This window comes from Channa argus, chromosome 18 (assembly GCF_033026475.1).
Source record: "Channa argus isolate prfri chromosome 18, Channa argus male v1.0, whole genome shotgun sequence".
Taxonomy (NCBI): Eukaryota; Metazoa; Chordata; class Actinopteri; order Anabantiformes; family Channidae; genus Channa; species Channa argus.
The window spans coordinates 1,233,727-1,377,905 of NC_090214.1; the positions used below are offsets into that span (position 1 = coordinate 1,233,727).

The 144,179-nt window shown below is 42.4% G+C and overlaps 1 protein-coding gene across 4 annotated transcripts; it reads right to left on the bottom strand.

Moving 5' to 3' along the window:
• Positions 1-997: 997 nt before the first annotated feature.
• gfra2b (GDNF family receptor alpha 2b) lies at positions 998-98,279 on the bottom strand. Of its 4 annotated transcripts, none has more exons than XM_067484672.1 (10): positions 97,463-98,258; positions 87,187-87,486; positions 49,927-50,004; positions 37,063-37,262; positions 34,845-35,032; positions 18,003-18,112; positions 16,866-17,006; positions 15,056-15,240; positions 5,529-5,576; positions 999-4,740 (listed from the first exon to the last, which is right to left on the bottom strand). In XM_067484672.1, the coding sequence occupies exons 1-10, from the start codon at positions 97,530-97,532 to the stop codon at positions 4,618-4,620; spliced, it is 1,443 nt and encodes a 480-aa protein (XP_067340773.1). In that variant the 5' UTR covers positions 97,533-98,258; the 3' UTR covers positions 999-4,617. The 4 variants fall into 4 exon arrangements, with proteins under 4 accessions (XP_067340775.1, XP_067340773.1, XP_067340776.1 ...); XM_067484675.1 differs by lacking the exon at positions 97,463-98,258 and adding an exon at positions 90,484-90,558; XM_067484673.1 differs by lacking the exon at positions 97,463-98,258 and adding an exon at positions 90,146-90,318.
• Positions 98,280-144,179: the final 45,900 nt, after the last annotated feature.

A 144,179-nucleotide genomic window follows, 5' to 3' on the forward strand; every position in this document is an offset into this window, starting at 1 on the left:
GTGTGTAAATTTATCCACAAAAACATTTAATACCACTGTTGTTACACACATTGGATGTTTTTGCACAAAAGTGCTAAAAACTGAACACACTGCATTCACACTCATTGATATGTTCATATTAAAATGAGGGCGTATGCATGGATCAATATTAAATTGCTAAAATTACATTTCTGATAATGAAGTATTTCTTATTTTACTATTTGTGACTCAGATATCAAAGAACGACACGGACTTTGCTGTTTTTAGTGACTAAAATACTGCAGCATGTGCTGTATTGGAATCGCAAGGGAGCAAAACATGTAGTTTGTGCTCATATCTTTGTTTTTGATATTTTCTAATATTTGTTGCTGGGGACAGATGGAAACCTAACAAGCCTGTGCTGCTGTTTATTTGGTCACTTTGCTAATCGTAGATTTTAGCAAACGTGATATTTTTACACGGCCACAATGTTCTACATTTATTTTCCTATTTTAAATAAAAATCTAGATCGAATGTTATTTGATACAGCTGGAAACCACGCGTAGTTTCTTCTAGTATGTAGCCCACAAAACAAATCCTTGGACACAGTTTGTGAAATGCTCCCTTCACCACTGTCGCTGCACGTTTGCTTTGAGCTCGTAATAATGACTGATGACAAGTCAGACGTCTGCATCCAGATTTTTATCAGCTCCACTCTCCTACCAGAACTGTGGCAACATGGCAGTCAGAGGACCGTGTTCAGAGAACTAACCTGGAATACTAAACGTGAGGGGGACAAAAATAGGGTTTTGAAACATGATCCCAGGGGAAACTCTGCCCTTGACTAGCCCATATATTGTGCTGGTACAAAAACCCACTGTTGTCTTCTACTCTCTAGTGTATATAGTCTGCACCTACTGACACAAAGCATTCTTTAGTGTCGTTCCCTGATTCTAACCCAAATACCAAGTCTTAACCCTCAATCAGAACCACAGTACTCAGGTCCTTTAGTCCACACAATGACATGACATGTTCAGAGAGAAAAGTTCACCACTGATGTTACAGATGTTGCTTTTATTTAGATCTCCAGACACATAGTACAGTTACACTGCTGTAGCACTGTTACAAATATATCAGCAAATTTACATCCTCGCATTAACCTTCGTCCGCCACCCAGCGACTCATTCCCCTCTTTCCCGTCAGATAATCAGAACAACACAAAGTGTACTATAGACCCACTAGCAGTCCCAGGATTTGGTAAAGCTCAGTTTGGTCAAGACTGATTAATTTGGTGAATCCATAGATGTATTTGTTCAGTGACTCAATGCTTTTGATTATATTGTATAAAGTTATGGCTTTTAAATTCACTTCTCTGGAACCTTTAGTAGATTTATATATTTCTGATAAGCACGTTGCTCGTGTTGCCCTACAGTTTTCATCTGCATAAATAACTTGTCACTGCATCTTCATTCAGATAGTTATACTTTTTGCCGATGACACTTGCTTATTTGTTCCAATGAAAGCGGGACTACACGCTGGCCACACGTAGACATTTTTGTCAGTTTGTATTTTCAAACGTTTGTTCATCTGAATCTCATGTCATCATGGAAGCTAATGGGATTTTTTTTTTCTAGTAAGTTATCAGAAGGTTGAGTACTCGTGCACAATGCTGCCCTTTCATCCATCCCCAGGAAGATTAATTTCACACATCCAATGAGGCTACACTTTACAACCTAGGGGATTAAGGGTGTTTGGGTTGTTATTACGTCCCAATGACTCCACCCCGTTCTCACCTCACCTATGATCCACCTGTTGAGCCTATTCAGGTGAGAAACAAGGGCGACTCTGGTGGATAGAACTGGGTCCCTTAGCCAACTTTCCCTCAGTCTGAAGAAGAGTCTTGGCTGAGTAGCGAAACGTTTCTAAGCAAGAAGAAACAATTTCAGCTGACCTGACTCAACCTTCGGATTTCTTAAAATGGCCGATCCTGACTAATTTCTGCAAATGGCCTTGTTAAGTAACTAATAACCGCTTTCTGCCATTTGATGTTTTTTTGATGTGTTTTGTGTGTGTGTAGTGGCCCCTAGAAAGGCATTTATTGATGAGGTAAACCCTCAATTATAATTAACCAAACTTTCTCTGTCACTGAAGCTAATGATATTACATTTGTCTCAGGTCCCTGCTGTGAGTTTTGATACAAATCCGCTTAAACATCTGGATTCTTTCTCAGAGGTACCTGAGTATCTACAAATAAGTGATTATAAGAGAACTTGTTCCCAAATGGTGTCAAACCTTCTATTGGTTCTTTAATAAAAATGTCAACATATTCCTTAACATTCGTCCTCCAGGGATCACAAATAGCTAAACCTGACGTTTTAGGTGTTTGTGACGAAGCAGGAAGTGCCCCAAAGTAAAAGGCTTCATACGGTTATGAACATAGTCATTTTAATTGCAGTGTAACAATAACTGAACAATTCTGAAAACAGTTTCTCACTTTTATTTAGTGGATTTATGGGATACAACTTAAAATGATGAACGTCTGTAAGGAAGTTTAAACATTTGGATTTCTCATTCTAAGATGATCAATTTCAGCTGTTTCTTGCCATAAAAGAGTCGGTTGAAAGCAAATGTTTCCATTTTAATGAGGCTAATGAGCAGACAGGAATAATTAGGATTCATCCTCTAGGGACCATGAATATTTACACACATTGTAATGTGAATTTTAGTGATTTTTAATTTGATTTGACTGCTAGTGGGGCACTAATAGCTTTTACTCTTTCAACAATGCAAAAAGAAGAGTAAAGTAAGGCCACACCATAATCACAGAAACTGATCGCTCTGTTTTCCTTCCAGCTGATAAATCAGGATTTAGTGACGGACTCAAACCTCAGAGCTGGTGGCTGATGTTCATATGTTCCCCATCCTGGTAACTTCTATGAAACATAAAAAATACTCCACAGAGTGGCAGAGGTAAAGTACACACTGAAGAACACACACACACGCACACACACACAGGTTGAAGGTGTTTATGGAAGCAAATAAGGCCATATTTATTTCAATGTTAAGCAACTGAATAATGTGTGAAATGAAACCACTACTGAATATTTAACTTTCAAGAAACGTGTGGATAAAGCATCCTACCATATTTATTACTGACAAGTTTTGTGTAATGAGACTTTAGTGCATCTTGGATCAGTCTCACTGTCTCCATCACTTTCTGTGACGGCTTTAATTCAGTAAAGATGTTTAGTTGTTATAAATTACTTTTATTTCGAAAAACTAACAATTCCACATTCATTAGTTCCTTCCAGGATTTTTGGACCTGTTCCAGCCTAAAATGCCTGATTTAGTCTAAAAAAGTTGTGACGCATCTGTGTGACCTTCCAATTTCAGCCACATCTGGTTTTTCGTGTGAAAAGTAACATGGTGAATGACTTTGAACAATAACTTTCTCACATTTCTGTGAGAGTTGTTCTCGCTCCATCCTCTCATGCTTCTCCATATCCTCTTCTATCTGAGCCAGTACACAATTTGGATGCAGTTACTCTACAGTTTTAATCTAGAGAACTGTGCATCGTATCTTAGCGGTCGCTGCTTTATGCTCAGATTTCCTGATCTAAATTTTAACACTGAGCTGTTTAAATCATGTCAACATTCACTAGTGATTCAGTTTCACAACATGGTCTCGTGTTGCTTAAATAACTGAAATATTTCCAGTGTTTGTTTCCACAAACAGAGGCACCCACCTTCAGATGCCCATGCAGACATCACACACACACAAACTACACTTACTGCATGTGAAATATACACTCCTCCATTGGGTTTGGATTTTTTCATATTCCACATTAAATGAAGTTTGTACAGAATGTCAACAACAAAATAAGGTAAAGAAAAAAAAAAAAAAAGCACACTGGTGTCCAGCATGAGTATTGTCTGTTTGGAGACCCTGTTTGCCCGCTAACGAGATCTAAGACTGTGTGTGTCATAGAGAGACTTCTTCCCACTACAGAGGAATAGGGGAGTGATAAATTGAGCTGACAAACACTGTGCAAGATCTGTCCCATCTGTCCAGCCCATAGTCCCCCTCTCTTTCATTTTCTCATGTTTAAGATTTGGGGGGTGTGTGTGTGTGTGTGTGTGTGCACGCATGTATGTGTTTTTGTGCTTGAGCCAAAGTCCCTATGTTTCTCAGCCCAGCTGTCTCAGATCCAACAAAGCTGGAGGGAGTGAGTCCGAGCTGGGCTGCACCAAAGCACAAAAGCCCTCCAGACACAGAGAGCTGGAAATGTAGTCTCTGTGATCCAAAATCCCAAGAGTCCCTCTGTCTCTGCATTTCTTATTTCTCTGCCCCTCTGTCTTTTATAAAATCCACAGTCTAGCTTCTTCCCCCTCGTGTGTGTGTGTATGTGTGAGAGTGTGTGTGTGTGTGTGAGAGAGTGTGTGTGTGTGTGGTGGAGAGAGACGGTTAATCTGAGTGTCCTCCAGAATACTTTCCCTCCTCCAGAGGCAGTTGTTGATGTTTGGACGTCTGTTGGTTGACATTTTTCCTGTGGTGAAGGGCACTGAGTCACATGACTTTCTCTGGGTCTTGCCATTTAGCACTGTGTGTGTGTGCTTGTGTATGTGTGTGTGTGTGCACTTGTGAGCGTAAGCTCACATTTACAAGACGTAGAGTAGAAACGCTGGCAGAATGTGGTGCAGGAGTGGAGCTGAGCGCCGGCCGCTGCTGCTCTCGGACCCTGCAGCCTCCTGAGAGTCTATTGACCCCTGGGCCAACAGAGCCTGAACAAAGAGGGAGGACGAATGATTAGTTTAGCAAAAAAACACTGTAGCTCTTTCTCAGTCTGCTCTTTCTGTATTCATGTTCTCACAGAAATGTCCTCATTCAAAGCTCAAGTCCAGATCAAATAACCAGAAGTGCCCGTTTTATCGGCGATGCTTTGGAAGTGGACTGGACCTGCGGTAGCCAGGTTTCCCAGAAAGCCTGGTGCTTGGCTGAGAGTTTGAGGTGAGCTGCTGAAAACTTCATCCTAGTACTGCAAATACACCATTTAAGTTTTGGTATTTCTTTTCCTTTTAGTTCTAAAATGTGCTCTGATAGCTGTGTGCTAGTTTTACTGCTAGCTCTGTTAGCTTTAGCAATTCTAGTTATATTGGCTTTTTCTCATATGCACAGAGCCCACAGACTTGTTCTTTATCAAAATCTCCATTCTGGTTTTGTGCAGTTTAGATTATTTTGTCACTGTACAACAAAAACCTGACAGTGTCATTTATCAATGCTGAGCTAAACTACCGCTGCCCAGGTTGCAAATAGTCCTTCACATTAGTGAAGTCCCAACCCCCAAGTTTGGAACCTTTCACCCTAACTGCAACCGAGTGAGACTGCAACACGTCCTCTGAGGCCTATAATCCAGTGCACAAAGAAAATGAAACGGCTACAGAATTCAGAGAAAATAAGTTGAGGGCAGTGATGAAATGACCACATACTAATATTAAATGCCAAAGCATGTTGATAATTTTGTACATGAATTACTTAAAGCACGGTGAGGTGTGTGATCAAAGTTCCTCACCTCCTCACACTCGTATTCATCAGAGGGGACACACTTTTGGCCTCCATCCTGTAAAACAAGAAATGAGAACACATCAGTCTCTGCTGTGCTGCTTTGTATTCCATGTTGTCTGCCCACTCAGTCAGATCATTAACTGGGATTCATTAAAAACAGGGCTACGGTGACTCTCATGTTATAATTACAGGATGTTAAGTTCAAGCTGACATTCAGAATCACTATGATTGTCTGAATCGAACCATTCTCACTAATTTATTTCCTGTAACGCAGCAAAACTCATCACATGAGCCGTCAAACTCCTGCAGGTTAAAGTGCAGTGGCAGTGATTAACCCCGTCACTGTGGACAGACAACAGCTCAGCAACCCAAAGGCTACAAAGGGCCCAGAATACTGTCCATAACACACCGTTCACATAGAAACACACTCACTGGCCACTTTATTACACACACACTTACTGAGCATCATTTAAATGTCACACGCTAACTGAGTTTTGTTGCTGAGCATGTCCGTCCCTTTACGACCACAGTGGACCCACCTGGCTACTTCCAGCAGGATAACGCACTGTGTCACAAAGTTAAATCATCTCAAACTGGTTTCTTGAAATTGACAATGAGTTCACCTTATTCAAACAAACAGCCTCCACAGTCATCAGATCTCAATCCAATCAAGCACCTTTGGTATGTGGAGGAACAAACCAGCAACTTAGTGACATTATCATGTCACTATGTACCAAAATCTCTAAGGATTGTTTGCAGCATCTTCTTCTTCTTTTTTCCTTTGGGCTGTTCCCTTTCAGGGGTCAACACAGCGAATCATGTGCCTCCATCTAACTCTGTCCTCTGCATCCTCTTCTCTCACACCAACTAACTTCATGTCCTCCCTCACTACATCCATAAATCTCCTCTTTGCTCTTCCTCTAGACCTCCTGCCTGGCAGCTCCAACCTCAGCATCCTTCTTGATATATTGACAGTCTCTCCTCTGAACATGAGAGAACCTCAACATCTTAAGCTCTGCTACCTCCAGCTCTGCCTCCTGTCTGTTCTTCAGTGCCACTGTCTCTAAGCCGAACAACATCTCTGGTGTCACCACCGTCTTGAACATCTTTCCTTTCATTCTCGCTGATACTCTTTTCTCCACCTGTTCCAACCTGCCTACACTCGCCTCTTCACCTCTGGGATCCACAAACTACAGGCTGGTTTTTGCACCTCTTCACCTGAGTCCCTCTCATTGACACACATGTATTCTGTCTTGCTGCGGCTAAGCTTCATTCCTCTGTTTTCCAGAGCAGACCTCCACCTCTCTAGATTTTCCTCCACCTGCTCCCTGCTCTCACTACAAATCACAATGTCATCTGCAAACATCATAGTCCATGGAGATTCCTGTCTAAACTCATCTGTCAGTCTGGCCATCACCAGAGCAAACAAGAAGGGGCTCAGGGCTGATCCTTGATGCAGACCCACCTCCACCTTGAACTCCTCTGTCACACCTACAGCACCTCACCACGGTCTTACAGCTCTCATACATGTCCTGCACCACTCTAACATACTCCTCTGCCACTCCAGACGTCCTCATACAATACCACAGCTCCTCTCTCTGCACCCTGTCATACGCTTTTTCTAAATCTACGAAGACACAATGCAACTCACTCTGACCTTCTCTGTACTTCTCCATCAGCATCCTCAAAGCAAATACTGCATCTGTTGGACTCTTTCTAGGCATGAAACCATATTGCTGCTCACAAATGTTCACCTCTGCCCTTAGCCGAGCTTCCACTACTCTTTCCCACAACTTCATTGTTTGGCTCATCAGCTTTATTCCTCTGTAGTTGCCACAGCTCTGCTCATCTCCCTTGTTCTTAAAAATTGGTACCAGTACACTTCTCCTCCAGTCCTCAGCATCCTCTCACTCTCCAAGATCTTGTTAAACAAACTAGTCAGGAACTCTACTGCCACCTCTCCTAGACACTTCCATACCTCCACAGGTTTGTCATCAGGACCAACTGCCTTTCTACTCTTCATCCTCTTCAACGTCCTCCTCACTTCACTCTTACTAATCTTTGCTACTTCCTGCTCCACACCAGTCACCTCTTCTACTCTTCGTTCCCTTTCATTTTCCTCATTCATCAACTCTTCAAAGTTCTCCTTCCAACTTCCCATCACACTTCTGACACCTGTCAATACATTTCCATCCTTATCTTTAATCACACTAACCTGCTGCACATCCTTCCCATCTCTATCTCTTTGTCTGGCCAACCTGTACAAATCCACCTCTCCCTCTTTAGTGTCCAACCTAACATACAAGTCCTCATATGCTCTTAGTTTGTCCTTTGCCACCTCTACCTTCACCTTACGCTGTATCTCCCTGTGCTCCTGTCTACTCTCTTCAGTCCTCTCAGTGTCCCACTTCTTCTTAGCTAACCTCGTTCTCTGTATACACTCCTGAACTTCCTCGTTCCACCACCAAGTCTTCTGGTCCACTTTCCTCTTTCCAGATGACACACCGAGTACCCTCCTACCTGTCTCCCTTATCAAATTAGCAGTCCAGTCATCTGGAAGCACCTCCAAACCACCCAGATTCTGTTTCAGTTCCTCCCTGAAAACTACACAACATTCTTCCTTTTTCAACTTCCACCACTTTGTCCTCTGCTCTGCCTTTGTCCTCTTCATCTTCCTCACCACCAGAGTCATTTTACACACCACCATCCTGTGTTGTCTGGCTAGCATTGAAGGTCCCAATGAGCACAGTGGCCTCCATCATCCATAAATGAAGTTTGGAACCACCAGGACTCATCCTAAATGGACTGGCTGGCCAAACTGAGTGATCGTGAGAGAAGGTTCCTTTGTCAGGGGGGTGATCAAGAACCTGAGGCTCAGTCCGAAAGAGCTCCAGCATTTCTCTCTGGAGAGAGGAGAACCTTCCAGAAGAATAACCATCTCTGCAGATCTCTTTACCAATCAGGCCTGTATGATAGAGTGGCTAGACTCAAACCACTCTTCATGTGACAGCCCACCCATGTGATGAATTTTTACATTTTTTTATTTTATGATTTATTGTTCGATTTATTTTGTCTTACTGAAACTTGCAGCAGGAAGAATACGTCACTCTGAATGAGTCAACCCCCCAAAGTCATTAATGATCATATTCCTAGAAGCACAGACTGAGGTGGAGGAGTTGCAGCAATCTTCCATTCAAGCTTATCAATAATTCCTAGACCTAAACATAGTTATAACTCATTTGAGAGCCTTACTCTTAGCCTTTCACACCCAAACTGGAAAACTCAAAAACCACTATTATTTGTTATCGTGTACCGTCCTCCAGTCCCTTATTCAGAGTTTTTGATTGAATTTTCTGATTTTCTATCTGATTTAGTGCTTAGTACAGATAAAGTCATTATAGTGGGTGACTTTAACATTCATGTAGATGCTGACAGTAACTGTCTGAGCACTGCGTTTAATTCATTTTTAGATTCAATTGGTTTTTCCCAAAATGTAAATAAACCCACTCACTGTTTCAGTCACAGCTTAGACCTTGTCCTTACGTATGAAATTGAAGCGGATAATTTAACAATATTTAATCACAACTCTCTTCTGTGCACATTTTCTAATAACATCTGAATTTACAATAATGGACTATGCAGCAGTTAAAGCCCTGACAACAATAGATACAAAAAACCCAACCAACAGTTCCCATCGCCATACATACATGTGTCCTCTCAATTTAAATGGACACAGCGTCTAAGTTAGCGTCTCTTCAGTCAGTGGTCAGTTTAAGAGCCCTTCAAACTGTGACACATGATCCTAACGTGGTTCAGAGGTTAATTACCTGGGAGTTACCTAGAAGTAAAGATGCCTAAAAGGTCTTTAAGAACTTCTAGCTAGTCCAGTTGCCTGCAAAGTCTGTCTCCTAAAAGCACGTTTGTGATATGATTATGCTCTGCTATGAATGTTTGAAAGCTACATACTTTTGTAAAGAGGTTACTTTAGGAAACATTGGCCTGGGAGTCGACTTTGGGAAAACCATGACCTAGATGACTGAGAATCTCCACAGTATGTATGCAACTTCTGCTCTTTCCTCAAAATGTAATAGATCTCTGCCAGATATGCTGTGATAATCAGTCCCTCCAGGATTTCTTGGAATTTTTTTTGTAATTGTTGCAGCCAGAAATACCCGATTTTGATGCATGATGCCATGATTTAAATTGCATGGGCCTGCACATTCACAGGGCATATTGTTGCAATTGCAACATGGTGAATTCCTGGACGTACTGATTAATGATCAAACTTATTAGAGATCACTGCCAACATTAAACACGTGTGTATTGTGTATGAATACACATCACAGAGCAATTAGGGCCTGAAAATGTTTGAAATTAAAAACTACAAGAAGCATATGCAATAAATAAGACTCCCAAGGTGCAATTCAGCAAGAAACATCCAACCACAGAAGTACAAATTCTGTTACACGTTTCTAACGGGGAGCTGAAGCTAAAGATCAGACGACTGAGAAAAATTACACAGGTTTTGTTTGGACCATCACATTATTTCAGGAAATCTTCATGTAATAGTTTGCTACACTGCAGAAGGAAAAAAGCCTGAACTACAGAAAAACCAGTTTACTGTTATTGTCTCAAGGAAGGAGGGGAAACCGTTAAGTAGGAATCTTCACTGACATTGAAATGCAGAGCAGTAATGTCAGCGTAAACAAAGATGCTTCCTCTCCCACACACACACACACACACACACACACACAGCATTTATCGGAGTCTTCCATCAGCCTCTTTGTCAGCGCTTCATTAGCATATCTCCTCCTGTTGCCTGGGTGGGAGAGCCAATCAGATCTTATCACTCATCGAGAAAAAGAAAACTCTTTTCAGAGGCAAGGAAATCAGCCAAAGCTGCCTGAAAATGCTGCTCGCTACATCATTATCGTTTACTCTGAAATATGGCTGCACACATACACATATAGGCGTCCGTGTGCATGTATGCAATGCTTTTTTTTTTTAACAGCCATCATTAAACCGTGCAGATGAAACATTATCATATTGACTATTATTGCAGTAAACTCTTCTGACACTAGAAGCTCATAAACTGACTGCTCAGCATAACTCACAGAAAAGCGATAGCTATATTCATGTGCTTTGGGGAAATGATACAATTCAGAAAACACATTCACAGCATGAGGCAATGTACGGCCTCCACAGGGACACTGTGCTCTGCTACATTACATGCATTTTCTCCATCTGTTTTTAGATCACATCTGCTTCTCTTTTCAGCTCTGCATGTTTCATATTTACTGGAAACGCTCGCCCCGACATTCCAGGTATTCAGAAATGGCTTTTGAAAAGTGCTGACAGATTGCAGTTTGCATGTGTTGGGGGGGTGGATGCAGTATGTGACCAATCTGCGTTAACTGGAAAATTTCATATAGTTATACTTGGGTCTAAAATGGGTCCCAACATCATTTTTGATCTATTCGTGGGGGTTATTTTATTTCGCACAAAGCTCCAGGACTCGGTGAGAGGTGATGTTTTTTCATCTGCATAGTCTTAACAAGAAAAATAATACTTTAAAAATCTGCTCCCCAGAACAAATGTGTATACTGTACTGTAATGCTTCCGTCAGCCTGACTGAAGATGATTAATTTGACAGCTGTATCTGAATCCCCCACTGTGGCGGCATGTTTTCCTCTGCAGCAGAGGTTTTCAAACTGTGAAGCACCTCTCCAGGGGTGTGCAGGGGACCTGAAGGTGGGAGTGCAGAGGGAGGGACGGGATCCACAAACTACAGGCTGGTTTTTGCTCATCAACATGCTCAAAAGATGTTGCTGCAGCAGCCACAGCCCCAGTCTAAGCCTCTCGTGTATTATTCCAGTCAGTCCTAACCTGGCAGATACACGGTGACCGTTTCTAAATCCCTATATTGTTGGAAAACACTCACCCAAATTTTAAAAGTACTTCCTGATGCCTCACACAAAAATATCACACAATTGTGGGTAAAGCAGATTTTTTTTCTCCACAAAAACAAAGGTGGCCACAGCAAATGATGTCATCTTGCAGTGTTCTAGCATCTTTTTTTATATAAAAAAAGTAAAAAATAAAAATCAATGTGATAATGATGTTGGCTGCAGAACATTATAGCTAACTACCCTCAATTTGAAATACAACCTAATTCTCTGTCCCCACCTTTGTTTTTGTGAAGAAGAAATTGTCCTCTGAGATGGACTAATTGTTTTTTTTGGATTGAACCAGATTACTTTTGAATCTAGGGAGTCTACAAGATTCTGGAAATACATTTAGAGTTTTGGTGGTTTATGGCTATTAAAATAATGCAGTAATTCAGTGTTGTCTTTATATTCTTGGATGCACTGAAAACAGGAAGTACTTATGTGAATTCATCTAATTTTAACGTGCACAAATGTTTAAAATAACTGGGGCTCAAGTTGTTACCAACAGCCAATTTTTAATGGAAACATTAAAATTCCAGGGAACTGTTGTCCAACTGTAGACCTCAGAGACAGGATTGTATCGAGGCACAGATCTGAGGAAGGGTACAGAAAAATGTCTGCAGCATTGAAGGTCCCAATGAGCACAGTGGCCTCCATCATCTGTAAATGGAAGAAGAAATTGACTCTTTCTAGAGCGGCTGTCAAAACTCAGCAATCGAGAGAAGGGCGTCAGTCAGGGAAGTGAACAAGAACCGGAAGTTCACTCTGAAAGAGCTCCAGCGTTTCTCTGTGGAGAGAGGAGAACCTTCCAGAAGAACAACAATGTCTGCAGCACTCCACCAATATGTACAAAATTATCTGGTCTGATGAATCAAGGATTGAAGTCTTTGGTCTGGATGAAACCAGGCACCGCTCACCACCTGGCCAACACCATCCCTACAGTGAAGCATGGTGGTGGCAGCATCAGGAACTGGGAGACTAGTCAGGATGGAGGGAAAGCTGAATGCAGCAATGTAGAGAGACGTCCTTGATGGAAACCTGTACAATAGTATTGATCAAAGGCGGCGAATACCTATGTACATGTGATTTTTATTTATATTATATTATATTATATATATATATATATATATATATATATATATATATATATATATATATATATATATATATATATATATATATATATATTTTACACATTTGCAAAGATTTCAAACAAACTTCTTTCACGTTGTCATTATATTGTTTGTAGAACTGTGATGAAACTTACGAATCTAATCCTGTGTGGAAAACGTTAAGCGCTGTAAATACGAGGTTGTGTTGTTGCCTTAACTCCTTCATCTCATCTGTCTCAGGAGAATCCTGGACCTCAAATGAAAAATACTTGGTGCCCAACACATCCACAGAATCTCTGCTCTCCTGCCTCAGCGACATCTGCACAGGCCCAGTCCTGTCAGCTGAATGGACGATGGCCAAATTGCCCCAAAAAGAGAGAGAATCTGCTGTTCACCACACACCCTGTCCTCCCTGAGCTGTGAGGATGTCTGCAGGCCGGACATAAAGTGAAGCTTCATCGACCCAGAGGCATGGCTGAGTTTAGACAAGCATCACAATGAGCAAACAGGAGATTTGAATTATGGAAGAGGAAGGAGGACGCTGCTGCTGCTGCTCCAGCTTGTGTGGACACAAAATGCAAAGCAGTGGCAAAAAACATGGTCAAATCCCAAGTGGAAAATTCACACCGGGGATGAAGGCATATAATAAACTGTGTCGCAAAGAAGGCCTCAAAGCTAACAACATATGTTGTTTATCCAGAAGTCCTAGAACACCACATCGAGGCACTTTGTGATCGGATGCTGTGAGCCAAGTGGGCCACAGTGTGTGTGGTTTAGTCGCTGTTTTTCTTCACAGTACATCAGTTTGGACTCATCAAATGCTTTCAATTCAGCACCATATGTCGAACGCCTTCACCAGCCAAATACACCTTCAAATATCTTGTATCCATGTTGCTTGTATTTTCAGTTATAACTGTCATCAGGAAACAGGCTACATGTGGGGCTGAGCTTCTTTTACTCCCCCCTCTAACAAAACTGCATTTGTCCAGTAACCACAGACTGTTTGTCCCTGTCCTGTCATACGACCACGTCTCTTAAGATAGCACAGTGATGGCGGATGGCCCGCTACACCCACCCAAACAATTGTAAATCCAGTTACAGTTAAAGAACCATCACATCGCTATGGTAACAATGTTAAACACCTGGTGTAGAGACTAAAACTACATAAATCATGTCCTTTAAAGCAAAAATTGACAATTTGTTTAATAAAAACCATGTGAAATAGGGACAAACAAACTGTAGCTCCTCATCACTGAAACCGTTTGCTCCACTGAACAAAATCTCTCTGGTTTAAATGTTTACCAACCTAAACTAAAGCCACAGAGAGCAGGTTGAAAATTGGTGAATAATAAGAAGTGAGTGAAAAGTGAGAAGATGCAGAGAAGACGGAGCTGTGTTTGCTGCAGAAATCTTTCTGCATCCATGTGGTCAAACTCAGCAAATGTAGTTTTGCCTCTCAAGCTGAACCCAGTGAACAATAGTTAGAAAAAATATATGTGAACTATATTCTGAATCAATCTGTGGTAACTGTAGACAACAAGACGGTGACAACAGATGCCTCAAAACTATAACTGACAAAACAAGACAAAAACGTTTTTAATTTTGTTTAAAATATAAAATGTTTCTCAGGCGACTTAGACTGAACAAAGTCCTCATGGATTTTCATTCAGTCTGCAACATTTAACAAGATGAAAAGATTTAGTTGGGGACAATTCGAAAATATCTTTATATGTAATTAAATACATAATCCCAAAGTCCAGACAGCAGCAAACCCTCTGAAAACCTAAAGGAAGCCTCTATTTATCCATCCATCCTTCCCTTACATCATATTTACTACATCCTGAAGAACCTAAAACAAGTCCAGTTGCCAGCTGCTTAGGACCATCACCTTGGTCCACAATGAAGCTTGTGTGCGAGTTAAAAATGAAGCGATTTAATAAAATATCTCCACGTACAGTCCCGTTATATGTCGAGCTGCTCTATTATTCATCTCTTACATAATGGATGGCAGTTCATACTGGCCCATAACCTACAGCCTTACACCTCGTCTCTGTACATAATGGATGGTTTGCCACTTTCCCTGGATGCAGGCAGAATGACACTAATGTGTGTGAAGGTAAAGAGGAGCAAAGCCCATGAATGTGTGGTGCTCAGTCCTCCTGAGTGGTGTCTGGATGACAGCATGGATTTCTCCTTCTGCAGTCAGCAGGACATATCGTCAGTGTGTGATGAATACAATACAACTGACTGTTCATCGCTACGAATACAGCCAGAAGCCGCAGAGGCATTTTAAGTGTTCACCTGTGCAACACAACGGGTTTTGGTCCTTTTTGGTCTCATTGTTTCAAAGAAATCACTGGAAAAAAACCCTGAATTGCTTAAAAAGTGTTTATGTTGCTCTCTGCTTCTGGGCAGTGGACCAGCAGAAAACCCCCCCAAAAAATAATAAATCAAACAAGTTTGGACAAACGTACCTGCAGATTGGCACAAGTGGAGAACATACAAGCGCTGTCCATTGGTTTTATGGCATTGCCATGTAGAGAAGGAGCAGGTTTGGGGATGGACGGCGGCTGGGCGGGGGGTAAGATGGTGGACGAGGGTTCGGTTACGAAAAGCGTCCCTCCCTCTGAGCCGTAACTGAACGACTGGATCGCGTTTTCTGTGAGAGGAGACAGAACAGAGAAGGATCATCAGCCTACGCTGCATAGTTACAGTGTGACACCAAAATGAGTCGCTCATTTCACCTGCTGCCTTTCTGCTAATGCTGGAAAGCAGACAGGACATTTAGAACTGGTTTTGTTGGCGTGGCCAGAGTGAAGCGCACGCTCAGAACAGGGACACATTTGGACAATGATTTAAAAGGTTTGCAATTTAAATTGTTTTTCTAAAGTGTTTGTTCAGTGTCAGAAATGTAACTTATCTCCCATTTTTACCTCCAAAGAGTCCTAACCAGCACAAGTCCAACTTTTTCAGGAATTATCTGCCTGGTTGCAACTGCTACCAAATTCTATTGCATCATAAAATCTGAAACCACCTTACAATTGATCATAATAATAAAATGCTTGAATTTAAAATAATTGAAAGTGATTTAATTGGTTCTCTATGTGCTGAGAGTGTCATGTTTCTGACACCTTGTCAGCAGCTGCTTACCAGGCGACACACACCATTAATGTTGTTCTCATTCACATATTCGACTGTTTCACACAACTGAATGAAAATGAACCGTGAAACAATAACCAGCTTTAATGATGAAAGTACTGATGGTAAATCAACAAGACATCATGTGATAAAATGGACATAAATCCAGATGAATGACAGTAGGTCCATTGTGTGTTCAGCTGCTGCTCCATCCGTCACCGAGCAGCTTGATACTGGAAGATTCAAGACAAAAAAATGTGAACATTTAAGATTCACTCAGGAAACTGATATAAACAAGCTGTAGTGGGGACGTGGCCGACTGGCAGTGACTGGATCTGAGTCTTTACACACTGTGATTCAATCTGCTCTATGTCAACAAACATGGTCCAATGTGGTCTGATCATATTCACCATCACAGTTACAGTAACCCAGCAGTGGAAGAAGGACTCTGATCATTTACTTAAGTAAAAATACTGTATGAAACAATCAGCTGTAAGTGTCGCCTGTTCAGTCACAGACTTTCTGGTGTCTGACTTCCAGCCTCCAGGGACATAAGTTCTGGATTTGACATTTCTGGCACTGAACACTTCATAAACACTATTGAACCATTAACATACAGCTTATTATCTCCAAAAACCTTTTAAATTTTGAGTGAAACACCTTTTAAATCATTGTCCAAATGTGCCCAAAAAAAAATCTAGATCCCCGACAGCAAGTCTTCCACAGTAGGTCAGACCGATCAGAACGTCTCACATTCTGTGGCCGGAGTCCAGTAATGTTTAATACATGAAAAATTATACAGTGTATTGACGTGGTTTCTCTTTGCCACAGGCTCACATGGATATGGATGTGTGGCGTGTGTCTGCAGAGGACAGACTGTTTGTCGATGCAGGAGGTGAAGTTGTAGCGAGGTCAGTGTTCTCTACATGACGTATCTGGAGATGTGCAGCACATCGTCTCACACTTTTCTTTCCTGAGTGTCCTGTTTAACTGCCACTGTCCACCACTGTGGACACCAGGTCTCAACCCTCAAACAAACCTTCAACACCAGCACTTTGCCAAAAGGTCCCAACTCGCTTGGAAAAAACCTTCAACTAAGTAACAAATACAAGTGCGCACACACACACACACACAGTAAGGACTCACTCAGGCAGGTGTTGTGGGTGAAGTCCTGGTGGAAGGTGTCACACTGCCGCTCCTGACTGCCAGTGCCCCTGCAGCTGCACCACAGGCTGATGGTGATGTTGGACGGACTGCTGTCGCTGTAGTTGGGTGTCACATCTGAGCCTGAGACACAAAGGAGGACGGAGTTAATATCGGGGAGGAACTGAATCACTAGGGACTGTTTCCAGAGAACATCAGCATCTTCCCGTCAACGTGCCGACGTGCGTCTGTGGCCACGTTAATTCTTGCATCACGGCAGCAGCCATGTTGTTTTAGCCTCTGAACGCGGGAAGATTGCCCTTTGTTCTTGTACACACAAGTTCAATCCCCGGATCCTCCGGTCACATGTCGAAGTGTCCTCGAGCAAGATACAAACCCCAACTTAGTTGCTCCCAGTGAGTGTTGGCCAGCTGCATAGCAGCTCCCCCATTGGTGTGTGAGTGTGTGTGTGTGAGTGTAAAGCGCTTTGAGTACGGACCATTTTCCATTTACTACGAAAAACAAAACAACTGATTTTAGGCACAAAATACCTAAAGAAATTGCGAGCTAGTAAAAGTGTTTCAGCCTGTGGAATTTGGTCCTTATAAAGAATGTGTTGTTAACATCAATGCTGGGCTGCGGGGGCCATCTTGTGAGATTATCCTGCCTTCCTGAGGCCATTCTGAAAACGCTGATGCAGTGGGTCAGTAGAGCAGTGCTGCTTTATCTTTGGACGTCCAACTGTGCTCCGATCAGCACGTCTTACGCCGAGACACTGGGAATTTTAGTAGCAACAATATTTATTTCCAAACATTGTTGCTACTTATTGCAATTTAATTTCTCCACTTAGGGAACCTTTCCTCCTCTTCATCATCAGATATGAACGGCACAGGATGGTGCCTGCTCCCACCCAACACAATGAGTCCAGAGGTCTCGTGTCTCACACTGCGTCTGTGGACTTACTGGGCTTCAACACAGGATACACTGGGACGAGTACAAGCTAAATGCATTTATTAATTTAGTTGTTTCTACAACAAACAGTTGCACGATGATCAGCTGCTTAACGTGGAAACATTTCAGCAACATTTTCTGCTTTACAGTGTCTGTATCATTTAGCTTTTCCTTTAAAGTCAAACTCACCAATAAGGCCGACGTAGGACATGAGGCAGCCGTGATAGTTGTCATGAGGGCAGCTGGTGACCGTGTGAGGCGTCATCTGGCAGTTCATGTGGAAATCAGCAAGCCGAGACCTGCAGTAACAACACAGGAACCAAACCTGTCAGAGTCGCATCAAAATGATACGAGAGGTTGAGACGTCCATTTTTCACAGCTTGTAAAGACCAAACAACAAGACATTACATCACAATGAAGTACGATAAAGTTGTGCAATGGTTTTTATCTGAATGCAGCACAAAATGTAACCAAATGTCAAGGAAACAGTGAACAGGAAGTTTAAATTATTGGTGGTGAAATCTTTTTTTTTCCTGGGTCTGTGATTATATTGCAGCACCAGCTCTGCATTATTGCTGTGTAACGACCTCTTGCAGTGCAATGAAAACCTATCAAACCCTCCTGGAAGTGGATTCATGCAGCACTTTGGGAGATTATCTCTGCATTTCGTCCACATGTCCTGCAGTAGCCACCACATCATGTGTATGTTAATTCATGGGAACCTGTCACAGGCAATAAGTGTACAGCTGCTGAGCTTCAGCCACTGCCTGTCCTAGTTTTGCTTTGCACCATACTGTCTCGTCTCTTCCTTATCTGGCTCCTCATTAATGCTTCCGCCTGTCTGCTGCCTCGTTTCTCTTAAATGAGGCGTCTTCTTTGTCACGTTTAGTGTAACACTGCGACGTGTTGGTGAGAGAACAGGAAATAAGAGGAAAAATGTGGAATGGTCAGATCAATGCGGTGGAAGAAATCTGAATCCATCACTGTGTGTTTGTGGACAAAGGCCGTTTTCATCAAGACACTTTGTCTGGTCCTCACAATTTACGGGATTAAATTGTTGCTTTTAGAGTTAAGACAGACGTGTCCACACACACAAAGTGCCTTCATTCTTTAAACTTTCTATATTATGTAACGGTAACTGCCATCAACACGTCATCAGCAGAGGCTTAACGTCCTGTGAGATGTGAGGTAGAGCCTCCATGGATCTGACTTGAGACAGTTTCTTATATGAACAATGTCGGGAGAAAAATCATTGTGCTGCACAAGCTCACAGAGTAACACACACTCTGCACCAGTGCAGAGTGTGAGTAGCTCACAGCTAAAGTCTGGATGATGCTGGACGCGTGTCTCACATCTCCTCCAATGCATGTGTCAGAAGATGAGAGGCACTTTTTTACCTAAGTGACCTAAACCTTACAGGTCATCTGTCAACTGTTATTGTCATTTGCATGGAAATGTATTGTTTGTCTGCATAAATGTGTCCATTCCTGAATAAATGGAATCTTTTGGAGAGTAAAACTAATCCTAAAGGGTAAAGGGTAACTAATTATCAGGGTTTGAAGTTTAGGTGACCAACTGGTAAAACCTTTTGGTGGAGAACATGAATTCATACGCGGAAAATGATGCGTGTGATGTGTCAGTATGAATTAGCTGAACACTGAACACCAGCAAATCCTGCCGGATTCAACCTACATTTCTCTACGGGTGATGAGTTTCCACTACTTTAGAAAGATGCTTCTTGCAGTATTGATACGCCAACACCAATCAAATTCAAATGAGGTTTTCATTCACAGAGCCCTCGTACATCTTTACTAAGAAGAGAACAAACCCTGACTAAGAACCTGCTCCTCAGGTCTGTGTTGCGTTGCATGTTTGGAAACACATGTCCTGCATGTGAAGCACACGGGACACATGGAAGGGAGGAACGTCACACTGGATGAGAGGAGATTTAATCACTGGAAAACAAGCAAAGATCCTGATAAAAGCCAACATGATGCTCTACAAAACAACTTTTGCCTGAAGGTCGAGTGTCACAGCGACAGAGCTGATAACACAGGCTGATGACAGGTACAAACAATATTGATGGTTTGGTGAAAATGTAACAAACATTCAGAACAGCTTCAGTTCACTGCAGCTTCACATCCAGGAAACGTGTGTATGCCAGTGTAATGTCCTCTAAATTGGTGTGGGACTGCATGACACATACGTGACAGTGTTTGTGTTCGTCTGTCTGTTGGCTAATAATGTTTGACAGGTCTGAGTGCTGCGCATTTGACTTTCACACAGAGGTCAGTGTGTGTGTGGACTTGACTAATCCTGCCAACGACGTCAGCTCTGGACAAAAGACACGGCCATAATCCACAGTGACAAACAACACACATTTCCCTCCAGTCGCTCTCCTACTTTCTGTTTTTCTGTGACACACACACACACAGACGATGACACCTTCCCCCTCGGCTTGTCATGGCAGATTGCAGTGTGAGGTAGTGACTCAGATGGTTGAGGATCTGACCGCTGGGGAGTTGTGTTTGTGTTTGGCAGCAAATTGCTTTAAAAGGAAGACGAACAGAGAGCTCAGTCACATGTGACTGATCTTAAAGGACAATTCTGCCATCTGTACATATGTCAGACAGAGTCATTTATGTCCTATACTTCTGCCAACCATTATATGAAGATTACTGTTTTTGACGAGGATTTGAAGTATCGTGTGTCTTGGCTTGACAGTCAACCTTCTGACTTTTTGTAGAGCAACATGTTGGCTTTTACTGTCATCAGTTGTTTAAAAGTGAGATGAACAAGTTCAGGGTGAGACGTTAGGCTGAGAGGTGCTGTTGTTTAAAGTCAGTATTCTCCATAAGCGATGCGGGAATTAAACCATAAAGACAGAGCTGGGTATCAAATATGAATCATTTAAGTAACCTAATGAAAGCCAAACCAGATTTCAGTGTTTTATTGTATTTGTAACACGGCACCCGTCAAAGTCACCAAAGCAAAATAAAATGCCTTTCGTTTGGAGGAACGTGAGCACTGAGCTTTCAGTCCCTGCAGGGATTCTAACAAATCCAGCAGATTTTGCGTTGCCTTGCAATTTTATTCAATCGCTGCATATTTGACCTACACACTGTATTGTCTCCAAACGTGTCCCATGGGACACCAGAAGTGCAGCTAATGAAAGCTACATGTTGTTACTTTGTTAAAGTAAAAGCTGCTCACAAAGGGAACAGACAGGTTGATTTTTAACCAGAAGACAGGAAATGTCATGTTTCGACGACGTCGCTATAATTCTCGAGTGTCAGGGAGCTGCTATAAATAAACAGGTACTTCCACGAAAGACGGTGCAGAGCGACTTCTTGGTGTTCTGCACCTTTATACCACAAAACAAACCTGAAGAATACGAGTCAAATCAATGGGACAGAGGCTGTAACCCCTCACTCCAAATACTTAACACTGTAGGTATTTTTTTTATTGTCATCTTATTACCCGGTTTTTCCTCACAGTTTGCTTATTTCTATCAAGTAATGACGAATATGTGTCCATAGGTGCTGTGGAAGTACTCTGTTGTCCTGAGTAAGTACACAGTAAGTTTTTGGTACCTTCCATAGTTAGTTGGGGCTGTAATCTAAAGTGTTACCGGTGAGTTTAAATTAATTATATGAAAGATTTTGACTCTTTGCAATTTTTTTACCTGCTTCTACAATTAGTTGCAAAAGTACATGGAAACATTAGATTTACTGTAAATTCATAGTAAAGCTATCCTGATATCAGGCAACTCGTCGTTCACCGAAATACAGCTGGGATCAGTTTTAAACCCACGAACAAGTAGAAGTGTTGCTCATTTAACCTGCAGTAGTAGTGAAAGGACTAAAACATACAAAAACAGAACGATCCCTGAAACTATTACAGGCCTTAATGTTGTCCTTGTTCTGCTTTAGTCATATCTTATTTAAATATGTTTGTTTTTCACGCAGTTTGGACCAGAGTCAAATGTAATTCAGAGGAAACCCGATGGGTCGGAGACAGTACAGTACATCTTCTCCCCCTCACTTGATGATTAGTTTAGATGAAACTTTAACGAGCACCATGGGGAGATGGGGAAGCTCAGGCAGCATTTGATCAAGCGGTTTCAGATTCACATTGAAGCACTGAGCTTCTGCTCGGACTTTGTCTCCAGCTCCACCAGCATCCGCCTCTGACCTCCATTTGTCACTGCTACTAACTGGATCACAGACAATCAAGGTGCATTGTTTAAAGATCAACTGGTGTCTGATTCTGTCATTAGTGGTAATATGATAAGAATTGTACAACATCGGAGACTCAATTTAATCCTTCCCTGAGACTATCGACTGGACTGGGATGAACCTTGAAGCTCAACCAGGTTTTATAAAGTTAAGCAGTTTTAAGACTGTCCCTGCATGTCGACTGCATTACAATGTGTAACTGCAAAATAAGGGTGTGTGTGTTGTGAAGCAGATCTATGTTTCTACACTGTAAAATCCAAACATCTTTTAGTGTCCACATACATGAGGTACAGTTCTCCTCGGTTTTATATATTGTAGTTGTAAAGTTGCCAGTATTTTCACCCTGCAATTTAATAATCGATCACTCAAACTGTCTAAATGGAGCAGAGTACTTTTGTGTCACAGCACAAGCCAAACAGAGTGTGACCAAAAGAAACAGGAGCAGAATTATGTGAGAAGGTCGGACAGAAGGTGGCCCGCAGTCGAGTGTGAAGAGGCTGGGATGAGAGTCTCTGCTGGACAACTGTGGATTGCTCCCCTCGGGTTTCACCAAGTGAAGACGTTTAAGGATCTCAGGGTGATGGGAGGATTGGTGCAGCATCGTTATGCTGAACTGTGATAAAGAGGCAGCTGAACCAGATAAGCACAGGTCTTAAATAAATTTTAGTCTATGTTCCAACCTTCATCTATGGTCACGAGTACTAGTAGAAATAGTAGTTTTTGAATTAATCAACATGAAAACTAAAGAGCTTTCTACGGGGAAAAAACCAACAACTAATCAACCAATCTGGATCTGAGAAAAGATGGAACGATGGCACATTGTACAATGTCCTGTAATTATCCTGGAACAGAAAGCCGGTGCACTGAGCCACATCCAGCAAAGGAAAACAACAGGGGCTGAGGAGAAAACCCCCAAAACTAGAGTCAGTGACATCAGCAATCCATCATGTGAAAAAACGTCCTGAGCAGAGATTCAGAGTCGGTATCGCAAGGTGGAAAAAAACATCATCTTATTTCCATCTTTTGACCTCAGTGAACAGCAGAAACTAATGAACTGGCCTTGGCGGGACGTTACTTTGAGCTCAGGATGCCCCCTGGGCCCCTTCCACTGGATGCTTTCCGGGCATTTCCAACTGCTATGAGACCACGAGCTGGACCCAGATTATATATCTCTGCTAGCTTGAGAGAACCTTGAGAGTCCTTCGCAGGAGCTGGACTATGCTGACAAACTCCAGGCAGGTGGCAGAACATGGATGGATGGAAATTGAAATGTCTAAACATGGAGGAAATCCACTCCCACTCACGGCTACAGTACTTGTTGTCATCATATTTCCACACATGGAAAATGGCGTCGAGCCTGTGCAGCATGTAGCACACACTCCGTTATGCTGGTGTAGTCACTGTGCTCGGGAGAAGGTGAAGAATATTAAAATCAAATTACAGCCTGGCTGAGTCTAAACGGCCTTATTACTGCACAGCACACGCAGAATGACAGGGACACACATACACACTGCTGTAAATACTCACAAACACATTTCAGCCACATGTTCTGCTTCATTATAGCGTGTGATCATTCACATATACTGAATGTCCATGTGAGAGGAGTCTGCTGTCTGTCTCCGTCTTTGTCTCTTTGACCTCCACTCATCAGTCACGGTGTAACGGACTCACAGATCCCTCGAGTGGTATTCAATTATCATGTCTGCATTAACAGGATAAACAAGACGCACCAACCCAGAAAGACACACGCTGCCACCTTCTCTGCCAAAATCAGACAGAGCAACTAAAAAAAAGGCACAAAATCAGTAAAAATAGACCAAAACAATAGACAAAAACTATTAAAAAGACAAAATTAACAAAATATACAGAAAAATTTTGGAGACTTCTTTTAACAGAAGAGCGTCAATTTCTGGATGTTCCAGATATCATACGCCATTTAGAAATAATCAATCCATCTTCGTATGTGACTGTGGATAAACTGCCACACTGTGCCTTTAATGCTCACTTCTTCTAATTGTGACCACATGGTGGTTTCATCTCATTTTACTCATAGTGTGAACACTTTACTTCTCCTGGAGACAAATCTGAAATATTAAAATGTCTACGGTGACACGGGTCACCTTGACAAATTAATGAAGTTAAAAATACATGAACCCATCAAAATGGCTGAACTCCAGAATTCTTCCCAGGTGTTGGGGAAGAACTACTGCATGAAGTGAATAACAGTGACGGTCTTGTTACAACGGCAGCTGTCGGGGGGTCGGATATATTACACAGCTAATGACCAGTCAGTTTGTGGCTCAGAGCATCTCAACAGCAGCTCTTTCCTGATATTCAGGGGTCAGTATCTACCAAATGTGGTCTTACAGACAGGGTCTCTGGCATCCAAACCTCAGCCCGACTGGTCTCATTTGTGGATTTTGTTTTTTGTAGAAGAAGAATATTCGTCATTGAGCACATATGTAACAATGACATTCTTCTCTGCATTTAAACCACACAGGTGTCTCACTCAGGGAAACATCTGGTGTGTGGGCTGGGATTTGATGCTTCAGGCTTCTGCTTCCCATCCAATTCCCACTGAGCCACCAGGCCGCCGGTTTAAGCACAGATGCTGAAAGCTTTAGTTCTCACAGGTGGGAGAACACACAGGGCATCACTACGTTCACTGCAGGTCAGTGGAACGTATCTGCAGCTAGTGGCAGTGTGACTCTCTGGGTGATGTTCTGCTGAGAAACCTTGGGTCCAGGAATCGTGTGGGGGTTTCCACTAACATGTGCCCCCTACTTAAACACTGTTACAGAGCCAACACCCCTGTTCATGACAGAAGTCAATATTCCCTGAATGCACTGGACAGGTGACAGATGCCACAGTGAAAAAACGGGTCAGAAATGGTTTGAGGAGCATAATACAATATTTAGATCTCAAGCCAAAAGCCCCTTTCACACATGCACTGGGATCCTGAAATCGTCCTTATTTTGTTTGGAGTAGATGTGAGACACGCTTCCAGCATCATCCAGACTTTAGCTGTGAGCTCACTGGTGCAGAGTGTGTGTTACTCTGTGAGCTTGTGCAGCACAATGATTTTTCTCCTGACATTGTTCATATGAGAAACTGTCTCAAGTCAGATCCACGGAGGCTCTACCTCACATCTCACAGGACGTTAAGCCTCTGCTGCTGACGTGTTGATGGCAGTTACCAAAGGACACTTTCTGAGGTGTGGTGGTGAGGTTTTTTTGTATTTTTTCCACACACACACACAAAAAAAGTAAGAGCTGATAAAAATGGCAAATCAAACCACCAGCACACAGTTTCAGTTCCACTTAAAGTCTCTAGCAGGGCTGTGTTTTCTTCTGTGCCAGGTTTTGTATAGAATAATAACCACGATATCTGTCGTTAGTTTGGCCAAAACTCCGGCAACATTATATCGGTGGAGTCATCTTTCAACTACAGATCAAAGCTGCATTGATTTGTGTCAAAACCTAAACGGCTTCACTTTGCTGTAGCTCCTGCATTCAAACGTGTTTGTGCACGTTACAGTGCGTCTCCAGGCCAAGCATCCAATTATACTGTGCACAAACAACACAATACTTTGCAGCAGCAGCTAGCAGACCACTGTTAACCTAATCTTTGATTGACTGTGTCATTTTTCTGTACATTACATGAGAAGTGTGTGTGGGAAGGTCTCGCTGAAGGTATTAGTTGAGATCTGTTGAGCCTCGACGTGCATCTGTCACATTTTCTCCCATCTTCATGTAAATGTGTGTGTACATGTGTCTGTGTTTAGTGATTAGCTGCTTTGGTTTGTTCTCTTTAATTAACAGTCCCTGAGTGGGACCCCTCATTTGCACATTCACATATTTGCATACGTTATGAGCTGCTGCTTGCTGCTCTTCGTCAGCATCAGGAGAGATTACACCCTCGGTCACACGTCGGGTTTCACGGCTTTCTGCTCCACCTCTGTTGGGTTATCCTGCCTGTTTGCCCCTTCAAAGAGTCATTCCTCACGTGTCATCACTGCTGTAAAGACCCACAGAGAGGAAATTGGGGGGGGGGGGGGGGGTTCTTTTGTGTAAACTCTTAGACATGCAGCAACAAACGGAGTTAGTGAGAAGGCCTGTTGTTGCATTGTTGGTGTGCTGGGTGACCTACAAAAAAAGAGGCAGCTATTTCCATCACACCACCACCTCACCTCACTGACCGAGTAATGGAGCGATGCCGGCGCTAGATTGGCTTCCGTGCCTTAAAAACACCGCTCGGCTGCTGCTGCCGGGTTTGGGAAGGCAGTTTAGCTCAGCACAGCTCAGTGCACAGCCCTGTGTGTTTGCATACATACCGCCGACATTAGTGCTACAGTTCTCAGCTTGATGGGGGTCAAACAGAAGCAGACGCCCATAAATCTTCACATCTGCAAGATGCGTCCTGATGGGAACCTTCAACAGGTCTGTTACGAGTTAATCTGTGTGTTCTGTGTCTGAAGGTTTTACAGGGTCAGTTCACACAAGCCAATAAAGTGGATATTTCCAAGAGCTATGATCTGCAGTCCACAAATGCAAAGACTGTCTCTCCAAACTATTATAATGTGTTAAGCTGCATCGCAGCCACAGCTCCACTTCTGTCACTAAACTTTTAAAATCATCATTGAGTCAAACTGTTGTACTTCATAATGCTGAACACACACACACACACACACACACACACACACACACACACACACACACACACACACACACACACACACACTGCAGTTTATTTTGACTTCTGCTGCCACAAATACTCAATAGAGACCAAAAAAGGAAGAATCCACTGCTGCAAATAGTCCCACAAATAAACAGGTTGCTCCTGTTAGTTAGTTACCAAAGTAATGACAGCACTGAACTTTTCAACAATTTGGACAAAGTCAGTCTATGCTCAGGAAAACATGAATGTCGGAACAAGATGTCAGAGTGACACAATAAAAAGTTGAGATAATTCAGGTTTGACCACAGCGATGGACTAACAAACAAATTGACTGGTTGAAGTTTCCGTCCAAATGTAGCACAAATTCAAACAAAGTTTACAGCAAAGCAAAGGAAAGAATAAACGAATTTATGTTTCCATCTCATGTTTTTGTGAGAGTCTGAGTCGGCTGAGGTCAGAGCAGAGAAAGAGGATGCAACGAGATAAGGGGATTAAAAGAGCTGCAGTCAAAGCTCAAAAGATGGAAAACCATAGAAAGGCTGAACAACACGGTAACAGAACTCTGTGTTACTGTGTTACAAATACAGGTGTGTCTGCTTCTGTTCTGTTTCCTCTCCACCGTCCACTTCCTCTCTGTCATGCACACAAAGTTAGTTGGTGCAAAAAAAGACAACAACAAAAGAAAGTGACCACTGGATCCAAAATGGGTCCAGAGAAACCACAGACCGTTTCTCTTTGACACCGTTGTGGTCTCTGGCTCAGCAGCGTCAGAGTCCAACTCTGCTGAGGTTATTTTGAGTGTGGGAAGCAGCACTGATGCTAAAAAGCAGAGCTGTCTCGAGCTGTCCTTGTCCATTTCCACCTACTTCACCTGCATGTGCAGCCTGCAGAGATGCTACAGCTGTTTGAAGCACAACTTAACTCACAGGATTTTAAAACTATCTGTGCTTCTTTATCTCCATGAAGAGCTGAGGGAATAAAACTCTGACATGTAACACAATGGTCAGACTTACTAAAGGCTTTAAGTTGGTTTGTTAGAGATATGATGGAGAATCTATTCACTTTTCTTTGGTTTTCTAGGACATTCTGGACATTCAAGCTATTCACTTTGTCCTCAGTCCACTAACAAATAACCAGACTGTGACCACTGTGATAATTACAGGTCAAAAGCAAAATCACAATCTCTCAATTGCTGTTTCTCAGTCATTTACAGGCAACAATTTTCATTCCAGCAGAGCAGTAACTTTACATCAATCAGCGGGAGAAGACGAACTCCGTCTCTCTGATAATTAAAGGACTTTGAAGCAGAAATACACTCAAAGTAATCAGCAACACTTTAACCAGCTGTGTGTGTGTGTGTGTGTGTCCTGTGGCTGCATGGAAAAGACTGAACAAAGTCAAAACCATTTATTAAATGTGTATACTGTAAACTCTTCCTTCCACAGGGGTAAATGTTTGCAGAGCTGCAGGATTTAGTCAGGCACTTAACTCACTGCTTGGTCTGGGGATGTCCCGATACCTGTACTGAGTACAAGTACCAGTACTTACATTTGAGTCTCCGTTTTGCTTCTAGTATTAGTTGCTGGACACTAAAGTCTTCAGTCAATTGAAGTTGAGCAAATCCTGCATGTTCCTCTGCCAAACAAAGAGCTGAAAAAAATAAATACATTTAAATGAAAACGTAAAAGATGAACACAGCACAGATTTAGGATGAGATCCTGGATGAAGGAGACTGCAGAGTCTACACAGGAATACAATGTTTTAAATATTCTTGAGAAACATAACTGTCAGTAACTAGCTCTTAAGACTTGAGCAGTGCAGAGTTTGTATTCAGCTTTACTTTTGTCGTCATCCATTATTATCATAGACATTCTTCCAGCTCCACCTGCATGTGGAGGTCAACGTGGTAGTTTTATGAATACAAGTACACAAAAGCAGGATCTGGCCTGATGGACAGCGGGACGTCCGCAGTAGTAAGACCAGTGTGTCCACTGGTGTTGACTCTTTTCTGGATTCCAGAAATGTGCATTTAAGCTGTATTTTTTAGTTCCACAGTTTAATGTGCATCAGTAGCTCAGTTACTGGGATCAAAAAAATGACAAACGAAGAATTAGGTGTAAAAACCAAAATGTTCCAAGCTGTTTTCTCAATGTCACAACAACCTCTAATTTAAATTTCAGCTCATCTGCTGATCAGTTTGTTTCCAGGTTGTCGACACTAATTAGGCGGCTTCGTTAATGTTAATGTTGATTTATTCAGTAGCTTTCACCCACCACAGCTATCAAACTCCTGTTCTGTGGAACCAGCTCCTAGTTTGGATTCAGCTTAGAAGACTAGGCTCCTTTAAAAAAAAAAAAAAAAAAAAAAAAAAAACTTGGTTCAGGTTCTATAATAGCAGGTGTAAATATTATTGCTTATTTCTCCATTTGTACCATTGCTGAGTATCATTTCAGGAAATTACAGTTTTGGGTTTTGGTTTTAAACACTTCCTAATTAAAGTTTTTCATGCAAATATTAACTTTTAGAGACCCACGAGCTATAAAGTGCAGACAAACTCACATTACATACATTTAGTCTCTAATTGTCTTGTAGCTGCAGAGTGGGAACCTGCAAAGTGAACATTTCCCCCACAGTTCTCATTGTAAATGAACTGCAGGTGTGATTGTGCTCTTTATTTGAAATGCAAATAGACATTTTTAAGAGCTTTGGTCCAAAAACCTTTCGGGCTCTCTGTAGGTTTCTCACACATTACTCGTGATAAAACCATATTTAATTACGCTGCCTGTCAATCAGAGCAGCCCCTGAGCAGTCACGTCCTCCTGCCTGCTCATATCCACGGCGGGGAAGGAGACGCCCTCAGAGGCTGTCAGGACCCAAAGGACCTGTGGGACCTGTGATTATGCTTCTGTCTTCTCTCCAGCTCAAGTTAATAGAGGCTAAAGTGAAAAAAAAAAAAACCTACATTGGATTATTTTTACAGGCAATCAGACATGATTCATGCTTCATGCATGATATCGAGGCGAAGCAGTTAGTGCCACAGAGTGTACTGGTGTCCAGCTGAGGGCTGGAAGTGAATGCTGTGGGTTTGGGGGGGTGGGGGGCTGGGACGGAGCTCGTTGGGACTTTTTTGATTGGGTGGTGGTGGTGGTGGTCGATGGGCTCTGCAGTGCTGCTGTTGTGTTATTCTCAGTTACAGATATTGATTTGTCTCTTCTTTCCTGTAACTTGCACATGCTTTTTCAGACGCACATCTTCTCAGTGGGAGAAACACAAAGAAGTAGTTTGTGCAGCAGCAGAAAGTCACAAACAAGAAGCCTGCAGGGCCTTTATAACAGCAGTGTGTGTGTAGGCTGATTATCTAAAGGCAGGTCTTTCATCACACTCTCATTCTGGTTTCTGCTTGCTTTGTGTTGATGCTGTAGAGATACTGTTCAACACCAACACCATGTTCACAAAGTCCAGGTACAAAGGATTCTGGGTTTGGTTTAGTCACCACTGACCACTAAAGACACCGAAAAACTAATCAGCCTACGTGTGTCTCTGAGCTTCCTAAACTGGACCATACAAAGAGATCCTGTGTAACTGGTCAAGTGTTTTCAAGAACACAACTACACGGGCTGAGTCTGTGACACATAAAAATCTGTTGCATTATGGCTAAAATAACAGAATTTAGTACTCCGGCCTCTAAAGCTTCGGAGTGGTAAATGCAGTACGGGTCAGAGCACAGCACGCATTTTCCTGCGATAATGTGAATACGCCTGAGTGAAACCAGAACTTCTGGGTTGTGTTGTTAAAAAAAAAAGAACAACTCTCAAAGAATCACATTGACTTTTGGAACAATACTTTCTCAAAAGTATGATACATGGTTAATCTTTAGCAACATTAAATATACATAAACACACTGGGTAGGAAAGGTTGTACACTGTCACATGACATGGAAACAGCTGGTAAAGAAAATCTCAATATCCCTATTAATAATAAAATATTTAATATTTTATTTCAGGTCACTGTATGGAAGGAGCTACAATAACAAACAGGCCGTATGAACAGAGCACAACAATAAGCAAAAAAATCCCTACAAAGTCCAAACTGCCTAATAAGGTAAAAAGTTACTGTGAGAAATCACAAAGACTAAAGTGTATTACATAATCTTTAGTCATGATTTGAAGAGACAAAGAGTCCAGAGAAGGGGGCAGTGTGACTAAATGTTAGTCATACGTGCAGAAGGTTCGGAAAGAAAGTGTAGAAGGAGGAGTACGGCAAGCGTTATATGACTGTAGGAGCTCTGAAAGGTTATGAAGGTCTTTGAACGTAAAGAGGAGAATTTTAAAATAAATACGATATTTGATGGGAAGCCAGTGGAGCTGTTGAAGAGTGGTGGAGCATGACAACCCACAGACCGAGGAGCTGATGATTGACTATAGGAAAAAGAAAACAGACATTCCCCCACTGATCATCATAAGCGAGAGAGGGGGGATCTGCTGCCTGAGAGAAGAACTTCAGGCTTATTACCGTAGTTTATTTCATGTAAGCATTTAATAAGACTGGGAGGTGGAACAGCAGAGTCAGGTTTGGGGGACATATAAAGTTACGTATCGTCTGCATAGCAGTGGAAGTGAATACCACACTCCTTGAAAATATGGCCAAGGGGGAGGAGACAGATTAAAATCAAGAGAGGGCCGAGGGCAGAGCCTTGTGGGACACCACTAATTTCAATCTGCTCTGAAAACCGTGTCTTGCACGTCACATGTAAAATGACAATCATCCCGTCACGTGTAGAACAAACATCTTCTAGTCACCACACGTGGCCTGTATGAAGCCAACAGAAATGACATAAACCACAATGCAGACTGAACATGGTCCCGTCACCATAGGAGTTGAATTATTTGATACCTGCTGTATCTCACGAATTATCCTGTGGTTCAGTTCATGGAGCTTTGACTGCAGGTCTGTGTTGGTACTTACACTAAAAAGAGGTTAAAATCAAATCAACTAAAAAGGTAAATGACTAAAAATAAAAACTGAAATACTTGTTTATTACTTTAAGCAGCTCTGGAGACTAATGAGCAGCTAATTTCCATTTCTACTCTGATATCCTCTATTAACTGTCTATTTCTGGAAACATTTTCTGACCTATGCTCATTATCAGAAGACCCCACGTACTGTAAACTCCACTAATCAGCCTTTATTTCTTCCCATTACAGCAGAAAAGAACAACTTTGACAGAATGCGGCAGAACAAAAAAGGAGTTTAAAAGTGCTTTGTATAACGAGTTTCTGGGTGAATATCATAAAATTAGAAATTGAGTTTGTATGTGAGTGTTAAACATCACAGTGAGCAACAGAAGAATGTTGGGGACAGGGTCAACAAAAGACTGAAAAGAGAAGCTCAGTTTGTCAGAAGCAAAGATGGTGGTGATGTTCATCACTGAAAATAAAATACACATTCAAGGCCTTGAGAATAATCTTTATCAATGTAAAATGACAAAGAATTTGGCGGTTTCATCATTATCATTAATATTATCAATAAGACATTTAGAGAATAAGGTCTCTGTAACAAGGGACTATTAAACAATACTGAATGGATGGATCCTTGGTTCCTCACGGTCTGACGAGTAAACATCTGAAATTCCATTTGGAAACGATGGACCTCTGTGCTGAAGAGAAGAGGAACCATCTGACTTGTTCTCAGTGCATTAGTGCACACAGCATGGGGACCTGAACATCTGGGAGGGCTCCACTAATGCTGACAACCAGTTTGGTCCTGCAAACTAACCCATGCAGACTCTGCTTTACGATCCTAATTCTGCTGCAGTGACTTTTTTTCTGTCCATCGTGAGTCCAACAAGGGTGCAGTGATAAATCAGTGAAGTAGTCTTTGAGGCTCATTCATCTGTGATTAAAAGGGTCTATTAAGTGCTAAGCCTTCACCCTGAAGACTGAACTCTGCTGCTGACATGCTTACACACTTCTTATACACATACACACACCGAAGTCCACAAAATAAACCTGAATGAGACGAAGAAGAATGGTACAGTTTGACCTCAGCACCCACACACACAGAGGCTTTCATGTGCTGATGAACACCTCAACGTTTTGAAAGAAATCAATTAAAGCAATCGTCTGTGCAGTTACAGACACAGACACTCACTTGTTTGCCCTCAAGGTGCAAGAAACATTTGGGAGAAGAACCGTTGGATGGGAGGATAAAAGAATTATTCACATTTAGCTCATCATTTGCTGAGGCTGGTTCAGGCTTTGTGAAGGAAAAAATGGGTGGGGGGCTGGAGGGGATCAGAGCAGTTCTAAAACCTCGGCCTTGGTCACAAGGTGGCTGTACTGAAAATACTGCAGCAGAAAAACGCCAGACAGACAGGAAGTGATACAACATGAGCTACAGTGGATGAAAAACATGGAGCTGCTGTAAATGATAAAAGCGCTTTACAATGTTGCTTCTCATTCACCCATTCACACACACACACACACACACACACACACAGGTGGCTGCCATGCAAGGTGCTCAGCTGACCTACAGGAATCAACTTAAGGTTCAGTGTCTTGCCTGACGACGCATTAACACGTAGCTGGGACCGGGGATCAAACCACTGACCCTGTGGTCAATGGAAGACTGCATTACCAACTGATCTACATCCACTGTGCATGTGGAGCAGAGGATCGAGCAGAACTCATTTTATTCTTTCCAGTCCAACCAAGATCGGCTACCAGTGTCTAGTGAATATTACTAGTGTTCATCGGCATTTTGTTCATAATTTATAATTATTTCGCTCATATTATTACAGATAGTAAAAAAACATCCTTGACATCTTTGCAGCACGTTAGCCCACAACCCAGAAATATTTATTTTACCGTTATAAATGACAAAGAAACGCACACAATTCTTGAATTTATGAGACTGAAAATTAAGATAAATTAATTTTAGGAATAATCAACATCAATGTTCTCCCACCAATAATCAATGTTAATTTGAGCATATGTCCAGCTGCCACAAACACCAAAAATCAAATATGGCTCAATCTGCTGCTGATAATATCCCAACATATGCACGATTTCTTCAGTTTGTTTGATTAGAACTACAACGAGCAGCTGTTTTAGGGAACGACATACGCTACCTGCTCCCTCCACGAATTTAAAAGCGTTTGCAGCAACAAATTGTGATGCGTTCAGGGAGGCAGCGTTTCCCACTCGGCCTCGCTCAGCTTGGCCACACTAAAAACACCCAGACAAACAGAGTAATGGCTTTTGCTATCGAATGCTGAGATAAAGTGAAGGGGGTCAACTCCATAGTAACACTGGCCCTGGAGAGTCTCCTCACTTTGGCCTGGAGGCTGATGCAGGAATGATGAACCAGTGCAGAGTGTAACATGCTGATTTGTACGTTGCAGAAACAAGACAACAGCATAAACACAACGCAGGTAGAACCAGCTTCTCAGGACAGGACTCAGCAGTTCATTTGCACATGAAGGACAATAAACACTCCTTTGAGGACTGGACAGAAAAGAAGGACCAGCCACATCCAACACAGTCGTTTACACTTTGACCCCAACTGCTGTGAAGGTATCAACGACCCAAACGACCTGACATCAAATACCTGGGGCCTTCAAACGAGGTTCAAGATTCAAAGAAAAAAGCTTTAATGTTTGAGACCCTTCCTGTTTCACACCCTGCTCTTCCCCACTTTACGTCCTCAGCTCTCAACTCAGAATCCTTCCTGCCACTGTCACTATATTCAACATGTTTTTATCCACAGAAAGTCAACCAATCACACATGTGCTATTTCCGGCGCTTCTCCCTTTTCAAGGGCACCTCGAATTCACTCGCCAAGGGAGGGCGGGAGAGTGTTGCTCATTTATTTCCCCCTCTTCAAGCTTCTCTAACCTTTAAAGCCAGTAGTTATCAATCAAACACCCAAGAGTGTGTGAGATTTCTTCCCAATTAAACACTTCAGCAGCTGATTTCACTGATTAGTTCCTCCTCTTGCTGGATAATCATCAGTGAAACAAGCTGCATCAAGCTGAAAACTCCTCTGGAATGAATGTGCGTGAATGGAAAAACCAGCAGGTTGCGCCTGACTGGCTGCTGAAGGCCACAGCACTCACCTGCAGAGAGCGTCGGAGCGGCAGGCGTGTCGCAGCTCCAGGCAGGAAGGTCTGTGCCTCTCCTGGTGGGAGCAGGACGGGACGATGGTGCGGCGGCGGCGCTCGGCACAGGCCTGGTCCGGGCAGAAGCAAAACAGCAGCGGATAGCTCAACTCCCACGGTACCCGCTCAAAAAACTGCCGCAGAGCCTGAGAGACACCGAAGAAATGTTATACTGCCAGAAACAAAAACTTTCCCTAATATGCACAAATCATAGTTTTTACATGGATCTGTATATGACAAAAGTTCAAATCCTTCTGCTTTTTAACCATTTCTGTCTTTGTAGAACAGTAAGCTACTCAGAATTTACATGATGTCACAACAGGACTCATGAAAAATGTACAGGAGACACGAGCACTGTTGTAGGCAACTTCATTCATTGTCCACATACTTCACACACACTTCCACACCGTGGGGGGTCATCTGCATTTAAAGCTACACACACCAAAACTTAGTGTTTTGCATAAACATTTTAAAAAAAGAGAAATTTGGAGACTTGACAGAAAGTACTAGTGAGTAGTTATTGTTTAGTTATATTTCACAAAATTGGATGAAGTTTGTGTTTTGTAACATGTTTTCATTTTACTCTACACTTTATATTGTGGTTCAATTTGTGTATTTAAGCCGTGTAAATGTTCTGCACCAGAGCAGCAGTTTAACAGCATAGAGCCCATGAAATAAGTAACAGGAAATTAACAGTGCAAAGGACAAGTGAGGGACAAGAATCACACTCAGCCACAGTAACAGCTCCAAGGTTTAGTGCAAGTAGTAAAAAACGGCACAACAAGTTTCTAACTTTGTAGCCTTAAAGAGGCTTTTAGCTTTCACAGTCACAGCAGTCTGCATCTATTCTAGCTGATATTACTGCACTGTGCAAGACTTTGTCTCAGGAACCACATGACACAAGGTCACATTGGAGTTTTCAGGAGAAACATCTGATGTTGTTGTTATGCAGATTGTTGGCCTGGACAAAACTAAGCTCAACACTGAATTGTATTCATTGCTGTATTATAATTCATATATGTAGAAAAGTACTATCTCACAAGTAAAACTTCTGCAATCAAAATGTTCCTGAAGTTCCAAAGTACTAAAAGTAAATTTATGTCTCATTTCTCACCACAGAATCCAATAATATCACATTCAAGCTACTAATGCATCACTTTAATGAGCTGATTTTAATAAACTGAATTACTGTTTGATGATCAGATGTGAATGACATCTCATATCACTGATTTATTAATTTATTGATAGACCCTGACGTAAAGCCTGACGTAAAGCCTGACCTAAGGCCTGACCTAAGGCCTGACCTAAGGCCTGACGTAAAGCCTGACCTAAAGCCTGACCTAAAGCCTGACCTAAGGCCTTACCTAAGGCCTGACCTAAAGCCTTACCTAAGGCCTTACCTAAGGCCTGACCTAAGGCCTTACCTAAAGCCTGACCTAAGGCCTGACATAAAGCCTGACCTAAGGCCTGACCTAAAGCCTTACCTAAGGCCTGACCTAAGGCCTGACCTAAAGCCTGACCTAAGGCCTGACCTAAAGCCTGACCTAAGGCTTTACCTAAGGCCTGACCTAAGGCCTTACCTAAGGCCTGACCTAAAGCCTGACCTAAGGCCTGACGTAAAGCCTGACCTAAGGCCTGACCTAAGGCCTGACCTAAGGCCTGACCTAAAGTCTGACCTAAGGCCTGACCTAAAGCCTGACCTAAGGCCTGACCTAAAGCCTGACCAGGGACAGCGGCTGCAAATTAGCCTTTGCTATGGAGCCTGAGTACTTAGCATTGTTTGCTTCGTTGTATTATCCCCGTAAACAGAAGCAGAGAACGGACAAGGATACAATCATCTTTTTTGTGCCGTTATGTCACGATAACATTAACAGGATAATTATCTCGTGATCTGAAAGTCTTGGGATAATAAAGTTCATTTTCTCGAGATAATGAGATATTTTAGCAAAATCTAAATGAGTGTATGCTGATCCACAGGTCACATCTAACGCAGTCTCTTTCAGACTTGTGCAATAAATTGTAATTTTGCTTTGGTTTAACAGTGATTATAGACATTGTCATTTACATTTTTATTCCTTTTAGCTGAGCTGACAGCATTGTTTACCTAATATTTCTGTAAACATACCTTTTCTTTTTGCATAAAACTAAATGTTCACCAAAATAAAAGTTCTCCCACCTTCTGACACCTTTTCCGGCTGCAAGGTTCCTGGTTGGCCAGCGAGGGCTGTGGGGGCGTGGCCTTGCTGCAGATGGAGTTGTAGGCAGAGCGTAGACGTTTACATGTCTCGTTCAGGTTACACGCCTTTGCTGCGTCCAGACAGGGGTTACAGGGTTTCCCCGCTTCAGAGCAGGGGCTCATCTTCGACAAGGACAAATCTGAACAGAAAGACAAAAGATGATAAAGGTTTATCAAGTATGATGATATATAAACGTTTGACTTCAATGTTGCCCGGAAGCTACTGTCCTGTTTAGTTTTAGCTACCGGAGGCTAATACCAGACTAGCATCTTCAAAAGGCTGCAGCTCTGGTGCTGATGTTCAGGACATTTATGGGAAGACATATCCCAAACCTTGAGAATTATTAATGCCAAATTATCCACGCGGGCTGTGAGGTTGTCTTCTTTATTCAAACATGCACAGGAGACAAAAACAAAGGAAACAGAAGGAAGCTCCCTGTGCTCACAGCTTTGCTGCCAGGATTGAACCAGCTCTTTGCAAATCCGTCACCACCAGCTCTGTCACAAATGCACCTACAGGTTTCAGAGTTTCAACTTATGTCGTCACTCTTACTGCTGATGAAGTTGCTTCTAATTACCAACTGTCACGTAAACTGGAGAAAAACCCAGAGTTACCACAGGCAGTTAATTACCAGGTCTGTGATGCCAGTTCTCAGGAGGACTCAGACAAGCATGTGATTATTGCAGGAGATGTCCATTCTAATATAGTAAAAATACTCAACATTAGCTGCTCAAGAGACTTTAATGTTTAATCGTTTTCCCAAAATGTGCTCACAGAGACTGTGGGGCAGGTGAGTCCTCGAAGACAACAGCGTCTCCCTCCCTCAACCCAGTGGTTTACCCTCAGTGTCAGACTGAAGATTTCGCCCCTGGGCTCAGTGAAGCAGGAAACTCAAAACAGAGCCAGAGTAAGCTGAAGCTGCTTTGTGAAACAGGCCCCTGGTGTCCTTGAGTCTTACGGTTTGATCCCTGACACTGAGTCCTGTGTTTGTAGGTTTCCAAAAAGCACATCTCTTCTCGCACAGGCCTTACGCAAGCCAGCAGTGAAAAAGCTGCAGGTTGCTCAGCTGTCCCCTGTCAGTGCACGGCATCATTAATCAGGAGCAGTGGGGATATGAAGTGGGTATCACCCTCAGGTTCTTTTTTTATTAGCAGCCAAGCCTGTGGCCTGCACTACATTACATTAGTGACGGTATGTGGAATGTATTAAATCTGCACTGCACTCATTATGTTAATACATAAGCATAAAGCTGGACTGGTAGGCACAATAGTCAAATATATGGAGAGCAAAGCTAGGACCGCAGTCAGGCTGCCTGAGAGGGAATGATGCATCACGCAGACAGTGGCAAACCATCTGATCCTGAGTCAGTGAAGCTGTGGACATGTGAGAGCAGTGTTTAGTGATAACAGGACGCTGAGACTGAGAGCCAATCAAATCTTAAGTGGAGTGTAAGTGGGCTGTAATAAAGTGATGGAGAAGAGTTGAAAATGTGCATCAGACCTCTGCTCTCTGGTTAAACTACATTAGAAGAACAGATGGTCAGCTAAGCACTGTTTTTCATGGCTGTCCTACGACACAGTCAGGTGCTGACATGGATGGATCACTGAATGGATCCTGGGAGCTACGAGGTCACTGGGACCATGGACCAGAGCCTCTGACGTTAATTTTGGTTTTGTCTTGTTTGACATTAAAAAGACAAAGTGACCGCAAAGCATGCACAAAAAAAACCCACCACAAAATGCAAAATGACACAAAATCATTAATATCAACCCAAAAAGGCACAAAATGGTCAAACACAGAAAAATGGACACAAAATTACTCTGACAAGTTGACTAATATGAGACAAAAACCCTTTAGAAATAGACAAAATGACCACAAAGACGTGCAAAAAGTATTTTTATTAACTTCCCAAAAATGGATAAAAAACATGCACCGAATGTACAAAAACACTTTCAGAAACATTCACAGCCGCATGGGTTTGAAAAAGGGTTTGACTTGTTTACTTCACCTAAGTGATGGGGGCCAAACTCTGTGTTTATCTGAAGACAGTATCAGTCGCCAACCTTCCGAGTCCCATTAGTGGACGTCTTCCAATGCTGCAGCCTTTTTAGTTCTAAATTCCCTTTTTTGGTCCTTTCCTTCCACTGCAACTCACCAGGGAAACAAAGTGAGAGTTTTATCTTAAAGCAAGTTTGGAAGACGTCCACCAGTTTTTTAATTAACTCCGACTGCTGAAGCCTCATTTCTAAAGATGAAAGGGCTTGAGGACAGGATTAATTCATGGCCAGTGTGAACGGGACAAACGATTACAACAAGTGAGACCTTGTTTAGAGACAGACTAAACAAATTATTGCATACTTGAAGGACAGAACATGTCTTTAATGAAGTTTGACTCTGTACAACTAAAATGTGACATTTCAACACGTAGGTTCAGGCTCAGGAAAGGCGGTGCAGCCTTGGCTGAATATTGAAAATGGCAACAGTGTTGTGAAGCATGAGACAGGGTGCGTTTACTTCCAGTCTAGCAGAGAGTCCCGCAGTGTCAACCCAGTGTTAGAACTGGAAACCAAACTCGAGGCAGCTGTAGGCCGTCAGCACCGCTGCATTTCAACTGATGGTCTGACCCGTGGGAGTCGTCACACAGGCGAAGTCCAGTGGGAAACACCATCACATCTTTAGCCGTCATGTGAAGAGCAGTGACTGTGCAGGAAAACATGGAGACGATAGGTGAAACAGAGGAGGGGGGAAAACAGCAGAGCTGAAAAAAAAGGGGGCTGCAGTTGCCATGGAAGGGGGTGCAGCCTGTGACGATAGTCTGTGTGTGTCACAGTGTCCATGCTGAGCAGGAACAGGAGCTGCTGGCTCACCGTCTCCATGACGATGCCTTTAAGAAAACCGGTCCCAGTGATGGAGACAGTGGTGTGTCCTGCTCTCTGCCCTTTTCCATAGTCCACAATAGGCTCTGTTGTTTCACTGATGTCAAGATCGAAATTGTTGTCATGACAACACGAAGGCCATTTCCATGGCGCTGAAATGGCTGTCACGCAGTCAAATGTAAGGACAAGTATCTAACTAGGGCAGGACATACGTGTGTTTGGGACATAGCTGATCTTCTTGCCCATGTCTGCTGACGTGAACGCTGCTTTCACACATGCACCAGAACCTGAAACTTCTCCAGATTTTACGGAGCAGCTGTGATGCTCTTTAGCTCTTCTGGTGCAGCTAAGCGTTGGTTTGTAGTTTTGTTACATTTACACGCAAATGAGTTAGGTGTCAAAGAGGGGGGAGGAGGGGGGAGGAGGGGAGGAGGGGGGGGGGGGGGGGAGAGGAGGGGGTCAGCTGCAGCCGATTGATGACATATTTACCACCTGGGCGGCAGAATCATGCGCCCCTGTGTTCAGCCCTCCAGCTGTGAAGACCTTTTTGTCCACTGAGGAAGACACCACAGGAAACCACATTCCTCCTTTCTTGTGTTTCTTTCACCTCCACATACACTCGGGGGCTGAGCACAAAGCTCTGAGGTCGTCCAGTCTTTTGATAGAATTAACAACATCTTCTGCCTTCTCAGCCGTCCACTTTGACCTCCACCGTATGACATCAGTGGACATAATCCAAGAAACAAATAAATAAATGTAATCCAATCCCTGATTGCATTTATCCGTTTTTAAATTTTAAAAGGATATTCAAATATTTGAACTAATATAATCATTACTTTATCGTGACTTATTTATACAATCCTGGACCATTTTTGTTAGAGTTATGTTTGCATCAAACTGACATAATGATTATGCACATTCCGCTGGTAAATCATTTTTCATCACCAGAAGTAAGGAAGATTATATTGGTGCATCTGTCCTGATAAATTAGAAAGTAACTTTAATTTCTGACAAAGGAACATTTATCACAACCGAATGTGCATTAAATATTATTTTGATTAAAAAAACCACACAGTCTTAGTTTAACTCTGTGATTTTAAAATAAGGTGGTGCAAACTTTTCAAACTCTCCTCCATCTCAAAGCCAGCTCCTAAATCAACACTTTGCTTTCAAGCACTTTTACCAAAGCTACTGTCACTGCGCTCTGAGTGTCTACACCAGCAACAGCACAACTGAGGCGAGCGGCGTCTGCTCGAGGCACCTGCTCTCCGCTCGTTGTTCTGCAACACAACAGACCTGAGATGACGTCTGCCACCTTCACCGACCAGTCACAACCTGGGGAGGGGCAGGATGGCTCGTCTGTGCTGGGTGCTGAGCAGCTACAGTGAGATCTGATCACACATCGCAGTGTCAGAGTGTCGACTCCACAAAGCTCTAATCCAACACATCCAATTACAAGAGTCTAATGAAAAGGACAACTGTAAACTTGGCCCTTTAAAGTGTGGCATGGTGACATTTCCCCGAGTTGTCCACCGTTTTAATCAATACACCGATACACTAGTAACAACTCTAGAGACATGTTAGACTCCAACATGTCTCTAGAGTTGTTGTTATTTAATTTCTCCGTCCTCTAACAGTTAGAGGACGGAGAAATTAAATAAATGTTTCTTGCACAAAACTTAGTGATCTGAAGTCATGATTTGACTTCTGGTCAGGACAGTGACCTAATTTCATACAGAATCCGTTTAACCTCAGTATGAACACAGAACATGGTTTTTTTTTTTTCTCCTTTGTAAACTTTTTGCTGCACTACAATATCTGTAGCTGGGGCAGATCCTCCTGATGACATCACCTGGGCTGAAAGATCGACGGATCATCTGAGGGAAGTGATTCAAGCCTGAAGCAGAGAAACTTGCTAAAACAAGTTGAAAATCGGTGATATCACCTTATAAGTATAGTTTTAAATGAAATGTACAGGTAGATGAAATTAAGCAACTACCTGAGGAAAATGTAACCAACATATTAATACGACAGTAAAAACAATTCGGCACTGACTGAATGTTTTTCTGCATTGAGCACCATCACGTTTGGAAAAATTGTTTATTGAAAGATTGTAATTTTCTTTATGGCACAGAACCTGGTGCCTACTTTACCCACAATGCAACTCAGTCACAAGCAGCTGCTTCAGCTATTCACATGCGTCTTGCAGCTCACCATCAGATGTTTTTCTTTGCTTTCCACACTTGCAGTCTTCACATTCCCTCCGTCTGCAGCCTTTATGCTGCTTTTTTACACATATGCAGCAGAGCTCACAACACCTGGAGACACACACTGAAGTGGAAAATGACTGGAGTTCATCTGTAATGGAAGACATCTTTCTCTGTCAGAATAAATTGTGCTTTCTGCTACTTCACACCTGCCTGATGTCAGTTTTCTTCCACTTTAGAAGTCACGAGGAGAAGATTGCTCGTACCGGCCACATTTCCTACATTCCTCTCTTTAAAAACGCGAGCTCATTCACTCAAACTGTGACTGACTGAAATGTTGCAGATGCTTCAGATAGCGAGAGTACGATGGTCCATCAGCGCTAACAGCTGTCTCTTTATCAGCCTGTGGTTGTTTAGCGAGTACAGGAATGCATAGCAAAGTACTGCAGTTGTATACAAAATGTTGCGGCTGTATTTTTAGCTCTTGCTGATCCACTGTACTGTGGATGATTACATTCAAACTCACTGGACTGAACTGAGGGCGGTGACAAAGACACTGTGAGCTGTCATCACCTCAGTCCGTGGGGTCGGACATAATTAAATACGAACATACACACAATTGCGTGTGAGAGAGAGCTGCAGGCATCATGGTGTTCGTCTGCAGTATCAGTGTGTTCAGTTCGAGCTTCTCCCTGCAGATAACCTCACTCCTCTACATGTAGGAGTTTACAAGACGGGGAGTACTGGAGTGTTTAAGAGTGTTTTATTATCACCGACGAAGTCTGCTCTAATGGAACATATTTTTCTGAACACTCACATCTACAAACGCACACTGAAAGCCCCGAGCTGTATAGATAAACAGTTGTGCAGCGTTGTGTGTGCGTGTGCTTCCAGGAAAGGCTGATTCTGTACAGAGGAGCTGGTCTGACGCTTCTGAAAGAAACCAGAGACACAACAGTTCTGTGGTGACTGAATGCAGAATAGCAGAGTCTGTTGCCAGGATCAGTGTATAAAGGCGATGATTCAGCAAGACGAGTTCTGTTTATAGAGGAGCAATAAATGGCCCAGGCCATATGAAACTACAGACCTCATTTCCAGAAAAGTCAGGGTTCTGTGTTAAATTTAGCTACAAAGACAATGCAGTGGTTTGCAAATCATTTGAAACCCATTTGTGAGTGTAACTAGCACGTATGGTAAAAGGTTTCTCAGTGGGTGACAGGTCTGCAGTCAGTGCAGCACCTGGACTACTGAGCCATGTTCAGGATCAAATCAAATGTAACTTTTTTACGTACGACAGCACCTCAGCACCTACAGCTTAACGCACGTCAAATGGTTTCAAAAGCTGAAAACCTTGGGATCATGAGCTCTTCCTCTTTTCTCCCCCCACACTTTGATCCAAACATCCATCATTTTGACAGAGGCTGATGTTTCTATCAGTTCATAGAACTTCATGACTTCAGCACTTTGTTGTAAACAGGAACTTGGCCTCAGTGGTTGAGGTTTACCAGCAGTTTGCATCTTTTGGTGAATCGTCCTCTTGATCGTCAAAGTGAAAAATGTGATGCCTTGCTTCCTGTGCACTTTGATTTTTAAAAACATAACCGCTGGTTTTCAGTTCAGAGATGAAGAAGCCCCTCAGGCGAGAGGGGAAAGGTCTTCAAGAACTTCAAGCAAGTCCGGCTACAGCCGAGTAGCCCTGTTGGAAATCCTATTAGCTGCATTAGAGCATTCAGATCCTTCTTCCCTCCTGCAGCAGCACATTTGAAGCTCTAATTGTGCGTTGACACAATCTTGAAACATACCTGTCTTCAAACAGACGCGCTCTCTTTCTTCACTGTGACACTTCCATTACAGTCAGTCACTGTTTAACCCTCTACACCTGAGGCACCTTCTCTCATCTCTGAGCTCCCCCAACCCCCCCGTCCCCCCTCTGTCTTTAATGCGTCACCTTACTCACAGAGAAGCAGCAGCAGCAGCAGCAGCATATAAAAGGGAGCAGATATTTATATATAAAAGAGAAAGAGAGCGAGTATCCAGGGCAGGAGTGTGGGCCAATTAGAGACTTGCTGTAGGTCGTCCTGTTATCTTTCTCACACACACACACACGCAAGCTCATCAGGATATATACAGAGCCCTGCCATGGGATGTACACACAACGCACATACACACCCCAATGTTCTCCAGTGTCTGTACAACCACACACACACACACATATAGATATAGACATATATACACTGCATCCAGCACGGAGACGTGATCTAACAAGGTCAAACACAGAACTGGAGGCAGAATTGGACGTAAGAGAGAAAGTGAGTGAGGGGGGAAAAACACCAAGAAGACGTGAAGGTGGGGACAGAAGGCCAGAAGCCACAAGCTCCAGGAGGACGTCCTCACTCTGTTATCCACCATTTGGTTGTGGTGTGTTTGAGCAGTTGGTGCATTTTGTCTGAGCTGCTGTGAAACCTGTCAGCGTCGCTTCCTGGTCTTAACCTCAGTCTGAAGTCCAAAGCAGAATCCTCGGTTTAGCCTCCACAAGGACCTTTTCCTGCCAAAGATGCGTCACACAACACCAGACTAATCCCAGTCAACTGAAGTTTACCTTTGAAAACACTACAGATGCAGCCGATGCAAACACCTCCAGCTACAAAATGAGAGCTTGATGTGTGTGTGTAGCAAAACGTGTCGTCCAAACTGCTGCAACATGTTTGTCTAACTCACGTCCAACACGGCTACTGATAGAAAACCTGCACTGTGACTCTGAAACTTCCAGTGTCAATGAACCACTAAACAGCAGCTGCAGTCTGTGGGAATGAGAGCAATAATTAGGAAGGAGGCAGTGTTGACCTATTCATAATAACTCGGAGCCCCTTTGGAATTACATCAATGCTTAATGATCCTCAGCCTTGTTGACACTGATGCTGTTTTAGTTACCACCTTTTTCTTAGCACATCCAGCAGAATATGCTGCTGTTTGGTTTTGATGTTCATAAAGTTTCATGCTACATGTGGATTGTATTGTGTAACCTGACACAGCTGCACGTAGCATCTTTAGTTTCTGTTTCTCTTTCTGCAGCAGCAAAACATCAGTAAAATGTACGTGTAGCCATTTCGTTTTTAACCCAAAGACAAGTCACCTGACCTCACTGTGCCCATGGAAACCGTGGGGACTCATGCTGTCCCCTGCTGGACAAGCAGTGTCTCAGGGTACATGCAGTATCTGTGTGGTCCCTGCATTTCCTGCTGCATTTACGTAGCTTTAGTAAAGTACAAAACATGCACTTCATGAATCATGAAAAAAGAAAGATGATTTTATTTTTCCTCTGAGCCATGTTCTCAGACAACCTCAGGTTTCTGGTGATTGTCCTGTGCGTCGTCTCTCTGAAGGTCCTCAGAGATCCATCGTTGCTTCTGATCCTCACTCCTCAGGGCACAAATTAGAGCTTTGGGTCATTGTTCAAGATGGAGAACTAGAATAAATTCCAGCTCAAGTGAGGATCAGGGAGCGATAGGAAAACGTCACCGATTCAGCAGGTAGCGATTTTATGGCCAAAGTTTTTCTTGAACATATTCCACATGTGTGTTTAACTTCAGGGACAGAACTATCTGGTCTTTTCTGTTAAACTAACTCTAAATTTAAGGAAATACACACAGAAAAATCTTCCACTTTTGACTTTACGACATCTCAGCCCCGTCCTGACCACCCCCCCCACACTTGAAGCTGCGTCAGTAGGAAACGTCTTGGCGTCCTCACCCGTGGACAGATTATCTGCTGTCCTTTCTGCTTCCATCAACTCTCCTCTGCTTTCCGCTTCTCCAAGCCCTCGTCTCACATTTCACATTCTCTTCTTAACTCCTAATCTCATCCCCTCTGCTTCTCCCAGGTGTCCTCTTATCTCCTTGTTTCCCATTTCCTCCTCTTTCATCCCCTCGTTTCCTCTCCTCGTTTGCTTCCCTTGACTCATTTCCCCTCATCTTTCTTTCTCTTCCCTCCTCTCGTGTTGGGAGAGGCTGAAAACACGCTGATGTATCTAATGGATGCACATTTAAAAAGATGAGAATTGAGGAGCGAGATGAGGGAGAAGAGTCATTTATTGAGAGCAGAGCGATGAGGAGCCAGGTCATCAGCTGTAGAGTGATTGTGTCTGATTACACGAGTAGCTCAGGACCGATGCAATATGAAACTGTCACAGGAAATAAACAACAGCAAAGTGGAAATAACATGAATTCAGATTAAGTAAAATATAAAATAGGTAGAATACTGTGATATTTAAATGCCAAAATAAAAACATTCAGTGTAGTGATGAAAGGAGCATTTTGTTTTTTTTGTTACTGGTCATCAGCTTCTCATATTTGATTTACCATATCTTTTTTCTGTTTTAATGATTTGAGCATGTTTTTTTCTTCTTCAGTGATGTTGTTGATGCAGTGTTGTGTGGATCCTGCACAGGTGTAGTTCTACAGCCTGACGTGCTCTGTCTCTTCTTTCTGTGGCTGAATGAGTTTCCCCAGGTGAGATGGATGGCATCCTCCTCTCTGCCACAGCTTCCACAGTCCAACATCCCGTCTTCCTGATCGTCTTGTTCAGACTGTCTCATCAGCCTTGATGCCACCTCCTCAGTGCACAACCGCAGAGAACAATGCACTCGCTAAAACAATGGAACGAAGCCTCCTGAGAAAGATCAGAACCTTGACAATGTTATTATCATTGGGTCATTATCAATGATGGATATTACCCACAAGCCTAAGCTGAAGCAGCCATTCAGGGAACGCAGGCCTGGCCTTAGTAGAGCGTGAAGGTCAAACCAAAATGAGAGTCTGGCCTATGTAGAGGGCAGCACGGTGGTGGAGTGGTTAGCGTTGCCGCTTCACAGCTGAAAGCTCCTGGGTTTGAATCCACCTGCAGCCTTTTTGTGTGGAGTTTACATATTCTTCTTGTTCTGGTGATGTTAATTTGTGACTCCAAATGCCTGTAGGTCTGAATGTGATGTCTCTGCCCTGTGAAAGACTGAAGACCTGTTCAGGGTGGAACCCACCTCTAACCCACTCTCACACGTTGGAGCCTTTGGGCGGATGCACTGAATATTATAAATGGGACAGCTTGGTTGTGACCCCTGAACTGAGACACAGCTACAGTGATTTTCAGCTTCCACCAGCGAGAACAAGTGTTTAATAAGGACTTAGATGCAGTGACTCACACACACACACACACACACACACACACGATTTGGTTACAAAACACTGAATTTAATGAACATTTTAGTTTAACCTTTTTATAAAGTTGCATTTGTGATCCAAACACGCCACGTAAATCACAATAATTCGTGTGCAGTGGTGTTTGTGTGATGAATTTGTGTCCTTTGTTTCTTCTTTTAACTCCGTTTTTGGTCTCCACCACCTCCTGAGGAAAATCTGTTTTGGTTGGACTGTGGCATTTTGGAGCTTCCTCTGTAAAAACCGCTGCTTCTCACTGCAGTTGGAGTTAACCAAGTACAGTGACGTTGGTGTCTTGACTCACTGTAAAGCAGAGTTGAGCTGCACATTGTTTTTCTACTTGTCACTTCTTTCTCTGGTTTGAACAAATAGCGCTTGTTGGTTATGGTTCTCATTATTACAGCTCTTTGCTTAGTGAACACTGCTGAGTTTTCACTGATGTTACTTTCATCTCTGTAAACAGTTAACAGCTTTTGGAAACACACACACACACACACACACGTTCAGCTCCATATTCACAAACACTCCGTCACGCGTAGCCTTTCCCTCCAATCAATTTGCGACACTCTTGTCTGAAACATACTTTAATGTTCCAGTGCTCTTTCTTCTGCCACTGCTATTTAACACACTTCTATATTATCCCCTTATCTCTCCCTCCCTCCCTCCCTCCCTCCCTCAGCACCCCCTCCACTGCTCACTCCCTCTTTCTTGTTTCCTCTTTATCTGCTCGGAGCATTCGGAGGCTATGACTGCAGATCTTCACATCATGCTTTCCGATTGCATTAAACAGGTGAATCTAGAGACACGCCGCAAACTGCTTTACTACACACACACACACTCCACTCCAGCTGCACACACAACCATACATGTGGAGATTGATGCCATGTTCTCCAACTGCATTATAGGTCTGACAAAGAAAGTAATTGAAACGTTACTTGTACACTTTCTGTGTTTGTGTGTGTGTATCTGCACTGGTTGCAGGTCCACTGCTTTGACCATGTTTGTACTTGTGTTAATCTGAGAGAGCAGAACCCAATTTACAGAGTGCGAGTCTATTTCACAGCTGTTTGACCACACACACACACACACACACACACACACACACACACACACACACACGTAAATCATGATGCATTGCTTGGGGCTTGTGACATTTAAACACTCCTCAGAAATGTGTGTGAAGCCAATGGAGTCAGAGAAACAGAGTGTGTTGTGCAGCAGGTCTAATGTAGTGTGACCAATCAGAGGGCTGCTGAGGGAGGGAGGGGGAGTGAGGGGGGGGGCAATGACTGAGTGAAATCATGTTTAGGTGCAAACTTGATTTTTGTGTTTGCATGTGTGCTTGTTTCCCCTGAAACTCTTCTGTACGTACAGGAGTTTTCCACAGACGTAACTGCATTAACCAACAGTGCGAGTCTGACAAAGTCAGACGCTTCCAGTAGGAAAAGAACTGGAATGAAAGTGTTTAATAAAAAGTCTGGTCAGTGAGTTTGATCTCATCATTGTTCACCTCCAACCCTGCAATAATTACATCTGTTAGTCCTCTGAAAATTCTTGTGTGTACAAGTCTAAAAACTAAAAATATTCATATTTGGGAATGTGAGACCAGAGAATCTTCACCTATTCGTACATCTGCACAAACATCAGAACACAGACGATAAACATATTTTTGAGTGAGTTGTGATTTACAACCATGATTCAGTATTATTCTTCAATATTTAAAATTGTTGTAATAAGTTTGTGATATTTATAATCTCTCAAAACATTAAATGAAGCACGAGCAGCTTCATTCAGGAACTGAAGTAGCTGCTTCAAACTGAGAAAAGTTTGCACAGTAAACCTGCCATGCAGTAACAAGTCCATGTCGTTTCACCATGATTCACTTCTTTAGCAGCATTTCACCAGAAACTGCTTCATTTATGTTCAGTAATCAACATCAAATTGTGCCACAGGGATCAACTCCAGCATATGTGGTGATTTTCTCTAAAATATCATCTCAAGCAGCAGAGTACACACTTCCTCCATTTTGCTTTTCACAGAATTTTTTGGACACAAGCTCTTTTTTTTTCCCAGTGAATCAACTGATCAACAAATGGCTGCAGCTCTGTCACACAGACACTGTGGGACACAGACACAACATATATGCTGATACACCAGAGTGTGTGACACGCTCAAATCCGCCAATAAAAATAAGTCTGGTCAGTGTATCGGCTGGACTGTTATGTATAATGAAAAACTGAAGAAAGGTTATCTCCCTGCCCTTTAAATAATGAGAAATGTGTTGTAGCACATAGGACCCAAAATAGGTTTTCATGAAAGGACTATTTCAGCTGCGCACTTACACACACACACACACACACACACTCTAATTACAAAGGCATGCATTCATTCACAGATGGAGCGAGCAGACAGGGCTGGGGAGGGCTGTTCAGTTTAACTCAGTCAGCAGGAAAACCCACCCCCCCAAAACACTCGCTACTGCTGCAACCTTGACACACACACAGAAATACCTGAGATGATGGAGGCATGTCGGAATTCCTCTGAGAAATGAATCGGCTCGTACGGAGACGTCTCATAAAACTCTTCCCCTGCAAAAGAGAAAACACACAAATGTTCAGTTACAACACACACACAGCTCCATCTGAGATGCCCGAAAACACACCTGACCATCTGGCTTTACCTGCAAACTACCTGTGCTGCAGTGTTGGGAAAGCTTACAGCAGCATAAATACTTTTTTGTTTTAGTTCCAAAATATCTTAAAGGGCTGAAAGAAAATTGTGCAGACACGTGCTGAATCAGAGATTTCAGAGTTTACAAAAGTAAACTCACTGTCATGTTTAAGAAGCCACTTTTAGATTATGAAATGGTGCATTATCCTGCTAGAAGACGACATCAGACAATAGGGACGCTGGTCATAAAGGGGTGGACACGGTCAGGGGTCCAAAGTGTGCCAAGATAAGGTCCCCCACACAATTAAACTACCACAAGCAGCCGCCTGAATCGTCGATACAAAACAGGATGGATCCATGCTTCCATGTTGTTTACACCAAATTCTGAACTTGCCATCTGAATGTCACAGCATCGATCAAGGCATTTTCATCCAGCGACCTGCTGCTCACTCAACATTTTGTCCTTTTCAGATCATTCTCTGTGAACGCTAGAGTTTGCTGTGTGTCAAAATCCCAGTAGTTCAGCAGTTTCTGAAATCCTGGCACCAACAACAAAACCACGTCACAAAGTCCCCATGCTGATGCTCAGTTTGATCTCCAGCAGATCATGTCGATTATGTCCACATGTCTAAATGCAACGAGTTGCCACCATGTTATTGGCCAATTAGGTATTTGCATTAATGAGCAGTTGAACAGGTGCAACTAACAAAGTGACGAGTAAATGTACGTATTAGGTTTTTGTAAATCTTCCTTTTATAGTGAATTAGTCTCTTGTATTCCTCCACCAACTAGTGAGGTTCAGTGTAGACACATGTTGGACCGACTTTCTAATCAGTTCATCCTGGACGTTTTAAGAAATCTGTGCCACCATGATTATTGTGTTCACAAGGTGCCATAAAAATATGAAGCCAAATGTCTTGCCACCGTGGCCACACACAAAAAAATGTGTTTCCTATAAATTAAACATTGAAAGTTACAGAGGTGTCAGAACGATGCGAGTGCCCCTGTTCTCTCCGACGAGTTTACAGTATAATCCTTCCAGCAAAAAGAGATAATGCACAAATGCAACTTAAGAAACCCCATCAGATCTGTCTTTTCTGCTTCTTTGCTGCCATTAGGGGACCAGACGAGTCATTTAATGTGGCAGTGTGTTGTGACAACTGTAGCCTACTGTAAAGACAAAGTGTGTGTCACCATTTGACAGCTGGGATCATCAGCAGACTGTGATTTCAGGAGATTTCCTGTGCCATCATTTAGAGCGCAATTTGTCTTTTAAACACCATCCACACTGAGGTGAGGCCTTGTCATCGTTTCTTACTTTTCCTGAGCTTCACACACTAAATAAAATAAAAATCACTGTGTGCTTTTTCCAAATCACAGAGAGACAGAATGAACACACAGTTTAGATCATGTGGAGACATGATACGTCATTTAATGAGTTCTATTTCTGTCTCCTGAGTCGTGTTGTCCTTCACATCAGGTTTTTCTTTACCAATGTTACAATGGTGACGGTTGTCTGTCACTTTCTTAAGTATGTTGGAATTACATGACGAGAACTCTTTGTGAGGAGTAAAAATAAGAACATTCCCGTGAGGTTGAGCTGTATTGAGAATTTGCAGGGTGATATTTCACTGACAAGTTAATTAAAACAGCAGCTTTCAACAACAAAGCAGCTCAACATGCTGAGCGTAAGACATCAAAGATATCAAGATGTGGAAGACTGTGATATAAAAAGAGACAAAGACTGGATTTTACAAAGGGTGAAATGAAAGTAGGAGAGTTTATTACAAAGACTAAACAGGAGATTCACAGTGTGGTCAGAGATAAATGAACAAATAGTTCAGTTTAAAGGAACTGAAAGTTCTACCAGACACAGTTCTTCAACAATAAACTAACGTACTAGAATTACTGCATTGGAGTTGTTTTCCTCCAAGAACAAAGTCATTTTGCAGATTTCATACGTCGGCCCAGACTCTAATCAGATCAACAACGAGTCTGTTGAGTGAAAGTTTGTGATGTAATGAAATTCTCACAGGTGTTTCTGAGATACAGGAAGGTCACAATGGCCTTAAAAACAAAATCAACCTTTGACCACCAAAATCTAATCAGTTCATCTTAGAGACCAAGTGGATGCTTGTGACAAATTGGAAGTGGAGTCAGTTGGAGTTCCACCCTAACTGACCTTTGACCTCCAGAATCTAACCAGTTTGTTACTGGGTCCTGCTGAACGCTTGTGCCATATTTAAAGAAATTCCCTTAGAGTGTATCTGAGTTATTACTTTCACAGGACTGGGACAGACAGATGGATGGATAACTTTATTAAATTATAAAGCCTCTGGACAGGGCTGTAGGACAAGCAGAATCTTACAAACCAAAAGGTAATAGAGCCTCTTCTCCACGAAAGTTTATCTCCACTCATCACCATTAATATTAATCAGATTTGGAGTTGCCACTTTTCGTTAGTGTCGATGACGGTTGGTTCACGCTCTGTCCAGGTCACCAGACTGACGGGGCTGAGACAAGTGCTCACATTCACTCTTAAAGAAACACCTGTTTTTGTTTTCCACACTTTATCATGTTCTAATTTTGCCTTTTACTAAATGTCCCGAATCTTTTGGGTTATGTACTAATGTGTGGTGACAGTTTTTCCCCCTTTTTAAATTAAAAACAACAACACAGCAAAATATGCTAAAAGTGGAGGCGTGTTATTGGCCAAGCTGCTGAGTATCTCTGAACTTTGGGAGGAATGTGCTCATATGTTCTCCATTTGTATTAATGCTGCATTTCTTTTGACCATCCAGCTGCAGTTAATGAGCTCCTGCACACAGCACTTTCACATCCAGACTCTGGAGAAGCTACCTTGTTCATTTTTCCAGAATCAGCAGTGGGATTCTTACCCAGTGCTAATTGCAGTATGAGTAGGGAAAAGAAAACAAATTGGTCCTTTCCAATGTCTAAACGAACGGAACACGCTTGATCCACGTAATCATTTAACATAATTCAATATCAGGGAATGAAACCCAAATTATAAAAGGAAGAGGAAGGAAGCAGGGGCGGAAGAAAAACAGACCTGCTGTTCAGATACGATCTTCAGTTTTTGGTCACTGCTTCAGCCTTCTCCACCTCAGATACCAAGTGTTACAGTGTTAAAGAGAAACATCTAGGCCTCTTTCAATGTGCATGAATGTTTTGTCACTAGTGGTCTCTAACATACATTTAAACAACTCTGCCTCCTGAAAATGATGTTTAAATGCAACTAAAGTGCAAATACAGTTACGTTTTTAAAGGAAACACAATCATTTAGTAACAGAAAGCCATTTGGAATGAGGGTGGTTGGTGTATAAAGTCCAGGACACACCTGAGTTCTACTGAGTCCCGTGTGTGGCCACGGTTAACATTTTGGTTAAGCTTAGAAGAGGATGATGATTGTGTTTGAAGGCAAATAAACAGGTTCAGTGTAAATTCTCTATTCAATCAGAGCACAAAATTACATTTTTTGATGTTTTCCTGAGAAACATCAAGTTTCCTGTAAACATATTGAAAATATGTTGAGATGCAAAGTAAATGGTGAGTTGCAAATGTGTTAATACTGAACATATCAATACATATCAACTTTTTTTTTTCCCACAATATCTGATCTTGCAGCCAATTATCTGGTTTCATTTTCTGCCATAATTTGCGAGCCTGCAGTACAACGTTGAGTAAAACAGGTTTTATCACTTTTAAACACATCCACAATCTTTTCTTGTCTGAACCCAACCAGACACAGGACGGCTCCTTTTTGATTCGAACACTAAAACTAAACAAGAACTAAGAAAACCAAAGCTAAATTGTTGTCGCTCCTTCCGTTAAACGCCATCACATGTTTCCCTCATAACGGCGTCTGCAGCAAGAAGACAAGCAGCACATGGCTGAATGTCACCTGTGCAGGGAGGACATCAGCTTCACCGTCCTCCTGCTGCAGCTTTAACAATATAACAATAAGAAACACACGGAGTCATCCAGAGGCCTTGCCCAGAACGCCACACAGACACGTGAGGGGCTGCACGTGCCACGTGCACGCTACCATGGATTCAAAGGCGGATTCCTGTACATAGGAGCAATCGAACAACAGGCACTCACTGTGATGGGATCTGGAATGTTAATGCCATCCATCTTTTATCTGTTGGCACTGAGGGGCTGCTTCATGTGTTGCATCTTTTCTGCATGGATTAGCAGCATTTCTATATTTACACATGGAATTAAAGCTGCACGTACGCCCCCACACAACAACACACTACAGTGGGAAACATGCAGCAGTACATTGTTGTAACAATGTCTTTGACAGGAAGCCACTCGCATCCGGAGTACGAGCACATACAGCTGGTATCAGAAAACCATCGAATATGAACCTGTCCACACTGAATATTGTAGTAGGAAGTGTGAGTCCATGTGTACATCTAGTTTATATTCAGCATCTTCAAACGTGACAGAGGTGAAGAGTCTGATAAATAACAACATCAGAGCAGCAGAGCAGCAGTAGTAGTGTGTGTGTGCGTGTAAAACTGAAACTGTCTGTTGCCTTTTTGACATATTACGTGATGTTTACATCATGGTGTCCACCTCGTCAGCCTGCAGCTGTTGAGACGTGCATCAGTCCCCTGACACGATCAATTCCAGTGAAAAACCTTTTCCCTTGTGGAGTTTTTATTTTTTCCTCACCAAGTGACACTGCATCCCTGAGGTTTGAGCAACACGCCGCATGTATTTCCATCCAGCAAAGAAGATCTCTGGAAGGACAAACTTTACATGTTTTACATCATCGTACTTGTGTCTTTTTATGATGCCATGTGCTTCTTGTCTTAAAGCCTTTTATGTCTTAAAGCTCTTGTTGTTGTGAACTTTGCATTTTTGGCGTGTGACCACGTCTGACTGTTGATCAGTTAAATAGCATCAATCTGGAGACAAAGGAAGTCACATTGTCACGTGCTTGTGCACATGAATGTGCGTGGATTAAGAGACAGGCATGCAGATCCTGCAGCCTAGAGAACCCACACACATGCAGAGGCCCCAGATTAGCTGCTGCAGATTTGTTTAAACATTTAAATTTCATGTGTTTGGGTTTGGAGGAGTGTGAAAAGCCAGGTTTTGTTTGGTTACACACAGAGATAAAAAGATTATGATTTGATGTTTGAAACAATATTTGTGATAAATTGGTCTTTACACTAAACCTGGATTTGTGTCATGGTCCTGGATGAGGTCTCCTGAGGATTAGCAAACCCAGATAACACTTGGAGATCACACGACCTCATATGATCATATGATCACACCAAAATCAGCTCCATTCACTGAAACAAAGTCATATCAATAAAATGTTCCCAGATTTTCGGTGCTGACAGGACTGTTGCATAAACAGAAAGATTGTGTTCTGACTTCTGACACAATATGCTACCTTGCAAAAGTACAATGTTCATGAAAGCCTCATTATTTAACTTTTAACATATTTAACTTTATTTAACAGAGGGGACGGAGGCTCGTGCTAGTTTTAGCATGAGCTGCATATTAAGAAAAGTGCCTTGGTTTTCTAACCTGCGGACAGAGGCGCCTCCCTGTTATTGGCTTTCTGTACTGACCTTTTGAGCTCATTTATTTTATACAGTTTCACTCCGAGTATATTTCATGATTTTTCAGACCTGACCTCCATCTATATAGCTTTCATTTGCAGTATTCATTAATTTGTTTGTTTGTTCTAGCTTCTTCTATAAGACATATTTTTTGTCCTTGTGGCTCATCATGTGAGTTCAGCACCGCCACAGCGGATAATTTCGTCCACATTTTGATTTGGCACCATGTGCACTAAGCTTTACATGACTCTGGTTACTTCTTTAGGGGCATCTGCCCTCACGACGCAGAATGGTTGTGTGGTCCATCACAGACCCACACAGAACTGAGTAAACTCCGTAGCACAGTGCAGCAGCCTGAACGTGTCTCTGAAAGGTGAATCCAGAAATAGTAAGTGTGGAGTTGACACATAAGCCTCAACAGCAGTTGTTTAAAGAGCCTGTTTTCCTTTTACCTTTAACAGGAAATGGACTGAGTATTTTGGGAGATATTGCTCCCCACAGCCAACATTTCCCTTCATCCTTCAGGTAAACACTCAGCACAGAGTAGTTTATTCACACTGCGTTCAGAGGCAGCGTGACATTTTCATTGGCATCTCCAAAAACTGCTGTGCCAGGATCTCCAAACTAACAACTTCTGTTCATTTGCCGTTTTGTCTTTAATCGCTGCACCACACACACACACACACACACGTTAGTGTGCCAGTGAATTCAACTGATTTACTCCAGTCCTGTTTCAACACTGCCCTGAATTTCTCTGCAATCATTTGCCACCCATGAGCATTTGTCTGGCATTTAGCAGTGATGCTCCCTCCCACTGCTCCACTGGCACAGCTCCTGACTACAGTTACAGAGTGGAGATCATCATATCCCAGGGAGCTTCTGTTAATTTACTCGTACACGGTGGAATAATAGTTTATGAGAGACAAACACGGCTGCTACAGACAATAAGAGCAATAAATATTCATCCTGGGTTTTTTGTGCTGCATCAAAGACACCAGATATCAGTTGTGTTTAAGGGAAAAGAGAAGCGGAAAAGAAATATCTTTACTACAAAAGATTTCCCTGAGCTTTCTTATCGAGCTTCTAAAGAGGCAACCTCTCTAAATAATAGACTGCTTGTGTCTATTTTTGCAGCCAGGGGAATGTCCATAGATTAGTGCTGAGGGTAGATGAAAGGAGCACTAGAAACAGGTGGAGGTATTGGCACAAATGCTGCTTTGTGCCTGCAATTACTGGCAGGAGCAACATTCTGAGGAACTGCTCTTTGTAGCCCGAGTCTCCGGACGCACCAGAGGGTCCTAAAAATGACGTATACATGTCGGATGCAGTTTCTGTGCCAACAGCCAGCGTCAGTGCAAGAGCTAATGTGTCCTTAACCGTAGGTAAAAGTGCAGGGAGTGGGGGTGGGAGATGGATATAGCATGTCTGACCTTCACGCAGTTCAGCCAGAGGAAACAAAACATCAATGGGCGCTGAGCCAGACCTTTCTGAATCACTGACCCACAAACTGAGCTATTGTCGCTGCTCTTATTAATGGTACCACTAACAACCGTATGCACAACTTTACCTCAGTGTGGCATCGATTCACAGACACTGAAAGACGACGATGTGTCTGCTCCCCATCACAAAGCCCTGTTTGCGTGTTAGAAATGATGAATCCATGGCTCCTATGCAAGATACTATTCAAAACACCTGGCTGCAAACTTGCATGAAATTGAATCACTGAACAAATGGTATTTTGGGAAATTCAGATTCAAAAATCCCTATAAATTCTTCCCCTGTCCCTTCCCAGCCAGAGACCAAAAGCTGCACCCTCATAGCACCCAAACAGTGGATACTGTATCTTACAATGTGCTCGTTAGGGAGAAACCGAGCGGGCGGCAATCTGAGGGGGCAGGTGGTACGCAGCTGAAATTACCACCAGTCTCCCCTGGCACCTCCACATCATGAGATGTGGATCACATTTACAAATGTGGATAAAATTACCACATCTTCCAGATCTAAAGGGAATTTCTCACATGACAAAATATCAAACGTTAATCAAACACAAGTCGATCAGGGCAGTGGATCACAGCTGGCAGCTCTGATCTCACATGCTGAAAACATCAGGTCAAATTTACACAGACTAATGTCTAAGCCCTAGGATGAAAAAGACAACAGATTGGTAACACACTTATGAAGGAGGCACAAACAGTAATAAGCATCTTTCAGTGATTTTCAGCTGTTGGTACATACAACCTATACGGTTGTATTTTAAAGAAGGACAGTCTTGAAATCTGTGTGACCTTGGAATTTTGTTCCATCACTGCCACCAGAAATGTGACCTACATAAAATCTGTACTGTCCCTGAACGCCTCACACCAGAGCTGCTGATGCCACTACAAGGTGTTTCTTTCTTTAAGTAAAACCCACTCACAAAGGCAAATATTAAAATCGGTCCACTCAGGACGAGAAGGACATAATGGTGTGTTGGGTGTCAGGGAGCTCCTGTTAATATGCTGGAGACTCCTGGAACTTCCACAAGTTTGATGTCGGCAAAAGTTACAGCTATAGATCGTGCAAAGTACAACAGCCGGATTTCCGAACGTACATTCGGGTTTTCTGTGTCAACTTTTTGCCGTTTAGCAGAAGCCAACGGCCCACTGACTCAAAATTGACGCCGTTTTCACTCAGAATGAAGGTTTTCAGTGCCTCTATTCAGTGAAGGCCCGGATGTCAGCAGAACCTGTGATTGGCTGACATCCTCACATTGACCAATCTCAGTCTTCATGCCTAAACTGATGGTAACGAGCACTGGCCAGTCAGAGACTGGTAGGATGTCCCTATTGCTGTTCTACATGAAAGTGGGGATAAACTGTTTGGAACACAAATTTAAGTCATTGGACATTTGTCTACATGGAGAATGGCTGAAATGTGCAGCGACACAGAATACGAATCAGTGAAAGGGAGACTGCTGCATCCAGATCTGCTTTTTTTAATTTTTAAAGAATCAAAGTCAGTGAATTTTGGCCATTTGTGAGACCTGATGCTAAACTGAACGATGGGTTTGTGCAAAGGAAGAAAAGAAGTCCATAAATAAATAATTGCCTCTTGCATTGACTTTGAGTTGAGCAGATCTTCTGCACAGGAGCAGTGACGTCATTTCAGAGCTTGTACTCATTTGAATTTTCTGCTCAGCCATACGTTTAATGATAACACCTGAAGGTTAATTATAAGAGACGTGTTCTTGAATTATGAGCCACCTTGAAACCATCAGACTGTGTGTGTGTGTGTGTGTGTGTGTGTGTGAGGCAGTCGTTGTGTTAGTGGACAGGTAACAGAGCTTGAGAGGAGGGGGAGGAGGGGGTGAGGCAGTGCTCATGATGAGCAGGGCAGATGTTTATGTATGAAGCTGTAACAGTGATTTCACCTGCAGGCTCGGCTCTGCTCGCTGAGGCTCTGCACACACCTGGCAACACACAGCTCAGCTCTAATAAAGACGTGAAAAATGTTATGAATAAGCCCTGATGTATATGTTCTGCTGCAGGCATTTCTCACTCATGTAAGCTTTTTCAGAGAATTTACCAACTAATGTTTCAGCCAGATGGAACCAAAGAGAGTAAAGAGTGAACGCTCCATCACACTAAACCTGCAGGATTCTCTGATCTGAATCACTGACTTTATTTCTGATAATTCTTGCTAGAAATCCAAACCTAAACAGACTCACGGAATAGCGAAGAATATTGAAATGTTTTCGATTTGTCCCAAACCCAACATGAGGTGTTCCACGGGATCGACCCCAGCAGACACCGCAGCCTCTACCTGCTGCTTTGCACCAATGTGCAGCTGTCACACTTCACTGAAGGAAATTCAGGCAGTGATTACATTTCCTACAAATCATATTTGGCTAAACAAATGTGTAATACATTAATGCATTCATCAGAAGAGCAGGTCTTCAGTGCTGACAGCAGATGTTTTCAATCACTCCGAGTGTAATGAAAGGCTCAAGTGTGATTTGAATTATGTTGATTGCATTACATGATTTCCAAGAAAAGCCACTTTAAGACACAAACCTATGTAATTGCAAAGGCTCTAACAAGATCTAAACAGGCATTTTGTGAAGCGTCGGGCTGATGAAAGCACGTGATGGAGCGATGATGACTGAAAAGCAGCTGGATGGAGGAAGCAGATGCTGTGCTGCACTGCGTCTACTCAAAGCTGCACATGTGCGTTTCGCCTGCTGCCTGCTTGCATGTGGAAAAGTGTGTGTGTTTCAAGGTGTGTGCAATGAGCTGAATTGGAGAAATCACAAAGTGCTTAGTTGCACTCCTTCCTCCTCTCAGCTTTCACTGCCCCCCTTTTAATTATTACTGACAGAGGAGAGGAGCGTGTCCACCCAGTGAACATTCTGCCATCTTTACCACACATCGTCTATTTTCTGTCCTGTCATAATTGTTGCTGTTATTTGATCGAGTGCTGCAACATCACTTTACTGCCGCCTTCATTTATCTTCTTTTACCGTCATCTCCAACAATACATCTCATTGCTTGACAAACTCAGGCCAATTTAAAAATACTCTTTGACCCTTTGCCCTGGTCCATCTCTTTTATTTACCCTTGCAGACCTATTAATGCACTGACTGTATGTGCCGGGAAAAAAAAAAAAGTTTGCTTTGTACATCAAAGCTGTATTTCACCATCCTTGACACAGTTCTTCTGAAATGGTTACATATATAAAATATCCTGGTTTCGGTTTCACTTTCACGCGTTCAGTCATACACAACACAAAGATTTCCTTCTCACTACTGCTATGGTCCAGACTTGTGTCAGTAGTGGGAGTTCGTGACCATTTGACAAATACTGACAAGCCAGTGATGCTACTTAAAGTTTAGCAAATCATTACAGTGATGCTAACTGACAGATTGGTTATAAGTCAGTGGAAAAGACGAACAGCTTTAAAACAAGCCAGCTGATTAACTCCATCATAGACTGATGGACTGGAGATGAACTTGCCATTTCAAATAAATAATAAAGATTTAGAGGACATTTGTCATAATCCAAGAGAGCTGCAGACCCGCCTTCCATACGCTGGCTCTCAACATCCTCTGGTGTGTGGTTGGGATCGATCACAATTACATTCTCTTCATTGTGACTCTTAACTGACTGTCCAGCTGGTAAACATGTTAAACGTTCATGTATGTTAAATGATAACAGTATTGTGGCCCCTCCTTTCACTCAAATCGTTATATAATTCTAGATGACATTTGAAAAATCTCTAATCCCTGGATGAACAATGACGTTGACGAGTAGAGCATCTGTGGAACTCTGCTAGGCTCCAGGTCCACCACATTTATTACAGAGATCTTTTAACTGAAATCAATTTCATGGGTAAAGCTGCAAAAATAGGTTTTGATACTATAAATAGTTTTAAATAGTTTCAAAAAAAATACAAAAAAGCTATTGCAGAGCTTTTTGTATTTTTTAATTGACAAATTACTAGTGTTAGTGCAAGCATAGCCCCTAATGTCTCAACTGTTTCTGAACACCAGCCAATACCAGATCATTTTGGCCCCATCTCCTGGCACGAACTGACTAAATTGGTGAGCAGCCTGAAGATCTCTTCAAGCACACTTGATGCATTACCCACACGTTTTCAGAAAAATGTGTTGGGGTGTGTCAGTCCTGCTCTACTGCATATTGTTAACTGTTCTCTGGCTTCTGGCTGTTTCCCTTCTTATTTTAAACAAGCAGATGTTCAGCCTCTCCTTAAAAAGCCCAACATCCATCCCTCTATTCCAAATACTTCCTTTTATTACAAACAAAAGTTGTAGCCACTCAACTAGTTCCCATTTTGAACAGACAATATTTTTTATAAATTTCAATCCGGGTATCGTCATTCACTGAATGTGGTCTCTTTAAAGTATCCAGTGACATCCTGATGGCTTCTGCCAAATGTAAATGCTCTATCCTGGTCCTTCTTGACTGTAATGCAGCCTTTGACACTATTGATCACATCATTTTATTAGACAAGCTTAGCAGTCATGTAGGTGTAACCCAGGTTCTTGTTGAAGTTCTGAATTACACAGTGTCCCTAAACGCACTATGAACAGGTTGGTGGTAGATGCAGTCTGAGGTACTGTGCACATAGAAGTTTCCAGTTTCCCACCAGCAGGAAAAATAAAACAACACTTAGTTGAAGTTACGAAAGTCAAGAGAGACATTCCTGACTAGACTTTTGCTGCACTACAGTCGACAGAGCTGTCCACCACTGCAGACACCTGCCCTCTGACTGCCTCCAGCTCCATCTAACAGGTACATGTGATGTGCCAACAAAGACGACTGCACCGAGGCGAACATGGAATAACATGACAGACAATTATCCAGAGGTTGTTGTGTGTCTGAGTGTTGAGGAGGCCACAAACCGTAATATAGTTGGTGCTGTGAGTAACACTGAGCACAGTCATTCACATACTGACAAGCTGACACAGACAGGCTCAGTCAGTTGCTGAAGCATGTTTTCAGCAGGACCTACAACGCCGTCGACCACAATGCCCTCAGCATTACAGGCACCTGGCTGGAAAAAATCAGCGAGCAGCACAGTGTGAGGTCCATAAAACACTGATTAATAGCACTTTTTAATAGCACAACATGACATAATGCAAACAGAGACTGACTGAAAAAACACCAGCATTAATTATTCCAGCAAACGCTTGATAAACAACATCATGGTTGGGTTTCAGTGACAAAGACCTGTAGAGTCTGTGACGCTCCCCGACCACATCGCCGCGGCTCACTTCCCGTTAATAAACACAGTTCAGTCCTTCAAAATGTGCTGCTTGGAAACATAAATCAAATCAAATAAGCCAGCGAATTGCATTTGCTACAAACACATAGCCACATTTGCAGTTGAGCTGGTTGGAAACACACAAAACAGAGAAAACGAAATAATGAAAACAAAGACCAAATAAAGTGTCCACGAGACTGAATCTGCTTTCCCGACACTGCAAATCAGACAACGCACAGTACTGGGGGTTAAACTGCTGGTTCACTAATTAAAAACTATTTTTAATATCATATGAACTGTAATTTAAAACCTCTTTTGTAGACATACTGGTCAGAGAACAGAAGGATTTACAATTATTTATTGAAAACGCTTTTTTGGCATCTATAGCTCATATTTGCTTGCTCATAGTAGCAGGTTTAATCAATGTCAATTTCACCATCTAATGGTTTCTCTTGTAGTTTGGTGAATAACATCAGATATGAACTTTGGGCCTTGAGAGCTGCTGACCCCATTTTTCAACCATCCCTGCACAACCCTTATCTTACAGCTACCGTTTGACTGAACACACTTGATCTAAGTCAGCAGCAGTGGGTGGTGCAGGGATAGTTGGAAAACAGGGGCAGCAGCTCGCGAGGCCCAGAGATCACCACCTTTGCCTGGAACAGACAGAAAGAAATTGATGGCTGTGGCTCTGGAGGTAGAGCAGTCGTCGACCAATCAAAATATGACAAAGTGTCAAGGCAAGACACTAAACACCAGGTTGCTCTTGGTGGGTCAGGCTCGAAGCTTATATGGTGGGTCTGCTGTCATCGGTGTGTGAGAGCAATGCTATAAAGTGCAGCAGACCTTTGTAAATTAAATTTGAGGTCATTTCATAAAGGAACCCAAATCTATCGGTTTTGAATTTTCCACACCTGCAGGGTGAGGACTCAAAACAAAGACCAATTACCTGCTGGCACATAGGCACAGGGCCCTGAGAAGTTGTGGGGAAGGGGAGAGGGGCTGGTTCAGAGCCTCTGAAGTGTCTGTTCACATGTGTTCCAGTGAAGATCTCAGTTAAAAGTCACAGAATTAACAAAGTGATGTTCAACAAGCACAGAAATAGGTAATATGCAACTAAGCACAAGATGACGAAAACCACACATCAAATGACTAAAACCACAAAACTATAACAGAAAGAAAACCTGTGTGTGTGTGTGCCCTTTCCCCATCTGTGCCCTAGAGCCTGTTTTGTCAGAAATGCTTCTGGACAGGTGAGATGTAATTCAACAGCAAAGAAGTCCTGCAGCAGCAAGAAGATACTTCACCCTCCTGGAGGTGGAGATGCTGCAGCACCCCTTAGCCAGCCCCCCCCCCCCCCCCCCCCCCACCCCCCACCCCCCCCCCAGCTGTGTGCCAAGCCGCTGAAAGTGCAGAATTTATCAAGTGTGGTGGATGGGGCTCTCTCAGCCACTCAATGACCAGTCAGTGTTTAAGTAATTGTGGGGACTGGGTTGCCAAATCCTTTAAGCTAATAGATCAGGGCACTTAGTATTGACTGCGGCTCTTTAGCATGCATGCTAATATTTCAGGCTTTAAGTATTCTGTCCAGTAAAGGGCCCATTGAGGAACCTAATCACAGAGGTGCTTAGAGTTCAGCCTGCTAAATTACTTATTAAACATTGACATTGGTGTTGTAGCATGCAGCCAAACAAATGGCTAATTTACCAGTCTGACTAATGACTGATGCATTTAGCATGCAGGCTAATGAGGGAGCTGGAGGCTGATTATTGCTCCACAGAGAGACACTGCTGTTTATCAGGTACCCACCTCTTTCTCAGCTGCACACACAGAAACAGTAGCTGGGATTCTGGTGAAGATCAGCTGCACATGAAGATGGGATGATAAGTGTTGGAAGAGGGGGGGACTTCGTAAGACAGCAGGCCTGAACCATCGCAGCCCATTAAATCGCTTTTTGTTGAAATGTCCAGATTAAAACGATCAGCTGTAGATGCACTGGGACACAGAGGATGTGTTTCACATGTCTGTGTTCAGGTTCGACTTATAATTGCAGCTCTCCCCCGGCAGTTTGAAAACCTCAGCTGTGCAGAACAACGTCCAACAAAACCCAGTGCTGATCATCTCACACCAACTTGATAAAACCTGTAGCGACAGACAGGTCAAAGGCCCAACACCAGACTGAAAGACATCAACTTGGAAGTTTTTAATCTCTCTCTCATCTTGTGTCAATGTTTTACCAACATGTGTCTCTTTTTGGTAATTTTCAACTGTTTTTGATACATTTTGAATCTATAATTGTGCATTTGAGGTTTGTCTTGTCATAATCTGTAATCCCACTGTTTGTCAGTTTTTGAATTTAAATAAAAAGATAAATATAAAAAACTGAAATGATCTGTAACCACTTATCCTTTCCAGGGTCACAAGAAGCTGGAGTCCCACCCGTTAAAGGGTGAGAGGTGGGGTCCAACCTGGACAGGTCTCCAGTCAACAGAGAGAGACAGACATTCGCACCTACCGACAATTTAGTCACCAATTAACCTAACATTGGTGAAATTGGAGGAACCGCACACGAGCCTGGGGAGAACATGCAAACACTACACACAGGCTGGGGATTAGAAGCAGGGACCTTCTAGCTGCGAGGCGGCAGCACTAACCACTCCGCCAGCGTCCTGCCAATGAAAATGAATACAACGTGTAAAAACTGCAGGTCTACAAAAGTAAATTCCATTTGGAAACATTTGCTTGTTGCTAATTAACACGAGTGTTTTGTGACACCTCTGTGGTCAGGGTTTGAACACAGCCCGTGTGTTTACAGACCGACAAAGATTGTGGTCACGGTCCTGAGGAGACTGTTTTCCTTCAGAACATCTCTAGTGGCCATTTTCTGTCCGCAGAAGAAAAAGGAAAGTTTGATGGTGGTGTGACAGTGGGTACAACAGGGACCTGTTTGCCAGTTTACACGTGATAGTTTCCTCCAAACAAAAGTTGTATTCAGCTTTAAAAAGACTCTGAGCACAGAATACGGCACAAAACACACATCGTACAAATACCCAGAATCTGGTCAGGTGTAGATTACAGTCGGCTCTGTTTGAACAGCACACTTCATGTTTAGCCTCCAGTCATGATCCATATACAGTTTGAGCTGCAACAAGCGCAGTTGGGTTTTGTGCAGAACTGCAGTAGTTACACGTTCTCATACAGAGATTTGGCACAAATATTGATCAGCAATCTTTGAAATCTAACAGCCAAGAGTTGTTTAACGGCGAGTACTTAACGCAGCACCGCTCGGTTATTTCATTAGCACAGAGCCGTGCACCACCGGGCCGCTGTGGTGATATTGATCAACTGCAAACACAGACACTGAAGTGGCCAAATTTTCGTGTTTATCGGCTCAGGGTGGATACACAAGTCCCAGGATAGACACTGATTTATGTGTGTGTGTGGATGTTTCACACAGCTCAGCCTGAAACCTGCTAAAGGCCCGTTTGTGTGTGTGTGTGTGGCCCAGGATGATGGAGGATGGGACACTTAGAATACACACAAGTGTATTAGCAACTGAAATGGGCAAAAGCTCCCTGTGGAGTTTTCTCAAACACACAAAGTAAAGAAACACACCTGATGTGTGGCTTAATATTTTTGGCCTAATGAACGTGCGCTGAAGCTCGGGTTCAACAACACTGTACAGGAGGAGACGAGAATCCACACCCGCGATGGTCAGTGTTGGATGTGAACAGCATGTTTGTCAAAAGTAATTGGTGTGATGCCATTTCTGCAGCATCAGCAAACTGTTTGCCAGCCCTGAACATCAGCTTGGCTTTTCCATCCAGTCCTCCAACAGAACGAGGTGGTTGTCCGTGGGATGTGATGAAACAGGAAGAGCTGCAGCCTGAACGTCAACACTGAGCAGGATCTTAGGGACAATGTCCAGCTCACTGTTTTTAGCCATCATGGAAGAATTCAGGCTGTTCTGAGCAGGATCTGCTGAGTTCATGTCCTTCATGAAATATCTGCACAGCTGTTGCTTTTTTAAATATTGTAAAGCGTGAAGCGTTTGTTTGTGCTGCAGGAACTAGTGAACACACTGCGTATGATGTACAACAAGCAGTAAAACATTGTTCCATAGAAACACACAAGGTGATTTTAACTTTTCTAACCACTGAACCTCATTCTTTGCTCTGCGTTAAGGATCTTGTTGTTTATTTTCATTTGCATAGGAAAGTGCAACTCTAATAAAAGTGCACAATTATTTTGAATTTTAAATAATATTATAATGAACCTAAAAATTAATTGCTGAAATCAAGAAGAAACATCTTTTAAATAACGCGCACTTGAATTGAATAGATGCCTCCTCTCAGAAAGGGATGCTGAAAAATTAAACCATGCATTCATTACTTCAACTCCCTAAAAACCCTGCAGCGAGAGAACTGACTGTAATTAGAAGGAGAGATTCCATTTCTTTTTGCATTAGCTTCTCTCAATTTGAAGAATACAGAATAGCATTTAAAATCCTCCTTAAGGCAGAATTGTACTTCTCCGCCAATACACGCCACTGTTGATGTGGACCTACACAGAGAAGGGAATTATGGGTAACCGTAGGCCGCAGAGGCCCTGACGTGCTCACCTCCCAAATCTTAATGCGTTGTGCAGAGATGTGCGTCGTACAAGCTGATTGGACAATGTCGGGAGTCGGGATGGAAATAAATGGTAAATGTTCTGCACTGATAAAGCCCTTTCTACCTTTTGGCACTTAAAGGCTTTACACTGCATCTTACTCACCCATTCACACTCACACACTGATGGGGAAGCTGCTTGCAGCTGGCCAACAGTCACCGGGAGCAAGTACGTTGAGGTTCAGTGTCTTGGGCTTCGACACGTGAGCAGAAGAGCCGGGGATCGAACCGCCAATTGGGGCAATTGGTGGACGACCACTCTACCTTCTACCACAGGTCCCCAAATAGGGACAGAAGCAGAAAGATGAAAAAAGGAAAATGATGACACTGATTTTATATAAGTCTTGTTTGTACTGTGGCTTTATCCAGTGTTTCCATTTTGTTTTCACTGCGTTTTGATGAAACAATGTAGTTTTGTTTGAAAGCAACAGGATCCGCGAGTGTTTTCAGATGTTTATTTCAACTGACGACTTTTTGTTTCCATAAAAAGACATTTAAAAATGAAAAAGGGAAATAATTAGGGATTGTGTTTGATACTATACTACACTTCACATGGGACGGAAACTCTTTGGTTAATGAAAACTGAAATCATTTCACAATTTACCATTTGTTCTCTGAAATGACCTCGTGTTAAGTCTCAAAATATTCATAGATTTATTGTGGAACAAAGGACAGGACATTGTAGTTGTCCATGTCCAACAAATACTTTGCATCCTCCTCTGAGCAATGACTGCAGAAAACAAAACAGTTGCATCACTTTCTTCTAAGAGACTGATCCTTTGCATGTTTTCTATCTGCACTAGAAAACGCTTCCATAGCAGAGGATGACGTGATATGTAGAAGCAACACTTTTATGTAATTAGCTCTCATTGGTCCAAACTACTGACACACACACTGTCATATTTTATGCAAAGCAGCACCACTGTTCATTCACACACTAATTACAGTGATTAGGGCTGATATTATGCTCAGTTTCGTCTTTGGCAGTGCTTAGTTGAGTATGTGCGTTCTCATTAAAGATAAAGAAAACTCATCTCCCCCCCCCCCCCTTAGCCCCCACACAACTGACAAATATACACACACTTGACAGCAACAATAACCAGTTTAGTCTCAAATGTGTTTCCATTTTATGTGAGAAACACCGAGCAAACAGCCTGAATGGTCAATTAGCATCAATGGTGACCACAAACCGAGAGCGGAGACGGGCTAAATGTCCCACAAATTAATTCTGTTTCTTTCTCATTTCCCTGCGTTTTGGCTGTGGATTCATGTTTTGAATTTGTACGGTTTGAACGGGAACATACAGTAAGAACTGTATTTAAAGGGCAACGTGACCAGTTTTCAACTTGCTCTCTATGACTTTGCTTTAGTGTGTAATTATAATGCTTTTAAACATCCTTCTGACTTCCCTATATTAAAATATTTCTGTGTTATGTGCCAGAAAGATGAGGGGCACTGTACGTTTGCTTGTGCCTCATTTTCTTCTAGTTAAAAAAAAAAACCTCCAGATAACATCACCCGGAGGAGCCAAACGATGGCATTGAGGTTTTCAGCTAGAAGTAGAGAGATATTTTAATATGGCATCATTTACATGTGCTACCCAAATTCGAAGCAGAAGAAGCAGGTGTCCTTTAAGTACAATTTGGAGGTATTTCCATTTGACACCACTATTCAGAGGGGCAGAGTTATTGTGCAGATGATGCAGCTTGGGAAAACAAAATCAGCTCAAGGTTGTAGTTTTGTCTATGGACAGCAGAGACATGTCCCTTCAACTATTCTTGAAGCCAGAAATGTCCCTACCAATATTTGAGCAAAGTTGTTTTCATACTTTTCGGTGTGGTTTGTCAGATTTTTTCACCTTAGAAAGTTTGTTTGCAGTACAAACTGGTTGGAGAAGTGGTTTTCTCCTTGAATCATTACGAGTTGAACTGAATGGTTTCTATTTCTGCAGGAACATTGTGAGGCGTCACGTCAGCTTCTAGGAATCAGTAAAACAAATGTTTAGAGGTCAAGCAGTATGCAAAGCACGTTCTTCCATTGTACAGATCTGTTTTTGGTCTGTTTTCACTTTTGAAAATGCTAAACACGGCTACACAAAACTATCTCCACAGGTACAGAGGAATCACCTGTGCACAGTAGTGGAAACTAACTAATGCATATGCAAGTATCAGGTATTTGTGCTTTATTTTCCATTTTCTGCTCCTCAACTACACTTACAAATATCAAATAAATATAGGAATAAAGTATGATAACTATAGTTCCTTTTCTGAACCAGATTCATAAAGCAAAATACAGTATAATCAGAATTTAGTGTGAAATATAGGTTTGTCAAATTCAGCTCCATCATTAATATGATGAAAATGTATCAATCACATTTTGCATAAAACCTGTTGAGCTAATACTTTTCCCGTTACTTAACTAACATTTTGTCTGTGCGTCTGAGTCTGTGCTAATGATGCCTGAGTAAATGATCATCCACAGGCACTGACTGACAGCTTGGGCTCAACCTGCCTCATCCACACAGTCACTGTTGGTTCAGCAAAACTTTATGAAAACTGTTTTCATTATGAAAAGCTGAAAACTTTTCATAATGTAAAGACACAACTTTTATACTAGAAGCTCTTCAAACTCACACTAATTATTTTACCAGTCTGTCGTCATTTTTCATTCTCAGAGGGAACGTGAGCATTTATGGGAATAATTTTCCTCTAAACGCAACCGTGTGGATGTATTTCCCAAATCACATCTGCTTTTTAAATGAGTGGAGCTGCTCCACAGTCTTTTCCCCCTGGGAGGTAAAGGTACCCCTGGTAAGACCTCCAGCACTCACAACCCTGATAGTTGACTCTCTTCCTACACAGAGCAGCATTGTAATTCTGAATATCATTAAATGTTTTGGAGGCAGAGGTGCAAACTGATGAATACACTTATTTCTATCTTCTGCTGGGAATAAAATTTTGAAAATGCCAAAAAAGAAAAGAAAATGCAGTCTTTTATCTCTCATGATTTGAAACTGTATGTCACTGATGTTTTATTCAATGCTCTGGGTCAAGAGTCAAACTGCAAGTGTCAGCTGTGTTTTGTCCTTTTTTGGCCAAACCCCACATTTCAACTCTCTCTCTGAAAATAAATACATTTATATAGAACTCATCTGCAATTAATGAGTGAGTATCATACAGGCCACATTGTTCTCTATCAGTGATGATCTGAGGCCGTGTGTCCATTAGCTGATCCACATACAGACACTTCATTTCATAATTATCAATATAAACTTAAGAAAAGAGCTGAAATAGTTCTGAGGTTATTCCAGCTGGTGCTGAAAATAGCAGTAACTCCACATACGCCATCAAACAGCGTTTGTTTACTCTGATTAACAAGTCAATCACATTAACATAATTAGAGTTTGGTGTTTACTCGAGCTCTGCTCTTCTCACATTATTATCTTAATGATTTTATAATTGCATTTTGATGTAAACTTGGATGATCACAGTGGCAAGGTCGAAAACTCTCGACGCGATGAGCAAAAAGGAGCAGAGCGGCGTAAAGACAACAGTGGTTTCAGATCGAAGATTTCCCAGAAGATGCATTTACCAGCTGAAGGAGCTGCACAGATGTATACAGATGTGCACAGACACGTACAGATGTGTACAGACACAACAGGCGGGACAGAAGATGTGCGACACCTGAAGTTGTACTGCTCCTGTTTCTCCACACTAAGGTTAATGTCACTGTTTAGACGCAAACAGCTGACGACAGGGTCACAATTTTTTTTTCAATCCACAGTCAGGTCCTCTTATAAACACTGGAACCTGGTTTTGCTTGCTATAACCAAAATCCACAGTCCTGCCTCTGTGCAAAACATGGTAAAGGGCTGGTTCACATATTTGAAACAGGATCTCACATTAACAATGATACAGGTCTTATTTGCTGTAATGTTTCCATCTGTTCACATTGGCCAAGAACAGATGTCTTCTTCAAGCCCTAACAGCGAGATTGATGGGGGACAGTCCCAGGTCTGTGCACAATAGTGTTTAAGTGTATCCAAAGCTTAAATGAGACTTTAGCCGACTAGACTTTAGCAGAGAAGTGAGGAGGAGAGTATAGACAGGTGGAGTGGATGGAGACGATAGTCAGGAGTGATCTGTCACAGAAGGGGATTGAAAGGATGAAAAGAATGAAAGGGAAGATTTACAAGACGGTAGTGAGACCAGCCATGTTGGACGGCCTGGAGACGGTGGTACTGACAAAAAGAACAGAGGCAGAGCTGGATGTGGCAGAGTTAAAGATGCTGAGAGTTTCACTGGGTGTGACAAGGAAGGAGTATATTAGAGAGACAGCACAGGTAGGACGGCTTGGAGACAGAGTGAGAGGAGAGAGACTGAGGTGGTTCGGGAGTGTGCAGTGGAGGGACCAGGGTGCATCAGGTAAAGAATGTTGAGGATGGAGTTGCTGGACAGATGGAGAAGAGGAGGACGCTGTGAAAGAGGACATGTGACAGAAGAAGATGCAGAGGACAGAGTGAGATGGAAATAGATGATCCACTGTGGAGAAGACTTTTAGTTGCAATAGAAAGAACAACTCAAGAACAGAGAAAGTCGCCTCACATCACTTACTCTTAGGGCCCATGTAAAACCTGTTTCAGGGCTCACATGGACCCACACGGCTCTGGGTTTCTGCCTCCTTCATTCCGTCCAAAGTGTTGGGAATCAAAGCTACTACTCTGTGTGTGTGGTGGCAGCACCAGGAGAAGGGGGCTGTATTTCCACAGTTAGAGCACACAAATGATTAAAACATGGGTTAAACTGTATGTTGTAGGGGGGATTTTGTGCCGCATCACTTCCACTGAAAGAGCTTTCAGAAAGCATCTATTCATGGTTAGTATGATGGGGGGGACGTCTCACAGAATGTTTTAAGAAGCACTTGAAAAACTGTAAAATGTGAAGCAGGGAGCTTCTTCAGAAGCACATGCTCCACCTGTGTTAAATTCCCAAAGTGACAGGCCGACATGCACGGATCAGTCAGCTGTGTTAGAAGGTGAGGAAGCAGCCAGGCACCGAAACTCTCTCTCAGCTCCTTGTCCTCTCGTTGTTCTTATGAACGAGGTCAACGCTGCGAGTACTGTCACGGAGGAACCGTCTGGAAATGTGTGCTGCTGCATCTGACGACCAGCTTTTCACCCTGCTGCTCACAACGAGCAGATAATGGACGTGCAGTAATTACTGTGTTAATGCAAAAGTCAAACTGTAGCTCTGATCCACAAAGTAAAATTCAGTCAGGTATTTGTTTCTGTCGCCGTGAGCAGTCGACTGTCTAAATGTTCCTGTACTAATGTTATCTGACGATAAAGTTGAAGCGAGTGGACAGAGAGTCAGAGCAGACAGACTTTCACCCAAGTGTCTGTAAATGAATGTAAAAACTGAAAACAGCTGCTAGATGATACAAAATACAGGATAAAATGTAAAAATTTAATGTTTACTAATCAAAATAAAGAATCAGTCCACAACATGTAACATCTCCACAGTACAGTCAGGTATTGTCACTAATGGAAAACTGCCCAGAATATTTTAATTATTTACATTTAATTGATTTCAATTTACTTAATAGAAATTTAATGAATAATTTGTGGACAGTTTACAAAAAAAAAAAACAGTGTGACTGTATTTTTATCTTTAGTCTCAGGGTTCCTGCCTCTTTGTTAAATTCATGTATGCATCATGTATTCATGTTTGGGGCAGGAACTGATCAGAGAAGTTTAGGTAGAGGAGCAGTTTGTGCTTATGTTTAAAGCTTAACAAACAGACTAATGTCTCTAACCTTAACCAAGGCTGTGAGAGTCTAAACACAACCATTAAAGCATTTTTTATCCGATTGTTGTTCTGCAACATCATGTTTTGGCAAAAAACATTGACCTGCTTGTTTGCCATTTATGTTTATTAGTAACATTCTGAATATCTTCATATTATTAGCAAATGTAATCTGGTTGCATCTCTGTTGAATAGGAAACTTTCTGGAGACAGGGTTTAACCCAGAGAGCAGCACGAGTGTCAAACCAAAGCAGCACGGAAATTAAAAGAATTTCCGAGGATGTGTTTTATATTTATTAATGCTCTCAGCTCTTCAGCTCACCTGACGGCTGACTGCGCTCTCTGTGTGGTGGACGTTGCACTTTTCAGTATCCAGGGCAGCAGCAGCAGCAGCAGCAGGGGACAGAGCCATTTCTCAGGCCTGCCCGTCAGTGTGCTTTGGTCCCACCAGGAGCTCAGAGCAGAGGTGAAGAAATCAGCTGGCCATGCAGAGAGCTGCCCATGACTAATGCTGCTGCCTGCAGCCTGCCCTCTTGTACACGACTCTCTCCAGGGACAGCTTAGACCGGTCCCTGTGCAGATTACTGCAAAGCCTCCACACTCCGTCCTCCCTCGAGTCACAGCCAGACTCCTCATTCACACAAACCTCTAATTATACACTTTGTGCTGTCTCAGAGCACCACAAAGGGCCGATTTCTCAGAACAAATGTGCGCAGTCTGATCATCTATCACGCTTTGATGTAGCAAACAGTTTTCAATTTTACCGTTTCTGTCCCAGCAGCTCACACTGCTCCATCTCAAAGGGATTCACAATCAATGAAAACTGGTTTTTATCAAAGGCTATCAAATTATCTTCTGCTCACTCTCCTGTCACCTGCATACGCGTCTCTGAGATCTCCCTGAGTGCACTGAAGATGTGAGGATGAGAGGCTGGGACACACTGGGACACGCCGGGACAGCCTCGGCTTCAGCGTGAGCCGAGCGTCTGATGTGCTGCGTCTCGATAAGGACGACAGCGGCTGCTGAAGCACACTTTAAAGAGCCAAACGTGGGGAGGTTGGTTACCTGTTGAAGAATGGAAAGGAGAAGCTACTTTGCCTCTTTCCTCCCATTTCACTGAGAAGAATCAGTGTTCAAAAACTGAAGGGACAGAGCTGTGCTGCATATGTTGCTTTTAACTGCTCGGGTTAAAGTTGATTAATGCAAATTGTCCTAATTTGTGTCTATCGGGAACATTAGGACAGTTTCCACCTACAAGACATTTGCTTTTATTTCAGTAGTTTAAAGTGTTAAGGGAGGTGCAGAGGCAGATACACTGTGAGAGGAAATTGGATGTTCACACTTAATCATGCAGGTTACTTTAAAACCTTTATCTAACGTGGCCCTGAGCTCTCGACACACACAAACACACTAAATACAAGCAAAGTATGAGAACAGCTTCATTCATTTGGATACACATTTTGGGGGAAAACAAAGTCTGAAAATACAGAAATGTTTCCCAGGAGCAAATATATATATATATAAAAATAATAATAAATGCAGTTAAAAATAAAAGAGATAAACTATCACTGTTAAATTGGCTAAGAATCTGCTGGTTTTTAGGTTTTGTCTAAGATCAACATCAATCCAGTGGCAGCTGTGTGACCATGGAGTCACCCACATAAAACAGGAAGTATTAATGGATAAGTCAGCGTATTTTATTTTTCATTCCAACTTATACGTTTAATGACCCAACAGAGGTAAACGTGCCTGAAACCCTAAAGCAGCCACTGCATCAAAGGCCAAATGATGTGGTTACCAATAGTAACATTTAGCTCTGAATGGAAAGACTGCGGAACAATTCAAAGACAGTTCTTAGAAGTGCAGGACTTGTCTGACTAGTTTAGTTCAGTATCACAGTAAAACGGTGGCACTTGTCTACACAAATGATGTAACACTCCACACAGACAGTACTTTGGTCTTTTCCAAACTCAAGTCTTTGAAACACTGGTCTGAAATCTCATTTAGATTGTTTTCTAATAATAAGGCTGCACTGCACACAACAACCACCCAAATCCCTTTTAATTCTGTCCCTCTGTTTGTTTGTGAAGGTAAATCAGGTGTGTGACCTTACAACACTTGAACGAAACGAAAGGGCCAAACACAGTATTAAAGTTTACTTTCAAAATTGGAACGTTTTTCCAGACGGACAACAAATCTTCAAATTGGCCGTAAACGCGTAAAGACGCTGCTTTAACCTCAGCGTCCTGTGTCCTTTAATGAACAGAAAATGACAGAACGCAGATAAATGAGGGCTCGAGCCTGTGTCCATCTGATCTCATCTGTCTGATCTCTCCTTGCTCTCAGATTGCTTCCTCCTCCATCATCTGCCGTCAACACACTTTGACCTGATTCCCAGGACACCCCTCTCTTATCTCCACCGCTCCTCCATCATTCACACAAACTCCGTTGTTTCATCTGCCTCTTGTTACTTTTCAGCAGCCTGCAGACAAACGCCGCTCAGAACTCAGGGGATTATTGTGCTGTCAAAGAAATTAGCAACACATTATTTTGATCGCGCGGCCATTTAGCGTTTTTCAGCAGTTTATGAGAAACTGATAAATGTTATTAATGCAGTGGAAACACGTAGACATTTCTCAATTTTGCACCACATAACCAACAATAATTCTCTGCTGGGGTTAAAGATTGTTTAAATGGTATTAATTCACATTCAGCTCAACGTTTCCAGTTCTTATCAATTTCCTGTTTCCAAAATTGTTAAAACAAATAGTCATTTGACTATTTGTTTTAGAAAAGAAAAGCAAAAAGGCTTAATTTTTGAACTACTGAATGTGTTAATGAACATTTTCATCGACTTTTACAAAAGATAAAAACTTTAACAGTTATGACTTAAGGATTCATTTGCATTTAGTTTGCTCCCACATGCTTAAGGTGTGCGGAGCAGGACCTTTTTGGTAAAATGGATCCATGTCTCCTCTGCAGTGAGGTTCACCTCTATGTACAGTGATTAATTCATTTAGTCATTTGGCATTTTGACAGTTAAGAAAAAAATGTCAGGGCAAAGTGCTGTGAGAAGAAATGATGCAAGTGCCAGAAAGGACAGAAAATATCTATTTTTTCAAATATATATATTTGCTCATTTAAATCGTTTCAGATGATAATGATGAAACCAAAGTAAATGACTTTGAGCAGCAACTTCTAATCAGTTTATCCATGAGTCCAATTGGACGTTTGAGTCTGAGATAACATGTTTCAAGTTTCTGTTTAATGGTAAAATTTGTTAAAAACAAAAACAAAAAACCCCGAAAAACTTTAGTCCGAGTTATGTACAAAAAGACATGTCTCAGAAATATGCACACATGTACCACATGATGCACATTTTCTCTGTGGCCCTGTGAGGGTTGTTCCCTTTAGCTTCACCTTGTGGTTCTGTTTAATTTGTGAATGTAGTTTTGAGTTGCTGCTCCCGAGAGCAGCTCACAGCTCCGGTAAATCTGCATTTGCTGGTAGTAGATGCCGAAATGATAAATAACATGCCATCTGCGGCTTCTATAGAATATTCCTTTTGTGTTGTGTGTGCTCCCAGTTACCTGCAGGCTGCTGAATCATGTTTGAAATCATTGTGCTGAGGACTGCAAACGCACACAGTCCAAATTAGGACAGATGATGAGCATTCTGCCATCGGAGTGCGGCACTGGATAAGACAAGATTCAGATATAAAACCAGTGGGTTTTTTGCAGCCGTGAAGCACAAAGTAGAGCCTGTTTACCTAAATGAAAGCCTGCTGCTGACGATGATGCACTGAAGGAAGCGGGGAAAAAGCTTTTAGGCTCACAGGAAGTGAGGAATCCAGGTTTAGGAGCAAAATCTAAAAAGGGTCTCTTAAACTGCGACGAGGTGGTGCCAGACAGACCGTCACCCACGGCCGGTTCTCAGACCTGAATTTACAGCCCTAAGCTGTGCGTCTGGTTTCCAGAGTGATTTAACATTAGCAAATAGCTGCTGTGTGCGACTTCCTGCAGCTTTTTTTTTTTTTTGATTATTTACTTCTCTCATTGGTCGTTTCCTGTCTGTTTTTTTTTAGTTTTGCAGGTTTTCGTGCCCCTTCTGCTCTTCATATCTTTGTAAATGTCACATCTTACGATGTTAAATCATTCTGTTATGTAGCTTTACATAACGGCTCCTTGTTTGTACGCTTAACATTAACGCTGATGGAGAAAAAGCTGTTGTAGGATGAGGACTCACTGATGTGTGCTCTCCTGGGTGAAGAGTGCGCAAACTCGCCCAAACCAAAGTTCAAAAGGTTTAGTTTTAGTTTTGTCTTGCGTGGGAGCCTCCACAGTTACAAAGGGCAGATGAAACAGGTGGATGGAAATGTAATGTTTGCACCCCATCGCTCGGTTCTTTCAGTATTTCCTTTGCTGTGTCCTGTGTGGGCAGGGTGGTCCTCAGAGGAAGTATTTCTAAAAAAAATAAAAAAGTTGCAGGAACAACTCCAGCTCTCCATCTCCAATCTCGCTCTCCACCCACAACCAATTTTCTGTCCCTCAGCTCATTAGTCATTTCCACCCTCCCCTTCAACACCTTCTCGGCTGCTCTCTGAGGTTCTGCTGGGTAATCACAGAATCAGAGGAAGCTCTGCTGTGTGAGTCCTGCATGCTGCTGTCAGTCAGGACTCCTTTAATTAACCCTAAGTCTTCACCTTCACCAAGGGAAGGTGTGACATTGCACAACAGCAGCCACTGCACAGCATGTGTCAGTCTGCCTCTTTTACAGTAACTGACTTCATCCCCGAGCGGTTTGTTTATTGGATGAACTCTGTAGTTAAGTGTGTTATTTTTTATTCACATAAATCAAAGATGGAGCTCACACTGTTTTTTAAGGTCTTTTTAAAAGAAGGAAAAATAAATGTGACGATGACACTGGCTACAAAAATTATGCACTAGATGTGTCACCATCTTTGTTCCTGTCGACTGAATGGAGGAAAATGATGTTTTTCCTGAACTGGACTGGACCATTTTTGAGTGTAGAGAGCTAAAAGAGTGCGTTCAGGAAATACCTGCAGAATATGTGGGAATGCTGACAAATTTATGAGGATTTAACCCTGATCGGCAGCAGCTGGGGCAAGTCGGAAACTCATTTACAAGTTTAGGCAGTTTGTTATTCTGAATTGGAATATAACAAAAATTAGGGAAGGAAAATAAAAACATAAAAAAAAAAAAGGGACCAAAAGTAATGGAAAATACACATCCATTTCAGTGTCCACCTGAATCCCTAAAGCTGGGGACACATCTGAGGACTGGCAAAGACGGTCAAACACCGTAGACAGTAGCACACACCTGACAATGAAGTAAACTGGGGGCAACATAACCAGTATGTTGGCGACTGGGAACGTTGACTTTTTAACCTCAATTGTAAAAGAACAAAAGACAAAAAAAAAAAAAACTATAAAAAAGCAAAATCATGGATTTGGAGGCGAGGACAACGTGGACTATAGAGCCTGCAGAGGGACATGAAGGTGAAATAACTTTCATAAGGCTACGTTCAGGTAAAGTTGTACGTCGGCCTCTGTTGTGACGTCATTGGTCACAGATGGCAATGACGATAAATGATGATTATTAAACCTGTTTGGTGTTTGAAACACTTGTTACTAGGAGAAACTCTCCTTTTTTCAATCTCATGTGACTAAAAAAGGTATTTGGATCGTTTTGTTATACCACCTGATAAAGGTGGAGATTTAGTATTTGCTTCCTGTTTGTCGATAACGAAAAGACCAAGTGCTTCATCTGCACCATAAAGCTGCACTGTTGTCTAGAAACTATTAAAATACATCAGTGAGGGTGACACAAAAAAAAAATCATAGGCACAATGAGGTATTTAGAAGCAGCTCCTCTCACTATTATCAACCTTTCACAGCCTCTGAAAAGACTGTTGGATTCAATCATGGTTGTTTTGGTCTTTTCACTGGACTCGCTGATGAAAGAGGAAAATATAGAAAATCACTGCTTTCTCCATTTTAATGTTAATGTTTAAACTACTTCATGCAGAGTTGAGTTGCTTAATCTACATTTTCACACACTGATCCCATGTGCGGATCGTTAAATCTTTATCTGCGGAGGAACCAGTAACAAAATACGTACAATCATTTCACGTGTTTTGGCCATTTTTCCGAGCTCTTTAGAAGAACAAATGAACAGTTACATCTCAGAGTCTTGTCCATGGGGATCTGACCTCCATCCACATAAGTCCTCCCATCTGTATATCATGTCCATAGTAGCAGCCATCTTGTGGACACTGTGGACGCTGTACATTTTGCACTGCTTACTGCACTTCTGGTTGGATACTAAACTGCATTTCACTGCCTTGTACTTGCACATGTGTAATGACAAAGTTGAATCTAATCTAATTTGATCAAAGATGCCAGGAATGTTGCATGAGTTCGTGACACCGTGTCCAAAATTATAGGAATCTCCTTTCCACTAGAGTTTTACTGCAGCCTTATCTGGATTATATATAGATGCTCTGAAAGCTTTGAAATGTCTCTTTATGTTTTTGTATTATCATTACTTTGTGTCATTTGTTTGACTGTGGGTTGTGGGTTATCATGTTTCCATATGTTCAACCTAAAATAAAATATTCAAAACCAAACAGCAAAAAATGATGTCACGCGAGAACAAATCACACTTTTAGGCTCTGATTGCAATTGGAGTAAAATCTGATGCTTTAGATTAACAGCTAATCCTGTGAGTGAAGATGTTTTACTCTGATGGGATTTTAAGAACTAGAAAAACACTCGATTCACATGCATTTTACCAACCTGTGTGTCTGAACTCAGTCACTCTCTGCTGTGTCCAAATAGCTTTTCACATTCACAGATTCTAACCCTCTCTCTCCTCTGTAGCGTCTGGCAGTGGAAGAGGAGCAGCTGCAGCACCAGAAGGTTCAGACTAAACACATCAGAGTTCAGTAAAGAAAGATTCTGAGGGGATTTATTTTAGCAGATAGCGATGCATTAAAATATGACAGCAGCGCCTTCAGATTAGCTGGAGACATGTGTAAATTCTAATAAAATGCAACTACGATCACCTTACGGGAATAATCAAAAAAGAAACTGGGTTTTTTTCTGCTTTTCAGTGCATTAAAATATCTGCACTTTTGTTTTTCTACCTCAGACACAGCGCTTTATAAATGGGCTCACATTCAATCATTTACAGACACACAGACACACAGACACACACACACACAGACACACACACACACACACACCTCTGGCCTGACCCATCAGGTTCTTCCAGGCTTCATTGTTAAACACTTAGATCCAGGTCGAGCTGAAAACCGAACAACCGCTCGCCTGATCCGCTGCCTCCCACGTAACGATGAACCATCAGCAGCAGAAGAACAACAGGTTTTGTTCACTTGGATCAGCTGTGATCTGCACACTCAGCCTGGGAATCACCTGAGCTTCTTTACACAGCCAACGCCAGCTTTGTTTTCTACAACAATTGTTGCACTGTTTCTGTGACTTTCAGCTGCAAACACGTTTCAGACTAATGAACTTAAGGAAACATGCATCGTTAAAACTTTGGTTCATAAGCGTCGTATGCTGGTTCCCCCCTGGACAGGTGAACTGATCTTTGTGGATATTTTAATCTGGTTGCAGTTGATCAGCTCCCCCTGATTTTTTAATCCTCTTTCTAAATCCACACACAGTCTGGGCGGTTTCTGTCTCCTCTGCATGAGCCGATGCTCAACCTTGGAAACTTATGAATTATTTCACTCTCACCTGTTTTCACTCGTCTGAATTCGATTAGAAGTTTTAAGCTGAAAAGCCAACAAATCCTCTTCTGCCTCGTTAAATATTCATGCACGGATGGGACAAAGAAGAAAAGCACTGCAGGAAAAAAGAAAACTCTTTTGTTCTTTGTGACATGAAAGAAGAATTGGCAGACGGTATGAAATCATATGTAATGTAATTAACAATGCAGCAGATCACGCGTCCCCAGACACATACAGCTGCTTTGCAATCAAAGTGACGTGCGGAACCTCCAGCATCTGTTATGTTTACATCATTTGGTGACATCAACCCTTCACCTGTGCTTCACATTCTACCCACTAAAGTGACTTGAGCTTTTTAAAAGCCAACTTCAAACTTGAATTTTGATTAAAAGTTTTTTTTTCCTTTTAGTTGGTTCATTGATATTTTATACACATTTTATAGATTTTATTGTGTTATCATCTTGTTCATCTTTAATCTATTATTTAAGTCCTATAGTCTCATGCTCTTTTCGCCTTGTCAACTTGTCTTTTATGAATTTTGTTTTGAATAGTCTTGTTTATTGGTTATTGTTTTGACTGTTTTTCTCTTTTATTGTCTTTGCTTGGTTCACCTTCAACCATCTGTAAAGCACTTTGAATTGCAACATTCTTTATAAAAGCTGAATAAATAAAGCTTTGATTTGGAATATGCTTTTATTAGTGCTCATTAAAGGGCGACTTCACATTTCAACTTGCTTTTTATGGTGTGTATTAATATGTATATTAATCCTTTACACATACCTCTGACCTCCCTATATGAAAATGTCTCTTTGATTGTAGCAGAACAATGCCTCCAGATGACATCATCTGATGGACCTTTTCAGTTCAGATGATGTCATCTTAATGCTCAAACTATGGAGCTTTCAGTCTTAACCTGCCTGCTTCTAAAAAACTCTAAATCACTGGCCAAGACGGCAACATTTTTTGTGTCAAGCAACAACATAATATTAGATTTTTTTTAAATCCTCTGGATGATGCCATCTTGAGGAATTTTCCAGCTTAAAAAAAAGGACAGATATTTTAACAGAAGTCAGGCAGAAGTTTCATGCTGTTCATAGAGAAGTTCTTCCCGAACTAAAGGCAAAGGAAGAAAGTTTAAAATCAGCTATGTCACCCTCTAAGATCAAGCAGCTGCTGCTGGTATCATCCATCTGAAACCATTTCAGATTATGATTATGATTATCATCCTGATCAAGGCTTTGAAGAAAAGTGTAGCAGCCACCTTCTTTTCTCCTAAAGCCAACTGAAGGTTTGCTTTTAGTGTCTGATGTTTTCACGCTATCAAAAGTATTGATCCCAGAACAATACTGCAAACATTGTAATGAAATGCTCCAAAATGAACAGTGTTTGAGTGACTTCGACTCGGCCTCCCTGGTAGGTACAGCACTGTCTCCAGGAAACAGCCAGATGCTCACACTCTGAGGTTTGACCTCGACAGAAGCTCTCGCCTTCTCCCACCTACTCAGCTTTTATGTGTTACCAAACAAACTTCCAGCCACGTAAATGGAAGCGTTCTAAGCTTAATTAGTATTAAACTGGCTCAGTGCTCAGACTGACAGGGTTCAGTGTGGCTGCCTTCACTCACTACTGCAAACGTGTATATTTTGCTCCTATCTCATGTTACGCAGTAATGAACCTTCAGAGATTATACACAACACAACATCTCAATGCTCATTTTCCTACACTGGCCTCTGGTGGTCTGCACACTCAGCAGCCTCAGTCCCAGGTGACGGCTTCCTGTGCACTTAAAGAAACTTTTCACCTCTTAATGTGTAATGAAACTGAAACCTCTCTTCTAATGGCACTTTATTTTAGTGTCTTCTCCCTGACTTAGTCACTTTTTCGTCCCTTTAGATAAAAGCGTCAGGACCAGCCTGACCCAGCACAAACACCAAGTTATAACACTGCGTCTACACCAAAAGTCTTTCAGCCATGTTATATGAGACATGCGTGTTAGGAAGCGGACACGCTCTTATTACAGGACGTGGCCACCCTGTCTCCTAAGAAGGACAGTTACACACAACTGAACTGTGAACGAGACTATGTTTTTGTAGCGAATGCGATAAGTTATCCATTATGATCCGATGCAGCGCATGAACATTTATTAGGGGAAAGTGTGCTGAAAGGAGGTGGTTTGGGAGGGTGGTGGGTGCACAAAGCACTGGACTGTCAAACCAAAGACCAGAGTTTGTTCAGTTCAGACGAGAGAACCGCTGACGTTAGAGTTGGAGAAAGATCGTGGATGTGTTTAAACGCAGTAAAATAAGTGTAACAGGAAAACACATCTTCCTGTTACACCAGCCCTGGACATTGTACTGCAGGATCATATATTACAGCAGAAAACAAAATTTTATATTGCTATTTTGCTGTAAGATCAGATATTTCGACAGACAAAAATACGTTGCCTGGTAACAGTTCACTGATATGTTTACTACCAACGCATTCATTTATGTTACAAGGCAAAATATTCTCGTTATCACAGGAAATGTAATCTAGTGGAAATTATGTTTCTCTGGAAAATGTAAGAGTTTGCAGTGTAAAGTTAAGTTCTTCTACATCTAATGTGCTGGACGGTAAAAAGTAACACTAAATGATGTCACACGAAGCCGATTGCCGACATATGAAAAAAAAAACCTGAGAAGAAGGACACAGTTTTCACCAGAGCTTGAAATGAATTGATAAATCTTCTTCGAGGGCTTAGGATGTTTTATGGAGCTAATCAATAATGCAAACTAAGAAATATTAATAAGGGCTTTAGAAACATTTCAATCAATCAGTGTGTAGAATCAGTTTCTAAAGGCTGTTCATCAGAAGTAGTCAGATGCTGCTAAATTGTAATTTTCTTAGTCAAAACCAAGAATCTCACTCACCGTCTGGGAAACTATTCAAAGCTACATGTGACCGGTTATCAGTTTTTGAGTGTGAACATCTGCCACATCTAAAACATTTGGACAGTAGTGGTTTCATTTCTCACTAAAAAAAGAACTGAACCGCTCCAGTATTATTATATTCAGAGTTCTGCGTTTCACGTAGTCCTCAGCTTTATGGTTTGGCCGTGTAATAAAGCTACACGAAGTTGCTTTACTTCTACTCTCCACATGTTAGGGGCCCTCAGCATGTACCAAGGCAACATGACACTCACCAGCTCCACCCACACAGGCCCGAGGCTGTAATGGCTGCCAGAGGTGCATCCACTGAGTGCTGACCTTAAGAGGAGTATTTTAGTTGTGGGCTTGACATTTTGTGTGGATGACAAAGACACAGTACTTCCAGTTGGACTTGGTGTGTAAAGTTAGCAGCAAGCGGAAAACTAGTCAATGCAGCAATAACCAATATAGAGCACAACAATGAATTATTAAGAAGTTCAGATACTAAATATGTAGAACTATACTGCTACTTCATGTGCATAAGAAAAACAGAGTGTACGTGCTCTTTAGGATAATGTGAATTTTATAAAATCTGAATAAAAAGAGTAATGAAGCTGCAGCTGCAGCCTCCTCCAACAGGTAAGTTAAACACAAAAGGCATAAAAGAAAACACACAACTCATAATAGAGTGAGCTCACATCAGGAGGTTTTCACACAGCGTCCTGTTGTGTTCAGAGGTAATGAGGCAAAAAATGTGAAAAAGCACTTTAAATGTTTTATAACACGTCTTTCTTATTTCCTCCTAAACGGCTTCGACACTACAAATCAGCTTCTCCGTCTAATGAGTATGATCCTGACTACAGGCGCACAAAGACGCACGCTGACACACAAACACACTGCAGTACTGAGACACACCGCAGGACTGAGATAAACAAACACATCGCAGTACTAATATACACAAAAGATACAGAAACAAATCAAAGTATTTAGATGCACAAACGTTTTTCGCAGACACAGAAATGCACCACAAACACACCACAGTACGGTGTCTGAAGCAGCAACTTTGTCTGACCTAGATGTGCGTCCTGTGTGTGGTCACCCAGCGTGTGTGTGTGTGTGTTGCTGGCACTACAGACGCATCCTTAGTGGAATGAAGAACAAAGACAGAGGCTCTTAATGAGCTCTGCCACTGCTGAGACCCAAACTAGGCCAGCCAGCAGGCCCAGAGTGTGTGTGTGTGTGTGTGTGTGTGTGTGTCCGTGTGTGTGTGTCCACACGCGCCCGGTGTGTTATCGGCGTGCTGACACACGGCACAGGAGACAGCACAGGACCAGCAGTGGGACCTGAACCAACCACAAGCATTTGCCAGGTGTCTGGGGCGGCGGGAAACGCTGCAGCAGCCCGACAGTGAGACAACGATTCATGTGACTTTGCTCATTTAAACGTCTAACAGCAATTTACAACAACAGCAGAGCAAAGACTTTGTTCTCCTCTGCTGTACAACTGTCAGACTGAAAACTGGATCCAAATCAGAGAAACCAGAAGTTTGGTGTCACGACTGGGAACACGAGTCCAAACCCAGCACCATCAGTCCAGAGCTGGGACAGCAGTGATGGTGCCACAACACCGTCCACTCACTTCTTTCACAGTGCAGATGTGAGATCACCGGCTTCCTGTGTGTTCTGTATGTTAACAAATCAAACCAAACCTACTATGAGCTGCAGCTGAGCAGCACATTTGTGAAGCAATTTATGAAAAGATCGGCCCAACCTTTAAATGAAAGCACATTAAAATGCTAAAAACTCTGTCACAGATGCGAAATACACTGTTAAACTTTCCAAAAACACCATGACCTCTAACACGAGTCAAACCGATGTGGCAGCAGCAAACAGATTTCATGTCTGAGCCAAATGCTCATTTCCAGCAGTGGCATCACAGAAGAATCAGCTGTAAACCATCACAGAGCTGCTGGGAGATGATGATGATGATGATGATGATGGTGGCCAGCTGCTCTAAGAACATGTACAGACAAACTGAGCACATATTACAATCTCTGACAGATGTGAGGAAGGCCACAGTCCCAGAGATGGATCAGAGATTTGTGTCCTGGGGCTGAGATAAGTAGGAGCTGCAGAGCTGCTGAACTCATTTCTTTCTCCATCTACACCCACTTTCACTTTTCAATACCTGTGGCCAACGCTGAGGACATTCATTAGACCCCACACAGCTCCCTCTGGACACACTAAAGGCTTTATACTACTTCTTCCTTCATATGCACCTGGAAACACAAAACTCCCCAGAGCTCATCTTCAAGCTTATTGCTTTGAGTGCAAGAGAATAACTGGAGACGAATGTATGAACATTTCTATCAGCTCCTCTGGACTGTGGTGGCTGCACACTCGCAGAACAATGTCCAGACAAACGTGAGCAACATCAACCTGCAACAATGAACGTCGGGCTGAGAGGGGGGACATCTGTACTACTGAGAAAGTGGTGGTGGTTTTCTCTGTTAGAATGCAGCTTAACATGTTTGTGCAGAGAAACATAAGTAAAGGGTGAAATATTAAAAACAGACGCATGCAGTTGAGGACAAACGTCACAGTCACCCTGGAGTCATAATTGTTGGCATCCTCCTGTAAATTAAGAGTAAAAACAGCAACAGCACAACACAAGAATTTTCCTCCACGTGTCTTCGCATTTTGCAAGAAAAAATAGTCAAAGTCCATCAAACTGTGGCTCCATTCAGAGCTGAGGGATGTGTCAACCTGATCAGAATCAGAAATCTCTCCATGTAAGTTATTAGCAAAGGGTTATAAAGTTAACAAGCTGCACATAGCTGCTGGTCATAATCAGCATCTGTTTTCTCCTCAGTCCAGAGGAGTCAGGAAACATGTTTCCTCTAAAGATCTCGTCCTCAGGCGGCCACAGTCTGAACCAGACGCATTAGCAAAACTGAATCAGAAAGAGTCTGAAAACGCAGTCTGACCACAATTGTTTCCAATATTTCCATAATGCCAACTGAAGCAGCAGGAGGGGACATGTGATGAGGACATATGTGGGGACATGCAGAAGCTGGATATATTTCATTTTTCTTGGAATTATGCGTGTGTGCGCAGCCACCTGACGCACATGTGTGTTTTACGCACGGGAAAACGTGGTGAGAGATTTGCAATAACAAAAATTAAATATAAAATAGCGGTGCTGTCATCACTTTGCTATGAAGAATTAACAACCAAGTGTTTGCAGTTATTACACTGAAGCCGTTTGCTGCGTTTTTTGCCTACGGATCCGCGAAAAGCCCGCACATTGCATCATGCTTAGAGCGCGTTAGCGCTGCGCTACACTACGCGTGTTACGTGCACGAAATATTGCTGCCATGGTCCACAGCAAATCCAGGGGCCCTGTGCAACATTCAAACAGGCACCCACACCACAATCGATGCAGAAGCGTCTCTGACCTCTGCATATGCGAAGTTGCCAACAAAACACAAAGACGCTGTTATTTTCCAGCCCGCAGCTGAAAACACGAGACCAAATCAACAGGCAGCAGGAGGCTTAATTAACTCTGGCCACAACTTACCCTCAGTCAGACCCATGTGGATGCTCCAGTAGTTCTGCAGGCACTGCAGCTCTTTCTTCATTCCTCTCTTGCAGCGACAGTCGTACAGCGGCGAGTCCTGCAGCACCTCCAGCGCGCCCTGACACTCCTTGGAGGCCAGCATGGCGCTGCGCTCTTTGTCCCCACCAGACAGGCACTGGCGCATGATCCGGTAACGTGAGCTGCACTGGCTGTTCTGGTTGCACAGTTCGGAGGCTCGGACGCAGTCCAGAGGTTCCCTCCACCCGGGGGGGCCCAGCTCTGAATCGCAGACACACACATCTGCGGGGGAGGGGGGAGAAATGAGGGATTATTCTGCTAATAAGGCTTGATTAGTGTTTGTGGCCACGTTCATGGCTGAGAGACAGTCACTCATTAGTGTTCACTCTTCGTTTGAAGCTACAACAGCGAACACACGTTATGAGAGAAACAACATTCAGCGTTTAATCATTGCACCACACTCATTACGTAGAAATGTTGATGGAGTCAGACATTTTGAAGGGGGCAGCCTTCCAGTGGGACTGTATGCATGTTGTCATGCAGCACACAACACAGGGGACTCACCATGTGCAGGACAGACCCTAATGATGTGTCTCTACAGTCCCAGGGAAGCGCTAAACAGCCTGTCCCATGAAGTTCACTGTACAGCACAACACAAGTCCGCCGCCTGCACACAGGAAGTGATGTAGCATAAGAATGTTTCCCTGTCACGGTTTGTTTGGATCCACATCAGCGGACCTCAGATATTTACCGCACACAGCTTCACTGATACTGACAGCTGAGAGCATCATTTCAAGCAGAACCACACTCAGCAGTTGTTGTTGTAGTGCTGCTCACCGTGTAACACGACAAATGTTTGCAGACACATTGTGCATTGATTTGGTAATAAGGTTATACTGTATGTTTTATTCTGAGGCTGCACTGTTGGGGGATTGTATCATTAAATGATAACTTCATAACTCCTATCATACAGACATGTTATGCCGATATGATGTGTTGATACTCGGAGGACTGTGCACGTCATTTAGCAACTTCTATATGGGAAGAACACGGCGAGTCACTTTGTCATCTTGAGAGCGCTGCTGCAGCATCAGTACAGGTGGCGTGTGGCTGCTTCACACCTCACAAGCTGCCGAATCCTGGGATTTCCTCATTTCCTTTGGCTGCTATAAACCCTCGCTGTCTGGCTCTACAGGAGAAACCATCAGGCTGCTTTGAGCTCACAGCCAAAACTAATTTAATGGACACATATCAGAGCTCTGCTCAAAGAAGGCAACAATGAGGCTGCAGCATCCCTCTCCACCATCCCAAAATACGACATAACAAGCAAATTCAGTCAATTTGGTCATAGGATATGCAACAACATTGTCATAGTATCCTTCTAGAAACACAGTGCCAACCAGTAATCAGTCAAGCTTTAATTATAGCTCAGTTCCTAAGCAGTGAGCCCTGACAACAGTGAGTCACGTCTTCTGTGTAGTTTCTGGGAAGTTTGGGGGGGTTGTACGCCAAATACAGCCACAACCAAATCCTAAAGCTTCCTCAAAGAGGTGTGGGAGAGTCGTGAGGGGAAAGAAAACAGACCAGTAATGTTTCTGTGTAAACGGTTCATATTTCTAAACCACTTAAAAGCGATGAGCAAAGCACTGAAACTATCCATTGATGAGCAACATGTCCACAAATAATCAGCAAATACATACAAAACATCAACTGACCACACACCCAAAACCTTCAAAGGAAAATATTTCCAAAACTAAATCTCACCACAAACAGACTACTAATTACCTGAAAGAATGGGTGGGGGCTCTTCTGTCTGTGCCCAGGGGCCTATTTTCTATTATTCCCTCCATGGCAAAAAGATATTTTTGCAGTTTTGACAGTGCGTGTGTCCGTAGATGAGCATTGTAGCTTCTTTCGGGATCGTTGCATTTTCCCTCCACTCGATTTCAGAGGAACATGCTGCACATCGGCATTTGAAATAATTTCTAAAAACAAAGTTGAGTTATAGGCAGCTGTAAATTATCCAGCAGCGTGATTTTGAGGTGACCACCGACTACATTAAAAATGCAGCCAACGTTTCAACTTGGCATGACATGTTCAACACCTCCACTCACAAACCACAATACTTCTTCCCCCACAGGTGTAGATGCAAGTGCAGAGCCCAAGAGCTTGGGGGGGAGGGGGGTTAACAAGGAGGTGTCCAAGAGAAGATTACAAATGGCCAACGATGTCATGTTCTGATCTCATGTTCTGTCTACGATGACAGATGATCATAATTTTAAATGCCTTAAAACGCATGTGTGCGTCTATACTGATTACGTCATGATATTCAGATTTTTCCAGTAAATCAAAAATCCCTTTGGGGTCATTTCTATCTACTAAAGTTAAACCAATAAAAAAACAAGAGCTGACATATTTAAACCCTGTGTCACTTAGGCTCAACATCATCAGTGCCTTTCAGACTCTTAGCACAAACACATATTCACTCTTCACTTCCTGAACATACATTATTATCTGTTCATTCAGCTACAGACATCCAGTTTCAAACGGTCACAAAAGTGTCCATTAACCCACAGAGAGAGGCGGCAGAAATTCCCCAACATTCATCAGGTTTTCTTCAGGATTTCAATGATCCAGAGACAGTCGTCCGTATTTTCATGAGTGCTCTGCAAACATGAACTGAGTCAGCATAGTTTTCATGGAGATGCTGTATTAAATTCAATTCCAATTCAATACAATTTTCTTATATAGCTCCAATTCACAACAAAGTCATCTCAAGACACAGAGAGAAGCCAACAATCCCCCCTAGTAAACAGTGCAGAGGAAAAACTCCCTTTAACGGAAGAAACCTCCAGCAGAACCAGGCTCAGGGTGGACGACCATCTGCCTCGATCGGTTGGGGTGAGTGGAAAGTGGAGACTAAATTAGAAGTTTGACAAACCTATTTTTTCTGTCCTCACCATGTTGGTTCTTGCCTTGTTTTCTCCACTTCCACACAAAAGTCACATTTGACACGGAGCTGATAAAAATATGTAGAAGAGCAGACAGCTCATCTCACAGGAAGATACAAGAGCACGACTCTGAACCGGACGAGCAGCCATTTCACACAGAAACAGCCACTGTGCACGGCTGGTTTGTGGGGTTGATGGTTACCGTCAGTTACCGTCACAGGAATTAATTTCCAAATAAACACACATACATTTTGTTTAGATTCCCGTCACATTCCCTAATATAATATTTTGTTCTGGCTAAAACTTGGGTTCACCTGGTTTTACTCACCACATGGTTTCCTTGAGTTTAAGCGGGTGGCACTTAAACACTTCCTGGTTTTAGGCTCAAGCTGACATCATCGATGATGTCATAGGTTACACCAATCTAGCTCTGAGAAGTTTGGGAAATTTTAATTTATTTATCAATATTCAGTGGGAAAAACATGACTTCTAGCTCATTAATTTAACAAAAGAAATACATTTTTAGAATTTTACACAATATTAGTATAATATAATACTAAGAAAGATGAAAATATTTAACGTCTTTTTTTAATGCTCCTATAACAATTAATTGTGAAGGAAAACTGAAGTCTACTATGCTAATTATACTAATCACAAAATGTTGACTAAATTCCATATTCACATGTCCAAGTTTCCATAATCCCTGCATCCTTTGAACTGTTTGATATTGAAATAGAAAACCAAATTAAATCTCCTCAAATAACCAATCTTTTTGAAGAAATATTTCACAAATCTTAATCTCAATGTCTCTACAACATAGTTTTTTTTAAAATGTTTTAATTATTTATTTAATAATTTTGTCTTTTTTGTTAGTGTACATTCCTTTGACACTTCATTAATCTTTCCTAAAACATATTTCTATTTCTTTTGTCGTTGTTGTCCTGTTCACGATAAGTTGATTAATAACGATTTAAAAGATAAACAATGAAGATTTAAAAGAAGTATAAGTGTTGGAAATTCTGGGAATGTAGAACTGCAGAACCAGCAGAATGTTAAAAAAGCGCTGGCGTATAATGAGAGATCTGACAGGTAAAGTCCATGTGCTGCTTAATGGGTCAGGGTGGTGAGTTTAAAACAGCTAGAGTGAGAATAAGCAGCCTGTGGTGAGTGGATCACGTGGACGGGTTCTGGTTGGAGATCGCTGCAGCAGGGTTGTGAACGAGCTGCAGGCTGCTGATGGACGACTGAGGTGGAGCGGAGAAAAGAAAATTACAGAAATCAGGCTTCGATGAGATGAATCCGCGGATCAGAGTGTATGTGTCAGATAATGAAAGAAATGCAAGCGTTGCGATGGCGGTTTTACAGAGAGGGCGAAGATCTCTGAGCCAGTAGATCTGATGGAGAGAGTGCACATCCAACATGCAGACAATATCTTGAACTCCACGTTTGTGTTAAGCTGCTCCAAGTGATTATATCTAAATATGCACATTTCCATGTACAGTGGAGGTTAAGAAATTTAGTGAACAAGTCAAGCAACATCCCTGAGATGAGGCAGTTGTGTAAAGAGTGAATGGGCTGCACACCTCCTACATGGGTTCACATGATTTTGACTCACACACATATTTCAGTTTGTGTCACTGGATCCTTTTCCGCAATGAATAGTTTCCCATTCAGAAGTTAAAAATAACAAGAACAAGAAGTAAATGCTTCAGCTGTGGAGCATAAATTATGATTTGACAAATATTTTGGGAAAAGATTTAGCATCTATTTCAATATCTTAGACCAGCTACTCTAGTTTAATTGAAAGGATATGAGGTCTTCTCTCTTTAATAATATGAAGCTTAGAATCCTGATCCATACGTCATTCCAGTGGCAGTAATGCACCATTCTGTTGTTTGCCTACCGCAATAAAACATGAAGTAGAAGAAGAGGGTGGAAAAAGGAAAAATAAGAAGAAGAAGAAGAAGAAGAAAGAAAAAGAAGAAGAAGAAGAGGAGGAAGAAGAGGAGGAAGAGTGGGAAGAGTGGGAAGAGTGGGGAGAGTGGGGAGAGTGGGGAGAGTGGGGAGAGTGGGGAGAGTGGGGAGAGTGGGGAGAGTGGGGTGTGATTGGTTTTCAAGCAGGAAATATGAAGAGTAAAAATAGGCTGAGGGTGTTAAAGGCCTGCGGTGAAGGGAATTTCATTTTCTGAAACCAACTGGATTCATTTTTTAAAAAGTAAAATTGGACATTGCTGATGATTAAATCCAGTAAGAGGAACAGAGGTGCAACTTCAAGGATTTCAACTGTCAGAAAACTATGAACAACAAGAAGAAACCAGCTCCGGTAAACAGCTTAAATGAAAAGAAAGGTGAGTGGGCCAGAGACAGATCAGGGGAGAATGTGTTGAAGGTGTGTGGTCTTTGCTGGGATGAGGCAGCACGTGATCACTGGCTTGTTACCACTCAGGCAGCTTGTTGTTTGCTTGTTGCTCGCTGTGTGTTCGATGGATTATCCAGATGTGGTGGAGGCTGGTGGCTAACTCCAGGCAGTAGAGGAAGTTTCTTTGAAAGCACTGGTGCCTCGGGCAGCGTGCTGCTAACAGGAGCTGGCAGAGGAGGCTTGGCTGGGTTGGTTGGTATCGAGGGACTGGCAGAACTGTTGACAGTGGGGAGACAGGGGCCTGTGTAGTTCTCATTTAGGCCACGGGTTCTGAAGACCTGCTTAGTTTGCAGCTTTTCCTGACATGACTACTGCTGATTACCTGGATCAGGTGTGTTCGCTCAGATAAAAATACCAACACACTCCACCCTCATGTAAAATGGCATCTTCAGCTTCTGAATGACAACACACCTGGCCCAGGTAAGCGGCAGTGAGTAGCTCAGGGACAGTTGGACACTAAGCAGGACAATGGGCCTTGAGGTCCAGGATTGAACTCTTCTGAAGGTGATTGCTTGTCCAATGATCTTGCTTCTTGCCATTTGCAGTACAGTAACTTGCACTGACTTTTTCTGAACAGTAGGTGTTTTTCGTCGCATAGTAATGTTGAGCAAACCCAAACCAGACATCTTTATCTTTCTTCAGAAGATGAAGAATAAAGCAAGCGGCTAAAAAGACGTTTTATTTTTTTAATCCATGCTTCATGGAAAGCTAACATTAGCTGTACAGGTGCAGCTCTGACAGGATTCCAGCGTATTTAGGCAGAAATTTAGACTTGAGCAGTGTTGTTAATGACTTTGCTGTGTGCAGGCCCTGTAGCACGAACATCTGATGGATCAGTACATGTTTTTATAATGAAGTGGGTTCAGACGTTTGAACCTGTTGCACTCTAATTGTTACCTGTCATGTCGGAAAATGAGCACCTACTATAATCTGTGTCTATGAAAACATTTGTCTGCTGTGCCACTGATGATGAGCAATAAATGCAGCTGATTGTGTGATCGTGTCCCGGCTTCCATTAAGCATCGCTTCATTCATACTGTGAAACCTTTGAGTTGTTGTGGTGCTGCTTTGCACGATGGCTAAACTCTTCATGACAAACAAAGGTCAGTTATGTAAAAAAGTATAGAATTCTAAAAGGTTACGAAACGTTCAATTGCTGGTGTTTAAACGAAGTTTAAAGTCACTGAAGTCACCTTTTAAGGTTGTAATGACAAATCCAGTTTCTAATTTCCATCAGAAACATTTTTGGCTATCTTGTTGGTTTGAATTCTAATAAATATGAATATCATTAGCATAGAAAGGAAAATAAAGACTCTATTTCTCGGTAATAGTAATATGATCATGTCTGATCCATGAATCACTAAATGTTCGGGTTCAACGACAATTTGCATTTAAACCGTCCTCTTCATGACGTTACTCACATTAACATCGTGAGACCAAGAGGACATTTTTCAATAAATAGTTTGAGATGAAGAAATGACCATTTCATGCTTCGTCTTAAATGTCCTGCTTTGTGATATAATATCACTGTAGCATGAACTTTTTACATTTTCCATGAATGGAACTACTACTCACAGAAAGTTAGGGATATTTGGCTTTCAGGTGAAATTAACCATTTCAGAAATTATTGTTACGACAGTACATGTGCTTGAAAATTCAGTAGTACTCACATCTACTACACCACAGTCTGCAGAATGTTCTCTGTTGTTAATTAATTAAAGATTAATTGGAACTGGTGGCTGCTGCATTTAGTGACCCACGTGGTTTACTGACTTCAGTGACGTCGGGCAGGTGAACCACAGATCTGCAAAGCTCCTGCTTCAGCTGCTGGTGCGTGTAAACTTTAGGCTGAAGGAAGTTAGTGTTAGAGGAAACCAGCAGGTTACAGTATATATTCAGAGCCATCAGCTGGATTGTTTTGTGATTCGGAGCCCAACTTGCTGTAGGCTAAGTGTGTACCTTCAGTTGAATAATGCAAGAAAGACTATGTAGAAATATATGACATATAAATATTGTATACAAAAACATGGTTGCAAAGTTAAAGTCAGACATTGATATGAATATAAAATATAAAATATTCATCATAGCTATTCATGAATGTATTAATGAAGTGATAGTTTATTTATAAATACAACCTAGGAATATGATTAAGCCTCATACCAAGGACACGAGTGAACATGTGCTGGTCAACCCACTGGGCTGTGTGTAGATTACACGATGATCCAGGTCTGTAGACTGTGATGACTAAGGTCGGCCTGTGCAGCAGCCTCCATTACAGCAGTCACAGTCACATGGACGTGGAATCCAGTTAAAGGGGACATCATGAGGACAGTTTCCCTGTCTGCAGGTAACATCTGTGATGAGATGAGTGGAGATCTGGGACTGAGCCAGATCAGGTCACATCTTCTGCGTGTTGGCCAGATTTAGAGATTCTGTGCACTGGTAGATATTTTAGAAGCTGATCTCATTAAATTATAGACTAAACAGTACTTTTAAGCCATTAAACAGAAAAATGGTTCCTTATTCCCTGGAGACGTCGCTATGACAGTTGTCTACAATAGTTCTGGGGACACTAAAAAGTGACGGACATTTAGATTTGTAGTTGTGCTTTTAGTTGCTCCCAGAGACATTTTTGTTGTGTTGTGTCTTTTTGCAACACAACGCCTGTGTTGTCAAAGTGATGAGTATTTTTGTTTGTTGTTATTTTTGCGTGTGCTTTGTCTATTTGTATGTGTTTTCTCAATTTGCGGTGCCATGAATAATATATGGATACAAACAATAAAATAACTCAAGCACCAAGCAACAGTTAGCAGCAATAAAAACATGCAAAGAATCTGACACAAAGTTCATCTACACATGAAATAAAACGAATGAATGCTGCCAAATAATTATATACATACAACAAATTTGAGCTGAACAAGAAATCTTGAAATAATCCAGATGATAAAAGTGAGTTCTGCAATTTATTCCAGTCGGATGGTTCTAAATGTAAAAACCTGTCTCTTAACATCTTAATGGATAAACAGAAAAATAAAGAATAAAACTGTTTCTCTGTAAGTGATTAAAATGGCCGAACTACAGAAGAAATGGTGGGAAATGTTGCCTCAGTTTGCTTCTCTTCCCTGCTTCTCTCTCTCCTTTGCAGTTGTTGTCAAACTGACATCACAATTTGACAAATGATGCGCTTAATTGCATTATTAAAATGTTCATGTTCATGTTTTCGTGCACAGATATCTGCACAGTCACAATGTGGGCTTTAAAAGCACTGAAGGTAGAATAAAGTGAATCGTGTTCACTCATGGCTGTAATGTCATCAGAAACATCAGCAACACTTTCGAACCACCGCATACAAGCTGCATATAAATGTGTTAATAACAAATGTTCACATGGTTGTAAAAAGATATTTTGGTGTAATTTCCTCACATACAGAATTAGTTTGTCTCCTATTAAAACGTTTCTATAAATACAGCTGCAACTTTACTATATCATTCATTACCTTTTTATCCAGCAGATGCTGTGACAATAAATACATTATTACACACTTGATATCCTGTTATAATCCATTTATTACATGTGTATTTGTTGCTTATAAACGCTAACTGTTCACACAGCATTTTTAACCTGTGGTGGAGAAGCTCAGCTCCTAAATATGCTAATTATGTTGCTGCTTTGCTGCAGGCACCGTTTGATTGTAGTTTAGCAAAATGCTGCGTCTTAAAAAGAGCCACACATACACTGATCAGCCACAACATTAACACCACCTGCTTCTAATGTAAAAATATGATGTGGATTTATAAAAATAGCATAAACTCATTTTTACTGAAATATCATTACGTGTTAACCACCTGTCAGCACATAAAGGTGTAACACCATGATCCAGGCCTGTGTTTTGAACCCACGACTTACACTGAACTGCTCACATCAGCTTCACAGCAGCTCCTGGTTTGGTTTTTACGGTTAACTGCGACCGACTCTTTAAAAAACACAGGAACAAACCAGCTTCTGTAAAAGTATTTGCTCAAAAACACTTTAAGTAAATACACTTCACTTCAGCTAATATGATATTAAATTTTAATTATTGATGGATGAATATGTTAATCACTTGGAGCTGATATACTGAATTCTACACTGTTTTGATGATCAGATGTTCTAAATCAAATCATTACAACGTGAATGGCTTCAAGTACTTCTGGGTAAAGAAAACTGATACTTATACTCAGATTTTGAAAAGTAACTATTGTCACCAAATAAATGTGGTGGGATGTGAAGTATGTAGTTGTAGTAAATGGAAACTGTAATTACGTACAGTATTTAAGTAAATGTACTTAGTTACTTTCCGCCTCTGCTTTTCGAAGCCTCCACATGAACAAACCAGGCGCTTCCTCCGGGGACGGCGGTTTTCAGCACCAAGGACAGAGCCACAGCCTCACTGAGACACGGCAGCGTCCAGTACCGAGGACAAGTGCACAAAGACCGAACCCTGTACAGCAGCGAGGGAAACTAACTAAAGAGAATTAATCTAGTAATTGTCTTATGTACAAGTACCGTGTTTGCGTAAATGTGTTTAGTTACATTCCACTACTGCTTGTACTTTAACTTAAGACACGACCACAAGAACACGGATGGATCCAAGAGAACCGCTGACGCCGTGAACACAACACATAAAACCATCACCTGAGTGTGTTAAACGGGACTCGAACATCTTTACCCGAATCACACACCGGGTACAGACGAGGAGGCTTAAAGGAAGATTTTCATATCTGAGACAGCAACAAATCCCGCACGGACAGTCTTTAGACCCTTTGCCCTCACCTGTGAATGCGCACGCACTGTGTGGACACGCGCGTGACCGCCTGCGTGTGGGTGTCTGCACTGAAGGTGTACTCACCCAACACAAACACCAAAGTGATGATATTAATCAGGATCATCTCGTGTCCAGCACTAATCCCACAAGTCATGAACCAGTCCGCTTCAGCCCGTCTCCCTCTGTCTGTCCCTCGGTGTCTCTCACTCACTCTCTCGCTCTCTTTCTACGCTGGGAACCAGTGCAACTGCCGCCGACATGGTGGAGCGAGCAAATACCCCTGAAAGGCTGAGTAACGGAGAGCCTGGACCGCGCTCCGTGGACTCAAACCAGCACCGATGACTCCGTTAGGCTCCGCATATTCCGCTGGTTCCACGGTTTCTCCGGAAAGGTCGGTCCATGGACGGAGGAATACACGCGCTCCCTGTGTCTTTGAGATGCTGGTTACACGTCAGACATCCTGGCGCTGCCTCCCGCAAAGTCCGCGCTCGTTACTCCAACTTTCCCCGCAGGTCGGATTGTGACCGTGCCGGTAGTTTGGACTCTGTCTCAGAGAAGACGTCACACCGAGTCGCACGCGCTCTCCTCCTCCCCCGCTCTGTGAGCTCACATTAATAGATTAGTATTATTAGGAATATTAATTATCTCTCTGGGGGGCTGTGGTTGGATCGGGTTAAACCTCGGCAGAGTAGCCTGGTGCGTAATGGCACGCGCCTCCACCGGTGATAATCCACTCCAGGTGCCTCGTGCGTCCGCTCGTGTCTTCTTCAGCAGAAAACCCAATGTGTGCGACCACTGAAGAAAACCTAGAAACCGTGCCCCCTCCTCCCCCGACACGCACACGCACGCACACGCACACGTAGATACACAGGAACCCTTCTCTCTCTCTTTCTCTCTCACCCCGGGTGTCTCACAAACAACACGAACACGCACACATGCGCGCGCGCGCACGAACTCTGCGTGATGACCTGGGGTGATGCAGCGCGCGGCGCCATCAAAGGCTCCAAGCACATGAAATAGACCAAAATGTGCGCGCGCTGCCACGCTACAATACAGCTAAAGTTGGTGGAATTTCACAAAGTGTGGGTGGGCGGGTGGGGCGGGGTGATATTGTCTGAATTAACCACAGTAACTAATCCTGTGCTGCACTGTGGTGCTTAGAAGTTTGTGAACCCTGTAGAATTTTCTCTTCTTCTGCATAAATGTGATCGAAACCCGTCATCAGATTTTCACAAGTTCTCTTCAAGTTCTCAAAAATAAAGGAAACCCAGATAATGATCCATCTGTTTGACTTTCTGTCTATGTGTTTGTCTTTCCGTGCGTCTTTTCACTGTTTTTCCATGCATCCTCATCTTTCTGTCCATCTCTCCTCTTCTTCCATTTGCTCTTCTATTCGTCCTCCTGTTTAATTTTCAGTCCGCACTTTCTCATCCGCATGTCACAAATTGACCAAAGGTCTGGACTCAAATGTAGAGACAAGGCTTTTATATAGTTTGGCTGTTTCTCTGTCCTTCATCTATCATTTTGTCTTTCTGTCCAGCTGTCATTCTTCTATGTATTTATGTTGTTTTTTTCGAACTTGTGTCTTCCCATAGTTCCGTCCGTCCACCTGTCTCCCACACATTAGTTTGTAGTATTAGAGTAGGTTTTATAAACCACCATTGTGGATTTAATGAAATGTTTGAAGACATTTTATAATAACTCAGTTTAGCCTGGAGGACGGAAATGAGCAATTAACTGACTTTGTGTAACACAAACATTTTCTTCCTGTCACAAAATGCGAATCCCATCACAAGTAAGTAATTTGTCACTTAACCATAAAAACCCAGCCCCCAGCAGCGAAAGTAACACAGTTGTTAATGAGGAAGGTGAGAAGTCGGTGATTAACCTGGAGGTGGCCCTGCGTGACAGGAGGGGAACCTGGTGGGAAAGTCTGAAATGGAATTACTGAGATAAGAAAGTGAACGCACCAGATTTGCATTTGTGCAATAAGAGGTTATTAGTCTTAAATCAGTGATGATATAAACATGGATTAAAGCAATTACAACCATCAAGCAACGAAACACTAAAAAGCCTCTGGGTTTCTTTTTCTTCTAATCCTCTACATGTGACACTGGACTTATACTTTAAGGACAGTTGAAGGCTAAAAGAAAAGTTTCTTCCCAGCTCCATCCCACCTTAGTCACACCAGGTCTAAATTACACCCAGCAGGGTCTCAGGCCTAAAAGGCAAGGATCCCATTTTGATGAGGAGATTGTCAAAATTACAAGATGTAAACAACATCGGGCTTTGGTGATTAGACTCCAACCATAGAAGCATCCTAATCAAGTCTAAATGAGGAGAGGACAGAGTCTAGACACTGCTGATGGTGGTGAAGTAGAGTCAGCGGGAGGTTGATGGGAAAACTTTGGACCGTGTCCTATAGACGTCATTATAAGGCAAGAGGGACGGGGCAGGTCAGGTTAGTAGGTCAGTCTGAAAAGAACAGCATCCAATGATCCATTGGCTCAAGGCAGAAAGAATGTAAGTCAGATATGATGATGTTGTGCGGTGAAAGTGGAAGTGATGGAGAGAACTCCATCTCTGCACTGACTCCATCCCACAGAGTAAGCAACTCCAGGTCTGCAATCCCTCCATCCACTGCCCTCTGCCAACAAACAGCATCTGAAGCAAAACTCTGCAGCTCAGTGGTTTCTGGCTGATTTCTGCTTCCTTAAGTCGCTTTGGATAAAAGCATCTACCAAATGCCTAAATGTTACTGTATAATGTCCTGCGTTTGCTACTTTAACTGGCAGTAGCATGAATGCAAAGGATCCACTGGCTGGAGCCTTCGCTGTCCCAGGAAAGAAGCTTGTCTCCTTAGGCTGCATTTAAAGGAACTTTTTCAATCGGACAGCTTGTCCCAATAGAGACATTTTTTTTTCCGATGGAAATATCCAAGCAGCTCAGTGGTGGAGTGGTTAGCACTGCTGCCTCACAGCTAGAAGGTCCCCGGTTGGAATCCTTGCTGGCTGCATCTTTTCTGTGTGGAGTTTGCATGTTGGGTTTTCTCCCACAGTCCACAGACATGAAGGTTAACTGGTGACTCTAAATAACCTGTAGGTGAGAATGGTTGTCTGTCTGTGAATGTCTCTCTGTGGCAGCCCTGAGACAGACATGGACCCTCACTCTTGCCCTGTAACAGTTAGGGTAGGCTCCACACCCCCATGACCCTGAACAGGCTGGAAGGTTACAGATGATGGATGGATGGAAATGTCTCCTCACTAATCAGAATCAATTGGCAGTTTGTCTGTCACCACTGAAGATCTCATTCACATTCTGTTTTTGCATCTCAACAACCAACTGGCACATTTTAATTCGGGACGGTCAAGAAAAGTTCTCTGCACACACTGCGTGGATCTGCTCGAAATCGTAGCCTGCAGCAGAGGATCAGCTGCTGCCAGATTTCATAGACAAACACTGTTTTGGCTGTAAAACAATCATCCTCATATCACAGCCCACGAGTCTGAGATAAGAGCTCTGGCAAAAATGTCGCTTTGCATCAATTTTAAGAAACGTCAAACTATTGAAAGTATATTCGATACCTGAATGTAAAGAGATGTGCGGCAAATCAGTTCCCACGTGCGAGAGGCAGATGTGTGGCTAAACTTCACGGTGAGGAGAATATTTTGTTTGCTAAAAAGAAAAAGGTTCCCGTGTGTGAAAATTAAGTAGAGGAAGTGTGACAGCCCAAACCAGATGCAGTCTGCTGGGAAATCACTTTTACAACACAATGAACAGCAATGGCTCAGACAGCTCCAGGATTAGTCTGTCACAATTTTCCCTCTCATCATCCTCCCTGTTACATGCCCTCCACTCGTCCACTCTTTCATTCCTATTTCCTATCTCTGTCTCTGATTACTGTCCCCTCTCTGGCTGATCCTTTCTCAGCAGCACAAACCTCGGCTCCTGCGACACTGACCGCTTTTACCTTGGTCTCTCTACACTAATTCAATTACACCAAGCACTACAAAAGGCAATTATAATTAACACTGATTAATGAGGTGAAGCCAGTGGATACATCGGTGATAGAGTGATTGGACAACATTAGGAGGCGACAATTAGGGCGCTGGGACTGAAATGAATCACACCCACAGTCATTAGAGGAGGAATCGGAGCTCTTTCAGAGGTTAACAGTGTGGTGAAACGCTCTCAAATCAAGTCCAAATCATTGTCCTTTCTACCAGAACAAGCAGGAGGATGAGTGCGTGATCGTTGTGTATTTGTCAGTTTCCAAACACGATACGTTAATGTGCTTTAGAAAATGAACAGTGTAGACCGACACCTGAGCGATACACTTCATCTGTGGAGACAGTCTATGCAACAAGTAGCTAATGTCTAATAAGAGGAAGCTGTCAGATAAACAATCATCAGATGCAGGCGGAAGATGGTTGATCGTAGTGCAAACCTATAACCAGATACTGGAGAGAGACCCTGGATCAGGTTCTTCTCAATGTTCCTGGGACCCACAGTGGGTGTAGGGATGTTCTTGTCACGTCTGCAAAATGGGAAGGATGACAGCCGTTGCCATGGTAACAACTCGGGAGCGTTTGATAGTGGTAGTTCACTGTGGTGATGTCGTGCTGTGGCCTTTCTTGGCTAACTGGCTACGTTAAAGTGTCAATATGTCCTGTTTTTGTAGAAATATGCTGAGAAACGTCGGGTCGGGCTGGATTTTCCTGCTAGCGCTGACTTACATTAACTTGCACCACGTTTCCAGTTGTTGCTCATTCAAGGGCAACTTGGCATAAACACACAGACGATAAGTTTTGTAAGATTTATTTTTCCGTAATCTGCTGGTGAGGATGATGAGTTTGTGGACATTTGTTCTCATTATTCTGCCGTTTTCAAAATTCCTCCCATCAAGTCACAAATTCCCAGCATCTCTGACTCAAAACTACAAGTGGGAGATTTGGGTGAAGGGTTTTACGCCATTCCACCGCTCATAAAAAGGCTGAATGTTTACATGATGTGAATGCAGCAAATGTAAAGCTAAAAAATATTGCAAGTCTCTGATGAGATCATGTTCGTTCCCAGTGCATCAACTGCAAAGTAGCTCATGTGTCCAAGAAACTCGAGCCGCCTATCTGACGTCTCTGCAGGCCAGGAGACAGATTTTCAGACATTTTTTCAGAAGATGGTTGTGACTCAGGAGGTCGAACAGGTCAGCAGCTCGATCCTCTGTAGCTCCTGTGTTCTTGAAGCCTGTCAACCCCATGTTGCCCCAGCGTCTGAAATGGAATGAATTTTCTATATGTTGCTTTACCAATCATTCATATTTGTCTTTTGTTATCCATCTATAACATGTGACGTCTGTGCTTTGATTTGTTTCTGTTCTTCCTTAAAAAAAAGTGATTATTCATTATGTGTGAAACCCGACCACACTGCCAGCTACAATATGTGTTCAAAAGCTCCATCACTGCAGCTAATCTTTTATACTCAGATATGATGATCATAAATAATAGAAAACATTGGACCCTGGACAGTCTATTAATTTCAAACCCTAGTTATATGTCAGGACTGTTTTCATTCCAGCTGCTCAAACTGTTTTTGTATAATTTTCATTTAGTCATTTTTTTATTCCTCAATGTTCCATAGGAGCACAAACGTCAGTAACTGCGTACAGCATAATACCACCTATACACGTCCCACTACTTACATTATTCGATCTTTGCACTATGGTACATTTGGTCTGTAGCTTTGTACATTGCTGAACGTTTTTCCCAGAAAACTTCATCTTCTGTCTCATGGTGAATGTGCTGCCCTTGATCTGTTGCTGTTGCTGATGAATAGTCATTATAAAGCCTCAGAAAACAGCGTCCAAGTGAAACCATGTGACTTATTGCTTAAGCCTGAAGCTACTTTTTCCTGGAAAAAGATACAGGTGGTGAAATTGCCCTTTTTATTAACCAGAATATGATTCATTCCATAATATTAGGTGCTTGCTGTGTGCAGATATTCTTGGAAGGTAGAATTTCAAAACTGATGCCAATGAACTTAAATATATTCACCACTGTCAAAGCTCACATTTAAAGCATAAGGCCAGTTTCACTTCTGCTGTGCTCAGTTTGGATTTAGTGGACAGGGTGTGTTCAGAGGCACCAGGATATTTGCACGTCTGTGCAAAGTTCACTAGTATGTACCTGCCTTTTTAGAGAGACGACGCAGATGCAGACGCAGACACGACAGCTGCATCATCGGTGTCATTGTTCACATACTTCCTGAAGTACTTCATCTATGTCTCAAGGATTTCAAATGTCATCTACTAGAAGGCAAACTTGGCCTAATCATCCCTGACTGAAGTCTGTGCACAGTGGGGATAAATGTGCAGACACCCAGCGCACGCACAGCGCACTGATTATGACTTGAGACTGCTGTAAAAACTGAGTGATTTAAAAAAAAAAAAAAAAAAAACACGAGGGTCCCCATTGATGGAATGAAGAAATGTGTCGCCCAGAGCAGTGATGTGCTCACAGTTGAAAACAGGCTTCATTTAGAAAATGATAGTCAGTGATAGTAGTAACTGTCCACTGAACGTGTTGCAGATTTTACTTGTCTGGAGGCTTAGTCCCCTGCTCACAGTGTCAAATGTCTTCAGTGGGACAACAGCACACACACACCTGACTTCTTTGCTGACTCCTGTTTCCACCAAACCACCAAAACTCCACCAAACTGCCTGTTCATTTGTAGAAAAGCTGGACATTCGACTCCTCCGGTGTTTTAACGAACCGACCCGCTGTTACAAATAATCACAGCTTTGAGTGGTTCTCCAGAACTTTCTGCCAGCTCGTCAAACAAGGAGCCTGAATGCTTCCCCTGTGTGTTGTTTGGAGCGAATGTGGTACCTGGTAAAAAAAAAAAAAACAGGATTTCAGGCAATTTTCTGGTTTTGCATTCGTAGCAAATTGTTGCCCTGATGTTTTTTTTCTTCTTCACCCAAACCACCGCTGGAGAGGTCTGGGGGGTCTGGGAGGGAAGAGAGAATCCCGCTGTGTCCAGTGTTTGATGGAACACACCTCTTTGATGTGGGACAGCACGGACGTTGGTGTCATCTTTATGCGGCAGCAGTCCAGTGCTGCTGCACGAGACTTAATTAAATGTAGCCATTATTTGAGTACTTGATGATTCCAGCTGGAATCAGACTGTTGCACTTCTTTATTCCGCTGAAGGCGCTTCTCCTCTGCTGCCGCTGACACACTCTACATCCTCCTCATTACAAGAGTTTTCCTCTGACTCTGGCCCGAAGGCAGCGAGCTCTCCAGATTGCTGTTGTCTTCATTAATTCATCCAGACCCGTATCATGTTCATATGTCAGGAACTTAAAAGACGCGAGCTGACTGTAGATCTGACAAGTCACAGAGGTAACACACAGCTGTGGCTTCAAACCTGGGAGCAGATGTCATATCCAGTTACACAAATCTTTGTTCATTTAATAAAGATGCAATTAAATCTGAAGATACAGACATCTCCTGGGGAGTTTGCTGCAGCTCTAATATCCACTCACTCCATTCACACAGACTATATCAAATCTGGTTTGGATTAAATCTCCAATTAAATTCCACATCAAAGTGAATCACATTTGAATAGTCAGTTTTCGCTACTTTTGACCAAGTTCATTATACGTACTTTGGAAGTTTGTCTGAAATAACTCGAAGCAGCTGCAGGCAGGTCAACGGTGTTATTACAGTGGCTGCTCCACACAAAGTCCCTGTGTCCACAGCACAAGAACTCAAGTATTTGAAAGGAACCCAGGATTTTTATAGTCAGTTTAAAAAGGCAGAGATCATAGATCATTGTCTCTGTCTTCTCATACGAACCTTTGAAACGTTTGTTGGCAGCATCTGATGATGTGAGACCCCTTTAGGCACCAAAAGGCCCCTAGAATGACTTTTCAGCTCCACACACTCCAAATCCTGGAATTTAAACAGTGGAAACACAGTGGTTTGGTTTGGGTTTAGGCACAAAACACAGGGTTAAGGTTCAACACTACAAACAGATGGTCAGGGTTCCTAAAAAAGTTTGTATTAAAAATCAGTACTGCATTAATGTCACGTCTCACAGCACATGACTGTAACAACAACTACAGCATTTGTTCTATACACCACTTGTGAAATTCCTGTGTTTTCTGAGCCATTGATCATCCCAACCTACAGTCAGCCTCCACAAATTCCATGTCTGTAAATGTGGCCAAACAGTAATGTGTGTGTGTGTGTGTGTGTGTGTGTGTATGTATATAACGAACGTCATATTTTACAGGATTTATGACCAAATACCTACTTAACTAATGGTTTGAGCCTTTTATCCGGTGCCAGTGTCTATACAAAGTGATGTGGAATATAAAAAAATAAAAATTCCCCCACCCTACAATTAACCAACTGCAGGGTCACACTTGCACACACTGACACACACTAAATAAAAAGCACCAGTTTCAGTACAATTGCGCTGTGGCCATAATTACATCTGCACACTGTAATGACTGTAATGATTTCACTGAATTAACCGTCAGTCTTATTCAGACAGATACAATCGGAGATAAACACATCTCTCTCTGCCTCAAACCCACCTGCACTGTCAGAAACATCCTCATACCCAAACCACAATTGTCTCAGGATGCTCTGACCCTTTTGGGGGTGAGTAAAGGTCAGTGTGGTATCTCCATCCACCCCCACAGAGGTCACTGTGCGGGTCACATGCAGTGATCAATGGCTTCAGGCACTTTGGAATGAAGTGAGAATTGATTTGGCTCATCATACACAAACCCCACCTGCAGCAAGATGTGTGAATTATGAAGTGCCGACAGTTGTTTTTCTAAACTTATGTTTAGTTAATGACAATTTCAACATGCAACAAGTACATTTCTCTGCCTTTTTAAACTGACTGAAAGTGTTTAAGTGTTTTTTTTGTTTTGTTTTTTACATTTTAAATGCATACGTTGTAAAGCTGTGAAGGCCTCTTTTTAAAAAACATTTATTTGGCATTTCTGCAGCAAATGTCCTTCACCCCAGCTATTAGGCCATCAGACCATAAGGGCCATCAGACCATAAGGGCCATCAGGCCATAAGGGCCATGAGACCACTCCATTAAGCATTTTTTAAAGCGGTGTAGCTTTTTAGCAGCAAACTTAGCAAACAGTCTAAAACAACTGTACAGAAAAGCCAGAAAGTGTCAGACAGAGAATAAAGACCACAGGCACAAAAAAATTAAACACTATTATTACTAATACACATGGTAGTTGCTCTAAAACTTGCTCTAGAACTAAAACTTCTTGTTTTAGTTTCACATTTTCAGAGCTTCTTGAATTTAATTAGTCTGATTGGTTTTGCCTCCATTCTGCATTTTTGCCACTTTTGCACAATTATATCTTGAAATTCTTCACCATTAGGCAATAAGATTCTCTCTGTCATCATCAGGATGTAGTCAAAACAAACCCAATGATCGCGGTTTTAGGTGTGAATATACAGTATACTGTGTGGTCAAGGACCATAAGGGGACGCAGTAATGCAGGAAGATTAAATGCAACTTTTCTTATCCATTTCACATCATGAGCTGATACTTTATACAGGATTACAGCATCCAACACCAGATCTGTTTAGTGATGTGTGAAGACCAGGATCCAGCTCTGACATAAAAAGTAAAGTTAAAGGTTTATGAACATCAGAGAGAGATGATGGGTAAAAGTATCAGGTGTGTTGTGTGATAAAAGAGTATCAGCAAGAATGAAAGGAAAGATGTTCAAGATGGTGGTGAGACCAGAGATGTTGTTCAGCTTAGAGACAGTGGCACTGAAGAAAAGACAGGAGGCAGAGCTGGAGGTAGCAGAGCTTAAGATGTTGAGGTTCTCTTTGGGAGTGACAAGGATGGACAGAATCAGGAATGAGGACATCAGAGGGACAGCTCATGTTAGATGTGTTGGAGATAAAGTCAGAGAAGCCAGATTGAGGTGGTTTGGACATGTTCAGAGGAGAAACTGTGAATATATCGGTAGAAGGATGCTGAGGTTGGAGCTGCCAGGCAGGAGGTCTAGAGGAAGAACAAAGAGGAGATTTATGGATGTAGTGAGAGAGGACATGAAGTTAGTTGGTGTGAGTGAAGAGGATGCAGAGGACAGAGTTAGATGGAGGCACATGATTCGCTGTGGAGACACCTGAAAGGGAACAGCTGAAAGGGAAGAAGAAGAGAGAGATGATGGGAGATGGCTGAATAACTTTTGCAGAGCATCTCAGTCATTATCAGATCCTGTATTGTAGTAACAAGGTTTGAATGAGAGAAGAAATGACTTAAAGTACATGAAAGTCATCACATTTTCATCTAGTGTTAACGACAAAATTAATTCAAAGTGAACTAGGAGCTTTTCTGCCAGCATATTCAATTCAATTCAATTCAATTCAATTCACTTCAACTTTATTTATATTGCACCAGTTCACAACAAAGTCATCTCAGCGCACTTTACAAAATAAAGTCAAGATTATAAAGATGTATAAAGAAAACCCAACAATTCCCCCTTAAACAAGCTCTTGGTAACAGCGGAGAGGAAAAACTCCCTTTAACGGAACAAAACCTCCAGCAGAACCAGGCTCAGGGTGGACGACCATCTGCCTCGACCAGTTGGGGTGAGTGGAAAGTGGAGAGAGAAAAGAAAAGAGCAACAAAAAGCAACAACAAGAGATTCATCATTAACATGAACAAATTAGAATCTAGATAAGATTTAAACCCAATTTCCCAATGTAATGTTCCAGTCTCTGCTATTGAATGCAGCACTAAGATCTAACAGAACAAGCAGACGACGTGTTTGGGAAGCACTGATTTCTGAGAGAGTCGCTGTGTGTGTGAATCTGTGGACTTGCCGTTTAGCAGGATCCATGTCACAGTTTGTCTGAAGCTCTGAATACAGCTCACTCATCACTGCCCTGACAGACGGGCAGGTCGTTGGAACCTGCACTGATCTGCTGTCTGCGTGTATTTGGTTACTATTAATAATGCAATTAACAACAACACTGTGTGTGTGTGTGTGTTTGACGCCGGTTCAATGTTCAGCTGAGGTCCACGAGCATCTGTGTCTTTCTGCATTTGTTTCATCTCTAAAGTATCTTCCTGATGTCTAATTTTTATTACTGTAGGAAAATGAGAAAGAGTTTTTTAAGTCTGACTGTGTCGTCATAATGTGGATTTGTCCATAGGAGCCTTGCAGTGTTTACTGTGAAGATACAAGTTTCTCTGAGACTGGACTCAGATTTTATTCCCACTGGATTTCAGAATGTACAGCATCCCAGTGATTTTCAAGTCGTCCTTGCTTGGTCCATTTGAGGACTGATTCTGAGACATTTCCGTGTGCTCTCTTTTAAATTGCCAGAGAATTGAACCCACATCCTTGATTAGATTCAAAATGTGGTTCCTGGAGTCTACGAGTTTCCATTTTAGTTGTTGGACATCAGATGCTGGAATTTCAGTGCAGCAAATGACCCAAATACCCACGATTTAAAATCCGTCCAACAACACTGTGAGCTCTTTCATCAGACACTTGACTCTTATTTCTTGGTGCTTTAGTTCCTTTTCTCTGGACACTAGATCAAAAAGCTCCACACCTCAAGCTCAAGTCTCAACAACACTCTAAATCAAGAGCCCTCATTGAGCTTTTTGGTCTGGACCACATCAGAAGTCTGTGCTTTGGAACTCAGACCTTGGAGAAGGGAGCATAATACTGAAGCTCCAATCTCGTTAAGCATGTGTGATTTTCTCTGTTACAAATAAAAACCATTCCACTGCACAACAGTTTGGAAAGCTGGAATTCTGCTTCTCCAGAGGCAGAAGGTACGTAAAGTCCACACAGACCCACACATACCGTATGTTAGGGGGTAGGGATGTTCTGATGCTAAGACCTGATCCTGCATTTATGTGCTTGGACTCGTCTTCGATACTGCTCCAAAACGTCTGTGGTTTAAATCGGTTTTAAAGTACCTGATGAGGATGAAAGTAAAACTGAAAACAAACTCTGCTGTCACAAAGTCTTAATCATTTTAAAGTGATTATTATTCGTGACTGACATTGGGAACAATGAGGTTTAGATACAGTAACTAGAAGGTTATTTTACCTTCATTTTCCCGTGTAGACTCTACAGTCCACCTTGTCCACGCTTCTCAGTCCAGGATCTCACCGTAAATCTGTGCTGTCTTTGTCTTTTTATCATTTTCTTCTTGTCCGTTTCAGTGTAAGTTGGTAAATCATACATGATCACAGATGATCTACGTGTCGGCCATTTTAAAATCCACCTTCTACCAAAGAGATGCCACAGTACTAGTTTGCCTGAAGATTGTCATTATGGTCATCAACACATAGTTAATCATACAGCAGCTTTGGTTGCTATAGCAACCCCCACCCCCACCCCATGTCGCTGGGGTGGGGGGTGTACCATGGTATTATTGACTGCTATGATTGACGGCTGAAATGAGATGCGCCACAGGAGCAGAAGGCGCAAAGCAACATGTGAAAGAAAATCGAATTCAAACCATTTTTCTTTTGTTCCTTCATTGCAAACACTGTAAACTGACCTGATGCTGCCGTCAACTGTTCCTACAGAAACAAGTTGTTACCAACAAGTGATGATGATGCATCATCATCATCGTATCATCATTACAGACGTTTTACACGCCGGTATTACTGTATGAACGTTCCCCAAACTGACAGACACCTAAACTTGACCTTTTTGTGTTGTACATGAATAAAAGTCACGTCACACTTTACTGTATGTAGTTGCGTCCACCGTGTTGACACCAGCGCTGTCACAAAGAGGCAGCATGACTGTGAGACTCGTTCCTTAGGTTACAAAGCTCCCGGCTGTAATTGGGGACTTTCTCGCTCCCTCCTTCGAGCAGACAGTAATTTAATTTAATTTCATTTCAACTCTCCTCCACAGGGACACACAGATGAAAGAGGAAACCTAATTAACGGTAACTTTTATCACTACCTTTGTGTTCCTGCAGCTTTTCTGAAGAGTGGGACCTGTGAGGACCGTCTCTCTGCCCGTCCCTCGGTCTGTCTGTCTCTTCTTGATTGAAGGTCTGTCTGCTCATCTATCCATCCGCCGCTTCCCCACATGCACATTATTTGTCACCTTTTTCTCGACCCACAGTCCTGACAGGAGCTATTTCCCTCACACGCTCGCACATAAATATTTCCTGACACAGGCAGTCTGGGTGGTAGTTATGGATACAGTCCAGCTTTTAAATGTGTTTCTGAGAGTCCAGGACTGATGCTATGACTGCTGTATAATTATAGTTGACAGAGGGGAGGCAGATAGTGGAAGAGAATAAAAGCAATAGCTGCACAGAGGCTTTTATCTGTGAATACTTAAAATACATCCAGTAGATCAGTGCAGAGACCTGCCTGGCCTGACTAGACAACAACGCTGAGCTCTCAGATCTTTATTTTGGACACCCAGCATGGTTATTTGGTTAAATTGCATCTCTGGCCACCCGAGATTAAACTCTGTGACTTAGTTTGTTCCTGTTATAAAGCTTAAAAATCTCTAATGGAGGCAGATGTTTGGCTGTGAATAATGGGGTTTTAAATCTCGGACCCTGTTCTAATGCCTATTAATTGTCTTTCTGCAAAGCCGTGTCCACACCTTGACAAAGTGAACGAGCGAGTTTGAGGTGAGAAATTAGTGGGAGGTGAGTCTCTGCTCATGAGTCCATAGTTATTATCAGGATATCAAACAGGTTGTATCTATTCAGAATTTCATGCAAAGGGACATTTTTCAAGTGTGACACTATAAGAGTCTTATAAACTTACACATGGGCCTCTGGAATCTGTATCTTTATGCTTTACACTTCCTCTGCAGGTTCCCACTGCTCTTCCATACAATCTGCCCTTACTCCAAGCTAACTCTGGTCGCTCGGTGAAGTCCAGCTCCTTCCTTCTTCCTTGCTGTTTGTTCATCATACAGACTGTGCATTGTTGGTACAATGGCAGCTCTGGGCAGCAGTTCGTGTGAGTCCATGTCCATGAGTTTTCCTTACACGCTGTTAACGGTGCTGTTCAGACACAATGCGACAGCAGCCCTGCTGCAAACTGAAGCTCGTCATTTCCAATGGCTTGTGGCAAACCAGACGGTTCTCATTACCCTTGTGTTATCTGCTGATGCTTAAGGTACCAGTTATCGCTCTGGGTTTTCATGGAAGTACAATAATAAACCTAGCTGCAATATGTGCTTCAGGAGCATCACCATCTGACGCTGAAGTGTACCTGTGGCGTCCATATGATACAAGGTATGAAAAACGTGATGCAATTTGACGCTTTAGGAAGCGGATGAGATGGTGTGGAACACACCCCATCACATGTGCAGCAGCTCAAGTTCAGTTTGACCTCTGCACAGCTACAGGCCTGGAAGGAAAAACTGAGGAACAGTGAATATTGTGGGCATCTTAATGAGCTATACATGAGTATTTATTAATGATATGGGTCTAGTTTTTATAATATATACATAATAGTGTAGAAGGTTTACAATGAGTCCTGCTAGAAATTTGGACAATCCCGCCTTTTTTTTTCTTTGTTTTTTTTACTCTGAACCCAGCAGCCAGTGCAGCACAAACCTTCTCATGTGTTGAAGCCCTTTACCTGTGGTTTGCAGCAGGTGAGATGGTCCTGGGCTGACTAACTGCAGACGCTCGTGGTCTACAGCAAGAATAACTGCAAAAGTGGATTCGAACCACTCGACCAACGTGCTTCCCAAGATAATATCATCACAAGAAGAAGATGATGATGAAGATGATGATGAAATAAATAATAATGATAATAATTATTCAGCTGGACCCTCTGTATCCTGTATTGTTTGCCTTATATTCAAAGGCTCATCTCACATTTTCTTTTGTTCTAACTCCGGGGTGAAGAATCATTTCCTGGATGAGAGTCTATGCTAACGTGTATGACGTCTCTCTGTATGTAGACATGCTGCTGAAGACAAAAGGACATTTAGTTGGTAAAACATTTTTCCTAAAAGTTTGTTGTGGCTGCTTCATGTAGCAGAGCCTGTTGTGTGGAGTCCTGATCATCAGCAGTCAGCGCGGAGGCAACACTACAGCAGGTGATCACATCAAATCACTGATTTGTTCCAGTTTACTGCAAACAGGGGTTTGTCAGATCAAAGGTGTCTCTGAGTAAAGCTCAGTACAAAACAACACTGTAGAGCTTTTCTGTCAAAGTATGTTTAGCTGTATTTTTTTAGATTCAGGAGCAGAATGTTCGCGCACACAAAGTTAAACTCTCTCTCTCTGGCTTTGAATGCATCCAAGGCCGGCAGACACAAGTGAACATAACGTTTTTACATGGCAGAGCAGCAGAGACGAGGAGGTGTGTGCGTCTACGTCAGGGAGATCATTTCCTCTCATTTAACTCAAACTGTGACACTGCTTGAACCTGTGGGACAGAAGCTTTTCAGAAGGTTTTAGCTTGTGAAGTTTGCAGAGAGGAAGATCTGAGGCTCGTGATCACAGGTAACCACCCGGTGCACCTGTTGGTAGGAGCTGACTGACACTCGCTGGTGAGGAGTTTAAAGGACTCGAGGATGAAGCTGAGGGACTGTTTCACACAGAAGGAGGCCGAGGTTTGAACGGAATAAAAGCAAAGTCATTTCAGTGATTTTCAGAGGTGAATCCTCGTGCACATCCAGCCTCCCTCTGTTTGCTTATTGCCTGAGCGCTTTCACACTGAAGCAACAGTGAGTGTTGTTAAGTGAATGAACTTTGGTTTGGAAAATTAAAATTGAAATGTTAATTTTCACACGTGGAGGTGTTTTTGCTTTAGGTTCATGTGAGGAAAAAGAAATGATACAAAAGCAATTCAAACGGTTTCCTTTCATCAGCAGGCAGGTCGGCCACCGTGTGTGTGTGTGTGTGCGCATGCAGATATATTAATTCAGGGAACAGAAATGAAGGCGACTGCTAGAGAACAGCATCTGTGTTTGTACACAGTGACGGTGTGGAGAAGCTGTGCAGCTGCAGGCAGAGCCCCCTCACTATTGATCCTGTTGACTTCATATACCTCCCCGCGGCTTTAATGCTGCAGCCACACACTCGACATGCAGGGACTCACAATTAGTCCCACACACTGCAGTTTCAGAGCAGCAGTGGGATTTCATGTTGGTTCTGGGACCAAATCGGTGTCACTGCACCGTATCCCCATAACGCCGCTGTCTTTCAGTTTAGTGTTTAATCCTTTAATGGAAGCGTATCATTGATTGAATCAGCATTTAGTCATTTTCATGCGTGTTTCTGCTGCACAGTTACTTAAATAATCATTTTACTACATCAAACCTTTAACGAGCTCATTGCTGCTGCTCTAAAGGAATCATTCACACTCTCTATAGCTGATCGTACAGTAGGATTGGTATCCTAACATGTACCTGACAGCTTTGTCTGTCTTGCATCAAAATGTGATTCTCCTAGAAATAATCTGAGCTGTTATTCTGTGCAAAGACAAACTGCAGCTCAGCTGAAGCTCAGAGCACGGAACTTCCTGCAGCATTCAAACGCTGCGTGCAGCCGCATCCTTCAGCTTTTCTTTGGGAACCATCCAGGTCTGTCTCCCACACAGTAATGCAGACTGTCCCGACTGGGCTCATGATCAATACGTTTATTGAATTAGTTTGTTTGCCTCATTTACATTTTTGGATAGAGGCTATAAAGGAATTTTAGTCAGACTAAAACAGTGGTTCTCAACCTTTTTGGCTTGTGAGACCTCACAATTTCTCACGATTTTAATAAAAAAAAAAAACTGCTCGGCATCCAATATTTCACAAAATGAACGAGCACTGTTATTTCAACTGACTAATTATTATTGATTCTCTTGCATTGTTTTTCTTTATGTAATATTTATTGTTTGTTCTATAATATATCAGAAAATCTTGAATTACTGGCTTGAGAAAGGGAAAACAAACTGTTGTATGTGATAAGTTGAAGTCGGATCAATTTTCTCTCCGTAAATCAGAAACTGATGGTTTGAGCTCGTCACTAAAAACGACAGTAAAGTAACATAGCACACAGCTTCACCTGCCTCAGAGTCATCCCACACACACTCCACCGGATGCCTTTCTACTGTACCTCCTGCTGTTGCTGCAGAGCTCACTGCACATCAAACACTTCCTGTCATCGCCCCACACACAGAAAATTTCAGTTTTGCATCATTTGTTTTCATGCGCACGCACACGCACACGCACACACACACACACACACATTATGCTTAAGTTTAGAATATGTCAGCTGTGCCTGTGTGGTCAGTGCTTCTGAGCGGCAGACACAGACAGTGTGACCGAGCTGGAATGACAGCCGCTGCCAGCCCACCAACCAAACGTGTGAAGATACCACGACTGAAAACCAAAGAGCATCCCCCACTGTGTCTAAACACGGGAGAGGGGGGGCGTGACAGATGATGGCAAGGCGGCTGCTAAAACCATATCTAGCTCTGAGATGCTAAACATCAGCAGAGAGCAGAGAGTCATAGCCAGAAAATGGGGAGACAGAGGGGGCTCGGTGGAGTGAGCAGTGTGAATGTATTGATGCTGAAGGGAAGCTGAACACTCTATGAGCCTCGCCATGAGGCCAGCACGCCCTCCAGAGAGCTCATCGCAGCGAATCAGGGAGCTATTACAGACCACCGTCACGCACCACGATGCACCACCATGCACCACCATGCACCACCATGCAGCATGATGCACCACCATGCATTCTTCTGAGCACACACACAAAACACACACAGTTTCAGTTGGATGGTGACGGTGGACGAACCTGCTGCTGGTTTCACAATCACTGCTTTGACAAGTGAAACAAGTGCATGAAAGCTTACGATTTTGGCACCAAAGACCAGACGTCGAGTCCTGTACAAAGTTCCCTCTTTCTGTTATTCAGTATTTTCATCTTGGGAGGAATGAAAGTCTCATTTTTACGTCGCATAAACCTTTGAGTCTCATTGTCCACTGTGAAAAGGAGAAACCATTACAACAAAGCCTGTTTCAACACTTCTCTTGGTTCCAATATCTGAACCTGCTCTTTAAAAATTCATGACTTCATATCGTTGACTTGGTCTTGAACTTAAACTGTTTAATGGGCACAAGCCAAACATTTTAAAGGCCGTCTGATATCAGCAGAGAGCAAAGACGGGTTAGCGGTTTACTTCATTTCATCTTCTGTTTAAATGTTCCTTTAAATTCAAAGTGAGGAACCTGGACAGCCTCCAGGTTCATCTGCTGGAAAACATAGAATTATGCATGTTAACCTTAAATATGTGAAGAAATGGGATGGATTAGGGGTCAAACACAAACTGTGTAGAACCTTTTTCTGCCACCTTCTGGCTTGGTTCTTTCAGGTGTCATTGGACTCACAGCCGTGTGAAACAGCACTTATCAAATGAGAACATCTGTGCTGAGGCTGCACGATAAGGAGCAGAGAGCAACTGTCTTCTCTCGTCTTTTACAAAACGTTGCATCTGTAAAATACTGACGGATGTCTCATTGGGGTCACGAAGTAAAACAATCCTGTCTTCGAAAAACGATGTTCCCATTGAACCAAGGTAACCAAACAGATTATTCTCTGTTTGTTCATTATTTTCCGCTTATCTTGAGTCGGGTCGCAGTGGTAGCAGGTTTCTGCCAGACCTTCCAGACATCTTTCTCTCCAGCAACGATTATCTCTTCTGGCGGGATTCCGAGGCGTTTCCAGCCCAGATGAGATATATAATCCCTCCAATGTGTTCTGGGTTTACCAGAACACATTCACCACAGCGGTTCGGTACAACGTCCGCATTACTGCTGATGCTGCATCACTCTGCCTGTCAATGAAGCCGGCAGAACCACACTGTCTGCACAAAGTGGTACGGTGATACCCTGATAATGCTGACAACACCCTCCTGTCCCCCTTTTTAAAAAACCACAACCCCAGTTTGCCAATCCACAGGCATTGTACCCGTCCTCCATGCAATACTGAACAGGTGTGTCAACCAGGACAGCCCGACAACGTCCAGAGACTTCAGCATCTCAGGGCGGAGCTCATCCGCACCTGGTGACTTGCCATCCAGGAGTTTTTCATTACTTCAGAGACCAGCTGAACGTTAAAATGTTTCCAGACAAAAAAGAAATCTAATATCTACATTGAAAGTAGACTCTTTCCATGCACTTAAGAAACCTGGTTAGTGGAAATCCACATTTACATGCAGCAGCAGAGCGACCAGAGAAAGTCGACTCTGTCGGTTAATTAAGTCCAATCTAAATTTCAATCTAAAAACCGTGGAGAAGCGTCCTCTCAGACTGCACACAGCAACTTCCTCTAACGAGCAGAAGATGTGAATTGTCTTCTGCAAACAGAAGACAATTCACGGGCCACAGTTACACACAGGTTGCTGTTACATGGCCTGTGATTAAAATAGCAGCACAGTGTAGACACATGTACTTACATATCATTATCTCTGATTTCTGTGGAGGTTTGTCCTCCACAGAAATCACAGAAGCTGCCTGAGAATAATCAGGTTTCTTCAGCGTCGGGATCCACTCATGGTTGTCTGTACGTCCGACTGAAACAAGAGACTCAGATGAGTGTGCAAACATTCTTAGCAACTCGTTTCTTTTTCCTATCAGAGTTTCTGTCAGCTGCACAATAAGAGGATGATTTGAAGAAGATATTTTAGTTTGAAACTCTTGGAAAGAACTTTAAAATTCCAATCTTGTACACAGAGTTATGGGTTAACTGAACTGTCTCCGCTGGTGGAGGGCGAGAGAGAGAGTGTGTGTCTGTGTGTGTGTGTGTGTGTGTGTGTGTGTGTGTGTGTGTGTGAGTGTGCATGTGCGTGTGTGTGGTTTTAAACAAAAATGTCCCTTCCCTGTTTTTATATTTTCTCTTTTTCTCTGGAACATAGCAGATGTGGCTTTTATGCAGTGACGTCCTTGCAGACGCTCATGATTACAGTGCTTCTCCCTCACACACACACACACACACACACACACACACACACACAAATTTGCAAATCCTCTTGATACTGTGGTATGATAGCAGATGTCTTTGTTGGGCTGATAAGTGGCACTGTGCTCCCTGGTGTGTGTGCTTAAGAGAGATGCTGCTGGCGATTTGTCAGCACAGATGAGGAAGAGATGGATCTTGTGTGTGTGTGTGTGAGAGTGTGTGTGTGTGTGTGTGTGTGTGCGTGTGTGTGTGACTCAGACAGAACAGTACCAAAGGGGAAACTCATTGACACATCAGTCAATTGATTCAAATTGACCAGGGCAGATTAGCTAATCACTACACTCTACTTATTAAGGTACATCAGGTCCAACACTGCTGCTCTCCACACACACACACACACACACACACACACACACACACACACACTGGTTTCCCTTAGCATGCACATGCACATGTGCTGCAGGGACGTGTACAGTGTGTTTGCAGGAAATAAACGTGTGTATCCTGTGTATTGTAGCTCTCAGCCCATTCTGTCTGGAACTATTGTGTGTTTGGTTCATGGATTGATTAAAACCAAAAACCAAAAACTGTGAAGATCTTTGTGTTTCGGACTAATTAGCAAATGGTACCGTGCTCACTAACATGGTAACCTAGTGCTGCCATGAGCTTCAAACTCAATCCGCTCTGCTCTGCTACACAGGATCAAACCGCAAATAAATGAGAAGCAGAAAACAAACAAGTGATAAAAATTGTCTTATTAGTCAGTAAAGCAGACGTCGCTGTCAAACCTTTAGAAGTGAGTGTCTCCTCTTCACAGTAAGAAGTTTTGGGACATATGTACAAACTGTAGCTTTAACATATCTACCGTTCGTCCTCATGATAGCCCAGAGAGGGACATTCCACCACCTTGTCTTTTTCTTTTTTTTTTACTTTTAGTCCATGTGGCATATTTTCAGTACATTCTAACCCTTTTAAAATCACATATTTCCTCAAAAGCTTTAAATCACTCTGTCTCTGATCCAGCTTCTTATTATTCTCTGTAAATTCTGATTATGTGACCTTAGTCAAAAAAATCAAGCAAGCCGATTAGCTTGAAAAAGCTGAAACTGAATTTGTATTTGTACTTACAAATTCTTATTAAGTGAAGAAACTTAGGATTTACTTTATACAACTCAAACAAGAGTGTACAGTGATTACAAATGTGCTCTATCTGTACTCAGTAACTCAGTAAGTACCTCAAACAACCAAATCATTTGAAGTTGAATTTCAAACAATGCACTTATTCAAGTTGGATCAACTAATGTGACGCTGTCTACAACTTTAAATGTCTGTTACTTTAACAGCTTTTTAAATGGATGCAAACAATCACCCTGAAAACATCAAGTAACGGTTTCTTTAGTAGCTTTAATCTTACAAACGTTTGTGAAACACGACTTTCTACTTTGTCAGTGTATTGTGTTATGGTCCCCACAGATTACTACTGTGACAATATCACCGTATTTTACTTGCAGCAACACACTTGATTTCATTTGATTTCATTTGATTTGGTTTGATTCTCCCTCTGTACTTAGCAAATGCCAGCAGAGCTCCAACGTCAGAAAAAAAGTCACGGCTCAAGTGCACTGGTTTTATGAAATCTACAACGCGGCTTTGACCACAGTCATACTTACCTACGTTACCCTGTAAATATTTGTCTACAGGTTTTTCTGCAGACTCGGCACCTTTGTGTGAACAGCTAAAAAAGTTACGTGACCATAAGATCGTTCATATGATCTGATGTCTGGGGTCAGATCGTATGAAGAGCGAGAGGAGGAGCGAGTTGCTTCCTCTGAATGTCACCTGTTTCCTTTAATTACACCTCAACTTCAACCTGACACCTGTAAATTTGTTCCAAGTGCTGGAAACAATTGTGAACTCTGCTTATTTGTGTCATTACTCGTCACAGAGCAGATACAATTTCTGCTTCATTTCACTGACATGTTTGCTGGAAACATCACAAGCGGCTGTTACAACATCTTGCATTTCATTAGGATGAAGGAACCACATGTCGTTTGCCTGTGACTTCACTCAAAGTGACAAAGAAACATTTACTGTAACAACGGTGCAGCTGTTTGAGCTGAGGAGAATTTACTCAAGTTCAGACCAAGAAACATCTTTATCACTGAGGATCTGTACATCACTACTGAACAAGCTGGTCGGATGTGGTCTACTGTCATAGTCAAATGAAGTGGTGAAGCCAAAGCTTCGTATGACCCCGACTCAGTGAACAATGAGGCTCTGCATTCAGAATGTCGCTGCTTTCTGCTTCATGTTAACTTCTGCAGGTTTCATCTTCAGGCTGACACCAGCTTAGGCCACTATGACTCTATCTGTACCTTCCTGGACATGAGCATGAAGGCAGAACTTTACTTCCAGTAATCTGAAACAGCTGTTTAGCCAAATATTAAAACGAATGAGCTGAACAAATTCAGTGTTTTCGGCATTTTGAACGGGAGGAACCACAAAGTTAACCATAACTGCTGCCTTGGGATCTTGAGGTTTTTTGACATTCACTTATCTTCAACTCTCTGAAGGTCCCACCGCAGCATCTCAATCGAGTTGAGGTCTGGACTTTCAAAAACCTGGATCTTATTATTTTTCAGCCATTCTGATGTAGATTTACTGGTCTCCTTTGGATCATTGTCCTGTATCATGACCCAGTTTGGACCAAGACATTTGTCTCTAGAATCCTCTGGTATAGAGAAGGGTTCCTAGTGGACTCAAAGACTGCGAGGTGTCCAGGTCCTGTGGCTGCGAAACAACCAGAATTAGCCCTTCATCACCGTATTTGACGGTGGGTTTGAGGTGTTTCTGCTGAGATGATGTGTTTGGTTTTCACCAACATGGCTCTGGGCATCAAGGTCATACAAGTCCACTCTGGTCTCATCTGAGAATAGGACCGAATAGTCCTGTCAAAATAGTCTCTGTGTTTGTCCAGATGCAGTTTTGTGAACCTCGGTCGTTCATTCATGTTCTTTTTAGACTGAAGAGAAGAGACTTCCTCCAAACAACCCTCCCAAACAAACTGTACTCGTTCAGTTGTCTTCTAATTGTGCTGTCATGGAATTTAACATCTCACCTGAGGCCTGTAGGCTCTGAGATGGAGCTCTTGGGTTTTTTGTTCTTCTCTGAGCATTGCTCAGTCTGACCTTGGGGTGAATGTGCTGGGACGTCCACCGCTGAGAAGATTACCAACTGTCTTCAATGTTTTCCACTTGAGAATAAATGTTCAAAGTCCAAACTGTTGCTTTCAGAACCTTTTCCAGATTGATGTGCAGCAACAGTTGCTTCTCTAAGGCCATTGTTCATTGTCTTTCCCCCTCATCATGTTACAACACACCTGAACACTCCAGACCAGCAACCTCCCAAAACCTCTGCCTTTGCAGACATCTGCAGACCCCCCCATTAATCCAACCCCGTCTCCTAGAAAATAAGGTCCTATACAACTAAACTTCAAACGGGATTTCGTTTTAGTAGCCAACGTCATGACTTGATCATTACGTTCCAATGCAAAGTATGTTTTGAACGGTTGAAACAGTCCTTTCATTAACAGAGGGGGAGCTGCCAGGAGGAGGTTGGGGAGTGTCGGGTGTATAATGCACAGGACTTTCAAGGCAACGACCCGAGTTCGGTTCATGAGTCTGTCTCCAGAATCCTGTGTCTGGTTGGTTTCAGGCCAGAAAACCGCTGACTTTAGGGTTAGAGGAAGATTGTGGATGTGTTTGCAACTCACTAGTTTCACGGCAACATTATGTTCATAGGAAACGTAATGTGGTTGAAAAACGTTTCCAAGGAAAAAATATTGGTGTTTGCAGTTTAATTGTATATGTTTTGTGTTTTTTGACTTTGTGTTGGTGAAATAAAAAATGGCAACGTGCAAAAAGTTATATGTTGTTGTTTGTCTCAGATTGTTGCTTAATACTAAAACCTGCTATGATCAGTTGATTTTTTATTATGTTTTTACAAAAAAGAGAATTAAAAGCATAGATACTAACTGACTGTACTTTTGATTATTTATTGTTTTATTGCAATTAAATTCAGAGAGAAATATCTCAACCCATCTACGTGGTTTAGCTCTGATCCAGTCTGACCCTGCAGAGGACCTCTACAGTACTTGGCTCACTGTAACCTCCGAATGCAGGTCTTTATGTTTTCATCTTTTCATATTAATAATGACGTGACTGCTTCTTCCACCTCCGGACGTTTGTTAACAAGTGAAATCCAATTCCTCTTTGTTGGTGTTAATGTTGGATTGTGTTTACCTGTTATTACCCAAAATTGAGCCTTTGCAGGCATTTTGTCGCCTGTTTGCAAACCTCAGTGCTTCTTTTAAGGAAGCAGGAGATATTATCACTGTCAAATTACAACTCTGAAGACTGCTTTTATTTTTCTCTGTTTTGTTTCTAGCAATTACCATCTGAGCGAGATGACGTGAACGCAACGTTTATCTCAGTGGAATCTGTAATTGATGCTGTGATTGATTGAATGATACACAGGACTCTGGCTCAGCCTGCGTCTTTGTGTTTGAATACTTTGCACTCGTCGTCTCTGTCTTTGCTCTCTCTCCAGCTCAAGTGTCCGTCTGTAATTTGTTTGCCTCTGTGAATGTCAGCTGCCGTCTGCGGCAGCGTCTGATCATCCTGGCATCTTTAAAAGCCCGGTCTGACAAGTAAATAGCTGAAAATTGCCTCAGCACAGATTTGTTTGGGCTTTTGTTTTGATTTCGGCAGAAATTACATTCCTTTTAGGAAATGGCAGGAAGATAGCTGCTGGGGGAGTGAGCAGCGTGTGAGGCCACCCTCATTTAAACCCGGGACATTTCAATGCTTTGTCTTTGTTGTTGTCATAATGTCACCCATTTCCTTGGGTCCCGTCGCACAGATAGAGGTCTGCTGTTGTCAGCGGCTGAGTGTACCGCGCTCACTGTGTGCACTGTGGACAGGTCAAACTGGAGGTTGAGAGGCTCCCTGTCCACGAAAATATTCCATTTCCGTACTGTTAAAGCTGTTTACTCTGCCTGGGGATGTTAATCTGCTCAGTCAACCAGCATGTAAACACATTTCTGTGGTATTTTGTCAGACGGTTTATGAACTGCAGCCCAGTGGCGGTCCTGCAAGTTTGTGCACCCCAGGCCAACTCCCATCCAGTGCTGAGGCCCTTTGGGCTTAAAGGCTTCCTCTACAGGGGCCCACACAGTCCAGCTGTTAAGATAATGAGCCGGTATGAAGCACTTAGAAGGAAACGTCACCCATTTTCAACTCGCTTCTTATGGGTCAGCTGTATATTAATACGTTACACATGCTTCTGACCTCCCTGTATTAAAATATCTCTCTGATTCTAGCAGAAAGAGTCATCTTGTTGCTCAAACTATGGAGGTTTCTCCTATAAAACAAATGCCTGCCCAAGACTGCAACCTTTGTCATTTAAGAAAGAACAGAACATCATCTGAATGTTAAAAAAAAAAAAAAAAAAAAAAAGCTCCTCTGGATGATGTCATCTGCAGGCATTTTCCAGCTAAAAGCAGAGAGAGATTTAAATATAGGGAAGTGATGCTGTTCATGGACAAGTTCTCCCAAACTAGAAACAAAGGAAGGACGGTGAAAATCAGCCACGTCAGCCAGTAAAACTCACTGTGCACCAATCGGCCACAACATTAACACCACTTGGTGTTTTTGGATCTTGCAGACAACATCCAGTTTTTCAGACTACAGTTTATTAAATACTCTGTTTGACTCCAACACTCAGAGAAAGATTGTGAAGAAAAAGTCATTTGTCACATGTGTTTATAAAAGCTACTGTTATAATATAAAATCTGATTAATTTAAATTGGACATTTTTTGTTGACCAACCTTAACCACACATAGGACTTTAGAGTCCTGCACTCTGTTCACCCATCATTCACTTTTCATTTAACGCAGCACTTCATACGTTCAAGAAGTACAGTGCATATAAATGTAACGCATCCAGTCACTGCCTTCCCCGACAAATGTCGTTTCATTTGCAGCGTAGTTGCACAGACACCTACTTTTTAGGAGACAGAGTTACTGGAGAGTGAGTGGCAAATGTTTAACAAGTGCATCTAAAGTAAATAACAGCAGTCGATTTCTCCCTTCAACTGTGTCCCGGTTATTATTTCTTCATGCAGACGTACTGATAGTTTGCTGCTTTTGGCTAAAAACTCTCTGAGTGATACAGGACCAAGCTGTAATTACTCAAACACTACATTTAAAGTTTTCACCACTTGGTTGCTAAGAGGTTGGATTCACTCTCATTCACTAATCTGCTGCACTATTTTCCATATTTATGAGAGTGAATCTGGCATTTGCACAATAATACATCCATAAAGGACAATGTACAGTTACATTTAAATGAAATCATCAATAATCATCTAAATCTACTTCTAATCTTAAAAGCTTTTCCTGTAGATTAACAGAATGAAGCGTGAATAGAGAGAATCGGAACGTTGGAATAAAGTCATGCTGCTACACTGTTTGTGTGGTCGAGATAAATCAAGCCTGAATACACACTGAACACAAACTTTGCTTTTCTATAAGAAAAGTAACTAAAATCTTTTCAAAATGTTGCAGACAGGTTGCTTTAAAAAAAAAAAAACTCTCTTAAACATTTGTGTTGATAAAACTGTCTTTCACATCGACGCGTTTGAGCGTCTCATCAGAATCTGAGTGGTTATTGTGGGTGTGGTAAAAGTCGCTAACAGCCATTTAATGTGGAAGATGACGTTTGAAGTAATTCATTTACAGTGTGCGACCACTGCAGCGCTGACTGTCGCTTTTCTGCACATCTCTTCTGTATAAATCCTCCTTCAGACGTCTTTGCATCTGTGCTTTCATCTGACAAATGAAGGTTTGCGCCCAAAAGTAGACTCATTTCCTGCTCATTGGAATCTCAACCCCCACTGGTGAAAACTGCACCAGCTGACTCGACTAAAAGCAGCTTTGATCACATTCCTCAGCCCTCAGCGTCCAAGAGTGAAGCTCAAATGAAAAACCCCAGAAACAAACCACTCCGACAAGCCTCCCATCCTTTCCGCCGTACGAGCGCCTTGGTGAGCGCGCGCTGTGTTTTGTAACGTCAACATCTCTGCACGAGGAGGAAAGTGGAAGCAGCACTTTCCTTTCATCTCTCCAGCTTCCCACTGATTCAAAGAGAAACATACTGACACAGAGTCAACACCAGCCTTTTCCCCTGCACATCAAGACCTTCCCCCCAAAAATGGGATCCAGCTTTGACCTCACAGCTCCCTGATGCAAACATGTACATACTCATAAATACTGATGCACAGCAGTAATCACACGGAGAATTCCAAGTAAACTATCGGTGTGAGAAATTGGTGTAAACATTAAAAGAAATTCCTGCATTTTGTGCATGAGGTGTGTGTGTGTGTGTGTGTTTCTGTGTTCAAAGCCTCTTTTCCTGTCAGCAGCCGGTTAAAAGGAGAGGCAGGAGGATTTGGAGGTAGGTGTGCCTCTATTCATAAAAGTATAACTTGGGGTGATGCACACCAAACAATGAAGAACACCTCCCGTCTGAGAGAGGAGGCGCAGCGGAAATCAAAGGAGAAAACAAAGGAGTTGACAACCTGCTGAATTTTAATAAGATTTGAGTCAGCAGCTTTTTTTTAAATTATTTTCCCCAAATCCTTTCTTCCTCAATGTCACTGACACGCAGATACAGTGAGGAAGATGAGGGGGAAGAGGAAGGTGTCTGTTAGTGTATGTTAGCTCCTATTTGTTGCTTTGTGTACTTGTGGACTTGCTTCGCTGATACATGTCAGTCACGATCACATTATCTACAAATATATTTGTTGTTGGCTCCCTGAGGCAGTTTCCTCTGTCCTTCAGGCACCAAGAGGCCAAACAGTGCTGCAGAGCTGCTCAGTCAGTCAAAGCCATTTCTCCAAAGTTGGCTCGTGGTGGCAGCAGGTTCAGTTGCGTGAAGGTGTAGTGGTCCTAGCTCCGGACTCCGTAGCCTTTCACTAACACTGAGCCCATCCCCCCACAGTCCACTCAGAGTTCATGACCACAGCTGAGGGTTGGTAGTGGACTGAACGCAGATCCTTACCTTGCTGCTCAGCTCCCTGTTCAGATGCTCCACCAGTCCACTTGTTCATTCTGCCCTTTCTGAAATGTAGGGACAGCTCTGTCTTAGAAGGGATTGTTGATCACGGGTTCGGTAGTTTGATTCCCCGTTTAGAAGAAGCCCCTCTCCCGTAACTTTGTGTTTGGTCTCCACCACCTCCTGAGCGAAGTATCTGCTGAACCCTCCACTGAATAAATTGAATAGCTGAATGATGAATCCGCTCAGTGGAAAACAGCCGCCGACTCTCCGTGGCTTCTTTTTTCTTCTGCATCTTTTCCATTAATTATCGATTTTCTTTTTTTCTTCTTGCCTCTCTGCTCGGCTCTGGGTCATATTTGCGACCGAAAATGAGATTATTTTCCAAGTAGACAGCGATGACAGTTGCTCTCATTTGTCCCTTATGTTTGTGCATTAAAGAGAATTGTGATGCGTGTGTAAGTGTATATATCAATCTATTGGCGGTTTATTTATGCAGTTATTTAGTTGGATGTGGTGACAGTAGAAAAGTACAGAGCATAATCCAGTCATCAGATGAGTTGTTTGTTCCATCCTGCTGTGCTGCCTGAGGCTGCACTCGGTAAATTATATATTTCTTAAACAGTTTTATTCCAGTTGCTCCATAGGCTGCTTCATAATCCCATTTTTATAAAAACACTTCATTCTTCAGATGGAAATGTGTAAGTCTGATAGAAAGTAACTGTAAGTAAGGGGCAGACTCATGGTTCACTTCACCACACAATGAAGCTACTTACTATTGTCTACAGTTTACATTGAGAGATGTAAAGAATTTTTCAGAAAATAGTTCATGGCAAATGTTAACATAAAACACAGGCTTAGAATGAATCCGGGGTGAAGGGCAAAACATACTCACACTCAGAACATCCATCTGCCAAGGAGACAAAATCCTCTACCTCTGATGTTATAATAATAGAAAGTGTCTGGCTAATGGAGACAAATTGTGCTCTCATCAGCTAAATGCAGTGGTGGTGGACACCTAAAAACAGCTGTAAACTATGTTGAGCCCAGATTGGACAGGTGTGGGCGGAGCAACCAGTGTTGTGCTGCAGGAAGTGAGGCAACTGAAAAACCTGATACATGGGGGGCAAAGCTGCAGCTCTCTGGGGTGACACAGGACAAAATGATGAGAAAGGGAACACGTCCACTGATAGATCATAAGCATCCTGAACCCTCTAACCATCATTTTTGCTGCCATCCCAACATAACTTTCATAAACAGGTATAATGTCAGATGTAAATCACAAATGTGCTGGATCTCTTTAGCCTCTCCAGCCCGAGGATTTGCAGCAGAAACCTGGATATGTGTGATTCTGCTGGACCTCGACAGAAGGATGAAGCTCACATCTGCCTGGGGACTGTTACGTTATAACAACACATGGTATTTACGAGACAGTTTTCAAGTACAGTAATGGTTTCTCTCGTTTTTGTACATGAAGTCAGGTTCCTCCTCTCATGTTTTATTGCCACAGAAACTCCCTGAAGGATGCAGCTTCCCCACACACAATCATTGTAGCTGCATCTGGGTTTATGTGAATGTATTTTGTTTACCATATAAAAAGAGGATGAATCTGTTTCCTAGCAACTGCTTTAATAGATGTGAAAAACTCCCATAGCCTAGTTGGTGTGAAGTGCTTTTAAAGTTCTTGAGAAACATGAACAAAGATCTGCAGTCTGTCAGTCTAACGTGAATTCCTCCGAGGTCTGAAAGAGACGCTGCTCAATAAATATTTACTTTACCTGTGTGATTACTGCAAACTCTGCTGCTCCACGGGGAGGTGAAATCCAACAGAGTGGGTAAAAGGAGGAGAGGAAAGTGTGCGTTTAGGAACTAATTACCACTCCAGCGTTATGTTAAATACATCAGAAAAATAATAACTGTGCAGCAGTACACTGTAGTTCCCACTCAGCTAAAAACTGGTTAAGGGATTAAATAGAGAACAAAGTGTAACCAGTGTAAATTTGTCCAAAACATGCTAAAGTTTCGCCCTGAGTGGAGTCTGCAGGAGTTTCTCTCAGGCTGCCAGTACAACCTTCACTAATTCATGTAGCCTGGAAGGAAAAACTCAGGGCCAAAAGGTAACAAATGAGTCACTGCTGCCTGTAAAGTGACAGTAAGCAGGAGAAGCTTCCAGGTGTTCTGTTCCCTGCAACCACTTATCCTGTTCAGGGTCTCAGGGGATGGAGTCCACACCAGCTGTCACTGGGTGACCTAACCTAACATGCATGTCATTGGACTGTGGGAGGAAACCCACGCAAGTAAGGGGAGCACATGGAAACTCCACACAATGAAGGCTGCAGCTGGAATTTAGGCAGGAATTCGAACAGGGGACCTTCTAGCTGTGAAGCAGCCGAGCTATCCACTCCACCACCGTGCTGCCCTGTAAATTACCATTACATGCCAATAAAGCTTATTTCTTTAAACTTTATTTAAACAAGTAGGAAAGACATGAGAACAAGTAACATACATACATCCCGTCAAATTCTGAATTGTGTGGTTTGACTAAGTGGCCTTGCACAGAGGGCGGGTGGAAGTGTCTAAAGCCTTATTGAACATTCAATTGACATTTGCAAGATGAGTGAGAGATCGTGAGTAGGGGAAACATGAAGCTTGAGACACGATAAATCAGGTTTAAACACACCTTGGTGGCTGTGGATCTTGGGATTAATGAATCCACTGTGCCAAGCTGTGAGCCACCTACAACAAAGCTGTGGGGAGAAAATGAGACCAACATATACCAGGACTTGAATAAAGCCTTTAGAAAACTGGTGAGTGAAATCTCTGGAACTAGCATGTGTAGTGTTTGCTTTTGCCTTTTGGGTAGAATTGTATAAATCACATAATTTCCCTGGACCAATAATATGTAGCGTTTAGCAAAGTTGAAGTGAATAAGGCAATAAAGCAAACATCTGCCCCCAGAATCCAGTGTAAACAATATGTTTCAGTTCAGGAATCCACTTTGAATATTTGTGCAACCTGTTTGAAATGGGTTTTGTGTAACACCTGCAGTCTGACCATGTTATATAGTATAGACAATGCTGGACTGTATCAGGTCCAGCTCAGTTAAAAGCAGGGATGGATTGGAAACATTTGTGGTTTGTGCTTTTGTAACATATTTAGATGTTTTTCAGCTCATTGAAAGCAGCCTGTGCTTTGGAGAAGGCCTGGTTTGTGATCGCACATACAAAATGGCATCATCAGCATAGAAGCTGCTTACTAACTCCAGACATTCAGCATTCAGTATAAGCCTCTCCATCCTCCATCGTCTCCTTTCTGTGGCAGCACTAACACACATGGTTCCTGTGTGGTGATACCCCTGATCAACATTTGCACCAAATGGCTTTGTTCTCAACCTTTGAATGAGAACGTTAATTAGAACATATAGTGTGAATGTGAGTCCTGGTTTTATACACAACTGCACAAGCTGCAGCAGAGGATTCAGTGTGTTAGTCTTTAATAACTTTGCTAATGTTCATTATTTTGTCTTCTGCTTCAAAATGTGATCTTGTGTTTGTGTCTATTCTCCTAATATGGTTCTCAGGGCAAATTGGATTTTGCTGAAAAGGAGCCGGTAACATACTGTAGCTGCCCAGATACAATCAGGTGGATTCTGATCAAACTGTTCCCACAGATTAGATATGAAGTAGATGTAGAACCACATATGGAACCAGACCAGTGGTTATAGCATATTATATTAAAATCACATCTTCTGATATTTTAGGGTGGATGTTTACACTAACTCTGAGGATGCAGCTTCCTGGTAATTGATAGCTCGTCATGCTGTGCAGGTGCCGGTGTTGGTGCAGTCTGTTCAGGAGGACTGGACTGTGGATCTGCTCTAATTAACCTCGGGTCACAACATGTCAACACACAAGGTTCAGCTTGTAGCGTCTCCACAGCTTCATCGGTGCAGCAGAAGCACTTTGTGTGCAATGAAGACACACACAGGATGAGGCGGCGTGTAAATCAATAACCCACAGGCCGTCAAAAGGTCGGCGCTGGGCGGGAGCCACGGCCAATCCCAAAGTGTCAGGAGGGAAGGGTGTATAGTGGAATTCTAAAGGTTAAACACTTTTTTCTGTCTGCTGTAATATTTGACGGTGAAAAACACAAACACATACACACACTGTTGGTCCCGTATGGATGATGTAGCCCCAGATAAAGACTGTAATTCAGGTACAAAGTGGAGACATCTGCTGCATCGACAGGTTTCTGTGGCATTAAACTGCAACAGCACGTACGTTTCACAGGGAACAGATTTGAATCAAACCAAATGATGGTTTGACCCCACGTGACTTGGAACAGTGAGTTTATAAAATGCTGTGAGTAGCAACAGTGGCTGTCAGAGATGTGTTTGGATCATTATTAGACCGGTTAGGATGCAGTGAATGACTACGCTCTACACTATTTCTATGACGATACATTTTTCGAATGTTTCATTGGGACTAAATTATTGGAGAAATAAAAGATCATACATCTGTAGCTTGGTCGCACTTAGAAAAGTTTCTTCTTTGTGTAAAGAAACGTAAAATACTTCTTCCAAATAGACGTTTTAGTTCTGTGCCTGAAAGGGCCTCGTAAGTGAGTCTATAAACGTGGAAAGAGGATTTACACATAAAACGAGACCCCAACAGTGCGAGAACAGGCACTTCCTGCTGTAACTTTCTATTATGACTTGAAACCTTTTGGTGGGTTGGGTTCATTTTGCAGTTTAATGGATGAGGCCACAAATGTTCTACGCTTTTCACATCGTCTGCTCCAAGCTCCTCCCGAACACCCGCCCTTTGCCTCAAATAGAAATAGTTTCATTTTCATTAAAGGCGCAGTCATTTCCATAAGTAGAACAAAATTTGTTGGGGGATTTTCAACAGCAGAATAATTCGCCTTCACTCGCCTACAACGTGTAAATCTGTTCGAGATCTGTTGCTCTTTCTAGTTCTGTTTCTTTCCAGCACTGCTACTTTCCTCGTTTTTAAATCTGTCTTTGGAGGCATCGTTACGCAGGTGTGATGCTTTTTTTTTCTCTTCTTTTACCTGACTCCCCCGCTGCTCCCAAGGTTACCATTTGAAGTAAATATGCAGGGCCTGATGTCGAAAACAGGAGCAAAGTCGTCCATCAGTTCCGTTTGAACGCAGCAACAGAGGGATTTGCCGGGTTGATATGTATTCAAGGCTGCACTGGGAAAATAGAGCTTTTGTTTTGAGTGGCTTTCTGGCTTTTCTTCTGATTTTAATTAGCATGACTTTTCAAAAGTTGTTATAGGCCAGTTGTGCATGAATGAATACCAAAGTGAGAAAGAGGAAAAGCTGAATGTTCCAGGCACATTGTGAAGCTATTAAATTCACGCCTTTCCTCAGTGTTTCTTCTGTGCCTCGCCCATCGTTTTCCACCTTTTGATACATCCATCCTTGGACAAATCAGAGTATGTGTATGTCTGTATTAGTGCTGAGAGACTGTGCCTATAAGCTATTTTTACTGGAGAGTGTTTGATTATATTCGATAGAGGAGCATAACAATTCAGAGCCGTGCTGTGGAAATACCTGTCAGGCTCAGATAAGCATTAAAAAAGACATGAGGGAGCGAGAAGAGAGAGGATACAAAGAGGGTGGGGGAAATAATAAAGACAAATGCTGGCACATTGTTCATTAACAAGTAACATCATTTCGAGATAAATCCACATGCTGTGTGTTCAGCAGCTGGAAGATAGAGTGTTTTAATGAAGGTTAATATTTGTGATCTGGCCTCAATGTCGGTGATGTGACAACAAGCTGAAGCTGTTTTTATTGAAGATGTGCTGAAGCTTCCTGCAGATGACTGCAGTCATACTTGTTGCTCTCAGACGCTGGAGCTGACACCATGGACCAAAGCAGGCGAAGCCAGACGTAACGGTTCTGGACTAGAACTAAAAACGGTTCAGATGTTTACACATCAGACAGTGTGAGTGCTGAGTTCTACTTTCACCTTGTTGTTGGCTTTTGTAATTCGGAGCCTGAACTTTGGGGCGACTGTGGTGCAGAAACCATTACAGGAACTTAGCCGCTAGAAATTAGCCGCTGAAGAGCTTCGCCCAGAACTACGCCCCTTTAGGGGCTTCTTCTCTGTGTGCATTCCCACTGCCATGAGGAACGGAAGCGAATGCTCAGTATGCATGTATGTACTTTTGCACAATTTTGGGCTAAAGTCAACCCCCCCATTTTCCAGACCCCTGCAAGAATGGTTCTTTAACAGGAGGCTCTGCTGATGTGTGGTCATTGCTCAGATGAGGATGTGAAGTATTAGTTATAGAAGTAGGAATAAAAAGCCATCTCAGATGTCGACTAATATCCTTCTCAGTTCCTGTGGAGCTAATAGTTCCAAGAACTACAAAAAATGTTCCCCAGGTGTAAAAGCACCTATTTAGTTTTTCAGTCTGGGGTCCTATGTAGATGTGAGGAGCCTTTTAACCTGTGTGTGATGATAATTGGACTAACGATCCATCCACGAGTTGCAGAGGTTGTTGTGCTGTTTTGAGCCACTTCCCACCCGAAGGATGAGGACTCAGCTCACTGTGGCTCCTGCAGTATCTAATCCTCACAAAGTGCAAATTCCAGCCTTAATCTGTTTGATAAGATGTGATTTTATGACAAAATAGCAGAGCTAATAAACTTCCACTGTGATAAAATTACAATGAAATCAAAGCATTTGCATCTCAGCCTGAAAGTAAACAGCACACTAAGCTGAGTTTTCTTTGGATTCAATCGAGTGATCCATGATCCAGAGCCTCAGAGTAGGATTTTAAACAATCTCTAACTCCTGATAGCACAGGATCATTGGGTGCTTGGTGCTGCCACATGATGCCATGTTCACAATTGCATGGTGCTGCCTTCCTAAAACACTAGTGGCAGGAAAAAAGGTGATGAATCATTCGCTGTTCTGACTTGTGAGGAGTCAATGAATGAGAGAACAGATGAGAAGCTGCTCACTGTAGCATTTCAGATAAAATAATCTCAGCTGTAAAGTCAACTATGTTTAAGTTCGACAAACTGATGGAATTGATGTACATCAGTGACATTTCTGACAAAGCAACATTTGCTGTCTGAACGTCACCTCGTCCCTCAAAGATGCTGCAGCTCCTTTGCACAATCTCTGCCAGTGCACATAATCTACCTATTTGGCAAAGCAGCGCTGTCCTAAAAGAGCATAACTCTGTGAGACAGGTTTGTGTGGGCTGTGCTTTCTGTGTCATTCCTCAGCGCGAACAAATGGAGCCATCAGTCAGTCAGTAATCCCGAATCCTCAGCCTATAAATGTACATCAATCTACACGAGGGAGATAAACAGAGACGTGGCTTAAAAAAACAACATGGCTGTCATTTTTCTTCCCTCAGCTTGTTTGTGTCTCCTCATCGTGCTGCAAACAAAAAGCACTGAAAACCTTCATTTGTCCTTGTAGTCGCAGCAAGTTTGTTTGTTGCACAAGTGTACTCATCTTCTCCTGCACACACACACACACACACACACACGGCCGTCAAATGTCAGCAGTTACAGTAGAGCGATATTGTGTGAGCAGGCATCGCGGAGAGAGATGATTGTGTTATCACTGTTGAAACAGACAAATCAATCCAGCGCTGACAACCACACAATTAGCCGCTTTATTAGCCTGCGTGTAGACCAGCTCATCTGGAGGAGGGGGAGTCAAGTACCTGCAAAGAAACATTCCAGCACACAGCAGAGCGACACAAAGTGACGAGTGTGTGTGTGTGTGTGTGTGTGTTTAATATGGGGAGCAGGGACGGGGTGAAGATTGATTGGCTGATTAAAGCAGTGAATAACAGAGAGGATCAGAACGTTCGCTGCACATCTCACTTGTTGACCATAATGAGCCTCGTCCTTCAGACACTTGGCCTTTGTAACACGTGCTCCACAACAAGGAACCGAGCCTGAGAGTGGACTCGCTCCGATGCGCTGAAGAAGTGAGACAAGTGTATTTTTAGTTTCAATTTCTAAAGTTTGATTCTTTTAAAACAGTGAGTGATTGGTATTTATCCTGCTCCTGCACTGTTAGCAGAGTTTGGTTCTACGGTTTCCGTGAATATTACTCCAAAGATAACGTTCTGAGTATATTGTCGTTGTACGAAGGATCATCATGATTACTAACGTCTTTGAGTTGAACTGACCTCAGACCACTTTGCAACTTATAAACACGAGCTGCTCTGACTTGATGTCTTTCAACTTGAAATGATGAGTTGAATAAATAATCTGCGGGAACTTCGTTCAAGTTCTAAAGAAACTAAACTAGCAGACTTCCCAGCTATTCCCAAACTATTTAAAGACACTTATTTTTATAATTTGTCAGATGCAAACTTTACTTACAGCAAGTCTTTATTTTTCTCCTTTTCATAATAATAAAATAAAAAATAAATGTAACTATGATGATTGTTGGTGTTACATTCAGCTGGAGATGATGAGTTTTTAATCTCAACATGAGTTTTTTGTCGCCATAACGACATAATGATTACAACTTCGAGTGGAATGATCAGGTAAAGAAATTGATGTTATAAAGATTTAAAATGCTCCTGATTCATTTTTTGAGGTCAAACCAAACCCTTGAAGAGCTACAATGCTACTGCTACACCAGTGGATCTATCGTGAACCTAAACGCCTGCAGGACGCAGGCTCATTTCTAATGTAATTGAAAAGTACAGTGGTCCAACTGGGACATTTGAGCCAGTTTTCCCCAGAATCACAGATGAACAGCATTCAGAGAAAATGGTTTGAATGTTGGTAAAGTCATGAAATGACGATTGTGTAATATTGTGACCACACGGATGAGTGATATTAGATTTGACAGCCTGTTTCCTTTTCATCGCATATTTTATAAATGTACATTTGCTCTGCTGATATTGCAGATTTTCCTGTTCAGCTGCCAGACATCCATGATAAGCAGGCGAATCATTTCCGTTGGCCACCGTGACTTTTTACATTTAGTGTTGTGATTTATGGAACAATTTTATTTCTATATTGAAATTTCCATATTTCCGACCTCCGTCGTGCATCAAATGCAGTGTCGAAGCTCGGCACACACAACATATTTAACGCTTGTTTTAACATAGAATATGAATCAACTTCTTTTCAGAGAAAAACAAGGATTCGTACTTAATTGGTTTGCTTCTTGGTACCTTACATTGTGATCTGGCCCCGGAGTTCAGTTTGTCTTTACACCAGCTTCACTTCCTGTCCCAGACCTTTATTTTGTAGCCACTCTTCTCCACTTTCTGTCCTATAACCTCACCCTGGATGTTTCCTCCCATTTACTGTTGTGTCTGAAATCTCTTGGTTTCCTAATTCTTGCATTGGTTGTAACATTCTGATTCTTTAGCTTAACTAACCCACTCATCTGCCTCTTCCCCAAGTTCATGTCTGCATTTTTATTTTTGTCACCTGAAGTCCTTTCCGTGTCCTGGCTTATGTAGTTTTTCCTAATTCATGTAGACTTGTTTATGTTCCAGGTTCTTAATACGCTTGTCTGTTCATTTCCCCCAGTTTTCCTCTGACCCTTCATGTTCAGTTAATGTCCTCCTGTTTGGAGTGATTTTGAGTTATCTGTGCACCTTGTCCTGTTATATTAACACAATAAAGCCCTATTTCATTTTCCCTTGAGTCCTCTTTAATACACCCCCGACATCTTGTCCAGCACAAACAAGCTGCAGAGACAGATTCCTGACTAAGTAACTAACTGGCTTATGACCTTTCTCCAAGACAAATGAGGGAGGCTTCCCCCTGGTTCAGCATCTTAGCCATGCGAAGCCTGACTAACAGTGAACCAGCTCCAGATCCAACAGCCAAGGCTTCAAAACCCCTTTTTACACTGATGTAAATGTGTTAGAATTTCCTTTTTATGTTTGTTGCTTCTTTGCCTTTAGGAAGCCTTTCATTTCATTCCCATCCTCCACCCACATGAAAAAAAAAAACACTCCTCCACCTTGTTCAGCCCAGTTAATGTGAATGAGAATGACGGAAAAACTGAAATACATCAGCTACAAATCTCGAACGGCCAGCAGGGAGCAAGATGTACACGAGTTAGGAGCTATTACAAAGCTGAGCTTATTGGAGTGTGTGTGTATGTGTGTGTGTGTGTGTGTGTGTGTGTGTGTGTGTGTGGAGGGTATGGATAACCATTGATTTCCTCCAGCTGCAACTGTATAGAAAAACTCGGCTGAGGGGATGGATAAGGATTATTTGCTGGTTGTACTCACATGTTTTTCTTTCTGTCGTTGTGAGGACACTCATTTGATGTACAAAACCCTTAACTCACTAATTCCTAACCCCAAACCTCATTCTAACTCTAACCCTTTAACCATGTCTTAACATGTCCTCACAACACTGGTTTCCAAATAACATTTGGCCACACAAGCATGAAAGACACACACACACACGCACACACACATAAAATCAATAGGGGTAAGAGGAACATCACTCTGAAGACTGATTGTTTCCAACCCAGATGCAGAAGCAGAGAAAATAGCTTTCTTATTGAATCAGCACCAGCCTGCTGCTCCCTTATCACACACACTGTATGCTCACACACACACACACCTGTTTGTTGTTGTGTGTGTGTGTGTGTGTGCATGTGGGGGAGGGAGACAGGGAACAGTGAGTGGGGGAAAGAGGGAAAGAGATGGAGTGGAGGAGAGAAATTATCAATCAAAGCCATCAGACTCTACCTAATGAGCCTGAAGCTGAATGCAGCCCCCAGGACGCAGGCGCCGGCTCCTGTGGAGCCGCTGTGTTTTCTTTCCTAACTATCAGTCTCACTTCCTCATGCTGTGGATTTACGCTCGGCACGGTGTGCAAGGATTTCTCCTCCCTAAACAAATGGCTACTCCTGTCTAATTTACAGCATTTTGCCATCATCGGATGTTCAGGCAGTGCCCTGGTGTAGGTGACTTGATGTCTACAAGACAGATGTTGGTTATATTTGGAGTTTAAAACAGGGACGTCCTCGTGCTGAAACCTGCCTTTGTGTGGACGTACTCTTACATTTTAGGATAAATGAATGTTTTATTGGTTATTATTAATTTTTTACCATTTTTAGACATTTACCTGCACACACAGGGCAGTAAACATGTCTAACAATAAAATGTTAATGGGGTTAAAAGCCTCTCAAACCAGTCTCTGATGTGCAGCTTCATGTGAAGCTCAGCCACTCGTTTAGAAGTTGGCTTGTTCCCTCCTTTTAAGGCCAGAAGGTCAGTTTCCCCTCAATTACTATTCTCCATCTTATTTAATCAGTGAAATTATAGATTTGCCCAATGTGTGAAAATGAAGGAGAGTTTGTCCCTGATTTATAAAGGCACCACAGAGACATCATCAACCAGACAGTGTTCATCAGGTCAGATGATTATGAAGACACCAATTCCACATTATGAACACATCAAGATAAGGATAAAGGTTTAGGTTAATTGTTTATTGATGGTTTTTAATTAAGGCTTGACGACCTCAAACCTGGAGCCTCGCATTAGCAAAACTTGTAGATAAGATACATCTGGTTCATTTTTTTATGTTTTAGTCTCATCATTCATCATCATGTGTTAACACAATGTAAAAAAAATAGACATAAGCAATGGTGTCAAAAAAGTGGACGTCCCATCACATTCATCCCAAGGTCAGACTGAGCAATGCTCAGAGAAGAACAAAAAACCCAAGAGCTCCATCTCAGAGCCTACAGGCCTCACTGAGCACGTGAGATGTTAAAGTCCATAACAGCACAATTAGAAGAGAACTGGACGAGTACAGTTTGTTTGGAGGGGTTATCAGGATCCAGATCCAGGTTTTCGAAAGTCCAGACCTCAACTCGATTGAAATGCTGTGGTGGGACCTTCAGAGAGCTGAATGTCCAAAACCCTCAAGGAACTGAAACAATGTTGTAAAGCAGAATGAGCCAGAATTCCTCCATGACATGAGAGACAGGAAACGATTACTTCAAGTTATTGCTGATAAAACGTGGATCTACAAGCTACAAGCTACTGAATGTTGGGGGGACTTAGTGTTTTTGGCTTCATTTTGGTTAAATCAGTTATGTCCCAGTGAGTGACATGCTGTTCTTAATCTGAGGTTCAATTTGCACAATATTAACATGATCAGATGAAAAAACACCGTTAAAATACAGTGTCCACACTGTCCGACAGGTGACTGTGATGACGTCAGTGATTGTGACCTGATGGAAGAAGAAGCAGGTAAACAGCTTCATTTCTGCAGTGATACTGTTTCCACATATTTTACTTCTTTTCATCATAATCTCAGACACATGCAGCCATGCAAACAAACACACACACACACACACACACACGTGCCCAAAACATCAAAATCCAGTTTGAAACGACTCCAATGGGATGTGGTGAGATTAAGGGGATTAAAAGTCATGGAGCCCCACCAGCAGTGAGAGAAGAGAGTTGTTCCCAAGGTGACATCACTCGCAGCTTCCCTTCACCTGACACACTTAATCTGTCTCTCTGAATCAACAGCCCCCCCCCACCCCCCCACCCATTTGTTTCCTCTTTCTGTTTGTAACACCGTCTGTCACCACTACACTTAACTTTCTCCTGAGATGCTTTACCTTTCGTCTGTTTCCAACTTCTGCTCTTCCTGTTCCTGCTGCAGAAACTGTCTTTTATTCGTCCGTTTTATTTACAGTATGTTGCCGGCTCTTCCGATAAGGGAAGAACTCCCCACAGAACTCCTTTAACAGGATAAAAAGGGAGATTTGTCAGGAAAAGCAACAGCAGAGCAGTGGAAAAATACACCATAGCTGTTCCATTCACACAGAGGACAGATGGATAAACCCTGATGACGGAAATAGATCTGAAAGGAACAAGTTACTGTGGAATTCATCCACTGAAAGTGAAGCTCTGTCAGTGGATGATGTTTGCTGAACTGCACCTTGGAGCTTCAGGCTTCTTCTGGCTGCTTTAACATTTTATCAGAAGATCCAGATGTTTTCTATGTCCTGATGATTGTTTTCCATCAACATGGATGTGTTTTAAGAAAATGGCTCCCCAGACTTTCCTATTTAGCAAGTTAAGGAAGTAGTAGACGGAAAACTACTAGAACTAGTTATTTTGTGTTTCTTTACTCATTCATTTTTAACTGTATGTGCAGCTTTGGGTGTCTTCTTATTTTATCTCTGTAGGTGTTTTAAAATACAATATATATATATTATACATTATACATTACACAATTTAACATTTTTTGGTTTTTATTGAAGGGAAGACATGACTACAAAAGAAGATATCATGAGAACATCATACGGCGAAGCTCTGTGGACTCGTTTTGCACGTCCTTGTGGTCATTTTGTGTCTTTTAAATCAACTGACAAAGCAACTGTGACTTCATACAAAGGACCCCCTGACCTCCTGGGCAATGGACCTGTGTCTGTTGGGTCATTCAATAATCCATCGGTGTCTATCAGAACCAAAAAAAGCAAAAGAAATGATGTGCAGTCATAGATACTGGGTTTATACGCTTATTAACTCGTTTGCAACAGAAAATAGGTTCTGATGGAAATACAAGGGTTAGTTTTAAGAGAATGAGTAAACGACACCTGTCACAAAAATATGATACTGAATTTATTCATCCATGATCTTCTTATCCAAAGTCAGATCCTGGTGGCAGCAGGGTTAACATAGTTGTCCAGAAGCTCCTCTTCCCAGCGATTTTCCAGTTCTTTCTCAGGTATCCAAAGGCCTGATCCATAATCTCCCCAGAATGTTCCCGGCCTACGCTGGCTTCTTTTCCCAATTGCGTCCAGAAAACCTCAAATCAAAGGAATGTGCATGCTTACATCCCCTATCAGTCCTCAGGGACCACTGAGGAGGGGCTTTTGTGTCATGATGAGCCTCAAAGCTGTGTTTTTGAGAGTGAACAGTCAAATTGTCTCCCAAGGCAAATGGGTCCCGGGGGGAAAAACTAGACGAAGAGCCATTCAGAAACATTGATGAAAGGGTCAACTTGGAGCTACGGAACCCCAGGAACCCCATCCTGGAACCAGATGTGTGAGGGGAGCTTATGCTAGTCACAGTTCTGAATGATGGCGACTGCAGCACTATCACACTTTTGGTTCCAGCACAGAGTAGAAATTGCATAATGCAGCATTAAATTTACTGTTAGTTATTTTATTTCATATCCATATAAACACTGGTTATTGCTTACTTATTGTTTGTCTGTTCTCCCTCCATAACTGTCACCCACATCTGGGATCGTTAACGTCTCATCTTCAGAACAGGTGGAGATTTGTCACAACGGCATTATTAGGAAACCATCTGATTCAATGTATAAACATCCTTTCTAAGGGAAAGGGAGCAAATGAACACTGCAGGAGACTTAAACGTGCTCGAATAAAGTTCAGACTCATAGCTCAGAAATGTCAATTAATGTGGACAGTTTGGGACCAGCCTGTGTGTGTGCTGATCTCAGTAACCGGAGGCAGCAGAGCTAGTTTGTGCGTGGTTCCACTGCACAGAGCAGTGTCAGAGATAATTGAGTGTGGATGCATATTTCATTGTGTGTGAAAGAGTCTGATAGCATCACTAAAGCAGGAGAGGCGGAGGCAGACGCCCCCTGCAGCTACACTGGAGGTTCGAGCGCCTCATTAGCCAACCATCACAAGCTGTAGCTCACACAGAGACTCGTCGGTGAGCTGCCCCGCGCTCGGTCTCGACCTCTCAGTGGGAAACACCCGGCAGTGTCCTCCTCATCAGCCTGGATCACACGTCGGTCTCGGTCTCTCCTGTCTCACCAGGCGACGACAATGTGATGCACAAACTGCATGAGACCCTGAGTTTTAGGGTTTCTGTCCAAGTGAAGACAGTCTGTTCCCTTTTAGCATTGCCGCAATGCTCATGGACAGATTATGAGGAAATAGACACCTGTCTATTTTCCAGTCAAACATATGACCTAATATGGGCAGAAAGGCTGGAGGACGTGTTGGGTTTGGTTGTTTTTGTGTCTGTTCACATGTAGTTTTGGCTCCTCTGCTTCCATGTATTCTGACGTTCTTGTTAACCCTTAGGAGCTGAATTAGTGCAAAACAAAAACTAGGAGTCTGTGTGTTCGTGTGATGCTCAGCCGACTAATTGGTTTTGACGCAGGAGATAAATGCAGATGTTCTCCCAGCATGCACAGTGTCACCGAAAGCAGAGCAACAGTGCAGCAGCCTGAGCAGGCCACCAGGGAAACAGCACACAGCACAGCTCTGCAGGCTTTGGTCTGGCTGTCCTCCGGCTGATAACACACACACACACACACACACACACACACACACACACACACACACACACACGCATGCCCACTGGAGTCAGGAGTCACATAGGGACGGAAAGTGTTTTACTGTTAATGCTTTCACCGAAAGACATGTCAGAAGTCCTTTACCTCTCCTAACTCCGAGTACCTACTCACACACACACACACACACACACACACACAGCCTCCCTCTTAACATGCACTCCTCAACCCCGAGGCTATAATCAGGGAAATGTTCTAGCAAATTTGTTGTGCAATAGCAAGCCCAAAGGAGGCTGAGTAATGATGCACACTCACATACACACAAAGACTTATTGTGTGTTTGGTTATGTTACTGTTCACAGTCATACAAATGGCGTTTTAAAGAAAGAGACAAGCTGTGTCCCAAACAATTTAAAGTGTTCACTACCGTTTGTGTTCAACTGCACGAGACACTGGTTTGCTTCTGTCTTGTTGCGAGTTTGGTCTGGTTTTTTGGCCAGTTACGCTTCTAACCCAAACCCCGTCGGCCAAAGGTTATTTTGGGTGGTTTGTTTCCATTTTGGCAGCTTTTTGTGACGCTCAGTTCAACAGTTCGGTTTCCGTTCCACAAAACCAACCGCATCCACATAAACGATGACCTTCTTTGTCCCTATCTAGTCATACGACCCTTGGAACAGCTCCGCTTTCCACACTTTGTGATCATTTAGACCGTGTCTCCTAAAAAAATGACCTTTCTACACAACCAAATGACATTTTCTATCAGCATAATGAGGATTTACTGACTGCAGTAGTGAGAATGGTAACAGATAACGATTTTGCATGTTTGTTTGCTTAGTTGACAAAAATCCATTAGTGGTTTTTTGAATTGAACTATAATAGATGTAAGTAACTAGCTTTGATACGTGTTTATCTAACAGCCACTCGCCTCCTCTTCTTTGCTAGTGTTGAGAACAGAGCGTTTACACGTCAGACCTAACAAACTCATGCTAATTAGTTTGGTTTCAACAAAGGGCCAGTTAGCAGCATTTTTAACCTTCATTCTCTGTATTTTGTACTTTGTTTATCCTCTTTTCTCTATTCACCCAAAAACCTTTAATTCGCTGTATGTAGTCAGAAGATTCTCCCTCATAAAGACAGGACACGTTGCTCTCACCTCCCTCACCTGTGCATCCTCACCCAGAGCACTTCCAACCCCACCTCTTTTTCTCTTGCTGAACAAGGAACTTCATCCCACTGTTTCCCCCATCAGCTCTTCAGCTACTGGGACTTACACAAAGCTGCATCACCCCACAGGACACAGCTTCACTCTCATCCACCTTCACCTTTTCTCACATTCCTCACTCATCAGAACTAGGAGGTCGGGTTAAACTACTTTTCCTAACACTCCTCAACAGTCTTACATCGTTTGAATATCACGCTACCAGGGTAACTGCATCAGTCCCAATCCACCATATCACCTGGGCAGTTTTTGTGATGAGCTGGGAGACATGAACTTCCACCTGGACAAATCTAAACCTGCTGACATCCTTGCACGTCGGAAACTGGTCCAGACTCTGCCAACCACCTGGACCTTATTCTCACCCAGAACTGGACCACGGCCGACATCTCATTCACTTCTCCACACTTATTGAATCGCTTCCTCATTCAGTTCGCTGTCTTTGCGAGTTCACGGGGAGAACGTGCAAACTCCACACAGAAAGGCTGCAGTCAGCTGGCTGTAAAGTGACTAAGCAGCACCAGCACCATGCTGCCCCTGACGAAAGCATCACAAGATACTCACCTTAGTTAAGAAAAATACATTGTACGCTAACAGTTACAGTTACTGACCGTAACATGGTACTGTTGGTTCTAATAACCTTCTGCACACGGACACCATTTTTCCTATTCCAATTATTATTCCGTCAAACTCTCTGTTCTTATGATTGAAAAAGTATGTAAATTATCTTTAAACTGTGTGGTTTATTATGGTTTTCCTAATGGCCCAATTACTCATTCTGTGTGACCTTAAATGGTGCCGGAGGTGGAGTTTGTTACTTTTACACAAGCTGTTTCCACAAGAACCACTCTGTCAAGCACTTAACTTATAGAATCGTGATATTTCTTTTTACGTATATGGTTCCAGAATTATATTCATATCTAAGTCTCTCAGTATTACTGATAGAGCTTTGCCTCATTTGCCCCAAACGTCTTTCTCTGATTTCCCACCCCACTGTATTCCCACAGTGTGTTCAGACTGTGCAGAGACATGTGGGAGGAAAAAGCAGCACGTGCACTGAGCACATCAAAGAAAACACGGACGGATTAGATCAGAACCTTTCCGGCAGATCCCAGATCAGGTGCAGAAACACACTGAGCTGTGGGATCTGATGAGAGAAGATCTCAGTTCTACACTAAATTACTTCTCCTGTCCTCAGGTCCAATTCCAACTGCTGAGAAACTGGCTGTGATATGATCCACGGCTCCTCCATGGCACACGAACACTCTTTCACGCGACCGCTTTGCTGGAGGCCTGAACAAGCAGTGTATATACACAGAGCAGCCTTTTACGTCTAAAAGACACAATGAAATGATTCCACTAACCCCACTGGAGGATTTAAAGATAGAGTGAGGCACAGGGCTCTGTGGCTGCTGCTGCTGCCTTGGGAGAGGTAAAGCAAAGCCAGGAGCAATGAGGAAAGCTGCTGAAAGAAGATAAAGTATCGAGACTATGGGTGGAACTGATGGAGAGCTGGAGGGTGGAAGAGTGTTGGAGCATATACTGTATATATCATGGACGTAAAGAGAAGTGATGTATATCCACAGTCCTCATGTTAAACCTCAGGACCTCAGTGTTACTGAGATGCTAAAAATGTTTCACGTCTTTGTTGTAATTCCCCAAAAGGAAGTCAAACGGTATGTGTTGGACATTTGAACAGGCTCTGCCTTCAGGCAGAATACATACATTCTGTACTGCACTTGTGCACTTACTTGTACTTTAGTTGTGTATTTGTATGTGTTTACTTTAACTATTTCTGTGCTCAAACTTAGAAAGATTATAGCTCTTAGTTCATTTTGTGCATGATAGGACCTTACTGAACCTAGGAGGTAGAAGATCGCCCACTTGAACACAATGTTGTGAGGATGTGATGGGAGTAGAGTAAAACATAGTTTATTGTCCCTTTAGGGGAAATTTATCTCAGACTCAAGTGCTGCTTCGCAAATTAAAGTGAATAACGAAACAGCAATGACACTGCCCATAAACCCATGACATCACTGAACATCAACTCATACCATCCTGAGAGTGATATATAAAATCTGAATAGAAACTGCTTCACTTCCTGTTCCTGGCTTTTACTTTCTAGTCCCTCTGCCTCATTTCCTGTTCAGTAGCTCATTCCATCAACTTCACCACTCATCCCCAGTCCTCATTG

What these genes read in the sequence shown, in the direction of transcription:
- gfra2b (XM_067484672.1), bottom strand. Translation starts at nt 97,532, where the DNA reads ATGACTTGTGGGATTAGTGCTGGACACGAGATGATCCTGATTAATATC. An exon ending in CGCTCCGACGCTCTCTGCAG is followed by an intron (nt 18,113 to 34,844) that starts GTGAGTGCTGTG and finishes TTGTTACTGCAG; the next exon opens with GTCTCGGCTTGCTGATTTCC. An exon ending in ATGAATACGAGTGTGAGGAG is followed by an intron (nt 4,741 to 5,528) that starts GTGAGGAACTTT and finishes CTCTTTGTTCAG; the next exon opens with GCTCTGTTGGCCCAGGGGTC.